This window comes from Arvicola amphibius, chromosome X, assembly GCF_903992535.2.
Source record: "Arvicola amphibius chromosome X, mArvAmp1.2, whole genome shotgun sequence".
NCBI classification, from domain to species: Eukaryota; Metazoa; Chordata; class Mammalia; order Rodentia; family Cricetidae; genus Arvicola; species Arvicola amphibius.
In genome coordinates, this window is record NC_052065.1 from 116,990,021 (window position 1) to 117,134,199 (window position 144,179).

At 38.7% G+C, this 144,179-nt stretch overlaps 1 protein-coding gene and 1 non-coding gene across 2 annotated transcripts; one reads left to right on the forward strand and one right to left on the reverse strand.

Annotated features, from left to right (window-relative positions):
• The first annotated feature begins 41,737 nt into the window (after positions 1-41,737).
• On the forward strand, positions 41,738-41,863 carry LOC119805648. Its single transcript, XR_005283962.1, has one exon. It is a non-coding gene; the product is annotated as a U6atac minor spliceosomal RNA (small nuclear RNA).
• Positions 41,864-61,534: 19,671 nt separating this feature from the next.
• On the reverse strand, positions 61,535-114,993 carry Mbnl3 (muscleblind like splicing regulator 3). The gene is given in 13 exon segments (XM_038316656.1): positions 61,535-62,483; positions 64,286-64,359; positions 65,281-65,375; positions 69,216-69,366; positions 73,257-73,361; positions 73,364-73,495; positions 74,742-74,845; positions 74,848-74,884; positions 74,886-74,926; positions 84,345-84,422; positions 84,425-84,478; positions 84,481-84,514; positions 114,358-114,993. Coding segments are annotated over 12 exon segments (1,065 nt in total). The 5' UTR covers positions 114,535-114,993; the 3' UTR covers positions 61,535-62,483; positions 64,286-64,302.
• Between the last annotated feature and the right edge of the window lie 29,186 nt (positions 114,994-144,179).

The following is a 144,179-nucleotide window of genomic DNA, read 5'->3' on the forward strand; positions in this document are numbered from 1 at the left end:
TGGGTATTTACCTGCTAAGTGACCTAAGAGATTTCATTTTATTTTTTTTTCATTTGCATACCTTGTATTGAGCGGTGGGAAGGAGGTACGGCATCTAGTATCCAAACCGTCATTTTGTTCTCCTTCCGATGGCTAGATTACATTGGACCCATCAAAGCTCCAAGACCAGCAAGAATGAGGACAATCTACTGGTAAACCACCTAGGAAACGTTTGAGTCCTGGACATGTGAACGTATTCCATTTCACAAAAGAAAGAGAGAGTGAGCAGTGGAGCTAGGAGTGGGGATTCCAGGGTGAGGGTCTAGTAAATCTGAGTTTACATCTACGTGGGGTCCAGGGATCTTCCATTTAGTTGCTGAATTTCTCACGAGAGGAAATTATCTGTGAATTACCACTGAATCAATGGGTTTGTGAAGGGCAAGAGAACCCAGCAATCCTCTCCTACCACCTTAGCTTCTGCCCCTCTGCTTCATATCCTCCTCACAGCCTCCCTTTCCCTCGCCTTTATGTTCAAGATTTCCTTTCAGATTTTCCAATACTGTCTACAAGTCATTCTCTGTATCTACCATCCTGGTCATTTCTAAGGCTGTTTATACAGAATTGACCCTGTATTACATTCTCTTGCCATTTTCATATTAAAAATTTTATACTAGGCGCTAGATATTTGGAATATTGTTAGTGCTCTAGAATCTATTATGCTCTGGTTTGGAGTCTTGAATTTGTTCTGACAGAAAATCAGGTTGCCCTGGATTATCTTTATTATTTTAAAAATTAGATTTACTTATTTTACTTTATATGTATGAATATTTTGACTGCATGCATGTATGTACACCATATATGTGCCTGTTAGATCCCCTGGAACTGGTTTTATGGATGGTTATGAGCTGCCATATGGATTCTGGGAATCAAACCCCAGTCCTCTAGAAGAGAAATAAATGCATCATAGCTAGGACAGAGTAGACACACAAAGCAATACATTCTAACTGAATGAGGAAATAAACATGCACTTATACACATATGCATGAATTAATGTGTAATAGGTCACATGTTCAATGGAGTTGTACTCAATAGTATGCAATTTTAAAAAACTTTATAGGAGAGATTATGAGTGTTAGGAAAATCAAGCTTTGAAGATGAAATGATAATGTGTTGGTGTGGTAAGTGATCAATATCTTCCCCCTAAAATGCCCATGTCTTAATATATAGCTAAAGGGACTTTGTACGTGAATTAAATTAAGGACTTAAAATGAAAACCTTGGTCTAGATTATCAGGGTAGGTCCAATGAAATCCTAATAAAACTTTAAAGACTAATAAAAAAGTACTGTGACAAAAAATATCATGTCACAGTAGGGTGAACACGTGATTGCCATTGCTTGCCTTGAAAATAGGGGAATAGAGCCAGTTGTCAAGGAATCTGAGCATCCTGTAGAGCTGAGAAATATACGCAAAGACATTTTCTGATAGAATCTCCATAGAACTGTACTTCTAGCCTCTTGATTTTAAAAGCCTTGTGATATTCACTTTAGAATTCTGACCACTGGAAGTGCAAACTAATGAATTTCAAGTAAGTGACCAGGTTTACCATGATTTGCCATAGCAGTAGCAGTAACAGGAAGCTAACACAGCCAGACATGGGGGGCTGATTTGTCTGGACCAACAATGGATTATGGACTGATGCAAGAGTAGATAGTGTTTAATGAAGTCCCTGTAGTATTTATTGGAATAGAATTGACAACTGAAACTGAGTGTTTCTGAGCAATGGAAAAAAGGACGCATGAGTGGAACTGCTCTTCAGAAGTCCTGTCAGGTGTTGGCATGGGTAGATTCAAAACACAAGTCAAATGACCACCATTTTCAATTCCAGAGTCTTCACTTTTCCCAACTCATCTACTGAGTTCATGCACAAACATGTGTCTCCTTGCAGGAAGACTTCAAAGGAAGTAGGGAAATATTCACTTGTTTGCTTATTTATTCTCTGTCCACACATGTTGAATGCCTAATGTTCTCATTGCAGTACATATAGGCCTTGTCATCTAGGAGACTGCGTACAATGGAAAACAGATAGTTGCAATATAAGTGGTGGGGACAGGTGTCTTAGTCACTATTCTATTCCTGTGAAGAGATGTCATAGCCATGGTAGCCATGGCAACTCTTCTAAAAAGAAAGCATTTAGCTGGGACTTGCTTATAGTTTCAGAGGTTTAGTCCATTACCATCATGGCGGGCATCATGACAGCATGCAGTCAGACATAGTGCTGGAAAAGTAGCTGAGAGTTCTATAGCCACATCCTGAGGTTGAAGAAAGAGAGAGAGACGCAGGCCTTGCTTGGGCCCCTTGAAACCTCCAAAGCCCACCTCCAACAAGGCCATACCCCCTAATGATTCTAAGAGTACTATTCCCCCAATTACTAACCAGTCAAATACATGAGCCAATGGGGGCTTTCTTATTCAAAACCACCACAGGGTTCTTCATCTCTTTATGTCTCTTTATTTCCTCTTCTTACTTTCAGGGGGAGGGAGTTTTTAATCACAACGATGCATAAAACTTCACCATTAAGGATATTCACTATTAGTAAGAGGGAAGATGTTATGACTTCCTATGCCCAAGGTCTGAAACTGCTCCCAAAGGCATTGTGAGTGGCCACTGGATGGAAAGACTTATCAATACCACCCTCTGTCCAAACAGTAATCCCCTTTGCTTGCTACATGTAGGGTTCCAGATAATTTGGGGAAGTGTTCAGGAGGGACCTGGGGCATGATGAGACTAAAGGAGGGAGAATGGGAACCATCCTCAAAAATAGGCTTTGAGGGGACTGAGATCAAAACCAGTGGGTAAACTGACTAGCTCTTTTGTAATATCACTGGCAATATCAATGTGTTTATAGTGTTTTAATTACTGGTTAGAAATGGACCACAGTTGTGATCCATTCCTAGGTGTTTTGCAAAAAAAAATTTATGGTGTTACAGAAGGTAAAATATGCTAAGTATTAAAAGAGAGGGAAAGAAAATAGCAGAGGATCCTATGTTAGTGTTACCAGAGAACACATTCACATTCCCTGCATCTGTCTCTACAAAGAACTCAGAACTTGATAGTCAAACCATCAACACCTAACATACTTGTCTTAAATATTGGTCTTCTTTTTTTTTTTTTTTAAAAAAACTGTATTATGTGTGTCCTTCCTGAAGGTATATCTGTGCACTACCTTCAGGTCTGGTGCTTAAGGAGCAAGAAGAAGTGTCAGGTCCCCTTCGACAGGCGTTACAGACTGTCATGAGTGTGTGCTGGGACTTGAATCTGGATCCTCTGAAAGAATAAACCATAGTCTTAGCCAAACAACCTTTCTAGCCCCATTCACCCTCTGTCTCTGTCTCTGTCTCTGTCTCTGTCTCTGTCTCTGTCTCTCTCTCTCTCTCTCACACACACACACACACACACACACACACAGAGAGAGAGAGAGAGAGAGAGAGAGAGAGAGAGAGAGAGAGCATGTGAGAGGGCACACATGTGGAAGTCAGAGAACACATGCTGGAATCAATTCTTATCTTCTACCATGTGGGTTTCAAGGACCTTTACCCAGCAAGCCATCTCGCCAGCCTAAACATTGTACTATCGGGCATTATTTTGTTGTGTGACCTTGAACAAACCTTTTCTATTCCCGAGTCTCGATTTTCCCTTCTCTAAAATGATGAAATGGTCTTCTAGTTAGCTTCAGACGTCAAGTTGGCACAGCTCTGAGTTATCTGAGAGAGTCTCATTTGGCGAGTTGATCACATTGGCAGTAGGCATGTCTGTGAGTATTTTCCTGACTGTTAATTGGTGTTGGGGGTTCTAGGCCACTATGAACAGTTACCATCTCTAGGCAGGGGATCCTAAACTATATATAAGAAACCTAACTAGGCATGAGGCAGTGATCAAGACAGCATGCATCATTGCTCCATGCCTTGTGCTTTCCGCTTCCTGCATAATTTCCTGTTCTGACTTTCCTTGGTGATAGGTTGAGAGCTGGACATCTAAGCCAAATAAACCCTTTCCTACCCAGGTTGCTTTTGGTCAGTGTTTTTGTCACGGCCACAGGAAGGAAACTAGGATAAATGGATAGGTTTCACTGGGAAGTGTCTTGAAAGATGTTGTCAGGTTTGTTTGTACCAATGTATAGTAAGTATCACCTCCTCCAGTGACAATAATAATCTTTTTTTTTTTTTTTTGGTTTTTCGAGACAGGGTTTCCCTGTAGTTTCTAGAGCCTGTCCTGGAACTAGCTCTTGTAGACCAGGCTGGCCTCGAACTCAGAGATCCGCCTGCCTCTGCCTCCCGAGTGCTGGGATTAAAGGCGTGCGCCACCACCGCCCGGCTGACAATAATAATCTTGTCTCTAAGGACCATTATTTGCCGAATCCAGTTAGAGGCATAAAACTTAAAAACTGCTGCCTTCTGACCGAGCTCCCTTGGGCAGTATAGTCTTACAGGTGCCAAGTATTCTTGTCTTACTTGTTGACTATTAGGACTTCTTTAGGCACGCTCTTGCTATGTAACCCAGGGTGACCTCAAACTCACCATCCTCTCACCCAGCCCCATCTGTCTGGTACCACCCATGCAACACAGAGTGATAATTGACTTATGTCTGGAAGTAGAAATGAGGCCAGCCTATAAATATGTCAGGGCGCACTGAGACTGTAGGGCAAATGGGAATATCAAGGACTTGTCAGGCTCAAGAATTTATTGGACACACCAGACCAAGGAAAAGGTGTAACTCCCTCACCTGGACACTATAAAGAGGTGAATCTCTAATACTATGAGAGCAACAGCTCCCACCAGCCTGTCATCTAACCACCGTGCGTGCGTGCGTGCGTGCGTGCGTGCATGTGTGTGTGTGTTTGTGTTTGTGTGTGTGTGTGTGTGTGTGTAACGACTGGCAGGTAGAGAATGCTGGTGGTCCCCACGGCTTCAATTCAGCTTGGTTGTCAATACGGAGGTAGCTTAATTGACTTTGGCCTACCAGTTCATCCGTTCACCCTTCTGGAGTTGCTGGCCACCCATCTTCCCATTCCTTTGTCCGGATCTGGCCCTGCTCTTTCACCTCGGCAGCTGGACTCTGAAGTTTTGTTACAACACCTGTGACCCAGCTGCTGCTGCTTTCTCAGCTTCTTTCCTGTACCTATCAGAAGAGAGGCTCTTATGTCCCTATCAGGTTCCCTGGCTTTGCCTGATCAGGCCTCTTCGAGGCAACAGACAGGCAGACAGATGGATAGATAGATATATAGATAAAGTTATTGTGTGATGAGCAATGTAGGATCTGAAAGTTAATATTTGTAATTTAATATTGCAATAAAGAATTGTTATCATTGAGACTGACGTATTTTCTAAGCGTATTATTATTCAATAAATGCTGACATTAAGGAAAGCCATTTTTTTCTTTGAAACACACACACACACACACACACACACACACAAACTGGTTAAAGGGGGCACTTGAGGAAATACATTCCTCAAGTAACAAATGTAGAAGTTCTGAGCCAGTGAGACTGCAGGGCTGTGGGCAAAGATGACCAAAGTAGAAAAACTAAGCAGTAACTAGAATAGTGCCACGGAGACCAGAGTAAAAAATATGGATTTAATTCTGTCATGAATATGCTATGTCGTAAACATAGATGAATACATCTGTCTCTCTACATCTAGAATTCACTGAATAACAAGAATTACATTACTTTACAATCCTGATTTCTCTTGGTAGGTAACCATTGACAATCAGATTCCTTCATTCCAAGCTTATCCATCAGACTACTACCCTTCACAAATGTGTGTGTACAGTGTGCATGTACGTATGTGTGTGCATGTGTGTTTGCGTGTGTGTGTGTGTGTGTGTCTACGTGTGCAGAATGCCTAGGAAAAGTGAAAAGTCTACCAACTTCAGAGAAGCTTGGGAGCAGGGATCTGATTGAGGTGTGAGGAAAAGTCTATAGTAGACCGTTAAGAAACCTTGTGACCGCCGGGCGGTGGTGGCGCACGCCTTTAATCCCAGCACTCGGGAGGCAGAGGCAGGCGGATCTCTGAGTTCGAGGCCAGCCTGGTCTACAAGAGCTAGTTCCAGGCCAGGTTCTAGAAACTACAGGGAAACCCTGTCTCGAAACCCCCCCCTCCCCCAAAAAAGAAACCTTGTGACCAATAAGCTTACAGCTGTTCAGACACATAAGCTGTTCAATGTAGTTTGAAAAAAAATGTTATTACTTTCCTTAAGGGCAGGCTATCCTGTATGTCAATTTCAAGTAGACTGTCACAGGCAGAAAAAAAAACTGCACTCAAGCTGAACCTAGGAACAGAGGCAGAAGTCCTTCACTGTGGCAATTTTCCTGGATAAGGCTCATGTCAAGTGACCGGGTCAGTTTGTTCCTTCCTTTATTGTCCCAGATAAGGAAGCTGTATCTAGTGTTATTGGTAAACTCTTGAGTCTTGCGTTTCTGATGGGATTTACTATATTGTCAACAAGTATTGCTATTTGCTGAGTGCTGGCAGGCCGGAGTTGTTTGCTTGTGTACACAAGATGTAGCATCGTTCTTCCTTGTCACTTACACTCAAAATAGCACAGGTTAAGGCTGCTTCTTTACAGAATGGATTATTTCAAGGCCAAGTACAGCCCGAAGGCTGCTATTCCACGCAATGTAGACTAAACTAGAGTGGGTCCTGCTTTTAGTCTTCCCTAAGTGTTTTTCATATAGCCCAAGGTCAGAAACGACCAAAATGTCCAGTACCTTCTGAAGGGACAAAGGAAATGTGGTGTATGCATAGAACTGAGTATTATAAAGCTGGAGGAAGGAATGTGATATTGATGCGCGCTCTAACAAGGATAAACAGTTAAGCACACTAAGCAAAAAATCCAGGCATGTCCCACAAAGCTTATCTTCCAAAATGCACAGCTTAATGGCTCTTAGCTTTCATTTTTGTTTTTTCCAAGACAAGCTACTCGGGGAGTAGCTCAGGCTGGTTTTAAACTTGCTACATAGTTGACGCTGGCCTTGCAACTCCTGATCTTTCTTCCACCTCCTCCCGAGCGCTAGGAAATTTATTTTTAACATACTCCCAGGGTTTTGTTCTCGTCACTACAGTCGAGTTAGAACATCTTATCGCCTTAGAAAGAAACGGTGTATGTCAGTGAAATTGTTACAATATGAAGCCGGGTTTGGTACAGTGTAAGTTTGAAGGTCAAATCAAAATATTGGGGAGGTGAATCAGAAAGTTAAGAGGAGAGAGCCAGTCTGGGAACATAATACTGGGAGTGTTTCTGGTGACAGGGACTGTTGCAAGTTTATTTTTCACTTGACTTCGAATGAAGATTCAGACTCTATATAATGCTGCATTCAAGAGTTGTTATTAGGGATTTAACATTGAGAGGAAAACCGCCTACCTAATTTTCTGTCCTATTAAAGGGCCAAGGCAGTTTCTTTATTAACCAATGAAAGTAACACATAGACAGATGACCCTCCTCCATCACATGTGGACTCTAAAAAGACTTTGGATGAAGAAGTCACTCAATCTCTATAACCCTAATGGCCCCTCATCCTTGAGCTGTAGCTTCTGCTTCCTAGGGATCTGTGCATATGCTCCACTCAGCTTCCAGGGTGCCCATTTCATTTCCACCTTACGCTCACACTATTGTTTACTCGATGCATATTTAGCTTCATTCATTTTCCTTTCACAAAATGCTTTGATTCATATACATTTTGCAGCTATACCCTCTTTCTCTCCTCTCTGGCCTTTTACACTATTATCAGCGCAGGTCTGTATTTTTATAAACCACATGATACATAGTTCCCATTTTAAAGTTGTCTTTTCTTAAAATAAAAAAAAAGAGGAATACTTTAAATTTCTATTCAAATATTTGCCATTCTGGACCACTTTGTTTTCTTGTTCAATTCCAATTTCTAGCTGTTGTAACTTTTGGCAGAAGGGTTCCTTAAATAAATATATTTTTTAAATTGTGAATCATTCCACAAGAAAGAAATCTCTTACTTTTTGTTTGTTAGGAAATAGTCTCTTTTAAAATTTATTTTTTTTTCCATTCAAAAATTTAGACATCCTCCCCTCCTCCCATTCCCCTCCCGCTCCCCACTTACCCCTCCTCCCTCCCCTCCCTCCTTAAGAGAGGGCAGGGAACCCTGCCCTGTGGGAAGTCCAAGGCCCTCCTTCCTACTTCCAGACCAAGGAAGCTTTGCATTCAAATAGACTAGGGTCCCAAAAAGCCAGTACAAGCAGTAGAAACAAATCCCAGTGCCCTTATCAATGGCTTCTCAGTCAGCCCCCACTGTCAGCCACATTCAGAGAGTCCGGTTTGATTGCATGCTCATTGAGTCCCGGTCCAGCTGGATTTGGTGAGCTCCCATTAGAACAGGCACATTGTCTGAGTAGATGAACCAACCCCTCACAGTTTATTTTGCTTTTCTTCTTGAAGCATGTATTATTGAAGAATATTTGGGAATTTAAAATTAGCTCCCTTCTGGCTTGTATTGTTTCTGTTAAGAAACCTGTAATCATTCTTATCTTTTTTCTTTCTTCCTTTTCTTGAATTTTCTCCCAACATAACATCCCAATTGATTATTTGGAAATTTTATGCAGTGTTCCCCAATCACACTTGCTTCCCATTCCTTCCAGGTCCACCCTCCCACTCTGGTCTCCTCCCCTAAAAAAGAAAAAGAAAAAAATACACTGTGGTTTTTTAAAAAATGCTCTAAAGTCCCAGGCGGCAGCTGTAGGCAGGCAGCGGACTCTGGGAGCAGCCAGTCCCAAGGCAGAGACGACTGTGGGTCCCTGCAAGATCCCCGGGGGCCATGTGAGCAGGCAGCATGGAGCTCACAGAGCAGCAAGAGCCTGGCGGGTTGGAGCAGTTAGCAGTGGGAAATGCTAGCAGTCCCCGGTGCCGAACCCATGGAGCAGCTTGCGGCAGGGGCGGGCAGACAGGAGACAGAGACATGGACACAGTAGGCAGACATAAAACTGGACATTTATTACTTAGAGGAGAGAGAGGGGGAGAGAGAGAGAGGGAGAGAGGGAGAGAGACAGACTTGCGCAGCATGTCAAGAAAGGACAGGAAGAGAGAGATCCAATATGGTGATGGGAGGTCAGGGGTCGCAGGGAGTGGGCATGGCTTGCCCCTTAAAGAGCCAAAAGAATAACATGCACTACATCCAATTTTTGTTGTCCACATACTCACTGGAGCATGATCAGAATCCCAGTGTTCAGCCCCTTAAAGATAACTGAATCATTCTTATGTTTGATCATCTATGTTATATGTTTCTCCCAAATCCTCTCCCAAGATAATGTTGAAATTTCCCCTTTTGTAACAGGACCCTAATGACGTGGGATTCCCCTCTGTATGCTGTGAATACTATTGGTTAATAAAGAAACTGGCTTGGCCTGATAGGGTAGAACAGAGCTAGGTGAGGGAAAACTAAACTGAATGCTGGGAGAAAGAAGAGAGGAGTGAGAGAGAAGCCATGTAGCCCCCACCCCTGCCAGAGACAGACGCCAGATGGAATTTTACCTGGTAAACCACAGCCTCATGGTAATACACAGATTACTGGAGGTGGTTTAATTCAAGATATGAGTTAGCCTGAAATAGGTTTAAGCTATTGGCCAAACCGTATTGCAAATGGTATGGTTTCTGTGTGATTATTTTGGGGCTGAGCAGCCTGGAACAAACAAGAGGTCTCTTAAAAGAAATTGGCTTACCAACATGGGAGTGCGTGAAACCTGAGGGGGCTTGGAAAGGAATTCTAGACACAAAAAACCAAAGTTAAGCATTTTCTCAGGTGTGCTCTTTTGCTAGAAGCAAACAGAGGCATGATTTTTTTAAGAGAAGGTTTCCTGACTCAGCGGGAACAGTAAAAACTGCAGGTTTCAAAGTGCGGGCTTCCTGTTTCACCAGCACAAAGGGCTCTAACTCCTTTTTTTTTTTTTTTAGCTTTTTTTGGTTTATTTTTTTATATTTAAAAATTTCCATCTCCTCTCCTCTTCCTCCCCCTTCCCTCCCCTCCCCTCCACCCATACCCCCCCTCCCTCTTCAGGCCAAGGAGCCATCGGGGTTCTCTACTCTATGTTAAGACCAAGGTCCTCCCAACTCCCCCCAGGTCCAGGAAGGTGATCAACCAAGCTGAGAAGGCTCCCACAGAGCCTATCCATGCAGAAGAGTCAAAGCTCAGTGCCTTTGTCCTTGGCTTCTCAGTCAGCCTCCACCGTCGGCTACATTCAGAGAGTCTGGTTTGGTCTCATGTTCCATCAGTCCCAATCCAACTGGAGTTGGTGATCTCCCGTTAGTTCTGTCCCACCATCTCCATGGGTGAACGCACCCCTCACGGTCCTGACTTTCTTTCTCATGTTCTCTCTCCTTTTGCTCCTCATCAGGACCTTGGGAGCTCAGTCCGGTGCTCCAATGTGGGGCTCAGTCATTTTCTTCATCTATCGCCAGGTGGAGGTTCAGTCCAGATGGAACTCCAGGGCACAGGATCAGGGATTCCAGGCAGCCCAGGGATGCCGCCAGGACAAAAGGCAGCTCTAACTCTTTCTCAGGAGGTCTGGCTACAGAACATTTAAATGGGGTCTGTGAGCAGCATATTACAAACTACTTAATGGCTCGACATAGACCTGCTGCATACTTGGAAATGGGGCAGTGTGCGCAACTTTGCAGAGGCATTGAACATGCCTCCACCATGCTGACCTGGGCAGAACAAGCAGGCTGGGCCCTGTTGCCCCTAGCCACACCCACTTAACATTTTTAAAAAAGTATTGCAAATGATATAGTTTCTGTGTGATTATTTTGGGGCTGAGCAGCCGGGAACAAACAAGAGGTCTTTTACTACACCTTAGACCTTAGCACAGTGGTCCTCCACCTTCCTAATGCTGCAACCCTGTAATACAGTTCCTCATGTTGTGGTGATCCCAATGATAAAATTATTTCATTGCTACCTCATAACTGTGATTTTGTTACTGTTTTGAATCATAATGTAAATATCTGATATGCACGATGGTCTTAGCTTACCCCTGTGAAAAGGTTGTTCAAACCCCAAGGGGGTCACAATGGACAGCTTGAGAACCTCTGCCTTAGCACAACTGACATGGTATCAAAAAGAAGCATGTAGGCCCTATCATCTGCCAAATTGGGAACAAAGACCTAATCCTTTAAAATCTAGTCCATAGTTCCAGGAAAGTCCCTTAACTAACTTTGTCTTTTGGATTTTGTAGTTCTGCTTCTTGATAACTGAAGTATGACCACCAGAATGTGGGTTTGTGCATAAAAGACAAAGGGCTGTAAGGCTCAGGGCTGCATGATTTGGGCAAGTTCCCTGTGTGGTAGACAGCCAGCAATAAAGATTTTCTCTGGCGGTCTCTAGTTGGCTTTCCTTAAAACTCAAAATGCTATTTATGGATTTTCAGAGATTTTGATATGGTATGTCTTTGTGCTGTTTACATAATGTTTGCCCCATAATGTTCACTGAGATTCTTGAACATGCAGGCTTTTAATTTTCATCAAATTTATATCTAAAAACTTGGTTATTTCTTTGAATACATTTTCCAACTTCTCTTGCTTCTTTTTCTTGGGACTTTCGATTACATGTGTTTCCATTATGAATTTATATTCTTTGTTTTGTTGGCATTTGTTTTTCTTCTTCTTCTGTATCATCATGGATACCCTTGCTATGTTGCCTAAACACAGAGCCTTTCCTTCTGAAATGCCTGGTTTGCTGTCAGAGTACAAGCCTCTGAACAGTATGTTTCCGTTTTGCATTTGTTTTCATATTAAAGCTTATATTTTTCTGATGTTTTTTTAAACTGCAGGCAAAAGTGTCCCATATGCATTCAGGGCCTTCAGAGGTCAAGAGAGGGTGTCAGATTTCCTGGAACTGGAATCACAGTAGTTACGAGCTGACATGTGAGCTCTGGGAACTGAACCCAGAACCTCTGACAGAGCAGCAAGTGCTAATCCATCTCTCCAGACCCTAGTCTTCATATCTCGAGGTCATGTTTTTGTGTTTGTTGTCCATTTCTCCCTTCATTATGTCCAAATATTTTCTGAGCTTGTTTAAAGTATCAAGTAATTGTGCATTAATGCATCTACCCTGTCATTTCTTGTTCTACTTTCATTGACTGACTTTTCTCCTAGTTGTGAGGCCCCTTTTCCCATTATTTTTCATATTTAATAATTTGAAACTAGCTCATATGTTGTTGAGTGTCTGGACTTCTATTATCTTCCTACCACAATTTTGCGTTTAACAGGTAGGCATTATAAGCTAGTTGTTCATTGTAATGCATTGGCTTGCTTTTTTTTTGGGTTAAAACAGGCTTTTTATAGAATTTAGCTGTGGCTTCTGTTTCCTAAATTCATTATGTCTAGTTTACTTTATTTAAATGAGTTCTTTCTGCCACAATACTATATCCTTCGTCGTAGGTCTCTGCTGATTTCCTGCCACCTTCCACAAATTCTGTCTCCTCTGACTGCATGGAATTCTTTTATCTCTGTGTGACCTGTGTAGAAGTTTCTGCTTACAGCACTCTCGTTGTTTGCTTTATCCGATCACATAGAATTTCCCCATATACATGCATACAGCAAGAGACTCAAGATGCCCCTCGTGGTTGTCAACTTGAGTGTATCTGGAATGAACTACAGTCCAGAAATGGAGGGCGAGCTTGTGGTCCTTTAATCTGGACCACACCTTCTGCTGGAAACGTATGTAAGGACGGTAAGAATGATGAAAAGAGGAAGTGTTTGTTCTTTGTTCTTTGCCTCCCTGCCCTTGCCTTGTCAGCCGTCCATTATTTCAGAGGCATTAGAGCCTACTTCTTCGGGATTCCTGCATCTACTGAAGACCAGCTGAGACATCCAGCCTTGTAGGACTGAGAAGCTACTAGATATTTGGACTTTTCATTCACAACTAGCCATTGTTGAACTACAGCCTGCAAGTCATTCCAATAAACTCTCACATACGTGTGCATGTATATGTATATATGTATGTATACACACATATATATTATACATAAGATAGATTCATTCTTTAAGTTCTGTGACTCTAGAGAACCCTGACTGATACACCCTCTGAGCCATCTTACTTGCCTCAAATAGCTTTCCTTATGCCTTTCCCTCCTTTTCTATGCTATATGCAATAGATTCCATTCAGCTTAGCCTCCCAAGCACTGTTTCCTAAATTCATTATGTCTAGTTTACTTTATTTAAACGAATTCTTTCTCTTTACATATGAGAAAGGGGGCAGAGCTCATTTTTCTTTCTTTCTTTCTTTCTTTCTTTCTTTCTTTCTTTCTTTCTTTCTTTCCTCTCTCTCTCTCTTTCTCTTTCTCTAACACAAAGTTTGACTCTGCAATCCTGGATGGCTTGGAATCTGCTATGTAGACAAATCTGGACTTAGAATCAGAAAGATCTGCTTGCTTCTGCTTCCTAAGTGCTGGGACTAAAGGTGTCCAGTGCCACCCCAACAGGATCCTCTTGCATTGTTCTTGTTTCTCATACATCAAAAACCTATGCTTCGAAAGTATTTTTACAGATGTATTTTGCCCTAGATTCTAAATGTGTATGATGGGGAAACAAGCTTAATACTAATTACTCCATGACAGAAGCAGCAGGTCTTTGAAAGTATATATAGTATGTGTCTTTTGTTTGCAGTACCGGTAAACCCAGGGCCCCATACATGCTAATCAAGTGCTGTACCAGTTAGCCACATCTCCAGTCTCAAAGCATTATTTTGAGAGCACATTCTGACCTAGTTTTTCTGGTCATTATGATTTTTCTGATGTCAACTCGTATCTATTTTTTTTCTTAGTCATCAAGTTATTTTATCAAAAGACAATGCCACAAAGTATACAAGATGCTGTAGCAAAGTACCATATTAGGTAGGTGATAAGCAACAGTTACTCTGTTTTCTGATGGTTTTAATGTTTTTGCTTCAAATTTTTCCTTATTTTGTGTATTCATGTGATACTACGTTGTTTTATACTCTATCCAATTTTATCATGCTGTTTTCTTTTTATCAGAGCTATATAGGCATTTTAGAAGATTTGTTGTCGTTCTGGCAGTAGAAGAAAAATTTAGGAGCTTTCTGACTGACTCTTTTTTTGAGTTTTTTTTTGTTTTTTTTTTTATATTTAAAAATTTCCATCTCCTCCCCTCTTCCTCCCCCTTCTCATATCTATTTTTTAAGACTCAGTATGTGCTTCCAGTACTGTGTTCTTTTAGAGATGATCACCAACCATATAAGCCAGGCTGACCTTACAGTTGTGATCCTCCTACCTCTGCCTTCCAAATGCTGAAAATGTAAGTATGCACTGCCATGCCTAGCTAAGATTCAACATGTGCTATCTCCTCAATGCCAGCTTTCCCAGAGCCCTCAGCTAGAGATCAGCTGCCTTTCCTTGTTCTCCACACTACATGGATTCATTCACTGAAAATCTAAGCAGTCGTACAATGAGCTCTCTGTAGGTTCCAGGCACCACAACGGACTTTGGGGACACGGCAAGACATCTCTCCTCTTTAAAAATAAGTGTTTTCTTGAGATGGAGGCTATCTGCTGTGACCATGCTGTGCCAGGAAGGAGCATGTCACTCAGGTCGTGTGAGCGCAGTGGAGGGACACAGAACGTTTGAGGGAATCTCAGTCAAAGCAGTTCCCAGGAGATGTAATAGCTGGGAGATATGGGAGGGATCAGATGCATTCTTAGCACTTTCTATTCAAACCCCCAGGGGCCCCCACTGACTGTGCAAACTCCTGGAGTCCAGGGATTATGTTTTGTTTATTTCCCCTTTACTCCCAACATAAACCGTTTTGATCACAGGGTCTGGCACATGCTAATAAATGTTTAGCAAATATCTGGAGGCATAAAACTGGAATATCTTATCTTTCTCTATTGGGTCTGTCATCAAAAAAAAAAATAACTTAGAACTGCAAAATAGTCTCACCACTAAAGTTCAAAGAAAGCAGAGCTGCATTTCTAACCCTTGGCGATCCCAGACATGGAGCCATCCCCTTGTTGAGCTTCATGGACAGAAGTCTTGAATACATCAGAAGAAATAGTATAGATACTTGGCTACCATCTGCAAACCATGTTTACAGGAAGTTCTCAAGCAGACCCGCTGTCTGAGCTGGGAATGAATCCATTGGATCATCTCCCTAATCCAGCTCAGATGCTGTTGCTGTCCTTATTACTCAGGTGATTGCCTAGATCCTTTGATTGGGTCCTGACAGGAATTAACGATATGACTAGACTTCATGCCTGTCCACTTGTAACTGACAGGCAAACATGATTTGTATCTATGTGTTGCAACAGAAAGGAGTACATATACCTGCATACTGGTTTCAGCTCTTTAAGTCACATTCACTATTGTATGTCGGGCCTTGGAATGTAGCTCACTTGTAGAGGGTTTGCTTAGTATTCATGGAGCCCAAGGTTCTGTGTTCTTCTCCACCAATACTGGGATCCCGTAACTGAAATGTGTTGCTTCCTGTGGAGTACATACCACTGTTATTACTGCTTTATCGACACATAGCACAATGGGTAATTTATAAGCAAAAATACCTGCCGCCATTCAGAAAGATGGAATTCCAGAAGGAAGATGTATCACTCAAGAGCTTGCTGACCATGCCCAAGGTAGCTCCTTCTCGCTGCATCCTTGCTTGGTAGAATGGAAAGGGAATAGATATCATGTGCTTATGTGGTAGATAGTCTGAAAGAAAAGGATAAAGTCCCACAAACCTTTTGTAAGGACACTAATGATATCAAGAAAGGTGGAGCCAAACCGCCCCTTAAAGGTCCTTGTCTTACAGCGCTGCTACATTGGGGATTATCTTTCAACGGGAATTTTGGAGGAACATGAACTTTCAAATCATAAAAAAGTTAGATTGCCCAAATTGAACTGTGACATTTTTCTATTGATGCATTTTAGCCTTCAGATAATTACAAAGGCAGAGGAGAAATGAGAAATTAAAATATACAGGATTTAGAGCAGGAGACGTGGCTCAGAGGTTCCGAGAACTTGTTGCTCTTGCACATAACGAAGGCTCAGTTCCCAGTACCCACACTGTGCTTCACAACTGTCTGTAATTCCAGTTCCAGGGGATCCTTTTCTGGCCTCTGAGGACACCAGGCATGCAAGGGATACAAAGGCATATATGCAGGGAAAACACCTGTGTAAACACATTAACTAAATTCACAGGTCTAAATCCATTGAACCAGAATCTATTCATTTAACAAAAAATTTCAAGGAAAGACTATGTAGAAAATGTGGCTCCCAGACTGAAGCTGAGTCCCATTTCTCTGGAAAGTAAGGCACTGCTTCTTTGAAGAAGATACTGATACCCAGTTTTACCTCAGGAAAGAACAACTTTTTTTTTCGAGAACAACTTTTACACATATCCCAGAGGGGATAGCTATTTGTAATTTTGATGTGGCAGCAGTTTCTGGAAGAACCAGTGGCAGTTACTTATTAAACGGCCCATGAGAAACAGTGAAAACACACTGTAGATCAGTAAACTGACCCACCAGAGAGGGCGCTCAATGATGGCACTGTGAGAACTTTGCTTCATATTATTCCTTGTTTCAGGGAGCCATCCTGTGCATTGGAGGAGACAGAGTGCCTGCCTGGCTTCTTCACTCCATACCACTCACATTCCTGCACTGGTACCAACCAAAAATGTCTTCAGACATAGCCACATATCTTCTGAGAAGAGGAAATCCCTGACTGCAAAGCGCTGCCCCAGAGAACCGCAGGACAGTGAGCCGGCTTGACTCTCAGGGCATCAGGGTTCCCTATAGGTTTTTTTGTGGACATGGTTTTTGGACCCTTTGTTTGGTTGTGTTAGAAGCAATTGGGCAGACAACTGAGGAAACAGCCAATCAATACTCAGGTGCTGAACAGAGGAGAAAATCTGGAGCCCAATAGCCTGGATTTCCACTTCCCTCTAAGTCAGAAAGAGGAGATATTTCTGTCAAGAGCGAGGCTTTAGATTCAGTGAGACCTGTCCCACAACTCTCACTTCCTCCATGAATCTTAGTTTCCCCGACTGTATACACACGCATTTTATTTTCATTTTGTTTTTGTGGGTTGTTTTGTTTCTTTTCTGAGACATGATCTTGCTATTATAAGCCAGGTTTACCTGTCTTAGCCCCTCAAGAGCTGAGATTATAGCACCATATCTAGCTTAATTTTAATATCTGTCATGGCAACTAATGTTGCCGTGTCTTCTAAGATGGAGCAATGGTTCATCTGCTAGAACACTGAAGGAGCTGCTCCAGCAAGAGAGGAGATCAGAGACAGAGCTGAAATAAAACAGACAAGAATAGTTTGGAGTTCCCAAGGGCTTGCTATACCGAAGGGAAGAGGCTGAAAAAGAAAGGGGTGGGGGAAGGAGCCAGTAAACTGGTATATATGCTATAGACTAATCCCCATGATTAACCAGAACTGCATGAAAGTGTGTGTATGTTGGGGAAGGTGGAGGGGATGGGAGGGAGGGAGGGAGTGGGAACTGGGATTGGTGTGTGAAATGCAAAAAGATAGTTTTTTTCTTTAAAAAAAATAAATAAAATAAGAAAAAAAGAAAAAGAAAAAAGAAAGTGTGAGTGTATGTGTGCACGCGTGTGTGCACACAGTCCTGCTTTAGGTGAACTGAACATGAACTGGTTACACAGGGATATAGAGAACACAGGAAGTAGGGGAATCACGCAGCATCATAAAACATGTGGGTTGCATTTTCAACTTTCATCCCAGTGGGTTTTGAATGTTGGAGTAAACTTGATCTGGAGTCAAATCATTTTGGGAAAGGACAAAGTGACATTGAGAACACAATTTTATTTATTTATTTATTTATTTATTTATTTATTTATTTATTTATACGATTGTAAATATGTTTATTTCTTTTATTATTATTATTATTACAAATTTTCACCTCCTCCCCTCCTCCCATTTGCCTCCCACTCCCCCCATTTCCCCTTCCCCACCCTCTCTAGTCCAAAGAGCAGTCAGGGTTCCCTGCCCTGTGGGAAGTCCAAGGTCCTCCCCCCTCCATCCAGGTCTAGGAAGGTGTGCATTCAAACAGACTAGGTTCCCACAAAGCCAGTACATGCAGTAGAATCAAAACCCAGTGCCATTGTCCTTGGCTTCTCAGTCAGCCCTCCTTGTCAGCCACGTTCAGAGAGTCCAGTTTGATCACATGCTCCATCAGTCCCAGTCCAGTTGGCCTTGGTAAGCTCCCATTAGATCAGCCCCACCGTCACAGTGGGTGGGCACACCCCTCACGGATCTGACTTCCTTGGTCATGTTCTCTCTCCTTCTGCTCCTCATTTGGACCTTGGGAGCTCAGTCCAGTGCTCCAATGTGTGGCTCTGTCTCTATCTCCATCCATCGCCAGATGAAAGTTCTATGGTGATATGCAAGATATTCATCAGTGTGGCTATAGGACAAGGCCAGTTCAGGCACCCTCTCCTCAGGTGCTCAAGGAACAAGCTGGGGACATCTCCTTGGACACCTTGGAACACCTCTAGAGTCAAGTCTTTTGCCAACCCGAGAACACAAGTTTAAATGGGAGTGGAAATGCTTCCTCAGGCTGCGTGAGGATGAGAGACAGTGTACGTAGATAGGAAGTGAACGAGGCTTAGCACATATTGCAGAACGCCATGCGTGACACCTATAGTCTGTACTGGCATTTCACTTGTATTTTAGTAAATAAAGCTCGCCTGGGAATCAGGAAAGTAAAACAGCCACACTGGCCATCCTTACAGACCAGGCAGCAATCACATATACCTTTAATCCCAGTAGCCACACTAGTTGTCATAGAAACCGGGTGGTGCATGCCTTTAATCCCAGTGATGCACACCTTTAATCCCAGCCCTAGAGAGGAATAGAAGATGAGAGGAAACAGCTCTCAGATACAGTCCCATTCTGAGATTCCTGGAGGCAGTATCGAAATTTTGTGCTGAGGTTGAAGTAAGAGCCAGTGGCTGGCTGCTTTGTTTTTATTTGTTTTTTTCTTCAGGTTGAACCCCAATTTCTCTCTCTGAGGTTTTATTGATAATGCTACACTCGTCAAGACAGATAATTCTGAAATTTGGTTAGAATAGATGTAATCAAATAAACTAGTTATGTTGGCTGCAATGGTGCATACCAGTAATCTCAGGCCTCGGAAGGCAGAGGCAGATGGACGTCAATGGGTTCAAGGCCAACCTAGCCTATACAGCAATTCCCAGGCCAGTCAAGGCTATGCAGTGGAATTCTGTCTTTAAAAACCAGCATAAACAAACCATTTGCTAGCCTTTTCTTTGGGTAGTGCTATCTATTTAGGTCACCATATGACATTAAGAACTCAGTGACCATTTTACCCTGACTGCTCCGTGACTGGAGAAATGGTGCAGACTCAGATTTTGCCTCTCTTAATCCTGGTCCTTTGCTCTCCATGACTTTTCTTTGCCATACATTTTTCTGTTTACTGTGACTGTCAAAGATTATCATTGTGTCTTTGTCCCTTTTCCAGGCATTCAGAACTTAGTGTCTGGCCATCAGCTAAAGTCAGAATCCTTTGAACTGCCTTTGATCTGTTCATTAGACCTCGTATCTTTACATACAATACTGCTGATAGCTGCATTTTTATTAACTTTCCCCCAAGTTTTAATCCTGACACTAAAATACCATCCCAATATACCCTGAAAATTGTTTTAAAAATCTATTATCGATGTGTTTTTACAGTTACCGGAGCGGTAAAATTTGCTCTCAACAGCGTTATTACAATTTTCCTGTACTTAGAAAATGTATTTGATTCATGTTTTAAAGCCAAACTAGGGGGAGAAAGTAAATAAAATTACTGCCATCAACACTACTTAAGACTCAACCACCAGCGCCACATATAGCAGCAAATTGCTTGTAAACACATTTAAAGCTCTTCTTGAAAAAAAAGTGGGTCTTTTCTTTCCATCATGGTGAAATCTAGTCCCTTGAGAGGATGGCAGATAGAGAAGCTAGGAAGAAGCAAGACGTCCTTTCCGCATCTAGCCCAGCAACCTGTGGGCGCATAAAAATAAACAGTGGCCCAAGTCATCTTGGCATCCCAAGATCAAATAACCCAGACCGCAGGTTATATCTGATGGATGGAGCAAGAGGGAGTGGGTGATGAATTTGCCTCCTCTGAATCCACTACCATTGCATAAAGCTATCCTTGGGGCTGGAAGGTTAATAAATGTTGGAGAGACTCCACAGTCTTTTCTTTGTTAGCCTTGAATCCTGAAGCTTCTGAGCAAGCAGGTGTCTGAACTGCACCCCATTCTCCTTCCCGTACACTAGACGCTCCAAAGTTGCTGCCTTGTGAATGGGGATCTGGAGATCCTAAGCCTGGAATGGGGAGAATGAAGTTAATGCCAATGGAACGGTCCAGAAGATCACAGACAAGAAGAAAATTTCGATATCTCCGAGACATAAAAGCAGTGACGGATGGGTTGTGGGTGTTGCTCCCTGGTGAAGAATTTGCCTAACGTGCACAGAACCCTGGGTCCAATTCTTGGCACTGCAAAAGGAAAAGGGAAAAATATCCCAGAATCAGACTAACAGCCATTTGAGTGGAAATCAGTAGTTCCTGTTGACTTTTTGCTTGCATTCTCCCAGGTAGGTGAGTGCATTGCAGGGGGTTTTTAAGAATCTAAATGCTACTACCTCAATTGTGTGTACTTAACTGCATAGGAAGTATCTATTCATGGAGCTTAACAGTAAGATTTCCCCAGGAGCTTAAAAAGGGGGACTTGTTACAAATTGAATCGCTCTTACTGTTTTCTTCCAATACAGTGTTTTAAAACGCCCTGTTCCTCCACTGCTCTTCAGGATCCTTTCAGCCTCCGGGTTCAAGGGTAACTTTTGTTTTGGGAGACTCAGTTAGACTTAAGCACATACGGCCTTAAAGTAATTCTTTTCTTATTCTTTTCATCGCAAAAACAGCTCAAAACCCCTAAGCAGTCAGAAAGCCGTCTTTCTTTCTTTCTCAGTGGAGAAATTTCAGTCTCATTGGAGTTTGGAAGGCTTGCCACAAGGCTATCATAAACTTCACTCGCAAACAGCTTTTCATTAAACATGACTCAGAAGTGCTGAAATCCAAAGGAGATGGATTACAATAATAAACAATTTCCAAATGTCACAGACCAAAAAAAAAAAAAAACCCCACCCCATAGATGTATTTGAATGGGTTCTGTGATTTCTCATAACAAGGAAAATAAATAATAAAAGTAAATGGTCTATAAAAATAGACTAAGGAAAATTTGCTTAGAGCTTGAAAGCAAGATGTGTTTCCTCATTCATACCCATTCACGTCCTCATTCTCGCCTACTATCATTAAGTTTCTAAATGGATTTTCAAATTAGCTTCCTATAAAGATTTTGCTATCATTTTCCACTGTTACATTTTCCTATTTCCCATGAAGCTGTGATATTATCTCAGGATCTCTGTTTAGTCTTAAAGAACTTTAAATATTTTTATTTATTCTGTTCTTCCTTCCCTCGCACCCTTCCAACCCCCTTGTGTGTGTGTATGCGTGTGTGTGTGTATGCGCATGCGTATGTACACATGCACACATGTATACTCCTCCAGTAAAATTTCAGCTCTGGTTTTGGGGATGGCCTAATAAAAAAGTCACTCTTTTTGGGGACAAAGCTGGATATCAGTACCCTGTTCCTCAAAGAGCACACACCTGGAGGGCAGAAGACAGCTTAGTAGTCAGGTCTGTCCATCTACCCTTCAAAGGGCTCTAGGAATCAAACTTGCTTCACCAGAAATGGGCCATCTTGATAGCTCAAGATCTGCTTGTGGTGCCAGGGCACCACATTCATGTCGTACCCACGGAGGCCAGAAGAGGGCAATGGATCACCTGGAGATAACCAAAGGTCGTGAGCCAGCCGCCAGGTCAATGCAAGGAAGTCATGTCTTGCAATGTTTTCCTCTGCAAGAGCAGCACGTGCTCTACACTATCTCTCCACTCCCCAAGTTCTCATCTTTTAAATGATAATCCCGGGGACATTCCCCTTACCTAACTCAGTAGATCCCTAGATATAGAGTAGTTACCCACACATTTGCTCAATCAATGGCAAGACGATGAACGGTCTGATTGAGTAGGGTGTCCAAAGTGGACCATCACTAAAGCATTGGGACTTAGCCTGTTTTTCTGCAGCTTTCCCTTCATTGTTGTGTAGCCTCTTCCTATAGGATGACTGTGACTCCCATAGTCTCTTCCCTTCATGAGTCCAACAGCAAAACAGGAGCACTCCTTTTCCAGTAATTCCATCAGAAATCGCAGGTTTGTGATATATTGGTGCAGGTCGTGTAATCTGCTTGCCTCTGAATCTACAGCTCTGCACATTTGTGCTGACCTGGGTCCTGTCTCCGGCCCTAGGACTGAGTAGGGGATGAAGGGCTTGAGCTATGAGCTTTGTTGTGGTTCCATTGATTAGGCTTCGATGAATTGCATTCTAAAATAGTTATTCGGCAATTATAAAGTAGTAGCTGTTGATTTCCAAGCATATATGCTGGGTAAACAACATACGATTCGAGTCATCAGTAATTGGAGAACGTAAGAGTGTTCGAGAGAGGTTTTTTTCTTCTGCATGCCTTCCTTCCAGCTGTGGACTTTTACTCTCTCATAATTATTGGATTGAGCTTTGAGACTTTTTCCTACTTCACACAGGTTTTTAAGTTATTTCCTTATTTGTTATTTTGTATGAATGTTTGCCTGCCTGCATGCATATACGCACCAAGTGAATGTCTGGTACCTTAAGAGGTCTAAAGAGCAGGTCAGACTCCCCAGAAGTTAAGATACAGATGCTTGTGAGCCCCCGTGTTGGTGCTGGTAACTGAACCAGAGTCCTCTGCAAGGGAAGCAAATGCTTCTAACTGCTGAGCCATCTGTCCAGAGCCTCTCGTATTTTTAATTCAGTTTTATAAGATTTATATTATTATAACTATCTTCTCTGCCTGTCTAGCATTTCATAACAATCCCAGGACAATGACAAGAAAAGAAAAATCTATATTTTATATATTTTATGGTCCTTTTCAATTTCTTGCCTAATTATTCCAGTTCTGTCTCTCATGCACTGGAAAGCTGCAGGTGTGTTAATGATGCTTCTTCACATCTGTAGGCAAACTCTGCTCTTCAGACCTAGAAGCTCAACTTCAGCTCCTTCTGTCACAGAATGATAAGAGGATGCTGAGAGTTCGGAGCACACATCTATCCACGCAACCCATCCCATCCTGTATATTTTCTCTAAGGACTTTGGGAGGAACTTTGGAATCATATTGATCCCTCCCACGGGTCATCACAGATTGCATACTTCTCTTCAACCTTGTGGCAGTCTTCAGTCACCTCATATCCTTTTCCCTTCCCTACCTTAGACTGGAGATAGTCTATGTTAGATGAGCCTCCAACGATGGCAGGGATTTTTCCCTTCCCTACCTTAGACTGGAGATAGTCTATATTAGATGAACCTCCAATGATGGCAGGGCTTTTTGTTTGTTTACTCTCGTTGTTGCTTTTTTTCTTTTTTTTTTTTTTTAAAAAAAGCTGAAACAAAAACCAGAGGAAGGACTCACATGCCTTTAAAGGGAGTCAGGTAAGAGCTGCTGCCTGCAGACATACGTGAAGCTGTAGCACGGGCTTCCTGCTTCACTTAGCTTCTTCAGCATGCACTGATGATCAGGTGCCCTGAGAATAGGGAGTATGCAGCATAAGCATGAAGGGTGGATTTTTTGTTTTATTTTTGAGACCATAATTTAATCACAACATCTTTTCCTGTTATCTCTTCAACCCCTCCAATGTATTCATCCCTCTCTCCCTCAAATTGATGGCCTCTTTTTCACTGTTATTGCATGTATATGTATTTCTATATATGCATATATATGCATATATATGTTCCTAAATATAGCTTGTTGGCTCCATATAATGTTACTTGCATCCGTCTTTTAAAGGTAGACTGTGTAGCACTGGGCCACTAATTGGTGTCCTCTTCCCTGGGGAAGAGCACCTCTCCCATTCCCAGCTTTCCTCAGTTGCCTCTTTGTCTAGGGCTGAGGTTTCAAGAGCTTTTCTCAGCCCCGTTTATCATGTTCATTGGTGCCACCCTTGCTCAGCTTACGTTTGGGTGGTCATGGTGGTGAGAGTCTATGGTGTAGCTTCTGATGTTACTAGGAAACAATCTCACAGCAAAATAGTTGATCCTAAGGTTTGATTCTATTCAAAGAAAAAAATATGAAGGGCCTATTGTGATTTGGTGTGATCATGAAAATGGCATGGCATTCAATAGCAGGGGTACCCTGGCTTGTTTAGGGATGCCTGACCCACTTGGAAATAATGAACATTGCACTTTAGAACTGAGTAAGATCAAGCTAAGACTGAGGAGTGGGGTGAGAAAACCATGCCTGGAACACTTTTGTGGGGCTTCCAGAAAGAAGTAGGGCTGTTTTCTAGAAAGTGAAGGAACCCCAGATGGTTCCAATGAATTCTGAATATAGAATAATAACCAGACTTGGAACTCAATTGCAACCGCTTGAACTAGAGGAGCAGTTCTCAACCTGTGGCTCACAACCCCTTTTGTGGGGACAAGCAACCCTTTCACAGGGGTTGCCCCAAACCATCAGAAAACAGATATTTACATTCTGATTTATAACAGTAGCAAAATTACAGGTATGAAGTCGCAATGAAAATAATGTCATAGTTGGGGGTCAGCACAGCATGAGGAACTGCATTAAAGGGTCGCAGCATTGGAGAGGTTGAGAAGCAGTGAGCTAGAATAAGGCTTTACCATAAATTCTAGAGGCAGGACTAGATATGGGGATGAGGAAAAAGAAGGCTCCAGGTGGGACTCCTCGTTTTCCAGTCTTGGTAAGACCATGGCCATCACTTCCTGATAGCAAAGACAGGCACAGAAGCATGGCTGATGTGGTAGATCCAAACTTCTGATAGAGACATGTCTAGTCGGCAATGTTTGAGAGACAGCCAACTGGATCACGAAGTCTGAAGCTCTGATGTGAAATGTCTTTGTTAGAGATACCGGCCACAGGAACGGGTGAAATCACTTTAAATTAGAAGGCCCGGCACGACTAACAACAAGTAGAATAATAATTATAATAATAGGGCCTTAATTGAGCTTTAGAGATCCTCGTTTTCTCTTTGAGTAGGGGAAAAGAAATCATTAGAAATAAGAAAATAAATGCTGTCATGAAAGTCAAAAGAAGGTTTTACTTATTTATTTTATTTGACATCTAATGAATTTAATAGTGGGTAGCCTATGCATTCCCAAGTCACAGAATCACATAAATGCCAGTACCACAATTAATTAGGAAGGAGCACTCCAGCCCCTCCATCTCCAGTTCCACTCTAGTGCTCCTTTGCTTAGCCCCTCATTTCGCCCTGACAACTAATTGGAGTAGGGAGGCCCCTAGTTACTGCCTGGCTGCTCTGACCTGAAATAACCACACACAAACTGTATTAATTAAATCACTACTTGGCCCATTCACTCTAGCTTCTTATTGGCTAACTCTTACATGTTAATTTAACCCATTTCTATTAATCTGTGTATCACCACGAGGCTTTGGTCTACTTGCTAAAGTTCCGGCGTCTGTCTCTGGTAGGGCTCCATGGCTTCTCTCTGACTCTGCCTTTTTTTCTCCCAGCATTCAGCTCAGTTTCCCCCACCTAGTTCTACTCTGCCCTATCAACAGGCCAAGGCAATTTCTTTATTCACCAACAATAGTCACAGCATACAGAGGGGAATCCCACATCAACTAGTGATCTATTTTCCATTGCCATATAGTGTTTTGCCTTTCCAGAATGATGTACCAAGGGACTCATGAATATCCTTTTGAGTCTAGTTTCTTTTAGTTAGAAAAAAGTGCACCTGAGATTCATCCCTGTTCAATAACTTGTTCCCAATTATTGATGGGTGACATCTATTGTATAATTTGTCACACTTCATCTATTCTCCAGTCTAAGGGCTTTTGGGTTGCTTTTGTTTTGTAGAGACTATCAACAAAGGTGCTACATATTCACATACAGAATTTGTTTGAGCATGATGTTCAGTTTCTCTTAGATAAATACCTAGGAATGGCATGACTAGATAGTATATTAGTGTTCTGTAAGGACCAGACAATACCCATTCAAAATGGCTATCTCTTTTACATTCACACAGGAAATGTATAGCATTTCTAATTGCTTTAAGTTTTTATCAGCATTCAGAGTGTTCAACACTATATTTACTATTAACTTTTCTTTTCTCCCTTTCTTCCTTTCTCTCTCTTCCTTCCTTCCTTCCTTCCTTCCTTCCTTCCTTCCTTCCTCCCTCCCTCCCTCCCTCCCTTCCTTCCTTCCTTCCTTCCTTCCTTTCTTTTTTTCTTTCTTTCCTACTCTTCTTCTTTTGAGGCAGGATCTCAGTATGTAGCTCTGGCTGGTCTGGAGCTCACCACATAGACTGGTCTGGCCTTGAACTCACAGAGTTCCACCTGCCTCAGCCTTGTGTTGGGATTACAGGTATGCACCACCATATCCAGGTGTTAGGTTTTCTTTAAGACACTCTAATAAGTAAGTGGAAGTATTCCCACAGCCATTTGGCTTGAAATACTGGTGTATAAGGGTATTCTATACTCAAAGGAACAAAGGACACATGTTCATAGAAAGGACATGAATGGACTATCTGTCCTGTTGCTGTTGTTGAGGCCCTGCTTCTCAAGTTCCCATAGATACAGAATATAGAAAAAAGGGGAGGTGCTTCTGAGACTCTGAACATACCATCCCAAATGATGTTGAGCAATTACTGCCCTTTTCTTTAAAACTTTCACCTAAGTTGAACAATCACTCACTTAGATGCGTACTTGTGTAGAAAAGAGGCCATTCTCCACAGAGAGGCAGTAGAGCACCAAGTTTGAATGCTGACCCTGGGGCCAAATTATATGTTTGAATACCGCCTTTGTCATCTCAGTATCTGTTTTTCCATCTCTGAAGGCGATAATTATACCAGCAGATTCCAGTGTGAGCCCAGAATGAGTTAGTGCAGGTCACTGGTGTCAGAACAGTAGCTGGCACATAGCACCGCCCCGAGACTGAGAAGTTCTTGATACTTTCCTGTCAGTGCAGCAAGGGTCGTTGTTGAGATATTGTGGTCACTCTTCATCTACTCTCATTTCTTTATATTCCAGGACTAGTTCAGATTATTTTCACTGCCGGGATTGAGTGAGTTGTGAGTTGGGTTGCAGGCTATAAAGTCTGTCTTCCCAGACATTGAATTCATGGAATCCCAGAGATGGGAAGGGAAGGGAAGGGAAGGGAAGAAGGGAAGGGAAGGGAAGGGAAGGGAAGGGAAGGGAAGGGAAGGGAAGGGAAGGGAAGGGAAGGGAAGGGAAGGGAAGGGAAGGGAAGGAGCCGTCTTTAGAGCACACAGAGGCAAGAGGTTTTTTAAGCAAGCCTTAAGGTCTTAGCTGCCAGGCTGGGAAGAGAAGAGCACTGGGGTCAGTGCCTTGCTCAACTCCCAGTGGTAATAAATTTGAGGTCAACTTTAGAAGTCTGGCTAGATTCTAGGACCATGTCGTTCACTTAAGCAGAAGTGAAAAGAGTATCCACTTAGTCCACGGTTCTAGTGGTTCAAGAGCACAGCATGAGTATTCTCTTGGCTTCTGGTGGGGGACTTCGTCATTATAGCAGATGCCAGGGAATTGGAAGAGGAAATAGGAACACGAAAATAGACCAGACATGCTACATGCTTTAAGAAAACCAGTCTTAAGATGTATTCATTCCCTGGGAATCCTGGCCAAAATTTATCGGAGCCTTTAAAGACTTACCTTCTATTGTAAATTTTCATGATGACAAACACTACTTGAACATCACCGTAGGTCATGAGACTTTATGGATATGATCAGTCATATCCACAATGTCATGTCCTGCTTTCCTTCTGGCATTAAAAGGCAAACAGCTGTGCCTCACCGTTGGTCCCCAGAAGTGGTAAATTGGAGCTGCTAATGTAATTTGACTCCTTCACAGTCCCATAGAACTCTGGTAACCCACTCTCCATTCACTTTCTGGTTGAGCGCCTGGGAATTTTTTTTTAATTAAAGTATTTAAAGTATTTTTTTCCATAGAAGTTTTATTTTAAAATTTTATTTTAATACTATTTTATTTTTGTATTATGCATGAGCATTTGCCGTCATCTATGTCTGTGAAGCTGTGCTTATCTGGTGCCTAAGGAGGCCCCCCGAAATGGAATTAATGGTGGTTGCGAACCACCAAAGGACCCTAGGTCCTCAGAAGAGCAGTAAGTACTCTTAACCACTCAGTCATATCTCCAGTCCTTTGGTTTTTGATAGAATCTCATTCTGTGTCCCAGACTGACTTCAAACTCACGATCTTTCTGCATCACCTTCCCAAAGTAGGGTACTGGGAAATCTTGCTGGGAAAGTTGTGTTTTTATGGTTTTGTTTCTTTGAATTGTAGTCTCACATAGTTTCGACTAGCCTTAAACTTACTGTATTGCCAAGGATGACTTTGAACTTCTGATCCTCTTGTGTCTGCTCCCCAAGTGTTAGGAGGACAGTACGTGTCACCGCACCTGGCTTCTGTGGTGCTAGGGATGGAACTCAGGGCTTCATATATGGAAGTGTTTTCCCAACTGAGCTTCTTTCCTAGCTTGACTTTTTTTTTCTTAACAATAGGTTTGTTTATTTTATTTTACGTGTGTATGATTGTTTTGCCTGCATGTAGGTATCTGTACCACATTTGTGCATGGTGCCTAAGGAGCTCAGATAGCATAACAGAGCTCCTGCAACACAGGGTGGGGACAATATGTCTACCACGTAGCTCTGGAAACTGAACCCAGATCCTCTGCCGGAACAGCATGTGCTCTTAGCTACGGAGCCGTCCCTTCAGCCCCAAGATATTTTCCTTAAGTGGCCATATGGAGTTGACTTATCTTGGAATCACCTTCTGACTTCATTCCTTCTGCGTAGGACGTGCTCAGAGCACCCAGAGGCACAGCCTGTGGCCCTAACTGACGGATGCAGGTCTGACACGTCAAGACTTAGTAGAGCTTTAGGTGACTTTTAAACACGTAGGCCTGCTGAGGCCCATTCCGTGCAGCCTCTACTAATCACCTACCCCAAAGGAGGGAAACTGTGGCTGAAGTGAGCAGATCTGAGACCCAGGGGTAGGAAGAGATTATACTCTGTTGAGTGGCCCTTTATGCCGCTCTCAGCAACTTCAAATGAGCTGGAAGCATATTATGAAGCTTGTACAGGAAGACAGCCTCCATGGGCTAAACACTTGCCTAGCATGCTTTAGGCCCTGGAGAAAACAAACAAACAAATGAAGAATAAGGTGTCATAGTGATTAGCAGAGGGTGGTGGTAAATGCCTGTAATCTCACCACTCAAAAGGTGGAGATGGGAGAATCCTGGGAGAATACCAGTTTGGGTTATACAAAGCAAAACTTAGCGTTAACAAAGAAAGAAAGAAAGAGAGAGAGAGAGAGAGAGAGAGAGAGAGAGAGAGAGAGAGAGAGAGAAAGAAAGAAAACCTAAAAGCTCCATGATAAAGATAGCATAATCCTGAGAAAGCTTCCTTGTTCACACATGCTTGGAACATCTACCTCTACCAAAGGAGGGCCAACACTTCACACCATCTGTGTTTCCCTGTTGTAGTAGAAGTTTGTAATGACCAATATACAATAGCCATTAGAGTCATATGTGTGGAACCTGGGTATCTGGGAAGAGTTCTCAGGCCTGTTGCCTGTTAGATTGGGTGATAATCTAAGGCTCTGACTTCATGGCACATCTTCCTTCCACTGCCACCTAAGAAAGTGGAACATGAATTAATTGTGTGTGTGCGTGCTTGAAGTCTAATAGTTTTCCTCCATAGCTATTCTCTCTCTCTCTCTCTCTCTCTCTCTCTCTCTCTCTCTCTCTCTCTCTCTCTCTCTCTCTCTCTCTCTCTCTCCCCAGAAACCCAATTAATTGCCACTTGGAAAAAACCAACTATACCACATTCCCTAAACTTGCTTAGTTTGAATCATGCTGATGCCTCCATGTTCCTCTCCATAAAACTAGGCAAGAGTATTTGACCGGCCTTTGTGAGCACCCCAAGAGGAGGAAATAGGCCTTTTTTAATCCTTTCCCCATTCTTTTGCCTGGAATGTAGACGTAATAGTCGTTTTATCAACCATCTCAAGACACGAGGAGAAGGGTTCTACCTTAGGGATACCAGAGCAGAGAGCGAAAAGGAAGCTGTGCATTTCCTAATAGCTCTCTATTTTATAAGTATACATACTTTTATAAAAAGAAACTTTGACGACAGGTAAGCCATTGCTCATTTCTTGTTCTTAGAGCCATAAAGTGAATGCTAAGAAGTTCCCTACAGAATGGAAGTTAGAGAGTTTGCGTTGCCTAAAAAACTTTAAGCATGGTCCCAAAAAACATGTGATTTTCCAACCCTTAGGACAGTCCCGAAGGCACTTATCTCCTATCTACAGGAAGGGAGTTGCTGAAATAATGGTGTCCCCAGAGGGGTAAACTGTAACGTCCCTTTTAGGACCAGCTAAGTAGGGCAAACTGTGGTGGGAGGTGAGCTCAGAGAACAGAATGTGGGACAAAGAGCTAATCTTCCAAGACCTCGCTCCATTGCTAAGTCACGGTTCTAACCCCTCATGCCTAGTATATGGGGGTTGCTCTGATACCCATCGTGAGGTCTTGCATGCTGTCTCTATCTCTCACATGTTCAAATGGTTTTTATTTAATTTATCGAGTTCTTCCCACCGATCTTTGACATGAGACACTAGATGTTTTAAATGGCTACGAGAAAACGTCATTCACCTACAGATGTGGTAGCATGGACAGCTACCTCAAGACCCGGGAGAAACATGAAGACACGGAAGGATTTAGCACTTGAAGTTAGACACACGTGGGGGCCATGAAGTTGGGTAGTTTCTTTTTGCACAGGGCATAGATGAATTTGAACCTCTTTCGGACAAGCTTGTCTATTAGGTGGAAACCTCGTGTAAGTTGTCCAGGCCGTCTTGTAAGGGTATAGTGTTCATTTCAGATAGTGCTGTTGTCTTCCCAAGCTATGTCTGTAGTTGTGGGAACAGTGCTGTGTGTTTTCCTTTGAGGAACACGTTCTGAGATGTCCCTCTCGACCTCCTCTTCCTTTGTCTCTTCCCTGCATTTGTCTCCCCCCGCCCCCCGGTTCTCCATTCACTTACGGAGTTTGAAGGGAGAGGTCTCTGGTTCAAAGTCTCCATATAAACTTGAACCTAGCTAGTCTAAAAGTTCCATCTTAGAGCTTCAGGTATGGGCATGTGGCCCAAACCAGGCTAAAATAAATCAGCCTTAGGAATTACACCGGAGCTCTTGGGAATGAAGTACTGTCCCCTAGATGGGTCATCAGCTAGGCACGAAGATGGGCCTTCTAGAGACTGCAGATGGAGAAAGGAGAGCACCGATTCCTCACCCCACAGCTGGAGCAAGAGTGCACAGCTGGAGCAAGAGCGACAGCTGAGCCAGGAGAAGAAACGCCCGTGGGCATTTCACTCACTCACCTAGCAAATGCACACTTCGTTTTCAGTGCTGGGCGTAGCACCAGGCCATCACATCTGCTAGACAAGTGCCCTACCGTTGAGCTGCACCCTAATCAGTGTCCCCCCCCCCCCTTTTTTTTTTTTTTTTGGTTTTTCGAGACAGGGTTTCCCTGTAGTTTCTAGAGCCTGGCCTGGAACTAGCTCTTGTAGACCAGGCTGGCCTCGAACTCAGAGATCCGCCTGCCTCTGCCTCCCGAGTGCTGGGATTAAAGGCGTGCACCACCACCGCCCGCCCCCCCCCCTTAAATCATCTCCACTTTGAGTTTTACCACTTAGAACCAGAACTCTCGTAAATACTCCCCTATATACTTTCAGCGTACCACATCTCCCCGACCCATTTTGCTTACGCAAAAAAATCATTTCCTGATAGTGTCTGTGTATTGTTCGGTGGTGTAGGTCCTTTCCCCCTTTCAGATTATGCGAATAGGCAAAGGCTTTGTTTTCCCTTGCTTTCCATCTCTTCGGGCCAGGCACAACAGAAGCCAACTACCATCCACTTTGTTGCTCCTCTTGGTGTGTTGTGTGCTTTCTCAAGCATTGCCTTATCTAGGTTATTAATCTGGATAGTCCAAGAGTGGGAGGGAATAGAAGCAAATGTTTGAAAGAAACACAGAAAACAAACAAACAGATACGAGAGAGTTTTGGAAAACCCCTTCAACAACCAAGAAGATAAAATGGAAGAGTGTTCAATTGTTAGGAAAGCCCATTGCTTCTATGTGAAATGCCCTGTGTGTCTTTGAAGTGCTCCGGGAGATATAACTGAATCGCCAAAGGAAATGGAGAGGAATTCCGCCTGCTAGCCTTGAAAGTGGAATTCTAATGCCCAAGCTTACTGTAGAAGAAGCGGAGGTACCTGCTTTTAGTTTTCAGTTGTTGAAAGGAACAGGCAAAGACCTCTAACATTTCAAGTATGCACTGGAGGTATTGAACTCTGTGTTGCGCAGCCATTATCACCACCAACCTCCAGAGCTCTACATATTTTGCAAGGCTGAATCTCTGTCCTGGAGAGGAGGAGCAAGGAAAGAGATATCTTGATAAAGCAAGCCATTATGGGGTTAGCCAGAAACCTGGCACTAGGGAAATTCCCAAGAATCCGCAAGGATGACCCCAGCTAAGACTCCTAGCAATAGTGCAGAGGGTGCCTGAACTGATCTTCCCCAGTAATCAGATTGGTGACTACCTTAATTGTCACCATAGAACCTTCATCCAGCAACTGATGCAAGCAGATGCAGAGATCCACAGTCAAGCACTAGGCTAAACTCCAGGAGTCCAGTGGAAAAGAGGAAGGAGGGGTCATATGAGCAAAGGGGTCAAGACCAAGATGGGGATACCCCTAGAAAACAGCTGACCTGAGCTAGTGGGAGCTCACTGACTCCAGACTGACTGCTGGGGAGCCTGCATAAGACCAAACTAGGTCCTCTGATTGTGACTGACAGTTGTGTGGCTTAGGCAGTCTGTGAGCCACTAGCAGCGGAACCAGTATTTATCCTTAGTGCATGAACTGGCTTATTGGAGCCCATTCCCTATGGAGGGATACTTTGCTCAGCCTTGATACAGGGGGAGGGCCTTGGTCCTGCCTCAAGTGATGTGAAAGATTTGTGGACTCCTCATGGAAGGCCTTACCCTCTCTGAGGAGCAATTCGGGGGGGGGGTAGTGGGAAAGTAGGGGGAGTGGGAGGAGGGGAGGGAAAGGGAACTGGTATTGGTATGTAAAATAAAAAAGATTATTTAAAAAAAAAGAAGAAAGAAACTGTCTCAATCAAACCATAAGCCCTAGTTCCCCTTTCCTAGACCCTGGACACTACCACTCTACTTTCTGTGTCTCTGAATTAGAACATTCCTGGTACCTCCCATACACAGAATCATACAGGAGCCTGTACTAGGAATGAATTAGTCTTAATATGCTCAAGATGTTGTGTTGCAGGATTCCCTTCTCTTTATAGGAAAATAATATTCTAATGCATGTATATAATATTTTAATGTATTCCATCATCCAATCGATAAACAAACACTTGGATCAATGTTACACTTATGCTGTTGTGAATAACACTGGTATGGATGAGGGTGTACGCTTGTATTTTTGAGACTCCGCTTTCCATTGGGTTGGTGATTCTTTATGGCAACTGTTTTTAATTTATCAAAGAACCACAAAATTACTTTCTACGATGGCTGTTGAAAGGAGAGAGGGTCCCTTTGTTCTGGCCGCCCAGCTAACTTACACCCGAAATAATCACACAGAAACTGTATTAATTAAAACACTGCTTGGCCGTTAGCTCTAGCCTCTTATTGGCTAACTCTCACATCTTGATTTAAGCCATTTCTATCAATCTGTGTTCACCACGAGGTTGTGGCTTACTGGGAAAGATTTAGCATGTGTGACCTGGCACCTCCATGGCAGCTCTCTCTCTGACTCTGCTTTCTTCCTCCCAGAATTCAGTTCTGTCTCCCCACCTACTTAAGTTCTGCCCTATCACCAGGCCTAAAGCAGTTTCTTTATTAACCAATGAAAGTAACACAAATACAGAAGGACCTTCTTTTTTTTTTTTTTCTTTTTTTTTCTTTTTTTTTTCTCATGGTTTTTTTTTTTTTTTTTTTTAAAATTTCCATCTCCTTCCCTCCTCCTCCCCCCCCCCCTCCCCCCCTTCTCCCCTTTCTCTCCCCTCCTTCTCCCCCTTCCCTCCCCTCCCCTCCACCCATACCTCCCCTCCCTCCCTCTCAAGGCCAAGGAGCCATCAGGGTTCCCCACTCTATGCTAAGACCAAGGTCCTCCCAACTCCCCCCAGGTCCAGGAAGGTGATCGACCAAGCTGAGAAGGCTCCCACAGAGCCCGTCCATGAAGAACAATCAGAGCCCAGAGCCATTGTCCTTTGCTTCTCAGTCAGCCCCCGCTGTTGGTCACACTCAGAGAGACGGGTTTGGTCGCATGATCCATCAGTCCCATTCCAACTGGAGTTGGTGATCTCCCATTAGTTCTGTCCCACCGTTTCCATGAGTGAACGCACCCCTCTCGTTCCTGACTTTCTCCCTCATGTTCTCGCTCCTTCTGCTCCTCATCGGGACCTTGGGAGCTCAGTCCAGTGCTCCAATGTGGGGCTCAGTCACCTTCCCCATCTGTCGCCAGCTGGAGGTTCCCTCACGGTCCTGACTTTCTTTCTCATGTTCTCTCTCCTTCTGCTCCTCATCAGGACCTTGGGAGCTCAGTCCGGTGCTCCAAGGTGGGGCTCTGTCATTTTCTTCATCTATCGTCAGGTGGAGGTTCTATGGTGATATGCAAGAAATTCATCAGTATGGCTATAGGAACTGGCCTTTATTTGTAATAGCCAGATCCTGGAGACAGCCTAGATGCCCTTCAGTGGAAGAATGGATGAAGAAACTGTGGAATATATACATGCTAGAATACTACTCAGCGGTAAAAAACAATGACATCTTGAATTTTGCAGGCAAATGGATGGAAATAGAAAACACTATTCTGAGTGAGGTAACCCAGACCCATAAAGATGAACATGGGATGTACTCACTCATATTCGGTTTCTAGCCATGATTAAAGGACATCGAGCCTATAAGTTTGGGATCCTTGAGAAGATAATAAGAAGGTGAACTCCCAAAAAAGATATAGTAATCCTCCTGGATATTGGAAGTAGACACGATCGCCAGGCAAAATTGGGAACTTGAGGGTTGGGCAAGACTGGGCCAAGGGAAGATGGGGAGAGAAAAGTGTGAAGGGGAGAGCGGGGGGAGCTCGGAGGAATGGGGTGCTTGGGATATAGGAAGGGTGGATATGAGAGCAGGGAAGCATATATCTGAATTTAAGGAGCTACCTGAGGGTTGTCAAGAGACTTGACCCTAGAGGGGTTCCCAGGTTTCCAGGGAGACGCCCCCAGTTAGTTCCTTGGGCAGCTCAGAAGGACCTTCTATACCACATAGCTATCAATTTAATTCTCACCAGCGAGGCATGGAACATTTTTGTACTTTACCATTCCTAAGTCTCTGCCAACACTTTCCATTTCTTCTGATGAACTCTGGCCATCTTTGTGTCTACGAGTTTTGTTTTCTATTGTCTTTGTTTCCCCACTATCCAATGATGCTGATCTTTATCCCGTGTCTATTGGCAGCTGTTTGTGTATTTAACTCTTTGCCTGTTTTCCACTAGCTTTTGGCTTTGGTTATAGTTGCCCAAACTGTATGATATCACCCTGAAGATTTTATAACAAAAATTTGTCACCCTCAAACTTTTTGTAGCAATTTAAGATTGTTGTCAACTACATTCATTTTGTGGGTGTGTGTATGTGTGTGTGTATACACAAAGAGCCTCGAGGACAACTTGTGAGAGGTGGTCACCTCCTTCTACCATGTAGGTCCCAGGGATCCAGCTTGCCAACAGGCACCCCTACCCTACTATGGCACCAGGTACTACTTTGTGATCAACTACACTATCTGGTAGAAATATAGTCATGGTCAAGACAGAGATCAAGTCTGCAAGAATCTAAGGGGTTAAAGGGGAAAACAAAAACAATTTAATATAGTGTGATCAATCTAGCGATAATTTATGCTTGTAGTATTAAGAATGTCAGAGAAGATTGACTGTGGCAACTTGTGGGAGCAAATGAGGGAGCTATCATGGGATTACAGACTCAAGCTGGGTCTCAAAGGATGCTATCTAGGCAGAAAGGCATCTGAGCAAGAAAAGAAACCATGAGCAATGATTATTGCACGTGAAATAGCAAGGTGAATGCTAGAAAACACGAGCTTTTGCCTGCTGTTGAGGGAAGTCTAAAGCAGGCAGTGGCAAGTCCTAGCAGACATCACAGGCTAGTTTAATAAAAATATTTTAAAAGCTAAGACAGTATCTCATATATCAAACGCTAGCCTTGAATAAAAAAATGATGGCAAATTCTCGATCGTGCTGCCTGCAGTACTTCTAGGCAAATAATATACCAGTAGTACCACATTCCCATCCCATGATAATCTGTGTGTGGCAACACTGCTATAGAAATAGACTTGTATGTGATTCTGCTGAACACAATGAACCCAGATTTCAATTGCCTCAAGCACAGCGTGGCTGACCCAGCAAGCAAAGCCTAGGAAGCTGCTTCAGGTAGAACATTCGGCACTTATGTGAAGAACAGACTGAAGGCTGGTGTTAGGTTAGACTAACCAAGCATAGAAAGAACAACCACCAGGACTTGGTAGGGTGAAGGCAGTGAGGAGAAACCAATGGAGTTTCTAGTTTGGACAGTTTGAGGGGGGAACTTACTAGAAGGGGAAAGGGTATGAATTTAGAGGTAGACATAAAGCTTTGATTCACTTTGAGATTCCTGGCTCTAGGTGTCTAGTCTACAGTGATCATAGTCTCACAGCTTTCATTGGTCATGAAGAACTAATTCAGTTGCGGGGATTTTCAGAGCTTTAAAAGAAACCATGGTGGACATGGTGGTCCATACCTATCATCCCAGCACTTGAGAGGCAGAGGCAGGAAAATCAGGATTTTAAGGCCAGGGTCAGTTACACAGGGAGTCCAATGCTGGTCTGACTTACTTGAGACCCCGTCTCAGCAAAATAAAATAAACAAACAAAAGGTCAGCCATGGCAGTAGCTGTGACAGTGAACCACCTTCTTTAAAATGTCTCTCACACCATAGCCTCAAAGAAGCAATAGGTCCTATAAAACCATAGGACTCCGCTCCCTCGGGTATAACTAAATGCAACAAGCATAAACATCTGCCTCACATAGGGTCAGCTGGATTCTTTCTCACGAGAACCAAGCACTGGAATCCAGGGAACAAGTCAGTGTTTTGGTGGGATATCAAGTTCGAAGGTAATATTGATCAACGGTTCTCAGTATCTGGTCTTCAGAATATGAAAACTAATTCTCTGGGAACATATTAGGAATGCAAAGTCTCATATCCCTTCTCAGGCCTGCTGAATCAGAGTCTTGAGATGTTCCACAGCAATCCGTTTTCCGGGTCTTCCAGATGCCTCGGCTGCAGGCTGTTGTTAGGGAAGCCTGCTCTTACAATGTGGCTTTCAGTCTGCTAGGTGACCTGAAGGCTGGTCATTAAGCAGTCAGTCCGGAGGGCTTGCAGGAAAAGGCACAGGGGCAGAGAGAGGCATAGGCAGGGGCTGGGGACTGGAGAATGGGCAGAAGAAAGAAGCTGCCTGATAGTCAGTCTTCTAGAATTTGAGGCCTGATTGCTCTTGCCAGAAATGGAATTTGTGCAGTTTTTGTCTGTCACGGCACAAGCATCATTTTGTTCACTTGTATATAGCACAGGCTGCCCTCAATCTTGCTGTATAAATGAGGAAGGCTTCCAACTTCTGATCCTCCTGCATCCACCTCCTGAATGCTAAAACTGCTGATGTGTCCACCATGCCTGGCTTATGCATTGTGCTGGGGACTGAACCCAGGGCTTCCTGGATGCTGGGCATGCACTGCACCAACTGAGCTACATCCTCAAACCCCAGATACTGTTCATTTTATTTTATTTAGTTATAGACAGGGTCTCACTATATACCCCAGGCTGCTATCAAATCTGTGATCCTGCTGCCTCAGCTTCCTCCTTGATGGGATTAGAAGCATGATCGTGATCCTGGCCTTAAAAGTATCTTTTATTTGGGTGGCTATTCTCTTTTTTGCTTAGAAGTATCTCAACTTGTCAGTGCTTCTCACCATCGCTTTGCTAGGCATTTATGGTGGGACCATTCCTCCAGATCTCAGAAAGGTCAGCTAGACTTAGTTGGTTCTTTTTTTTTTATTAGAAATTTTTGCCTCCTCCCATCCCCCCATTTTCCTCCCCCTCCCCTCCCCCTCCCTCTCCAGTCCTAAGAGAAGTCAGGGTACCCTGCCCTGTGGGAAGTCCAAGGCCCTCCCCCCTCCATCCAGGTCTAGGAAGGTGTGCATTCAAACAGACTAGGTTCCCACAAAGCCAGTACATGCAGTAGAATCAAAATCCTGTGTCATTATCATTGGCTTCTCAGTCAGCCCCCATTGTTAGCCACATTCAGAGAGTCCGGTTTGATCACATGCTCGTTCAGTCCCAGTCGACCTGGCCTTGGTGAGCTCCCATTACATCAGTCACACTGTCTCCGTGGGTGGATGCACCCCTCGAGGTCCTGACTTCCTTGCTCGTGTTCTCCCTCCTTCTGTTCTTCATCTGGGCCTTGGGAGCTCAGTCCAGTGCTCCAATGTGGGTCTCTGTCTCTGTCTCCATCTACCAGATGAAGGTTCTATGGTGATATGCAAGATTTATTTATTAAGCATACAATGTACTGCTGGCAAGGAGGTTGTGAGCCACCATGTGGTTGCTGGGAATTGAACTCGGGACCTCTGGAAGAGCAGCCAGTGCTCTTACCCTCTGAGCCATCTCTCCAGTCCCTGGTTCTTGTTTGAGAAGCCAACGTTAGACAGCAGAGGAGTTTGGAAAAAGACTCATTGTGCAAGACATGGATACAGAATTTGAGATCGCTTACCAAACAGTAAGGGAATGTTAGCTGCACTTGAATGGGTAAGATTTGTCTTTGTATGGCCTATTTTTTGAAAGCAGGAATCCTGCTAATCGGTTTAGCTAGGGACCCCCTCCCACAATTTCTCCTCAAATGAATCCTCCTCCATCAAGATGGATCCTTTACCATCCCCCAGGTGGTGCTGATCCCTGGCCTGCCTTTAGCAAGAATCCTGTTAGACCAGTTTAGTCAGAAGGCTCCCTGGACACTGACATTTCCCCTCAATAAATTGCAAACCTGTTCTCGAACGTGCTTCTGGGCTAGAAATCCCCACATTTCCTTATACTATCTAGAATTTAGTCCAGTTTAATGTTATGTGCACTTTTTTCTCAGGTCTAAAAGAGAAAAAGAATCTGTTTTGGCTATCCCCAGTGTTGCACAGCTTTGTTTCCTTGTCAAGTGATAGTGGGAGAAGGGCAATAAGGAAGCCAAAAACAAGCCTAAGGCCCAGCGTGAAAGCATATGTCCTTACAGACATTCTTGCTTCTGCAGTTAGCACTGCACTCTTAAAGTGGTATTGTAGCTTGTGTCTGGGTCCTGAGCATGTGGGATTAGATGCGGAAGTACATTCCAGTGGGGGAGAAACTGCACCTCAGCCCTATTATGATCTAGGCTCACTTCAGCATTGCAAATATCGTGATGGGAAGAATGTGAGCGCTAAAAGCCCAACCAATGACCTATTACAGATGCACAAGTCCTAGCACAGACAGGCGAAATGTGGAAAACAAGGTATCGAGACTTCTTCAAAACCACCAATTCCATAGGAGTGATTCCAAAGGCAGCGATGAAATAGATGAACTCCCGCCGGAGGATCAAAACAGATACAAGAATGTCCAAGGATATCAAAAGCGAGGACAGATGAAGGGTATGACTCTAAGGAGAATGCAAATGACCAGCTGAAAGAAGGGAATCAAAGGGTGCTGTGGAAGAGGAACTAAGGAGATGGGATTCTTGAAAAGAGTCATTCTGAAAGCTGGTAAATGAAAACCTCAGTAATCAAAAAAAAAAAAAAATTAGAAATCACCAAAAGAATGGCTCAAGGGAAGGCAGACTATCAGGGTCTGGAGACAAGGTAAACAAATTAAAATATCTAAGACAGCAATGAAAATAGAATGAATCCCATGAGCTGAAAGTGTGAGGTCCGTTGGACACCATTTAAAGAGCAAAGTTAGGAACTGTGAGCATAGAAAGAGGAAAAGTAGAAGGTTAAAAGCACATTCAATAACATAACAGCATGGATTCTCCAAATGTAAGCTTCGGCTACAGGAGCCAGAGGGGTCAAGGATGTCTCAAGAAAAACCACAGAAACAACTAACCTGGGCTCATAGGAGCTCACAGAGTCTGAACTGGCAACCAGGGAGCCTGCATGGGAATGACCTAGACACTCTGCATATATGTGACAGTTGTGTGCCTTGGTCTTCTTGTGAGAGTGGGATCAGGGTCTGTCTCTGACCCTTACTGGCTTTGGGGACCCTATTCCTCATACTGGGTCACCTTGCCCAGTCTTAATACCTGGGGAGGTGCTTAGTCTTACTGCAACTCGATATGCCATGTTTTGTTGATATTCATGAGAGGCATGCCCTTTTCTGAATAGAAATGGAGAAGCAGTGAATGGGGGAGGGATTTCCGCCTCCTCCCCACCTCCCATTTCCCTTCCCCTCCCTCCCCTCCCCTCCCCCTCCCTTTCCAGTCCAAGGAGCAGTCATGGTTCCCAACAATGGCACTGGGTTTTGATCCTACCACATGAACTGGCTTTGAGGGAGCCTAGTCTGTTTAGAAGCAGGCTGTTTTTAAAAATAAAATAAAATGGCAAAAAGATAAGAACATGAAAAGCAAAACAAAACAAAAAATCCTCTGCACCTAGCATTATAGGCATAAACCTAAGCACACAGAACCAAGAATGTTGAAAGCTGCACAGAAAAACAAACCCATGAGGAAAGCAGCTCGAAGTGATATTTTGTTTGTGTCTTAACAAATAAAGCTTACCTCAAGACCAGAGAAGCAGTGCAGCCAGCCACTAGAGAGACCTTTTATCTCTACTGAATCCTCAGAGCAAAAGGGTGATGCTGTCTGTCCTCAGAGAGCATGCTCAGACTCCATCCTCAGACTGCAAAAGTCTCTACCAAACCTCAGACTGCATCTGAGCTCCTGTCTCCTCCCACCTTGGGTTCCTCTCTCTGCCCAGCCATATCACTCCTGTCTCCACCTCCCTAGTGCTGAGATTAAAGGCACGTGATACCAAGGGCTGGGATCACCTTTGTGTGAGCTCTGTTTCTCTTTGAGACAGATTCAGTCTTGTGTAGCCCAGAGTGGCCTTCAACTCACAGAGATCCTTCTGCTTCTGTCTCCCGAGTGCTGGGATTGAAGGTGTGTGCCACCACCGCCTGGCCTCTAGTGGTTTAGCTCTGCCCTCTGATCTTCAGGCAAGCTTTATTTGTTAAAGCACAAATGAAACATCACTCTAACAGATTCCTCAGCAGTAACTGTAAAAGGCAGGAAGGCATGGGCAAAATGCCTTTCAAGCTTGGAAAAGCAATGACAGCCAACCTAGATACTATATCCTACAAAACTTTCCTTCATAGCTGAAACAGGAGGAAGACTTTCCATAAAAAAACCCAAACTAGTGTTGTATGAAAGGAGAGAAGGTTAGCACTCCCCTTGACAAGGATGGAAGAGGCCCTTGGGCCTAACAACACGCATACGGTTAAGGCATTGCCACCTACTTCGTGGCATCTAACCACTGTTTTTACAAGAAGCCTACAGAACACCAAATAGACTGGATCAAAAGAAAGCATCCCCACGCCATATAATAATCAAAACACAAAACATACAGAATAAAGAACAGATATTAAGAGCTGCAAAGGAAAAAGGTCAAGTAACATATAAAGGGAAACCTATCAGAATTACACCTGATTTCTCAATGGAAACCATGAAAGCCAGAAGAGCTTGGATAGATGTGCTACAGACACTTAGGGAACATGGATGCAAGCCTAGACTATTATACCCAGCAAAGCTTGCATTCACCATTGATGGAGAAAACAAGATATTCCAGGACAAAAACAGATTTAAACAATACGCAGCCACAAATCCAGCCTTGCAGAAAGTAATAGAAGGAAAATCACAAACCAAGGAGTCCAACAACGCCGACAATAACTCAAGCATCTAGCGACCCTTCACCAGCACAACTAGAAGAAGGGAAACACACAAACTCTACTACTAAAAATGACTGAAGTTAACAACCACTGGTCATTAATATCACTTAATATCAATGGACTCAATTCACCTATAAAAAGGCACAGGCTAAGAGACTGGATACGAAAACAGAATCCAACATTTTGCTGTTTACAAGAAACACACCTCAACCACAAAGACAGGCACCTACTCAGAGTAAAGGGTTGGGAAAAGGTTTATCAAGCAAATGGCCCTAAGAAACAAGCGGGTGTGGCCATACTAATTTCCAACAAAGTTGACTTCAAACTAAAATCAATCAGAAGAGATGGAAAGGGACACTTTATACTCATAACAGGAAAAATCCTTCAGAATGAAGTCTCAATCCTGAATATCTATGCCCCTAATATAAAAGCTCCCACTTATGTAAAAGAAACACTTCTAGAACTCAAGGCAGCCATCAAACCACACACACTAATAGTTGGAGACTTCAACACTCCTCTCTCACCAATGGACAGGTCAATCAGACAGAAACCTAACAGAGAATTGAAAGACTTAATGGAGGTAATGAACCAAATGGACTTAACAGACATCTATAGAACATTCCACCCAAATAGGAAAGAATATACCTTCTTCTCTGCGGCTCATGGAACCTTTTCGAAAATTGACCATATACTTGGCAACAAAGCAAACTTCCACAGTTACAAAAAAATATTAGTAACCACCTGTGTCTTATCGGATCACCATGGATTAAAATTAGAATTCAACAACAATGCTACCCCCAGAAGGCCCACAAACTCATGGAAACTGAACAGTCAACTACTGACCCACACCTGGGTCAAGGAAGAAATAAAGAAAGAAATTAAAGTCTTTCTTGAATTTAATGAAAACAAAGACACAACATACTCAAACCTATGGGACACAATGAAAGCAGTGCTAAGAGGAAAGTTCATAGCACTAAGTGCCCACTTAAAGAAAACGGAGAAAGCACTCATTGGTGACTTAACAGCACACCTGAAAGCTCTGGAAAAAAAAGAAGCAGACTCACCTAGGAGAAGTAGAAGACTGGAAATAATCAAACTGAGGGCAGAAATCAACAAAATAGAAACACAGAAAACAATCCAAAGAATCAATGAAACAAGAAGCTGGTTCTTGGAGAAAATCAACAAGATTGACAAACCCTTAGCCAAACTAATCAAACGGCAGAGGGAGAACACGCAAATTAACAAGATCAGAAATGAAAAGGGGGACATAACCACAGACACAGAGGAAATTCAGAAAATCATTAGATCTTACTACAAAAGCCTGTATGCCACAAAATTGGAAAATGTAAAAGAAATGGACAGTTTTTTTAGATAAATACCATATACCAAAGTTAAACCAGGACCAGGTAAATGCTCTAAATCGTCCTGTTAGTCGCGAAGAATTAGAAACTGTTATCAGAAACCTCCCTACCAAAAAGAGCCCAGGACCAGATGGTTTCAATGCGGAATTCTACCAGAACTTCCAAGAAGACCTAATACCTATACTCCTTAAGGTATTTCATAATATAGAAACACAAGAGTCACTGCCAAATTCCTTCTATGAAGCTACAGTTACCCTGATACCTAAACCACACAAAGACTCAACCAAGAAAGAGAATTACAGGCCAATCTCACTCATGAACATTGACGCAAAAATTCTCAATAAAATACTGGCAAACCGAATCCAAGAACACATTAGAAAAATTATCCATTACGATCAAGTAGGCTTCATCCCAGAGATGCAGGGCTGGTTCAACATACGAAAATCTATTAATGTAATCCATCATATAAACAAACTGAAGGAAAAAAACCATATGGTCATCTCATTAGATGCTGAAAAAGCATTTGACAAAATTCAGCACCCTTTTATGATAAAGGTCTTGGAGAGATTAGGGATACAAGGGTCATTCCTAAATATAATAAAAGCTATTTACAGCAAGCCGACAGCTAACATCAAATTAAACGGAGAGAAACTCAAGGCTATCCCACTAAATTCAGGAACACGACAAGGCTGTCCACTCTCTCCTTATCTCTTCAATATAGTGCTTGAAGTTCTAGCAATAGCAATAAGACAACATAAGGGAATCAAGGGGATTCAATTTGGAAAGGAAGAAGTTAAACTTTCATTATTTGCAGATGATATGATAGTATACATAAGCGACCCCAAAAACTCCACCAAAGAACTCCTACAGCTGATAAACTCCTTCAGTAACGTGGCAGGATACAAGATCAACTCCAAAAAATCAGTCGCCCTCCTATACACAAAGGATAAGGAAGCAGAGAGGGAAATCAGAGAAGTATCACCTTTCACAATAGCCACAAATAGCATAAGATATCTGGGAGTATCGCTAACCAAGGAAGTGAAGGATTTATTTGACAAGAACTTTAAGTCTTTGAAGAAAGAAATTGAAGAGGATACCAGAAAATGGAAGGATCTCCCCTGCTCGTGGATTGGGAGGATCAACATAGTAAAAATGGCAATTCTACCAAAAGCAATCTATAGATTCAATGCAATCCCAATCAAGGTCCCATTAAAATTCTTCACAGAGATTGAGAGGACAATAATCAACTTTATATGGAAAAACAAGAAACCCAGGATAGCCAAAAAAATCTTATACAATAAAGGTACTTCTGGAGGCATTACCATCCCTGACTTCAAACTCTATTACAAAGCTACAGTATTGAAAACGGCTTGGTATTGGCATAATAACAGAGAAGTTGACCAATGGAATCGTATAGAAGACCCGGATCTTAAACCACAAACCTATGAACACCTGATTTTTGATAAAGGAGCCAAAAGTACACAATGGAAGAAAGAGGGCATCTTCAACAAATGGTGCTGGCATAACTGGATGTCAACCTGTAGAAGAATGAAAGTAGATCCATATCTATCACCATGCACAAAACTCAAGTCCAAATGGATTAAAGACCTCAATATTAATTTGAACACATTGAGCTTGATAGAGGAGAAAGTGGGAAGTACTCTACAACAAATGGGCACAGGGAACCGTTTCCTATGCATAACCCCAGCTGCACAGACTTTAAGGGCAACATTGAATAAATGGGACCTCCTGAAGTTGAGCAGCTTCTGTAAAGCAAAGGACATTGTCACTAAGACACAAAGGCAGCCTACTGACTGGGAAAAGATCTTCACCAACCCTGCAACTGACAAAGGTCTGATCTCTAAAATATATAAGGAACTCAAGAGACTAGACGGTAAAATGCCAATTAACCCAATTAAAAAATGGGGCGCTGAACTGAACAGAGAATTCTCAACAGAAGAAGTTCGAATGGCCAAAAGACACTTAAGGTCATGCTCAACCTCCCTAGCTATCAGGGAAATGCAAATCAAAACAACTCTGAGATATCATCTTACACCTGTCAGATTGGCTAAAATCCAAAACACCAATAATAACCTTTGCTGGAGAGGTTTGTGGGGTAAGGGGCACACTCATCCATTGCTGGTGGGAATGCAAACTTGTGCAACCACTTTGGAAAGCAGTGTGGCGGTTTCTCAGGAAATTCGGGATCAACCTACCCCAGGACCCAGCAATTCCACTATTGGGAATCTACCCAAGAGATGCCCAATCATACAACAAAAGCATATGCTCATCTATGTTCATAGCAGCATTATTTGTAATAGCCAGATCCTGGAGACAGCCTAGATGCCCTTCAGTGGAAGAATGGATGAAGAAACTGTGGAATATATACATGCTAGAATACTACTCAGCGGTAAAAAACAATGACATCTTGAATTTTGCAGGCAAATGGATGGAAATAGAAAACACTATTCTGAGTGAGGTAACCCAGACCCATAAAGATGAACATGGGATGTACTCACTCATATTCGGTTTCTAGCCATGATTAAAGGACATCGAGCCTATAAGTTTGGGATCCTTGAGAAGATAATAAGAAGGGGAACTCCCAAAAAAGATATAGTAATCCTCCTGGATATTGGAAGTAGACACGATCGCCAGGCAAAATTGGGAACTTGAGGGTTGGGCAAGACTGGGCCAAGGGAAGATGGGGAGAGAAAAGTGTGAAGGGGAGAGCGGGGGGAGCTCGGAGGAATGGGGTGCTTGGGATATAGGAAGGGTGGATATGGGAGCAGGGAAGCATATATCTTAATTTAAGGAGCTACCTGAGGGTTGTCAAGAGACTTGACCCTAGAGGGGTTCCCAGGTTTCCAGGGAGACGCCCCCAGTTAGTTCCTTGGGCAGCTGAGGAGAGGGAGCCTGAAAAGGCCAGTTCCTATAGCCATACTGATGAATTTCTTGCATATCACCATAGAATCTCCCCCTGACGATAGATGAAGAAAATGACAGAGCCCCACCTTGGAGCACCGGACTGAGCTCCCAAGGTCCTGATGAGGAGCAGAAGGAGAGAGAACATGAGAAAGAAAGTCAGGACCGTGAGGGAACCTCCAGCTGGCGACAGATGGGGAAGATGACTGAGCCCCACATTGGAGCACTGGACTGAGCTCCCAAGGTCCCGATGAGGAGCAGAAGGAGCGAGGAACATGAGGGAGAAAGTCAGGAACGAGAGGGGTGCGTTCACTCATGGAAACGGTTGGGACAGAACTAATGGGAGATCACCAACTCCAGTTGGAATGGGACTGATGGATCATGCGACCAAACCCGTCTCTCTGAGTGTGGCCAACAGCGGGGGCTGACTGAGAAGCAAAGGACAATGGCTCTGGGCTCTGATTGTTCTTCATGGACGGGCTCTGTGGGAGCCTTCTCAGCTTGGTCGATCACCTTCCTGGACCTGGGGGGAGTTGGGAGGACCTTGGTCTTAGCATAGAGTGGGGAACCCTGATGGCTCCTTGGCCTTGAGAGGGAGGGAGGGGAGGTATGGATGGAGGGGAGGGGAGGGAAGGGGGAGAAGGAGGGGAGAGAAGGGGGAGAAGGAGGGGAGGGAGGGGGGAGGAGGAGGGAAGGAGATGGAAATTTTAAAAAAAAATAAAAAAAAATAAAAAAACCCAAACTAGAAGAATTCACTAAGCTAGAACTACAGAAGGAATCCTATGCATGAAAGAGAAAAATCAATACATCTGTCAAGCCGCAGGAATGAATAAAACCATGGAGCAATAGTTAAGCGGGTGAGGAATTGGGAAGCAGCAAAACATCACAAAAGCAACAAATCGACTGAAATGAACATTTACATAGTGACTGAATATTAGTGCTCTCTATTTTCTAATCAAAAGACACAGACTAGCAATTGTATTAAAAACCACGACAGATTTATTTATTGCTACCAAAGTAAATACCTCCCTGGCAAAGACAAACACAACCTTCCTGTATAAGAATGGAAACAGGCCTTGCACATAAATGGAACCCAAAAGCAGAAAGATGTAGGCACAGGCTATTATCTGACAATGTGGACTTCAAGACAAAACTACTCAGAGGAGCTAAAAGGTCACTTCATATTGATTAAGGGAGCAATCCACTGAGATGTATAAAAGTTCTAAACACATGTGCACCAAACATTGGCACTCCCTATTTCATAAAACAAACACTGCTGGATGTAAGGGTACACAGATTAACCTCAGCACAATAATTATGGGAGACTTAAATACTTTACTATTATTAATAGACAAATCATACAGAGAACTTCAACCAAAAAAATCAGAGTTAAATGAAACTATAGATCAAGTGGATTTAACAAACATCTTCTACCCAAGCAGTGCAGAAGACACATTATTCTCAGCAGCTGTGGTCATCTCTCCAAAGTGGATTATATTTTAGGAAACAAAGCAAGTTATAAAAATACTTCACATTTGGAGGGAGCAAGTAACATTATATGAACTGATCAGGCTATATTTTGGAATAAATATATGCATGTAATAACAATTCATGAAAAAGGGGGCATTAACTTAAAAGAGAATAAGGAGAGGTATATGGGAAGAGATTTGGAAGGAGGAAAGGGAAGGGTAGTTATAATATATAATAAAGGGTATTATAATCTCAAAAATAAAAATAGCAAAAGACTATTTTGCAATAACGTCTTGTATTCTACCTGACCACATAGAATTAAATTAGAAATCTATAGCAAGAGACACTACAACAAATACACACACTTGTGGAGATCGAAGGGTCATTGAATACATCAGAAGGGAAAACTAAAACGTCCTGAAATCAAATGGGAAAAAAGGAGAGAGAAAGAAACTTTAAAACTTCCTGATTCAAATGAGCAAATAAAACATTCCAGAACCTTTGGGATTCGATAGAAGTATTGTTTTTCTCGTTTAATTAAACGTAGAATCTCTTCTCATTCAGTACAATCGGAGTACAGCTTCCCTTCCCTCTACTCCTTCCAGTTCCTCCCCACCTCCCCACCCATCTGGACCTACCCCCTTCTGTCCTTCACTAGAAAAGAACAGGCTTCAAGGAGAGACAAACAAAACATAATATGATAAAGAGAAAACCATCACATTGAAGTTGGACAAGCCAAGCAAGCAGAAAAATAGAAAAGCTCCAAGAGAAGGCACAAGAGTCAGAAATGCACTTGCTCTCATATTAGGGGTCCCATAAAAACACCAAGTTGAAAGTGATAGTATTTACAGAAGACCTGGTGCCGATCAGTGCAGGCCCTGTGCTTGCTGTTTCAGTCTCTGTGAGTTCAAATGGCCCTTGTGCTGTCTGCAAGTGCCTACATTTTTCAAAAGCAGCCACAAATAAATAACTTAATGCTGTACTTCAAGGCCTTAGAAAACTAACAACAGGGCAAGTCCAAAGCAGTAGGTAGACAAATGATCAAGGTTAGTGTGGCAGTTTGAATGTCATTGGCCCCATAAGCTCATAGGAGTGGCACTATTAGGAGCAGTGGCTTTGTTGGAAGAAGTGTGTCACTGTGTGGGTGGACTTGGATGTGTCATATGTGCCCAGGCCACACCCAGAGATGCAGTTCACTTCCTGTTGCCTATGGATCAAGATGTAGGACTCTCAGCTCCTTCTCCAGCACCATAGCTGCCTGCCTGCTGCCATGACCTGCCGTGAAGACAATGGACTAAATCTCCGAACTGTAATCCACCCAACTAAATGTTTTCCTTTAGAAGAGTTGTCAAGAGACATGTCGTCTCTTCATAGCATAGAAAACTGAACTAGGACAGCGAGGGAAAAAATAGTTAATTAAACCACATAGGAGCACCGGACTGAGCTCCCAAGGTCCTGATGAGGAGCAAAAGGAGGGAGATCATGAGCAAGGAAGTCAGGACCGTGAGGGGTGTGTTCACCCATTGAGACGGTGGGACAGATCTAACGGGAGACCACCAAGTCCAGTTGGAATGGGACTGATGGACCAGGGGACCACACCGGACTCTCTGAATGTGGCCGACGGTGGAGGAGGACTGAGAAACCAAGGACAACGGCGATGAGCTTGAACTCTACAGCATGGATGGGCTCACTGTGAGCCTTGTCAGTTTGGTTGCTCACCTTCCTGGACTTAGGGGGAGCTGGGAGGACCTTGGACTTAACATAGTGAAGGGAACCTTGATGGCTCTTTGGCTTGGAGAGGGAGGGAGTGGGGGTATGGGTGGAAGGGAGGGGTGGGAAGGGGGAGGAGGGGGGAGGAAATGGAAATTTTTAATAAAAAAATAAAGAATTTAAAAAAAAACCAAGAGGAACAATACAAATTATCAGTGAAGCAAAGAGCTGGTGCTTTTAAAAGAATAAAGATTGAAAAACTTTTTCAGACTAACCAAAAGGAAGAGAAGACTCAAAGTAATAAAATTAGAGATTTAAAAAAAAAGGAAATTTCACAAAAACACCAATGAGATTCAGTGGATCGTTAGGTCATGCGTTGAAAATCTATATCATGAATAACTTGGACAACCTACAATAATGAATATGGCCAACAAGATGCCTCAGTGGTTAAGGGTGCTTGCAGCCAAGCCTGACAACCTGAGTTCAATCCTGGAAGCCCACCTGGGAGAAAGTGAGAACACACTTCCACCAAGTTATCATCTTCCATACACAATTCGTGGCACACATGAGTGTGTGTGTGTGTGCGTGTGTTTGTGTGTGTATACCGTAAAAATTTAATACATTAAAATAAAAAATAAAATGGATAACTTTCTGGGCACATAAGGACTTACCCAAGTTAAACCTTGAGAATGTAAAAAATGTAAGCACATCTTGAGAGGATGCAGGCGGGGGATGAGCAATTGTACACAGCTGGTAGGATGGGTAGGTTAATTCACTCACTATGGAAATCAACACACAAGTGTCTGAAAACAGTCCAAGTAGAGCTAGCATATGACCCAGCCGTACTACTCCTCGGAATACCCTGAAAATAATCTAAGTCATCAGCCAACAGAGATACTTGCTCACCTGTGGTTATTGTCGCATTGTTTCACCATAGCCATGTTATGAGATCAGCCTACTGTCTCTCCCAGATGAATCGCTACCAAAAATTGCAAAAGAATAAAATCCTGCCTTCTGCAGGAAAATGCAAAAGAAGCTGTACTTAGGAAGACAAATACTTCATTTTTTTTTCTCGTAAGTGAATTTTGCATTTTATAAGGCTACATAAAATCATTTATATACATAGCATATGAACGTAGAGGCATGACGGAGTGAGGGAAGGGAACTCCTGGGGAGATAAGAAAAAGGAGAGAGTATCGGGGCTTACTACTGTCAAAGTAATGGTACACTTGGAAGATATTGTAGTTATAAAATAAATGACTATATATAATACATATATGCCAATTTTAAAACTTAAAACCATTATTTAACAAAAACGTGCAGTGTTAGAATGTATACTTTACTCCATAGGAATTGAGAAACTAGAACATTTTTTTAAAATAATTTTTTCTTTACTTTGATGTGCTATATTATTAGCATCACAATTGTGATTTAATATTTAAAAATATAGTAGTAAATCCATTATGACTATAACCCACAAAATAGACTTACATTATTGTATACCATTATATTTAACATACATTAACACTTGAAAATATAAATATTTTAATGAAAATACAATGTGTTGTATATACATGTATGTGTATGTAGATATATATGTGTGTGTGCTGTGTATCTATATATGTGATTATATATTTGTATTTTGTTTTTTTTTTATTTAAAATGGATTTTCTCATATAATACAGTGAATGAAGTAAATGAAAATTTTTGACTTGGGAAAATGACTCTCACAGTTACATAGATGGGTCAGAAGGAAGAAAAATTGGGAAATGCAAAGTGACACAGCAGTAAACACATACAGTCATAATTTTAATATACTACTTATGGGGTTTTAACCCATTATCACTCAAAATCGTTTTACTGTTTTTTTTTGTTAGTTTTTGTTTTTGTGCACCATTTTTTACAATATCCAGAGTGGTACATTACTTTTTAAAAATTTTATTGGGACGGGGAAGAGGGGAGGGTCAGAAAAGGGGACAGAGATTCGAGATAGAAATGGTAGAATCAAGAAACAGAGAATAGAAAAGGAGGATGAAGAGATGAAGAGATAGGAGAGAGAGAGAGAGACAGAGAGACAGAGAAAGACAGAGAGATAGACAGAGAGAGAGAGCAAATGTGAGCACATGCCACAGATTGCCTGTGGAAGTCAGAGGACAACTTGCAGAAGCCCTGTTGACAGAGGTTTCTATCCTGCCTGATTCCGCAGCCATTCAGCCCCAAAGAAACACACAGAGGTCTACATTAATTATAAACTGGTTGGTCTATTAGCTCAGGCTTCTTATTAACTCTTATAACTTATAGTAGCCCATAATTCTTATCTATGTTAGTCACGTGACTTGACACCTTTTATCACGTGACTTGGTACTTTTTTTCATCTTGCTTCCTCTGTGTCTGAATAACGGCTGCAGACTGAGTCTTTCCTCTTCCCAGAATTCTCCTGTTCTGGTCGCCCTGCCTATACTTCCTGCCTGGCTACTGGCCAATTAGCATTTTATTAAACCAGTACAACTGATAAACCTTTACAGGGTACAAGATCTTTGTCCCCCAGCTGAAGCCATTTCAGTGCTTCCACTATGTGAATCCTGAGGCCCAAACTTAAGTCACCAAGCTTGGTGGCAGGTGCCCTTACCACCTGATTGCCCCAAGAATGGTGCATTTAAAAATCATGACACTTCCTCAGGATCAGAAATATGGAATAATGAATGTCACTCTATGTTGACCATGCTGTTTGTCCATTTTTCCTTAATTATTTTGAAGATTTTCTGGGTCCATACTGTCATCCCAATGGTTCTTAACATGCTATGCATGTTTAAGTTCTAGAATGCTTCTTATGGTGTCCATCAGGAGAAAAGTAGCTGTTAAAGGTCTCTATCCCCGACTGCTGGATCACATCATTTTAGAGACTTGCTTGATATTATCATTAAGGTCTTCTATACAAATTTCAAAAATTGGCATGCTTATTTGCACAAACGTCTCATTTGCTGGCTGTACCTAACTAGAGCTCTAGATTGTAACTGTTAATCACCTGGCCTCGGGTAAGTTCAGGCTGTGCTACTATTACTGACCCCAAATGTATTTTAATGTGAACGTTATTAATAGGAATTTAAAAGAACCACAACATCCTGAATGAACCACACAAATAACGTTTATTAGTGAATAAAAGCGAACCAATAATCTCTTACAATATACTTGTATAATTAACACAATTACAACCTCTTTTAACTGCTGAGTTTTCTAACCCATAATTTTCAATCCTTTAGGTCCTGAAAGGTAAAGGTGATGCTTCCATCCCAAGCTCATTGTTTTTTTTTAAGATTAATCTATTATGTATACAATACTCTGACACCATGTATGCATGCATGCAAGAAAGAGGGCACCAGATCTCATTATAGACGACCATGAGCCACCATGTGGTTGCTGGGAATTGAATTCAGGTCCTCTGGAAGAGCAGCCAGGGCTCTTAATCTTTGAGCCATCTCTCCAACCCCCACAAATAAATTTTAATTTGCCTTTCCCTGATGGCTTAGGATGTTGAATCCTTCATCAAATATCATTGGTTATTTTTTTCTGCCCTATGGCGGCACACCATTTTTTGTTTTTATTGAGCCGTACAATTTTTCCACTCCCCTCTCATTTTCTCCTCTTTCCTGTGACCCCTACACTCCCAATTTACTCAGGAGATCTTTTCTTTTTCACCTATGGATCTACATAGAAAAGTCAATCTCATTTTTTACTACCCTCTGCTTGAGAGCTACGATGATGCTCATTGGGTGGGTCAGCATCTTCTGTGACAAGTCTCTTCAAATGGGTTGCAGACACGCCTCAGCTTCCTTCTGTGCTCCCCAATTCCAGCTGCTCAACAGGCCATCTGCTTTAACAGGTAGTCGTTCTTCTATTTATCTGCTGTTTGTGGTGTCACCAAACTCTCATTGCACATCTATAAGAAGGCTCTGCCTTCTACCACAAACAGAGAAACATGTCCAATCTTACCACAGTTTCATGTGTGTGTGCTGTACCTTGCACTGAACACTCCTCCGTTTCCATACACAACACAAAACCCTGGGCTACTCTGGTCAGAATGTCTTTTTAATCCTGACTTCCGTATCTACGGGACAGTTCTGCATTTGAGACGACAACCTATCTGTGTAGTTCTAACAAATCTTAGCTGATGCCCTGGAGGTTGCCCTTACTAAAGCATTCTTGGCTTTATTCTCCAGATACACACTATCTTCCTGCTCATGGGCAAAGTGTGAGCCAGGTACAAAAAAAAAAGAAACATCTTCAAGGAGTCAAAGGAAGGTTTCAGTACAGAGTCAATTTTTTTAAAAATGAGAGTGTGTGTTCATCTGTTTAATATTAATTAATAAGTATGATAGAATGTAAACGCAGGAGAGGCTGGTCCATAGGGCATACCCTTAAGATGCTGATCATCTGAATACATTCTTTACTCTGGAATCTTCAGGTTTTCACTATCTAGTTAGTCTTTTAGGTTCATCATTATTTGAGAATCTTGTGGGCAATTATAAAACAACAAGCATTTTCATCTTTTGGCCCTCTTGAGATGGCAATTTCTATAGAAATTTGAATTTTTTTAGATGCCTAAACCGGATGCTCAAGGTTTGCTTCAGTAGTACACACCCCTGCTATCTATGCATGAAGGTACCTGATACTGAACGACTGGTTCCCCAGGAGAGACAGTACATTAAATACTTTCCTTCTTTAGATTGTAGTTTTTCTCTTGAATTTCAGCTGTGAACAGGTCTCTGAAGCCTGAGATCCCAACAGTAAGGTTCTGATAGGGGAGACTCCTCATGTGCCTGGAGAGGTGGGTCTGGTAAGTTGCTATCATGAGATGTTTAGAAACCTTGGATGAGTAAGGTGGGGCACACAAGGATGCTGTGGAATAAAGCGAAAAGTTCTCAAGACAAACTGGGTTGATATCCGCCTTTGCCTACAGGTCAACCTCTGAGCAATAGAAACTCTAAGTTTCCATTTTGACAATGGACAGTAGGGAACGTCTGCAATGCAATAGTAAATAAAATAAAACAAAAAATAACATCGTTTCGACTGTCCCTCAAACTCTAAGACACATTTCAAAATACAAGAGAAGTTTGTGTGCATCAATTACCCATTTTCTCCTACACTCTCACTATGACATAGGAAACCAGGGTTGTTCAGTTCATTCTTGTCAAGACGGGCATCAATGGTTTTAGGTTTCTGAGGGACAATAGAAACCAAGATACCTTTTTATTTTACTAAAATGTAACTTTTTGTGTTACTAACTACAATCTTATGGAAAAAATACAAAGGAAACGAATATATATATATATATATATATATATATATATATATCATCTACCTATTTCAAAATACTTAAGGCATTTGGAACTTATGTGTATGGAATATAACACTGAGCCAATTCACATACTTAAACTATATTAGAATTATTAATGTCAAGTTTTATACACTAGAACATGTGTAACTTCTGGCTGAATGTGTGAGTATGGATTTGTAAAAGAAGACATATCAAAGAAATTTGCAAACTTTATTAAAAGAATAAAAAATAAACATAAAAAGTAGCATACTAAAATGAGCTATATAATGCACACTTCTAAACACAGAGAATACAACACTGTAACTTGAAAAAGTCCAAATATTTGCAGTTGAGGGAATGAATTGATGCATTTGGGGACAAAATATTATGTGAACAGTTTTTATTTGTAAAATATTTTGGTCATTACTTAAGCTTTTAATTGTTGCACAAGGGTAAGAATTTTCTTATTATAGCATTTTTTTTTTCCCGAGACAGGGTCTCTCTGTGTAGCCTGGCCGTCCGGAATCTCACTCTATAGACCAGGCTGGCCTCAAACTCACAGAGATCTGCCTGCCTCTGCTTCCAAAATTAAAGCCATGTGTTACCATTGCCCAGCTATTATAACATTCTTAAATTTCCATTGTTTTGCCCAAGACAAATGCTTCCACTATAATTGTTAGATAAAGGTATAAGTTATCCCTTCAAAATCATACAAAGGAGTAACCTAGCTCATCATGTTAAACAAATTAATCTACCTGGAAAGCTGACATGGGAGAATCAAATCATTTAAGGCCATGGAATTTGGACGAGTTTACACAATACAGTGAGTGAGACATCACCTTCTAAAAATGGACTTCATTTCAGTTATTGGATTTGGGAGCAAATGGCTCATTTTATAATTAAAGCAATAGCTATAATAATAAAAAGAAGCTTGTTTTGAGGCTATTCCCAGAATCTCATGAAATGATGGTCATATCATTCACTCAACTGCTAGACACAAAAGACATAGCAACAAAACAATTTGGTTTCTGTCATTAACAGATAGCATCTGTATACAGAAATAAAGCTTTGGAACCATGTAGTTCTGACAGTCTTAAGGTTGTGTATTTGGGATAAAAAGCTCGCTTACTTCTTCTAGGTCTTCCGACAGAGGTATTTTAAAAAGTAACACGATGTAAAAGAATAATAGTGAGGATTCTTGCAGTATCTATAAAGAGTGGCAACTTATTTCCAACAAAAGCACTTTTCCTTTTTAGGTACACTATAATTGAGGAAGGGTTCTATATAAGCATAAAATTCGTCTAGGATAATCCAGATTTTAATGTCAGTGAGAAACTCACTTATAGGCAAGGGCAGATAGAGGGGCTATAAATTGTGAATTAGTCATAACTTAACGCCAATTGATGTCATCTTCTTACGTACAGATTCACAAGGGAATGTCCACGTAAAGACATTGTAAAGTCGTGGAGGCAATAAGGCTGAAGTGAGCATAACTAACTACAAAATAAATGTGTGTTTACATTTTCTATCGGCCAAAATGGCTGCTCAGATTGTTAGGATGTTTGGTGTGGCTGATTCTTAAGTGATGAGGAGCTGAGGGAAAAAGAAGTGTGATTTCTAGTCAACTGGCTCTAAGCTATGGGATTGGTGCAAGCCTTGGTTCGTTTCTTTCTGCCTTTGGTTCGTTTCCCATCTTTCACTTTCTTCCCTTTTTTTTTCCCTTTTGTAGTGCTGGGGAGGGAATCCGGGGCCTCACTCTTCTAGGTAAGTGCTCTACCTCTGAGCTATGGCCGCAGCTCTTTTTCTATCTCTAAGAGTTAGCAGTACGGGTAGCAGCATTTCTTAACAACTCCTCTCAGTTTAGGACCGGGTTCTTCGTCTATATGAATGATAACTGCCTCAAGATGGGAAGGACTCCAAGCGCCAGTGGTGATCCACCCCTTAACCTTTCAAACTCCCCCCTTTGCTAAGCCTCGGTGCCTTGTGGGGGCAACAATCAAGTTCCTTGGCTACGTGTAAGTGTGGCATGAAAACTGACAGTGGGTTAGACTGACATTGTCTCCCAACTTCCGGATTATGTAAGCTTTGGGTTGGTTCTCTTTCGCTTAGTTAAAACAGTAACAATTTATCACTTAAATCCATACTAATTGATGTATGTATTACCTATGAAGGATGAAGTCTGTTTTAATTGGATTTGAGAGTAACTATCTTGTAATGGACAGAGTATTCCTTCCTGCTTTCTAAAATTGAAAAAAGAAAGCCTCTGCTGAGAACCTTACCCACTATGTGGTGCGTGCATGAGTGTGTAGTGTGTGTTTGTGTATTTTTACAGGGGGAATTAATCCACAAAGAGAATAGTCTTTGCTAGTAGCCTTACTAAAAGGAGTGTTTTGTACTTTCGCTCAGCGGTGTTAAGGGGAATCTGGCATATATCAGCAGGCTGCGTTTCCGGTGAAGTGCAGCAAACTAGCAAGCGTCCACAACAACACTCAGCGCTGTGGTTTTGCTAATTCTCAGAGCAAAGAAACCCCACCTTCTCAAAGCCTCAGAAAGCACTCTCACTAACTCTCTGCTATTACCACAGACTTCTTCTATTCTAAAAAGCTCCAAGGATTGCTTTCCTGGACTATGTACAGAAGTGCAAAAAAGGTGTGTCTCACACATTCGCACCCTAACTGAGACAGTCAGGTACCTGCAGCATATGCTTCTTAACACTGTTCGGGGACCGTTCTACAGTATCTTTACCTGTGCTTTCACAAATACTAGTTAATTTCAAAAATGCTGAGTTACGCTTTAATCCTCACATATCCTTGTATATTATTCCAGAAAATAGGATTCTTTTGATAGCTAGAGATACTACATGAATAGGTAATTTTGAACCAAGTTATAAAGAAATGTCAGGTAATATATACGCCATGCCTGTTCTGGTGTCAAAATATTGTATCAACCCTATCAACACAACCAATTCTATAAACTAGAAAGCCTGACTCTAGAATCCGTGTGTCATAAACTTTGCTGTGTCCTGCAAGAGGACACACATCCAGCTTTCACATGGAACTCAGGGCTTCAAAACCATCATCAGTTTTGAGCTGTAACTTCTATATGTTCGCACTGTCATGAACCACATATAGCTTACCAATAAAAGTTTTACATGCACGCATGCCTAAAGGTAGCCATGTTGTAGTTCTGTTGCCAAAGCAACAACTAAATATATTTAACTGACAGCTATTATTTGTGTACCAAGCTAAACTTGTCCTTAAACGGTGAAATTGTGAAGTGTAGTTATGGCCTGTAATCTATACCGTGTTATGGTACAGTATCAGTTTAGAGCCTAATAAATGGTGTAATAGCCTAATACGTGTAGTAAAAACTTAAGCTTTCTCTAACTTTTCTTCAAAATTAAATTCATTAGTTACTTAGATATAGAAATGTAGTACAATAAGAACATTAAAAACTAACAATAAAGAATGAAAACATGGCACCAATCAGTGGCTGGGCACTCAGGAGCCTCTATTTACAGTTTGACTTGACTATCTGCTAAACTTGCAAAACAAATGTTCAACTCTTTTATCTATTTTATTCTACTATCTCTGACAGGCACTGGTAAAATTTAGGCCACTATCTTATTAAATCTGCAAATCAAAATTGGGAATTGGAGCCACCCCCCCCCCCCGTTTTACTTATTTCCATTTCAATGTAAGTGAAATATAGAAGAGCTGTTTTTTTTTTTTTAAGGAGAAAGAGAACCACAGCTACTAATCATTCTGCGTCCCGCAGTCCATCCATCCCACAGATGGACAGAGCCCCACCCAACAGTCTTCAAAGACAAGGAAAAGAAGCAACTGACATTCCAAGTAGGGCATGAGCTGCCCCAGCCACCTCATTTCCTACAATGGAGCGTAGATTCTGTGCCTTCTTCACACATCACTGTCTGACTTGGCCATGCCATCCAAAGCTAATTCAAGTCAAAAAAGCACTAATTTCCTTTGGTTCCTGCTGATGGCTGAGAGCAGGCACTGGTTTCCCCCCCCCCCCCCCCGGAGATGAGCGGAGTTGAGGGCTCCCATCAGTGAACAACACTTATGGCAAGACGAAAGTGCTTTTGCATGCCCAGAAATGGATGTGCAAGATGGAGGGAACAGGAAGAAGAGTGCTTTCATGATCAGATGCAAATTAAAGTTAAATCTAGAAAAGGGACATCAAAAGCAACAGCTGGGTGTGGATTCATGCTCCAATTTCAAAAGTAAACACTGTATTTCAATAGCAATTTCATGAATCTAATTTAATTTCAGTCCCTATTTAAAATATTATGGTCTCACAGTGCTTTTTGTAAAAACTGAAACTACTAAGCCCTTCTTCAGTGACACATTTAGACTGCTTATGTGTATATTTGACATGTTTTATCCAGGTTTCAGCAATCTTGCAAATTTTGGCAAAAGGCTGAGAATATGGGCAAAAATGGTAATTCTGGAGAAATAAAAGTAGAGGCCATTATAAAACACAAAGACTACAAATGCTAAGTAAGAATCACAACTGATTAGAATTTAGTTTATTTACAAACGATTCAGGAAATTTTTGTTTAGAGTCACTGATTTGTTGTGACTTGTCTTGTTAATTCAATTTATAGTCAAATGACTTGTGTTTTCTTCAATAAGATCATTAGTCACTGCACAACTAGAGTGCCAACTTAAAAGTTTCATTTCTCTCAGAACTCGGTTAAATTTGATCAAAATGTTCAAGCTTTGAGCTTGCTTTCTTAAACTTCACATACACAGCAACTTTCAAAATGTCATCAAGATGCGTTGCACCAAAAAGACAACTACCCTGAATGTTCATCACTGAATCTCTCCCTAACACTAAGTCAATGCTAGGGCTTTCCAGTGCTTAGAGCAATATGAGAACCGCTCTCCTCCAAGTCTTCATCTATGTCTATCTTTGTCCAAAGTTTAAGAAGTTCAATGAGATAGTACGTTGCATCAAAATGTCAAACTACAAAAAGTTCATTTTGCACAAAACATTCTCATATCCACTGAGAACTACATCTAGTCTAGCTCAGGTACATTCTTTCTGGAATTATGGTTTTAGAAAACAGAAATTAAGTGGTTCAAAAAGCCCACACAGGTAAAAGGACATAAAACTCTCAGTCTCTAACTTGAGGCAATAATTAGCAAAGGGCAGAGGCCCAAATATACAAACAAGATGATTTAGAAATAACTGGTGAACAGGATTCACCTGGATAATTAAGATCAATAGGATACCAATCACCAGAGGTAATTTTTTTTAATTCTGAGCCAATCTGATCTGCTTTGAGTTGGAGTCACAAATGTTCCAAAGAAAGATGTAAAAAGGAGGAACAATTGGTTCCCACAATGGTTAGGCAGCCTTAGGCAAGTCACACGGCCTCTCTCTCTGTTTTATCAACCATGGAAAAGGCAACAAAGTCTTTGCCAACTCCACTGTTTTTAAAATCAATCCAATTACCTTAAGGTATCCCAAATGTTTTCTCTTTGCTTGTGATTTTCATGAAGAAAAACAACCTTTATCTGTACAAAAATTTGATGATTTTATACTTTCCAATGGGAGAATACATATTGAGTAGAAAATAGTAAATCTACTTAAGCTGTTGGAATATATTTCCTCCCTTTTATAATAATAGTAATATTAATAACAGCTATGTAAAGTAGAAAAGGTACACTATATGTCACAGAAATAGATGGATTACTACTTGATATTTGTGAGATTATTTTGTAAGTATTAGTAAGAAGAATTCATACCACACATCCATGGGATATTGCTATTCTATACTAGATGAATGATAAAACTGACTATAATTTTGAAGTGCACATAAAGGAAATTATGTTCAAATGAGACAAAAATAGGTTTTGTTCTGAGACATAAAACAACAAAAGCCCCCAAACTGATGTTAAAGTTTGGACAGGGAAACCCTTGTCAAAGCTTGCTACTTCACTGCAGCTTGTAGGAAACTGGAAACTCAGTGGAACGGAAGTGAAAGACAATTGGGGAAACCTTCTCTAGTTCTGCATAATCAGTCAGTCATTTTAAATGTCTCCCTGACCCCATCCCTGCCAGTTCTCCAAACCTGTACTCAGCTCTTTCTGTGACCAATAGAGAAGATTGTCTATTTGGGGAGGTAAGGCCTCATTTGGAAACAATTCTCTTTCACCTGGATTGACTTCTGCTAGACTGCATCTTATTATTCAAAGAGTAGTCTAAAGAACATGAGCCATCTGCATTCGGAAAATGGCACTTGTGCAAAAGGCTGCACTGCAAAGGTTTTACACACGTTCTGCCAGTACATAAAAACTGTCTCCACGCCCACATCTCTCTTCTTGACTGACAACCTATGATTATCATACCTTTAAACGAGTAAGTTACCAGTGTCTCAACTGGAGATGACAAATGGCTCAATTTTAAGACACTCAAGCTGAGAGAAAGGGCTCTGACACAATAAATGTAATGGCTACGCTACATAATTTTATACATCCTCAGATATTTATTAGAATGCGAATACTTGATTTTCAAGTTATTTAAGAGGAGGGTTTGAGGTTAACATTTGAACTTTCCTATCATATGTAGGTAATTATTTTTCTCTTTTAAAAATTGAGTATATTATTGACTCTGCGAGGTCATATCTACATGTAAAATTCTATGAACAGGTTTTGTGTATACTCAGAAGTGAGGCCTGTTAAATGTATGCCTCAAGAAACTTATAGAATGTTTTGAAGAGTGTATATTAACATGAACCTGTCATGTTTTTCAATCACACTGTTCCCCACTAATGACATTTAATTGAAATCAAACACCACGTATAAACAAGAAAACACTAGCATGGAAAAGCTAAACAGAACCCAATTTAATACAATATATCAATGGGGAAAATAGTACTGGATATATTAGTTACATTCTACATTAACCAATAGACTATCCTGTAAACAACACAGTAAGGTAACACTTCAGAAACAGAATCTATCCACCAAGAATGTACAGTAAGCTTACTACAGTACTCTGCGCAAGTTCACTTAACATATATCATTTTTGGAAAGAAAAATCAGAAAATTTTCTGGTTAACTTCAATATTCATATCAGATGGGTAATTCACGTAATATGGAGCTGATAATTCAAATAAACGACAAAGCTATATGGTTGTATTCTATATGCTAACCCATATACAATTAATAATCCATACTAGGTAACACACAGTGGTCAATTTTCTATTCACTTTAATATCTCCAAAGACTTTTGAATGCTTTATTTTAAATTTGAAACTTTCAGCTGGTATACGTGCTTAGTATATCGACTGCACCATGCTTATCGTTGTGTTGGTAGAAGAGGACATACGAGAATACATATAGAAAGGCCATATGGAGTTTCTTGTTGAGAGATTCTGATACCCCGTAACTCTGCTGCTCAGAATTTCAACTGAAATAGAAAACAAAACAAGAGAATCAGTAAGAAATAGTGAAGGGTTATTGAACAAGGTGTTAGGAGACTAGATCTTATTCCTTCCATAAGTGAACTAAGCCAAGATAGTCTCCACTCTGAATTTCAGACCCTATGTCTGTGACAGTAGGGCTAAGACAAACAGTCACTAACCAGACATATACCTAGGACAGTCTATGGGAGGTGCCCATGATGGGCCGTATTTAAGGCATTACCTAACAATGCAAAATATTTTGCGCATGAACCAGCTATCAGTTTATCTTATTCATCAGACATGTACCCCTGAGATGTACTTAATACCAAACACTTTGAAAAGGTCCAATAGTAAACAAAGATTTACACTTTTAGCTGAATATCTTACACCCTTGCAGAAATATCTCTAGTAAGTCATATACTATTATACAAAATGACATTTTTGATATTTGGAGAAAATATCGGTTACATGTGAAAATTATTATATTCTGCCAAATATCTTACTTTTTAAAGGAATCAAGTAGAATAACAACAATTCTTCAAACATATTTTATGTAAATCCACTTTGTTTGGATTTTCTTCACCTTGATGGGCAGTGGCCTATGAGAAATGAGCAAGTATTGGCCAAACCTCCACTGTCATGTCTAGAGATTTCTCAGTTTGCTACTATCCCAAATAACACCTGTGAAAACAATTCTAACTTCCAGCTCCTTCAGTTCTCCAATCTCTTTTTAAAACATTCCTTATGACTGAGGGGACCTGCTTATCCAGTGTAGAGTAGCTATGGGCTTTTGTCTGAAACAGTGTTAGGGACTTAATAATGGGAGATGGTGAGATAGGGAAGCAACAGGCATATCAGCTACCTCCTTCAACCATGTGACCGACTGAACGTGAGAGTCCTTCAAGCTCTCTACACCTACAATTGTATTCGGAGCAGATTCATTTGTTAGGTCTCTAGAGTTCAGGTAACTAGGATTTTTAAGTATCTTCAACAGACATGTTCCATGTGAATGAATGCTTGAACTCAGTGTGTGCTGCTAATGGCCCCTGGACCGGGCAAAGGAGAGGTCAAATGTTAAGGGTGGACAAAGAATGAAAATAATTACTGGATTGCTAAATTATTTTGTATGTCATTCAAACTTCCAAACAGCTAATGTAATTCTACTTGTCTTACATGGGAAGCAACATACTGTAACATACAGAAAGAGCACAGCTTTTTATAGTGACTCAGAAAGGAATGTAACACTCACTGTCTTTAACATGACCATATCAGTCAAATTCCAACAAATCTACTTTGTTACTTAAACAAAAAAATGAAGCTTAAAAATCTTAAAATCTTAAAAAATTAAGCCCAGCGTAGTGGTGCATTTCTTTGATCCCAATACTCAGAGACAGAGTCAGGCAGACCTTTGAGTTTGAGGCCAGTCTGGTCTGAAAGGTGAGTTCTGGGACAGCCAGGGCTACAGAGAAATCTGGTCTTGAAAACAAAACAAACAAGTAAAAAAGTTTTAAGAATTAAAATTCAAATGTGATTTGTGCTTTTGGCTTAAAAAATCTTGCCCCTTTGAAACTAGAAAAACATTACTGAGTCTATGAGCTCATTAGAAAAATATAGTAACAGCTGTCATCTCTATATCAAAAAAATCATCTTTCTGGCATTTCAGTTTCGAAAGTTTTGAATTCAGGCAAATTCAAGTTATAAGCAATGTCTTTACATGAAAATGTTTACTCAAAACTTAGCAAATACAACTGTGCAAATATAAGATACAACCTACAAATATCATCTATTAATACTGAGAGAAACTTACTGTTCTACTGGGAACTTCTACATCTGTGAAACAAACATGCTGCTATTCAGTTCATCTATTGATAATTGGGGAATCTATAGTAGTAAAAAAGATTTTAGATTAAAATGATTTCTTAGGAGAATTCTGTTTATTCTGCTCACTGCTTGAGTTTGTTACATCAAAATGATGATCAATTTCACAGAAACCTTTAAGCATGTTTACGGTTTCCACCGAGTCAATTTTGCAGAGCAGAGGTTGGAGTGTAGTTTATCCGTCAAATGAAGGTTGTGTGCTTCTTGACTATCATGCTGGGAATTTAAGTAGCAGCTTTGGGGCAAGTGAGCACTTTGGTAAGGCAGGACGGGTATCACAGTACCCAGTAGCTACTGTACTAATTGCCTCACAACTTCAAGATTTCCTAAAAATTGGCCACCTTCCCGTGACTCTGCCTGAAAAATCTAAACCAAATGAAAGTGGAAACAACACAAGCACATCTAATGTCTACACGAGAAGGGATTTCTGATGTAATCACTGGGTGATAATAAAGATGTGCATTCCTTGGAAAGAACTGTGATAGCATGCTTTCTTTCCAGTGGAACTGCAAGTAGAGGAGATGTGCTTACTAAATCTAAGTTCAAACACAAGAACCAAAACCAACGGGGCTGGAAAATAACCTTTCCTTTTCACCAAGATGAGAAAGCTTTTAAGACATATTCAGCACAGCACATACACTTGAGGATTGGTGTGGAAGCAACAAATTGATATAGAAAATCACGAATAATATCTGCTTATCAATTAACAATGAGTAAAATGCTGCCAAGTAATCCTGAGAAAATTGAAAATAACATACAGTACCCTAATTATACATAAAAAATAAAAGTTCCAAATCTAACAACTGGTTAAGAAACACATAAGCACATGGACTAATAACTTTCACCAATCCAAAAGCTATATACTGTGCCTTTTCAACACATTGTGGTTATCTAGGTCTGAACAGATGAAATAAATGACCAAACCTGATTGCCTGTAGTTGTTGGAACGAAGGGAACGCTGGTGGCAGGTGTTGCTGCTGCAGACACAGTGGAAGGTGTAGCACCGTGCATCATGGGCACTTTCAGTAGGAAATCATGGAAGCAACACATGGAAGGGTGAAGCATTTACACAACCATGACAGATACGATGGAATGGGGTATAGTAGATATCCCAGCAACAAGCCACGTAACATCATCATGATGGATATACACCAGGGTGCAGCATGCAATCAAAGTCAGTGCAAAGCAGCACAGCATGGAATGGAGGAAAATTTAAAGAGAGAAAGGGGAAAGCCAATTATAATTACCATTAAGGATAACAGCCGTTCTTAACATTTTGAGCAACATAACATTGTAGTGTATTCAAAAGGATGAATTTTCAGGACGGGTTGTAATGAATGCATATGAAAAAATTCTGCTGTAACCAGGGCTACCTATTAAAGCTAGCTAAGCAGACAAGTCACTGAGCTGTACAGTCAAAATTAATGAGGGTATTGTCAACTGGTGTTTGGGTTCACTGACAAGTGCTGTTACTAGATTTTTCTGGCACAAATGGCAGTTTTACGTGTACTTACCTGCTCAACATGTAAAAAGAATAGTGGTTCTGTCGAGTATATGATAGACGAGAGGGTATGAAGAATACAGTGGACTATGTATTCAGTTTGGTAAATTCCTTGGAAATTTTCGCTATTGTCAAATACACATGTGGTTCACAGTAAATCTTGTCTTCAAAAGAAATATTAGAGCTACAATGGCTAGCAGCTGCAAAATCCTTTTCAGGATGTTTTCCTTTGCTTTGCTACTTTCTATTTCATTCTCAAAGCTTTTGGACGCTTTTCTAACTTACAGCTTATTTTGGAAATCCAACCAGGGAATTAATGTGTGAATGGGAAGCATACATATATAATAATTTATCAAGTCTACCTCAGTCAAATTCAGATTTTCTGAAAGTCTACTGGCAAAGTGAATGGCCAAGAGGAAAATGCAATCAATGCCAGAGTAAGACTGTCCCCCAAATAGTGATTAACAGAAACTCCATAGCTGTCCCTTTCATCCATCTCTGGCTACTCATTTCCTACAGCCATCCTTCATTGTCTCACCAGCTAATTCTAAAACCACTCATGTTTCTCTCATTGGAAGTACAGCAACTGTGCAGGAAGCAGCAGTGCCAAAGCATGCAATTGCATTCATAAGCAGAGTTCTGAAAGGGAAAGGACAAGGAAGCAGCCCCAAGAAACAGGTCACAAATTGTGAAAGCAGAGACACATTTCTCAAAGTTGCAGGCGTCTGTTCTTCCACTTACATTTACAGAATGTTCCTGTTAGTGTCAACACAATGTTAATGCCTATGGTGACAGCTAATCCTTCCATAACAGGCCTCGTCCTTTTGCCAGGGTTCAGATCTTGCTGTATTTGTGCTGTTTCTATGTGGTCATCTTTTTGACCTTTCCTCTTTATCTCAATAACTCCGTAATCACTTTAACCTAGCATTGGGATGGAGGTCAAGCTGCTGCAAATTCTCTAAGATGAGAGGAACTGGGTTGATAGGAGAAGCTAATATGTGTTCCATTTCCCCTAGTTTAAACAAAAGTAATTTCTCATGATCTGTTTCTGGCTCCCATGAAGACTATAGGAACTGTGACCTCCCAGTGGCTTTCTCATTTTCTTTTCTATTCATGAAATACAACTCGCTTAGGGAAGGCTAACGTATCGTGGTGGTGGCTAACTAAAGAACTGTGTGTAACTGGTTATTCCACTTGATCTTAGCCAAAAGTCTGAGAGGATATGACTGGTAGTTTAAAAATCACATCATCATCACAAGTCACTTTTGAAATAATTCTGTTGTGCCTAATTTTGGCAGATGATGCTCCATCCTTGGATACTAAAGAATCCAAAAATGGTCTGGAGAGATGGTTCACCCATTAAAGAATAAACTCACAACCAAAATATATATATAAGAATCCATCGAAGAACATGGCAGGATGTTCTAGCTTTGCTTAAGTCATCCTTTCTCAAAATCTTTATAATGAATGCATTACACTATAAGAGTAAATTTGGGAGGTGACTGTTTCATTGCAGTTTATAAATTATATATTTTGTAGTGATGAGCTGCGGGCTGCTTCCTGCTGCCCTGCTCCCGGCCACCGGCTAGCTTATGCCCCGAAATAATTACACGGAAACTGTATTCTTTTAAACACTGCCTGGCCTGTTACTCACATCTTGACTAACCCATATCTAATAATCTTTGTAACACCACAAGTGGTGTCTTACCGGGGAAGATTCTAGCATACATCCATCTTGGGCTGGAGCTTCATTGCATCTCTCTCTGAGGAGAGGCACGGCGGTCTGCCTAACTTAGGAGAGGCGTGGCATCTGACTGAGCCCTCTACCTCACTTCCTTTTTCCTGTTCTGTCTACTCCACCCACCTAAGGGCTGGCCAAGGCAGTTTCTTTATTAAAACAGAAGACCTTCCCACATCAATATTTGAAATGTATTTTTAAAATAATAGATACCAGACCAAGAAAATTATCAAGTTTCACTGTGGAAAGAAACATTTTAGTATCTCAATTGCTGTTTTTAGGATAAGAATGGAAAAGGCAGGGTTAAAATTTGGCTACAGTGGCAAGCTACTAGAACTTGAGAAATAAGTCTACTTTGATTCCAAAGAATACCATATTAAACCCTAAATACTCAGAAAATGTCCACTCACATCATTTTGTCACTTATGTGTTTATAGCCACAGTAGAAAAAACGCGTTTAGGTTAGAGAAAGTTGAGAATTTTTGTACAAAACCTACCAAAAGTTGAAGCGGGTGCCATGCACAGTATTGGCCCTGTACACCATGCAGAAAGCGTGGAAAGTAAAGAAGAGAGAGATTTCATTATTCAGGCCTTACAGATAGAAGTGAATTTTAACTAGAGAGGTAATTTTTGCAATATCAATTAATCAGCACATGCAGACTAGTAATCACCCATGCTTATAGTTACAGGTTAGATTTAAGACCACAGACCCAGGGAGTAAAAGTAATTCGTAGGTTAAAAAGAACTTTATGTTTGCTTTAAAGGAATGATCTCACATAAATTGTATGTTTATTTTAGGCAAATATATTGTAAATAATTTATTAATAAAAGGAGATTTTTTGTTTACTACATATATCCTTTTAAAGGTATGCTCAAGGATCTAAGTCTGTATTTAGAGAATTAATATATTAACTAACTGCTCAATATATTATTTCCCTTATGTCTGAGTACACAATACTATGTGTCTGGGCATGTTCATGTAATTTTAAAGTCTTATAAAAATGATCTTTAAAGCAAATGGTACCTTCATTTATTAAAGCCTTTACATTTTTTTAGAAGAAAAATTTCCCCAGCTTTTTGATAAGAACTGGGAATTGAGTCCAGGGTTTTGCACAGGCTAGACAAGTTCTCTATTAGACATACGATCCCAAATATTTACTTTCACTTAAAAATAATTTCCAAGAGTTAGAGGCTAAAGCTAACTGTTTTACATATACTATAAATTTACTATACATTCAAGGATTTTAAAAATTCTTGATCTTGTTATATCATAGTTATATGGACTATAGAATTTTACACATTGAAGCTGGAAAATGCTTTTGACAGATAATTGTATCTATGAAATAATGACTACAAGTCAAGTAATTAGATGAGATAAATTCAAGTATATCAACCAAGTGAATCAACCTTCAGAAGCAAACAAAAACTCTCCTAGTTTAATTTCCATCATTTCCAAAATCATATGTTATTCTACATAATAGAAAATTAAGCGTAATTGTTTTATTTTACTTGTAGTCAAAATGCATGATGACTATCCTCCAACAAAAGCCCTTTAGAAGCTGCTTTGCAGTATACATATTCAAACTGCTAAACTCTAGATTCCCAGAACTGTGCTCTCACCTGTAGGGATAAATGCCGGCTGCGGAATCTGCATGTTAGCCAGAGCCTGTTGGTAGTGGAAAACATTGGGATTAAAGACTGGGGCGGCACCATTGGCCTTATCAAGGGCTGACCTCTTTGGTATCAGTTGAAGTGCACCAGGCGGCAGGGCCTATAGAAAAGGGATGAAACAGTCACTATTACCAGAGAAGTAAAAATGTCCTCAAACCAAGCAAGTACCAATTATCTAAGTTACAACCTGGGGAACAAACACAGGGTATCCACAGAGCAACACTTTACGTAAGTAGTGGGTACTTAGCAGGGAAACAGCTACAAAGATTAGCTGTTTCAGTGCAAATAGTTAGTATGAAACAGAAATATAAAAGGAACGGGCCTTTTCATGTCCCTAATCCATAAAACTTAGGACAGGATGTGATAGAAAACTCGAACAGCAAATTGTCATACACAACTTACTTCTTAGATGTAAGTAACAAGAGTAAACAATAGAAACGAGAAGACCAGAAGTGACAGGTAGAAGAGAACAAAGTTCCTGTCTATTAAAGTTCCAGCATGGATGGAGGGGGATAAATGGCATGCAGACATTGATATTATAATACTGTAGTCCTAAAAAACAAACTCTAATTTAGACAAAGACCTCAGGTTCAAATCTTCTAAGTGTATATCTAAAAACTCACCTGTAAGAAAAGGCAGGTGAGTCATTCCTCCCCACCACCAATCTCACTCTTGTATTATAAATTTAAGTGAAATGTAAAGCATCTGCAGTTCTTTTTTTTTAAAATAGAGGCTCTCTGCACGGTTTAGTATAAAACGTTTGATTCATTAAATATTCATTAAACAGTTTCAATTCTAAAATCTATCAAAACTTTTAAGTCCTTCTCCTATGTCTAAAGTTCTCTTAGGATCTCACTGTTCTTTTACTGTCCAAGGCAGATCCCAGAGCAGAGTCATTGGAAAAGCTTAACATTACTTTGCATTTTCCTTCAGCAAATTCTGTGCTATTTCAATAAGAGCCAGCAACACTGAGGTGTGCGTGCTCCAGATGCCTCAGGAGACAGGAACACTTCTACTGAGGAACTAGCCTTCCAAGTACCAAAAAGTCATGCCATGACCTCCTGATGCCCATGGATCCTCAAAGCCTAAAATGATCTATATTTTTCTTTTGAGAACCCTTCCATTGATGAATACATACATTATTTTGATTGTCAAAATAAGTCAGATGAAAATAAACCAAGTGGCTTTGGAGATGCATAATTTCCAACTTTTTCTGAGAACGGATTGCAAAGTTCATGACAGATACTCATTTGTAAAATGCCAGTTATCATTCCAAATGCCTTTTTTTAAACCATTAAGGTGAAATGCATTCATTGAAGATTTTACCAGAGCAAGACAGGAGATTCCTCATTTGGCAATCTAAAATATTTCCTTTTGGTACAAATTGAGGCTGCCCCTTTCTCTGGAAAATGGGGAACATCAGAACCAAAGCTGTGCTGCCCAGCAAACACAAAGCCGAGGCAAGGTCTAGAAGAAGATTGAGCAGGCAGATCCTGGTAAGATAGTACTGTCTGTTTGCTACTGGGATCTGTCTTCACACACTGGTGCACAATTCTGATTCCATGGTGCTTATACACTTAAAAATGTTTCTCTTATTGATATTGCAGGTCTTCACAGGCACATTAAAATCTTACTAAATTGCCAAAGAGGTGTGAGACTGGGAAAGAAATAAATAAACCCTCTAAATCTTTTTCTTTCATCTTGGGGGAAGGTTTGAATTTTTCACTCCGTAACTCAGGCTGGCCTTAAAATCATGACACTCTTTCTACCTCAGCATCCCAAGTGTTAGTATTACAGGCATGAGCCATCATGCCCAGCTTTCAAAAATTAATACATGTAATTCTTCTTCAGTAAACTCAACCTGAGCTATACACATGAACAAGGTACAGAGCATCCTTTGAGAAAATGTTTCTACTCTACATGCCAATATAAAAACAGCTTAGAAATACAAAATGATTAAACCTCTTCCTTGGAAATCGTCTTTCATTTAGTCTTATATCACACTCGTTTAGGTCAGTCTGACCCATAAGGTCACTGCTACAGTGAGACCCTCCGGTAATCAGTTAGAAAAGGACTTAATGCTGCCATTCACATGTTCCAGTGAGAGCATGCTACATAAGATTTAGCTTTCTAAGTGGAAATAATTTGAGATTAATACATTTATATGCATACTCTACCAAACAAACTTAAATTACTAGTGTACAGATACTTATGAAATTCACCTCTGAGTTTAGGTACAGGTGCATAATTACACGAAAACAAGACATGCTTAGTTATGACATATCCTGTGTGTGTATGTATCCATGTGCATGAGATTTTACAACCAAGCTAAGAACCAAAAAGTTGAAGGCTTAGCTGTGTGTAATATGAAACAGCTGTAGGACTAGCTGCTTGGTAGGCGAAGGCAGGAAGATAGCTTGAGATCAGGAGTTAGAGGCCAACACTGGTCCAAATCTCTTAAAAATAAAATCAACGCTTAGCTTCAGCACCGAATATCCTAGGTACCTTGCTATTTTAATAACTTTAAAGCATTTAGAAGCATTTAAAACAAAAATATTTGAGAATGTAATTAATGTCCATTAACAGACTTGTTGCCCAGATCAAAGGAGAAAGTAAGTTTGTTCTTCTTTGGTACCCAGGACCTTCATGAGTCAAAGGAGTTTTGGAAGAAAATAAAAGGTGTAGTAAGAAAGTAGAGCCAGTTCAATAATGGCGCTAGAGCCTTGAAATCACAAACCAGGAGAAAAACCTACAGAAATATGGGACATTTGGTCTTAGGGAGGGAACATGAGATATAATCCTCTTAGGACAGTGGCTGACTTTATAACATGAAATTCCAATTACAGAGAAAATAAATTTTATCAAAGTATTAGGAAAACCTTCTAAAGAGGGATGACTGAATAGGAATCTATTACCCCTGGAAAGTTGAAACAGAAAGATGATGAATTCCAGGCAACGGAACTATATAGACTCTGAAGTCAGTCTGGATTACAAAGTGCAACTCCATCACAGGAAACAAAAGAAAGAAAGAGAAAGGAGAGAGGAAAGGAAGAACAAAGAAAAACAGAGACCGATAGAGAAGATGGGAAATGGGGATGCGAGAGAACAAAAGGCGAGCGGAGGGGATGATGTCTCTTATGAAAACACACGGTCTCTATCATGCCAATCTGAATAACGCATGCACATATAATTTGGTTCGTACCGATTACAGACTTAGGGGTTGCACAGGTAAAATGAAGCTTATTCAGTTTTGTCCCCCACTGGAAATATGGGTGGAGATCTTGGTAGCAAAAATCAAACAAGCAAAAAAATGTGGCAAGCAACATATCAAAATAATTCATAGTTGTGACTTTAACACTACAGGGTTACAATGATTTTTTCTACTTACTTCATTAAGTGTTATCAATCAGAACTAACTCTTCCCCATAACTGCCTGCTACAGCAACTCAAAGGAGAGGTCTTTTCCCTCACTCATGTCCAAATCTCCCTGAAGATATGGCTGGCTTCTGCCTTGATTTTCCCTTCTGTCTGCATCACACAGCCAGAACAGAATGTAATTTTGACCTTTGGGAAATTAGAGCTGCTTAATACCCCATCTTTGTAGCACTGTGTTTTCAACGGGCATTAAGGATATGAGTAGTAAAGCGTCCATGAAAGTGGCTCATAGAAAACAGAGGCAACTCTGCCATCTTTGAATATTCAGGCTAGTCAGACTATAAGAGGCACTCAATATGATTTACTGTCTAAATCATATAATTTACCTTTCTCTAAAATTAAAAAAAAAAGATGGGGGTTAAAAATCATGAATAAAGCTTTTAAATAATTATCTTTAGAAAGTCTTAGCAAATAAAGTAGAATATATAGGTTCTTATTTCTAGCATATACCTTTGGTTTTTATATTAAGATACACTTGAGTAGTCAGTTTTTACGTATGCAAAATAATAGACAAAGTGGGCCTACAAAAAGCCCACAGTCCTAACTTGCTCTTACCATTGCAGCAGCCGCTGAATGGTTCATCTGGTGATGAGCTGCCTTGAGTTTGGCTTGCAGGTGGGGAGGAGGATGAAAGTACTTGCACTTCTCCCGGGAGCATCGGCTCCTTTAATGTAATCCATGCAGATTGTCACAGTATTATCAGACACTTCAATCATAGAAACATCAGTAGGGTGAGCATAGCGACAATCACTCTCCCCACGGGTACAGTTTCCACGCTGAAATTCACGGCAAACCTTAAACAGGAAAACAAAAACACACATACATTCCCAATGATGACTGGAAGGTGACTGGCTTTATTTACTTTCCATGAAGATATGAAGGTCACATATACATTTTGTCATTTATGTAGGAAATAACTACAAAAGATGAAAGGTAATATAAAGCAATATCCACCTTAAGACAAAAAACATAATTTTTTTTTTATTCCAAGGGGGGGTGTCGAAATCACATTTTCCACAAAGTGTCTATTTGCCTTACACTGACATAGTAGGACCTAAAGTATTACTGAAAATGTGTTTGCGCCTTTAATCCCAGCACTCGGGAGGCAGAGACACGTGGATCTCTGAGTTCAAGGCCAGCCTGGTCTACAAGAGCTAGTTCCAGGACAGGTTCCAAAGCTACAGAGAAACCCTGCCTCAGAAAACAAAACAAAAAAAAAAACACCAAAAAACAAACAAACAAACAAACAAACAAAAAAAAGATAAAAGAAAATGTGTTTGAATCCTGAAGTAAACATATGCATTCAAATGTAATTATTTCTTTAAGGCCTAGGGTGATTCTTTAGTATACAGCAATGTTACACAGCCAATTTGTAAACCACACTGAGTCACACGTATATTTAGATTCCATTCTAATACATGATTAGGGATTCAGTTGGTTGCCAATGGAGCTGACTTTTCTAAGAAATAAACCAGTTATTTTTCCTAGCGAACAAAGAATAGCAATTAAAGGAAATTAAAGGGTGCCAATAAATCAAAGGATGTTTGAGATTTCTTTTAAATTCTTTAGGTTTCATATTTACTATGAAATACATAATTCTTAACAGGAGAAAGTGTTTAGATGCTATTTATAACCCACATTCATACAGCTTTACACTCTATAATTGTAAAATGTTAGGTCCATTTTTTTTTCAGTTTATCATTCTAGAAAGTAGAGACTCATGAGAAAATCCAGTTAATCCATTCTATAAAGCTCCAGCATGGATATAAAGAAAATTCTCATTCAGACTTCCTATAGAGTGGTTCATGTTTGGGTATACTTGAAACAGTGTTTGACCTACTGCACAACAAAATACATTCACTTCAGAACAAGGTCTAACTGAAGTTAAAAAAGGTTAAAATTCTTTCTCAGACTCTTATATGCTAAAACGTACTTGGATATACTTATTTAAAACATTCAACAAGTTAGGCTCTGAAAATGTACATTATGCATAATGTTAATATCCATTCTACAATCATTTATATATGTATCCACAAATACCTCCAGTCTATCTGTACGAGCTGGTTTTGGGGCAGGAACTCCTGGCAATGCAAGAGGTGGATTTCCAGAATACAGAACTGGAGTATTGGTAAAAAGTTCAGCAGAACCAGGCCCATCCCAGGATGATGCATGTAAGGATTGAAAAGCCATGGCAGGATTAGCTCCAAGTGATGGATTCATAGGAAGATGCCTGTGTTCAAAAGAGGAGAAAAAAAGGTAAACATATCCTTCTTACTATTATTACACCAGGCATTCTCGAAGAATTACAGCATTTACTAAGATACTATTAGCTTTTTCTTTTATATATTTATATTATTATATCACTCCTATCTTCCTCTCTTTCTCCTTCCAAATCCTCCCAATAACCTTTTCCTTGCTCTCTTTAACATTTATGGCCTTTTTTCATTAATACTAGGGTCTGTTTATTTCTTTAACAATATTAATCTGTCAACTAATAAGTCTATATTGAAAAGGTAAAACGATTCCAGGACATGTTTAGTTATTTTTAAAGATTTAACCACAACACTATTATCTAGGCTGTCATTAGATTTTAAAAATTAGTGTTGTAGCTTTTTATGACCAATTTCCTCATTGAGTATAAATTTCATTCTATAAACACTTTATTGAGAAAGGAAGATCTCCCGATTGCAGCCCTGGAGCAGAAGGCAGGAACTTCTGAGCTGCGTATTTCAAATAAGCATTTCTATTTTCTCACTACTACCTTTGCCCCAGGCTAACTACTCCATTTTATGAACCTGAACATTCAATGGCTTACTTTTGACTAACAGCCACCGATTAAGTCAAGCAGCCTATAACTTGAATGCAACATCTTGTGCATTCAGTTTGCAATAAGCTTAAGCAACTTAATCCTGCTTCTATTGTATAATCATAGCCCCTCATGGCAATGTAAACTAACATGAACCCATCTGTGAGTTATTGTTTATTTTTAAAGGAAAAGGATAGGGGTAGTTTGTGAGTATGTATGCTGGGGCTAGAACCCATGGCCTTATACATGCTAAGCACACATTACCACTCAACCACATCCCCCAGCACTAAGAAAAAGGTTCTTATTAAATGGAATCTGATTTCTCTGTATAGCCTGTAGTAATCTACACATTTCAATTGCTTCTGATATTTAAATTTGAACTAAAATCATTTACTAAATATTTGAAAATATGAGATGTTTTCTCACAGCCAGAGATGTAAATTTTCTTTTCTTTTCTTTTTTTATTGATTTTTATTGAGCTCTACATTTTTCTCTGCTCCCTTCCCTGCCTCTCCCCTCCCCTTCAACCCTCTCCTCAGGTCCCCACGCTCCCAATTTACTCAGGAGATCTTGTCTTTTTCTACTTTTCATACGTCTGACTTAGGCAAAGTGTTGAGAATGATGCAGGTAGCAGACTTTAAGAGACAAGATCATTGGTTTGTCTCAGGACTGATTTGTCCTCAGAGTCTAGCAGTTTTTCTCCCTATCATACAATTTTCTAAGACTTCTTGGGCACTAGCAACGAAGCTACCATGAACTCAAGAAATGCCTCCTAACATTTAGGGAAATGACTTATGACAAATGGCTCCTAAGCTTTTTCTTCTGGGACTTTCTGAGAGTCAGCTAAGAGCTGCGGAAGTGTATACAGAAAAAACCTCATATATATTCACAAAATTTGTTGACTGGATCTTAAGAAGTTCAAGAGCCCAGGGACATCCACCACTGTTGCAGATTTCTGGCTCCTCATAGGCTTGTCCATCTCATGGCCCACAGACCACATGAAGTTGGAGAGAGCCCCAACACAAAATCAAAAAGTTACATTAGACATTATGAGATTGTTTTGTGATTTTGAACTTGTATTGCAACAGTTCTCAAACATGAACTTTGTAGAGGACAAAAGGTTGGACAAGCCCAGGTGAATAAGGATTCACAAATCAAGATCCCTCAGGCAAATCTGACCTGCCCCTATTTTTGTATAAACAGCAACCTGCATTTTATATATTCTAATGTTTAAAAATATTAAAAAATTAAAAGGGAAATTACTATATGTTTATTTTGATGTCTATCATTGATTTCAACGTGCTGCTTTATAGATCTGTATTACAAAAATTATGGAAATTTAATTCATCTCAAACACAAGAATTTCTTACACACACACACAACACCACACACACACACACACACTTTTATACATATTACTCAGTGATTAACTATGGTGGAGACAATAGTTTGGAACCCTACCAAGGTAAAATTTGATATTACCCAGCAAATATTCTTCTTAAAGTACTCTCTGAAGCCCCTTTGAATAGTAAAGCAATTTAATAAAAAATTCTCTCCTTAACCAGTTACCTGTGTGATGGTCTTGGTGAATTTTATATCTTAGCTATTGTGAACAATGCAGCAATAAACCTGGAAGCACACAGGTGTCTATCTCATATAACGATCTGAGTAACTGAAGTCTAACACAAATTTATGATAGTCCTAAGGCTCCCCGCACATGGAACAGATAAGTGAGGAGATGAAAATGATTAGCATTTCACATTCTATGCATATATAAAATTATTATAGTGTACCTCATAAATATGTGGGTAAGTTATGCTTCCATTTAGAAATTACGAAAATAGCAAAAATTCCTCAAGCACATGTGTCTAGTTTGTAAATATTTTTGGTACACTACCTTTTAATTAAAATGAATTATTCATCAAGTTAGTATAAAGCAATGAAAATTAAATGTTACACCAAATCCATTGCTTTATCTAACAAAAGAGACCTACTTGTTCTCAGTAATATCCAACATCAGTTACAATTATTGATGAATACAAAAGATTTTAAGTGATTAAAATATCACAGCCTGAACCCCACAGAATAGCTGTGGCCTTCTTTCTCTGAACTTCTATTTAGAGGTAAAAGACTAAGCATTTTCTTTTACTTAAGGGTAAACATTTGTTAGCAATTTGTTGACTCAATTTTAATACCAGAAAAATAGGGCCCTTAAATTTACTAGCACTCATAATACCTCCCCTTTACAGTTCATTTGAAGACATTTATGTTGTATAAAAGAAGTAAACCCTTTTATTCATCATCAGGCTTATTTCTGTCAGAAAATTCTGAAGAACAATGAGCATATGGTTGTAGTTTCTATCAGATTCTAACTGTTCACAAAGGGAACAGCTGAGTAAACTGTGTTTCATAATTTTTACTTCGTCACCTACTGAGTGATGTTCTCTGGGGACAGAAGCAGTCAAAAGGAAGGCTGCAGAAGGCCAATATAATTTCCAGACTAGTTAAACTGTACCTTAATAATTATGAGTTAACTTTATAAACAAATGAAAGCTGATAGTAGTGTTTATATACGAATCATAATTGCTAATACTAAGCCATTCTAGCCCTTGAGAGAGCTAAGGGAAAAAGTTCAAGGGTCAGAAGTAAAAAATTGTCCTTAACTCCACATGGCACTTCTGATCTTAATAATTATAGATGTCTTTGGGTAAAAAGGAACATTAAAGTAGTCAGGTAGGCAAATGATTGGTAGACTATTTTGAGTATAAGGAATAAAGAGGTGCCCAAAGGAGGGCATACGCCACAGTTCAGATCTACCATTATCTGGTGGAATGAGAAGCTACAATAGAGGGTTAGGAATTTAAAAGAGAGTATCCAAACTCGGATCAGCATAGCAAATGATTATTTCTGTAGGCAGACAGCCTAAGACCTTATAAGCAAGGCAATTTTGACTATTCTGATGAATGAGCAAGAATGGATCAAAAAATCACTTGTTGGTTACTGCCATATGGTAATGACATTCAATTAAATTTAGTATTCCAGTAGGAAAGTGAAAACTATTTCAAAGACACAGTTTGTGGTATGAACTGTGGTGATTTCATGGGTATATGCTCACACCCAAGGACACCAAACTGTGTACTTAACTGAAAGTATACAGTTTTTTGTATGTAAATGATACCAGAAAGAAATATTTTTAAAAATAAAATTATTACTTGGTTTTAACAGAGTATGAAACAAGACACAAAGTTTTTCTCCCCTGAGAATGGGAAGAGCTAAGATGAGCAAAGAACCCACAGTATTTATAAAAATTTCAATGCGAGACCAATATATGAAAGAGTACTAAGAGTTCCTATTACTAAGTTTTGGACAAAGGCAATCCATCAATAAAACAATAGAAGCACAGACATACTTTTGCATGGTTATTAGAAAGATAATGCCATAGTAGAAAAAGAAGAGCCCAACGGGACAAACATGGAGCACTTGGGAAAAACCAGAAATACTCATTCAATACCTCACTTAAAAGATAAAGATAAACATTCAGCTTTTGATCCACTCATTATCTGTCTAATGCCTGGTACAGAGTATATGGACCAATAAATATTTACTAAGGTGAATGAGAAAAGATTCCTAAGCCACTGGTTGATTTTGATTTACCAAATTCAAAAATCCCAATTCAAAAATCAGAGAGCAAAAGAAACAAAAGTAGTTTAAAAAGTAGTGATACAGTGAATGACTCTACCAGTTTTTCAATTAAGGAAGATTTTAGGCAAACAGATACTCCCATTTTTGAGAAATATGTGACATGTTAGATCAATCAGTTTGAAAAGCACAAGGTATCTTTTACCCATGTGCATACATGTATGTTTTACATGTATGTGCATATTTTATTGGTTACTAGTTAGTAGTACCAATTCTAATTAGCTAGATAGTACCAGAGGTTAAGAAATGAAAAGTTTCATAAAATGGTTTTGTGATGTAACAGATCAAGCTATGTAACTGTCTGTTTTTAAATTACACATAATCATACATATTTATTGGATACAATGCGCTAAATGAACACACACATATATACACTCTCCCCCTTTATATGTGCATCTATACTAAATTTAGAATTTCAGTAGAATGAAAACCATTTTAAAGATATACTTTGTGTCAGGAATTATTTAACTGTGTCATATTGTGCACTGCATATATATAAAACATACAAACATACTTTCCATCTAATTGTAAAAGTCTAACCGCTGACTCACCTCTCTTTTCCTTCATCTGTTCTCTCCACTACCTTTCCTAGAAACAACTCTAATTCTACGAGAACAGCTTTAGATGACTCCATATATGAATGAGGTCATATGGTAAAATATATGACTTACTACAAACTGTGTTTCTAGGAGGCTTAGTGTATTGCTACTGTAAATAATATCCATTGGATATTTACAAGAGTACACGAATAACTTAAATCAATATTGAGCATTCCTTAAAAGCAAGCTAGGAACTTAGTTGTTCACAGATGGTCTCCTGGCATCCATCCTGGCGATAAATATATAATTTATTCTATTTTATTTTAAAAAGAAAACAAACTATCTTTTTTCATTTTGCACACCAATCCCAGTTCCCAGTCCCTCCCCTTCTTCCATTCCCTCCACCTACCCCCACCCCCATCTATGCATGGTCTTACAGTATCATATTTACTTTATAGATATACATGCATCATCATCTTTAGTAGTAAAAATCTTTTCTTATCACTAAAATTCTTCAGATCTTTAAAATTTTTCCTTTATTTGAGAGTTTTCTAGTGTGTCTACCTTACTATTCTTCTACCGTGTTCTTTTGTCTCCTAATAATGCAACTGGAGTATGAGAATAAAAAATAATGGCTTTTTAAATGCACTGGAAAATGCTAGGGAGCCACATTGTTTGCTCTACCTGGTAAACCTAAAAAAGTGAAGAAAACACTTTCAAAGATAGATCTTTACAGTAGCAAATGTCAGTGCAGACAAACTTGCCTGCTATATCAATCATTCCACTTAAATTGATAAAGTGTGGTTTTTATTCATTGTGCAGTTACACTGAACAGAATCTCTTCTCTTGCTCTCATTCTTTGTAGGGTGACATTCCCTTTATCTAGGAGCTTATAATAAGCAAGCTATATTCAATTTTCAAAAGGCAGATGCGCTCTCCTGGTATCCTAGAAACAAATCAAAGTATGCTTTGTGGAAAGACCTGCAGTTCAAGCCAGTGATGCAAATGGCTATTAATTTGCTATCACACAAACAGAGGTCTGGAAAATTTTAAGTAAAATTTATTCTGAGGACAAGTATCAAATTATTAGGAAGGGGGCGATTAAAAAAGATAACAGAGCAGTTCATAGGAAAAGTAGGTACTATAGAAATTAAACAAAATTATATATTATCTCTGTATTATTGAGATCAGGATTCATTTTAAAGACTTTTTTTTTCCAAATTAGAGTGGTAAATTTCACTTAAATTTACACAGATTAGCTCAATTACAAGAGATCTACAAAAGCAACTTCCTAGATCATGAGGAGCATATCAACCGTCTCAGTATTAGATTTTTATGCACATAATAGTTACAGAAATTAATCTATATTAACTTATTATATCACAACAGCTACCATTAAATATTATGAGGTAGGAAAATTCTATTTGTTCCCTGGGGGTCTTCTATGTAATACTTATATAATGTAACATTCCATAAAAGAAATTGTACTCTGGTGAGTTATATCAGTTATCTTCTCAGGTCTCAGATCTGAAATTACCCCCACTAAAGAAAAAGGGAAATATTGCCTATTAACACACTCATGGAGAATCAGATTAGAAAGCAAAACAGAAGAACTTTCAAAATTCAGTGATTGTCCTCCTTATTGCCTTTAAAAGGCCACTCCTTATTTGCCCAGAAGTTACCTTAAACATTATTATTACACAAGTGTTGGAACAGAGAGGGTCTCACAAGCTGAATAGAAAGAATATAGTTGTCTTTCTTTTCTTTTTTTCCCTTTTGGTTTTTGGAGACAGGGTTTTTCTGTGCAACAGCCATGGCTGTCTTGGAACTCAATCTGGAGACTAGGTTGGCCGGGAACTCACAGAGATCTGCCTGCCTCTGTTTTCTGAGTACTGGAATTAAAGGTATGTGCCACGGCTGCCTTTCTTTCTTGCCCCTACTTTATTTTACCCTATGTCTGGCTCTCTGATCCCATGGAACAGGGCATTTGACTGGGGCTCTATGGTGGGAGGTCCTTCTGTCTATGTGTTGTCTTTATTGGTTAATGAATAAAGAACTGGCTTGGCCTATAGCATGGGAGAAAGGAGGCAGGGTCAGAGAGATACCATGGAGCTGCTGCCAGAGTCAAACATGCTGAAACTTTGCCGGTAAGCCACTGTCACGTGGCGATAAACAGATTAATGAAGATGGGTTAAATTAGTATGTAAGAATTAGCTAATAAGAAGCTAGAGCTAACGGGCCAAGCAGTGATTTAATTAATACAGTTTCTGTGTGATTATTTCGGGTCTAAGCTAGCTAGCGGCTGGGAACCGACAAGTTGCCTCCTCCAACAGCTCTAAAGCCCTTGACGTTTGAACAATATCTGCTATGGCACTGTAGAATATATTGGGCTAGTGTTAGAAAAATCTTGCTACGTTCCTTGCTCATTCCCATAAGAGTCTGAGACTACTAATAGTTAATTAAATATTTCTTTGTCATAGTCAAATTTTGACCAATATTCCCACCCCCATCCAAAGCCTCTATCAATAATCTATTCTCTGTTCTTATGAGTTCAACAGTTTTAAGAGTCTACATATAAGTGAAACTATGCATAATTTGTCATTCTCAATCTGATCTGTCCTACATGGCATATTACACTTTAGGTTAATCCATGTTGTCTCATTTTATAAAAAGGCATATATGTATTATATGTGTAAGTCATCACATTTATACCTTTACTATACACACTTTGTGAATTGTACCATGATAAAGTGGAAAAATAGTAGAAAATATTTCTTTTGTTTATTCCCATGTACTCACATTTTCGAGGTTCACAAACATGTCTACTTTTCTGTGGTTCCCAGTATCTTCCCACATGTTCAGTATGGAGGAATTGTGACCCTTCAGTTCATAAAAGCCCAGAAGAGTTCCACAAGTACTTTGACCATGTAAAGTATGACTGAAGGTTAAGTGCTCTCCAAGGAGCTCATTGGTTACATGAGGATTAATTGATCAACGTAATTATCCACATTGAGTTAAAAGGCAAACATATCTGGCAAACTGATGGTGATTAAGATTACCTTAATCTGTCCAGATATCCTCGAAACAAGAGTATCATAAGGAAAAGCATCAAGTACTCAACAGGCTCCTGTGGTTGGACTCATGTAAACAGATATGCTAGCTGGAAGACCACATCAACATTCTGCTCCTTGACGTCTCAATCTGTTTTGTACTGAGATAAGCTTTCCTGAGACCAGGTTATCCCACTCCCGTATTTTCACTGCATCTAAATACTACAGACAACTTTTAACTTTCAGGGACAGTCACTGATGGATGGGTAACAAGGGAAGCACAGTCCTTTCAAATTGGTCTTGTTAATGGTTAAAAGGAAGCAAGATAGGTAGAATTTGAATGAGGAAACACTGAGTTAATCTGGAGACATGAAGAACTATAACAGAGAGGGGACAGTTTTCAATTTCCACGGAGAGGTGCCAGACTAAAACACAAATTTATATTTTAAGGTGTCAGGGCAAGATTAATTCTCAAAAGCATAATATGAATAGATGGAGTTTAATTACATTTTTGAATGTCAAGCTCATAGAAAATAGGAAACAATGGAGAAATAGTAACAGACCACAGGACAGAAGGGCAACAATTCAAATAAATGCACCATGTTACCTACTAGATTGGACACTGAAATAGAAAGAGTACATGAATGGAAAACCTAGTGAAATCTGAATAAAATTTTGAGTTTATATAATACTATTTGGATACCAGCTTCTTGGTTCTGATACATCTATAATGGCAATAATAAGATATTAACCATATATGAGGAGAATACAGTCCAGTAGCATTGTGCTTGTATAGCATGCACAAGGCCTTAGATTTCATGACATTCACTGTTGAAAATCAAAGTGTAAGGTTCGATGTACAGCTCAGTAGTAGAGCTGCTGCCTACCATGTTCAAATCACTGACTTCAATCTCTAGCACATCCACAAAAACTAAGAAGAAATAAGTCTGGGTAAGAAATAAAATGGGGAGTTCCCTGTTATGATTTTGAAATTTTTCTAATCTAAAATTATTTTAAAAGAGAATTTATTTAAAAGTAATCACAAAACTAGGCATTGTGGCACATTTTTATCAATCCCAGTGTTTGAGAGACTGAGGGCAGGAGGATGCTGTGTTTGAACCACAGTGAACTTCACCTTACAATTAAAACAAAGCCACAAATAACGAAATTACCAAACAAGAGAATTTGTTTATTAATGTCCTACAAGTCAAAGGTTTTCAGTGTAATATATTCCTCATTTTACAATCCCCCCTTTATTTAAATCTACGTTTAGAAACTCTAACCCTCTAAAATGCAACAAGTTTTTAATCCAACACACCCTATTGCTTCCTTCATAGGAACAGCCTCTGAACTGGCAATTAGCACACAAACACTGCCATAATCTTGTAGTACTTAACTTTCCAAAGGCCCTGCAGAGGTATTCCAATGTAAGCATACGTGTTTTGCCAATAGACATGGAGCTGGAGCAGCAGCACCCAGCGTTATGAAAACAGTCATACAGCAACCAGAAACCCCCACATACACTGGCAGTTTGCAAAGACTCTGCCGCAACTTACAAGAGATGACATCTGAGCGTTCTGGAGCATAAGCTGCATCTGCTGGGCGAACATGGCTGCGGCGGGTTTCGTTGAATCAGACTGTTCCTACCATTAATTTCCAGCTGCGACTTTAAATGGGGTGGGGGTGTAGGTACTTGCAGTTCTCTCGAGTGCACCGACCCTTATAGCAAAAATTTAGACAAATTTGGATTTAGTATTTCTAAATTCTGATATGACTAAAGAAAATACTAGACGCTTTTTGAACTCTTAGAAGCCACAGTCACAAGCACTATCCATGAAGTCACTCGTTTACTTTCCTTCCTGTCCTGTAAAACTGATACTCTGAAATTTTTCATCCCCCAGCAGGAGAAACCGAGACTAGGAGAAATGAAGTGACTGGCCTATGGACACATACTAGCTGCTAAAAAGTGAACTGGAATGAAAATTTAGTTGGTCTGATTCCGTAACTCTCTTAGTTGCTCTGTTTTGCTTTACTTTGATATGCATCATTATCATATTTAGAACAGAAAGTATTAGGAAAGGTATTCCATAAAATGTAAGTAGAAATTAAAAAGTTAAATAAAAATCTTTCAGTAAGAGATGTAAAATCATTTGTTTAAGACTTGGGATCTGGATCCATATGTAAAACTAATTAAGAAAATTCAGGGAGGATATTTAAGTATTATGCACAAGTATATAAATTCTGGAGTTTATTACCTTGGACATTCTAGGCTCCAAAGCTCTTTATTCCTCAAAGCCTCATGATATAAAAATATCCTTGAATCCAATGAAGTTTTGACAATCTGAGAATAAATCTGTATGTCTGGCAGGCACATTGCTCTTCAGGTTCTAGTAGCAATGTCCTTAGGTCATTTAGATACTTGAAACTAAAGCATATCTTGGATTCAATTTTTTATTCCTAGATTAAGTACTTTCAAGAGAGGCTAGTATTTGAAGTCCATTGAACCATTCATAGTGGTTTATGTCTGCAATCCCAGCATTGTGAAGACAGGGGCAGCAAGACTGACATAAATGTGAGGCTAACTTAGGCTACCGAGTGGGGCCCATTTCAAAAAAAGCAAATGCAAAATTTCCACATGCCTTTGATGTCACTTAAATGCTGACTCAGCTGCCGATTCTGTGGTAGCAAAGTGTCACTGGACAAGCTGTTTATTACGATGTCTTAATGTGACCTAGCACTGTATTCAACACATGACCTTTACATGAAGCAACCCAACAGCTCTCCTGTTGGGATTACTAAATCCGCCATATGTCTTTTAAGATAAGCACAACTGCAAGTAAAACATTTTTCCCACAGATGTTGATTCTTTACAGTGCATGAAGTTATCTGAGGAGGAAGATGAAGGAGAAAAAAAAGCAACCTTTTCATTTTGGACTGAAGAATGCAACTGAATTCCCAGGAGAAAAATGAATTAGTTCACCAAGAGTTTTTGTTCAATACATCCTATGCATTTTCCTTATTTGGGATACCTAAATACTTACTCATATTTCAGTATCTTTCTATGAAGACATTTCTACAATTTCACTGAGAAACATGGTGTATTTCAAAATGTTTACCGAGCTACATATAATACAAACTTGAATGCACTGTAGCTGCTCTTTTCTTGAAAAGTCCTCATTAATTCATATAAATATATATATATATTTAAATGGTAATTGAACATATTTATGAGAGAGTATAACCTGAAACCTAATGTGAAAAATTGGAAGTAAACTTATTGCTTTCTGTCATTTGTCCTTTTGTTTCTTTCACTGGTAAACTTGTTTTTAACCAAATTAAATTAACTTATAAAATCTAATATCCTGACTTCAAATATATCTTTACATTTTATTGTTAAATATTGGAAAATGAAGCACTTATACATACTAAGAGTTAGAAATGTGATTAAGATGATTTGCCTAAGTTCATACAAGTAACTTAGGAAAAGCTCTACAACTTCAACACATATACGGACTGTAAGGAAATTTTCACCTACACTAAAAATCACAATCTCAGGGGTCTTTCCCCCCAAAAAACCATGAACATCGTTTCACATCTATTTTACCTCTCTTAAAGGCTATGACAGTCACAGGGATTATAGTACCTAGACCCGTCACCCTCCAGCAACACACACTAAGGCTATCTGGCTCAAAAATCCAAACCTAGAAGATGCATAGCACATGGTGACTTCCTTCATGGCATGGCACTTTATACTTCTACTTCAGCCTTCCTGCTACTCCTTCCAGACCCCAACTTCAAAGATTTCCCCAAGGCTCAGGCTAAATCCCGATCTCTTCTCCCATCTCATTTTCCAAAGAAATGTTTTCAAGTTGCAGGCAACCCTGTAATTGCCCAGATCTTAAATCTCAATTTACTCTGACCTTTCTTCTCAATTTCAGTCCTTTTCATTCAGCAGCTGCAGCTGCAGCTGCATTTGGGGCTCTTGTCCTCGAACCAGGTGGAAATACCTTACTCCCGACCTGTGCCTATCTCTCATCTTGCGGCATTACTCCTGTTCGGGACATTGCGTCATTCTTATGGTTTGGGGCAGGTATGTAGCCGCAGTGAGGAAAAGAAAATCAGGCAGCTGCTGAGCAGGATTGTCTTGGGTTGCAAAGCCTAGATAGCTTAAGACAATTAGTATTATGTAACTATGGAATATGATTTGTAACCCCTCTGCAAAAGAGAAACAAAAAACAAATACATCTTTTATATTCAGAATTTCAAACAATAGAATGCCTTTTAAAGGGAAAGAAAGGGGACTAGTTGGGATTTTAGCATTGCTAAAGTTACAGGAATTTTTAACATCGTTTACATTTACTGTAATAAAAGAAAGAAAGAACAAAGGAAGGAAGAAAGTGTATCTGGCACACTTTCTGCCAACCCAGAAAGAAAAAAATTGAACATGCCTTTATGATTTTATATTAATGTCCATTACAAATAGTAACTTTCCTTAAGCTTTTCCCCCAGAAACTAATGAGATTTATACAAAGCAAAAAACCAGTACACAGAAATAGAAAAAGAAAAAAGAAAAATATGGTGTAAAAATTACATTAAGTTGGGCTATAAAACCAAAGCATGGGATATGACGTAGCATGAAATTAAAAAAAAACAAAAACAAAAACTTATTCGTCTTAGTTATGAGATTTTACTTGATTTATAAAGCATTCTTTTTTGAATGACGGAATCCATAATTTAATTCTGTAACAATGCAAATGCACAGCAATACTACCTTACCGGAGACTGCTACTTATGTTTAAAAAAAATCTTATAAAATATAAAAGCTACATTTTTCTAACAAAACAATAGATGAGGAGACCATGTAATTTAATATCTATCTTATCTTTAATATCTATCTTATCTGTGGAATACACTGGTAGAAAAGAAAGCCAAGCCCCTCATATAGTTTTTAAAACCGACTTCAGGACTCAGGGTAATATATTCATATGCAGATCATTTGGTGATAATAAACCTCTAGATAAGGTTCATTGTTTCTTCAAGAATCCCAAATTAAGTTGCAGATTTAGATATTGTAATTGACATGACGGGAAATATAAATGTAGATTATGACATTTGGTAACTCTTGGTTTTCATTCTTAGCAATGCAATGGCTTTGGTAAATCATGTATCTACAGGATAGGATGCGGATGGGGACTAGCTCAAAAGACTGTTGCAGTCCTCTGGAAAACGATGACTACAGATTACAAAGGTTCCCATGATGTTCCTGGGACTAGTAAGTAAGAGTGGGCCACGCGACAAGCTTTCACAATGGATCCATAATAAGCCAGTACCAATGGTGACTTTTAAAAATAACCCTCAAATTCCACAGCCAAGTCAATGGTGTCCCAAGCCCTCTGTATTCTTATCTAGACCCAGAGGGTCAGAGTTGCCATGTATTTGGTAAGTATTAGACCATGTCCTGAAGTCATAAACATTAGGAGAAAACATTCTTTGGCCTAAGAGATTTTATCCTAAATACAGCAGCTAAGGGTGGTCGACATTTAAGTCGATCTTCCTCACCCCTTAGCCATACACAGTGACTTATTTTAAATAAAGGAGTTAGAGAGTGAGCTCATTTATGCTTGCCTCAATTTCCCTCTTTTCCCACTTTCTTTTGACCTTAAAACATGTTATTCTCCCCTGGTTGTCATTATGTTATTAAGTTAAGCAACTAGCACAATGATTCAAGAAGTAGTTCTCTGCTGAAAGAAGTGCTCCCACACTGATGAATCTTCCAGCTACCTCTTCCCCCACCTACTGCCTTAGAAAATGCAACCAAAAGCAGCAGGGAGAGGGAATGGCTGATGACATCTGTGAACCACATCCACATCAAGAAGTTGATAGCAGACAAAGGAGGAACTTGGAGAGCATTATAAAACCTCCCAAATTCAATCTATTGCCTTTTCCGTACCTTCAGGCTTTTCACGAGTGAATAGAAAGCCTTTAACTGAGAATGGAAAGTAGCATTGTAATGATTCAAATCCTACCTAAGTCTGGGAGTTATGAGAGAGTCTGTCAGCTGAAAGAATACTATGTAGTTGGTAGGAAAAAAACCTATGAAAAGTACTTTTTATGTTCATGAGAATGTCCTGCCTTCTATCAAAATAAGAAAAGGACCCTAGGAAGCTGAAAACTACCCTCTGTCAGTTACTGCATCTTTAACAAGAAAGCTGTTTACAGAATAACTTCCTTCTTCATATACATTTGGATTTGTGGGGGTGGGGATGAAAATAACCTCTCAAATATGATTATACCTGAATTACCTTTTCAAAGACATAATCTTATTGGTCTGCCAAACACAGCAGCTAAAAACTAAATGTTAAATACATCACATATATGATTTGTTCAAGAAGAAAAATAAGTTGTTCTGTTTTAACAATCATGTAGTAAAAGAAGGAAAAAGTCCTGATCTATGATGTCTCACTATAACATCTATGTGCTCACAGATATGGCTTCTCAGAAGATGTAGGAGTGAATAAAGAATTTGCACTTCCAGGCACTAGGATGTCGTCTTTCTGCAACCATCACAGACCTATTGAAATCTAGGAAATATCTGAAAGGACAAAAAGATGAGTCAACATCAACCCAAGCTGAGTGTTAGCCAACTATCAGCAATTAACAAATCCCCACTTTCTTTCTCTCGGAGTTCTGGTTTTCAGATAATAGGGACAATGTGCGCAATTTTCCCTTCCCAATAGTTTATCACCAGTCAGTATTGATGCATCGTACTAAGAGTATCCTTGGCGTGCTGCATACCACCTTTATTATACAATTGATGTGCTGGTAAGAAAGTGGGAAAGAAGTTTTAACAAACCATTTAAAAAATATGTTGAAGGCAAAAAGAATGAGGCTGAACACAAACCATCAAGGAATGGGCCAGCTAAGTGCTTCTCTGAATTACAGTCACCATCCCCTTCTTCATACAATTGGAATCCTCTTTCTTGAAACACTCAAGGTACATTTCTCAGGGCAATCATGGCTTCCATGCAGCCAGCTATCAAATCTGAATAGACAAGACTTTGGGAAGAGAGTGGAATTTTCTTGTTTTGTAGCTGTGACCTCCAAAGAACGAGGGGAGGATTAAGCTCAACAATTGTCTGTTGTTCTAGGAGAGCTCACTAAGATAATTTGATTCTGAGAATTGAAACATTTTAGGGTTGAACCAGACTTGAAGGAACATCTTGTGTACCCCTATCTGGCAGAGAAAGAAAATGAAGGCCGAATGGGTGAAGGGATTTGTCCTAATTCACAAGCAGCTTAGTAAGCACAAAAGTCAAACTTCCACATTCTCACTACCCAATATGGAGTCTGTTCGAATGGCTCTGTGTCTGGAGGATTGTCCCTGAAGCCTTCTCCCCACCCCCAAGGCTCCCTCATCTCTCCCGCTTTTGTGCTTCCAACTGTATACTCAGCATTGCCCAAGCACTTATCACTAAATACATCAATAAATTGTTTGCATGCCTATCTCCTTGACTAGACTTTTAGTCTGTCTCTGGGAAGAACTCTATCTTCCTTTGAATTTCCCCAGGGATGTATCTGTGCCTGGTGAATAGTGGCCACACAAGTTTGCTAAACTTTGGCCTAACCACACCACACTTAAAACTTATCCTTGCTCTCTTTTCTATTGCCTTTTATGAGATCCTTCTTTCTCCGAGAAAGAGAATCAGCACATGAGACTCCTAGTTGAATTTTCTGAATAAACTAATATTTCATTTAGGTTTAGAAAATAGCTAGTCTATAAGTTTTCTGCCATGATTATGAACCCTGAGGAATATATGATCATCATGGTTGAAACACCCTAGTAATTTGGTATAACTGAACCAGAAGTGACATGAATCTGTGAGGCACACAGACATGACCCCTAATTTTAATACCAGGTGTCTCAAGATCCCCCAGAATATAGCCCCACCACATTGGATAAACAAAAGCAAAAACAAAAATCCAGCCATTGATCTGTATCTAATCAGCACCTGGTCCTGTCCAAGGGGAGCTCTGTAGAAATTTCTAGGGTCAGTTTACAGCCCAGTGCTTCTCTGCCTGCCCCACCCCTACCCAGAATGTCTCAGAACATGCTGCAGGCCAAATTCCCCTAAGCTACTTAGACAAAGGTGGAATACGGGCTGTAGGAGAATCACAGCTGTAGGAGAATCACAGCACGTAGAACCTTCTTGTTGCTTTCTACTGTAAATACGAACTTTAAAGAAATACATTTCGCTCAAGTTCACCTTATTTCACATTAAATATTTACTTTTGAATAATCACGGGCTTGAATTTTTTCTTTGAAAAAATTTCAAAGAGTAAATAACAGTAAAAAAAAAAAAAACCCTACTTGTCGTCCACAGGCAAAGAGCAAGCTTACCTCACCAATATCCCAAATCTACTTTTGCGCTACCTCCTCCCATGCCACATATAGATTTTACCCCTGCTTTAACCAAATACCTTCAATCATTTTAATAAAATTTTTAACTGGATTAACAAACTCCTTGTGAATGAATCATTTCCATTTAAAAAATAGCCAGAATCAAACTAAACTCTTAAGATAAACACATTGGTGCCAAGTTATTATCAGCTTCAGAAGGCACTTCTGGTGATAAGCATTCAAAGAAGCTGGCTTTCAGCATCTGGTTACAGCTAACATAAAATGCCATTAAATAAAGAAAACTTAGTGTATTATCCGCAAAAAACAAATCCATGCACTCAAACAGCTACTTACCACATAGACTTTGTTATGAAACAATATAAAGGGTGTCTGTCTCTGCCCAGCAGCCGAGTCTACTGCACTCCAGCTCCTTTATTTCTTTGTCCAGACACCCCGTTCAGCATCTACCCAGTACAGCAATTAGGAAGCCAGGACAAAAAGAACACCAGCTGCTTGTACCCCTTCTATCCCGCTAAGGCTTTTGCTTGGAATCCTACCTAGAGATGTTAAATTTATCAAATAAAAATACAAGACTCCTAATTTAGTTTGACTTTTAGATAAGCGATCTAAGTTTAAGTATGCTCCATTCAATATTTTTCTGGTAACTTTCTCCACTTTTCTCTCTATGCTGTGAACGAATTAAATAAAGTCAAACCCTCCCAAATCCCTTTTACTCACTTTACCAAAAGGCCTGGAGTAGCCGCCTCTTATGGGACCCATCGGCCCAGGATCGTACACCAGTCACCCAGAAGGAATGCTAAGCTCCAGCTTACCTGTCCAGCTGCAAGGAACTGAAGGAAGTTGCCTGTGGGAGCAGGCAATTTGTTCACTACATAGCTCCTCCCTCACACGCTTCACACCAATCACTTACTCTGGCAGCAACTCCACCTTCCAAGCCACGGAGGCAAAACTGTTCACTTACTTATTTGTATAGAAGTGACTGTAATGCCTACTGGAGCTCCCTCTTCAGGTTAAGATGAGAAGGCACATGGTAAGTGACAGACTTTATTTTACAGAGCTGGGGATGGAATCTGGGCCTCCAGCAGAGTGCGCTACTTTTGAGTTATACTCCCAACCTGACTTCAAATTTATACAACAGATTTTTCGAGCACACACAATACTGCATGAAAACGAGGCTTTTATATTTTTAAGGCTTTCTTTTTTATTTGTGGGCTCGGAAGAAGTTAAACAGAGAGGCTGGCTTTTTTCTTTCTTTTGTCTGTTGAATACTCAAATTCAAGCAGAAGTCATCTACTAATGTCCAGGAAAATGAGTGATTAGTGTCACATAAAATTTATGCAATTACATACTTAAAACACAAAATTGAAGTAGCTTTTTCAGTCAATGCTTGATTACTCCTATTAAAACAAAGGAAGAGTCAAGGCCATGGCTAATTCTAATGAACAAAATAATATGTTCCAGAAAATGGCTGTAAGAGGTTCACATTAGTTCACATTACTGAATATAAATATATATCACAGAAGTGGCAATCAATTTAGTAGTCAATTGACAGTCACAGTCCTGAATTTATTTTTATTCATTAGTAATATAGACTCTTAGAGTGGAATTATAAAAAATCAGAATTAGTAAATTCTAAATGAATGAAATTATACGATGCTGGGGAACTTTACACATTAATGGACATATAACAGAAATATTAACTGACAAAACTGGAAAGACCCCTGGAAATCTTTTAGTCCAGCATTTGCCAGAATGTTTACTACAGACTAGGCACGAGGTGCAATGAGTCCTGATGAAATAGTTGGAGGAAATGGCATCATGTACTCCTCTCTAAGAGAGTAAAAATATACAAGGGTCCCATATGGCCTACAGTAAAGAAATCTGCTCACTCTTGTTCACTCAGTATTTTAGAACATTTTTAATTATTAAAATCTACCACATTACATCAAATGCCCAATGCCATCTCTCTGTAGAGAGTGCCTCCTGAAAATCCCATCAAATTCATCTTTCTAATGCTACAGATAAAGAAACTGAAGCTCAAACTAGAACTCATGGCACTGCATAGGGCAAGGAAGGTTGTTTCTGGTTGCTGTTTCTGGTTTTGTTTTCATTTCTCTCCTAAATTGAAAAAGTGCTTCTCCATTGCAATGTTTTTTTTTCTTTTCTTTCTTTCTTTTTTTGTTGTTGTTGATGTTTGTTCTTTTGCCTAGACTCATCTCCTCAAAGCTAACAACATGGACAAGTTTTACTATAATTGATACAAAATAACATCCCACTATCATCTTCCCAAGGCCTCTCAGAAGCTGTTAGCTTCATCAGGAATTCTGCCATGCTAGCTGTGTCTTTCTTTTGTTTTAAGGCTTCCTCAGGCAACTTTTCAAATAAGAACTCAAGTCACCCCGGTCCAACTGGCTTTCCTATGTTGGGACTTCTCTCCCCTGGAACCAAGCCAGTTACTCCAGGTTTTCCATGACTTAAGGGTCTCAAGTGAGTTTTAACTGTACTAAAACTCAGGAAGTAGGAAGGTATTTGGCAATTCTCTCCATTCCTATGGGGCTTAGTTATATGCTATGCTTAAACTTTGGGGTTTCCATTTAGTAAAATTAAATTTCTTACCTCTATGTAAAATAGATTTCATACAAGGATTTAATTTAGATAAATATCTTCCAAATACGGAAATAGAACATAAGATGAGAAAAATGCTGATTATTGTTCAGATTTAAATGGGTTTGTTTTGCAAGACTTGGTGTATTGCTAATAAATTTCTAATTATGTCTCAAAATACAGCTACCTATCAATCCACACAAATGTTGTATAACGGGTACATACAATTACAGACTTAATATTACATTTTAAAATTAGGGGCATAAAGATAAAAATCAGTTGTTATTGTGCTAAAAATGAATATTCCTTTAGATAATGAATTTTAAGAGCATAGTATCAAAACGTTTACAGATTGTTGCTAAGTTTGTAAGTGTGAGATCATGTTATAAAACTCAAAAGGAGAGAAATACATTCACATTAAAATTGTTATTCTCTACACACTCCTATAATACTCCCAACTAATAAAAAATGCAATTTCTAAGCAGGAAATTTTATCTGGTGACACAGACCACCTCTAAAATGCTTGGCAGCATGTACCAAGGCACATTTTGTTAGTCATTCCATATATATTCATGCATATCTATTCTAAGTTCATTATTTAATATTTATTAAAACTGTAAGATCTAGAGTCAAGGCAGTTGAGGGTATCATACAATTCCAAAATAAAACTCCAAATCCCAACTGTGGTATATTTAAATAAAGTGGTATTTTCAGCAAAATGTATCTGAAATTCATCTAAAAGTTAGGTCAATTCCCTCTTTTGTTCTGTAGACATGAAAACAAGAAAATGATTTTGTTGCCTTAACACCAACCAACTTTCCTCAATTTCAACCGAATTCAGAGATCTGTGTCTCAGAGATATAAACTGAATTGACAAAAAGTTCTAAATGGTGCTGCTGCCATAACTTTTATAGTGTGTTCTAAAAGGATCTTCTCCAGCTCTGGTTCAGTAAGCACAGCGCTCTCATTGAACTCACCCGCTGTTTTGGGTGAGCTGTTAATATTTGACAATGATGAAACTGTTCCTACTAGTCAAAGACCTAAACAAGGCTATCGAGAAACAATGTAACTACAATATGGGTTAGTTTATGTAAAATAAAGAGCTTAAGGGAGGTTTTCTATTTTAAAATAAATCAGTCCTTCAATCATAAATGTCTCATGCCTTTACAGAGAAAAAGTTGAAATTGATGGTTGCCAAAAGATGCCTATATCCAAATCCCAAACAAGGAGAAAAAGTAAGCAAAGCAAAGAACAGAGAGAATTAATTAGCTATGTTTAAAATCTATCAACTTTACTCTTGAAGTCAATTTAAAGGTTTGGAAGAAGACTTACACCAAGACTGGTGCCCTTGTAATGGGGTGGCACCTTTTACAATGTGAAAACTTTATATTCAGCACAGAAAAGTATAACCATGCATACTTTATTCAATGGAGTCCTCCATTTGATAAGGGAAAATAAAAAACTAAATCTACCCCAGCTACGCTGTGTCTTCCTTGTCAATCAAGAAAAATTAGAAAATGAGTCTTCGAAAAAATTGAATGAGTTTGTTTATGCTTTCTATATAAGACAAATCAAATTCCATTCTACAAAGTATTTCATAAAGTCAATAACATAAAATAAGCTAGGAAGTGTAAAACATCAACATGCAGGTTTTTCGCATGGATTTTTCTACTAAAGGTAATTGGAGCATGTTTTTTAATCTTATACCATTTCATGTTTTGCAGTGAGTTTATTACACACTACATTCTATACAGAGAAATGAGCACTGATGTATTAAGCAATTAACACTATAAGTATGCTGGAGGAAAGTTGTACATACAGTTTTATGTTAGGTTACTTGCCACGAGACTATTGTTAATACACATTTATATTTTCCACTAATCCCATCCAGCAAAAAGTCATTTTAAGGATTTATAGCATGATGTGAACTGGTTTAATATTGGGAAGTTGAGTCAGTGTCTTACCATGTAGCCCAGTATGGCTTCAAACTACATATATGTATATACATATATGTGTGTCTGTCTGTATATGAGTATGTATGTATATGTTCATGTATAAATGTGTGCATGTATATATGCACACATGCACAAACTCTCAACCATCCTGCATCACCTTGGGGTATTTGGATTACAGATGTGTGCACCCCACCTAGCTGGTTTGAATTTTTCCACAGTGTGTCCATCTGAATATAGGTGGCTGCCTTCGTTGTGTATATACTATATATATACTGGTCAAAGTGTTCTAAAGGCATTACCTCATTGACTGTTTATAATGGAGAAAAGTGAAACACAAAATGAAAACAGCTGACAGAGATAAAAAAGGAACAGAGTTTGGACTTTAACCTAGGTGCTTTATCCTAGCCACAGATTACATTCTGAAGACCAAGATATCTTACTGCCTTGTAATGCTTTGGGAGAGCTAAACTGAGGCTAGTTTAATAGATGATTTCTAATAGTTCTGCTAGCTGAATCTCTACCTTCCCTCTAGCAAGGACTTAACATGAACCAATATTACATATAGCCAGAAACTATTTAATACACAAATATATGTATCATAAGATACTTTTTAAAGTACATAAGTATTTTGAGTGAACAGAAAATATATAGAGAAGATAACCGAATGCTAAATATAGTCTTCCTCAGGTGGTTCAATGAACAAAAGGTGCTTGTTGCCAAGTCTGATGATCTTAGTTTGATCTCTGGGACCCACAATGTAGACGAGAACTGACTCATACAAATTGTCTTATGACCCTCACATGCACACAATAGCACATACGTACATAAGGACATACACACAAATAAGTGTAATTAAAAACTAGTTTTCATATAGAATACTAAATATGGATATGCAAGTATTCCTGTACTTAGCTGACTTAGGAGTCTTTCTGTATATGCCCATAAGTGGAATTTTTTTTTTTTTTACTGAATTCAATAATGCCTGCCTAGTTCACATCTCCACCAGTAGTGTATGTAGTTTCTTGGTTTTTGTCGTTATCACCAGAACTTGTTTTCTAGACAAAAACCATTGTGACTGAGATGAAATGCAATCTCAAAGAAATTTTAATTTGAGTATCAGATGGCAAAGGTTACTGAACAATTTTTGAAATAATTATTATAGTTACATTTATTTCTTTGAGAAGTGGATCGTGGTGGTGTGGGAAGTCTTTCTGTATATGTGTTGCTTTTATTGGTTAATGAATAAATTTGTCTTTGGCCTATGGCAGGGCAGAATACAATAAGGCGGGAATTCCAAGCAAATAGAGGAGGAAAGAAGGTGGAGTCAGGGAGATGCCTTGTAGCCATCAAAGGAGAAAGATACCCAGGAACCTTACCAGTAAACCACGATCCCCATGATAAAATATAAAATAATAGAAATTGGTTAATTTAAGATGTAAGAGCTAGCTAAAAATATGCTTAAGCTTAAGTTAAACAATATTACAATATATATAGTTTCTGTGAGATTATTTTTTGGCCTGGGTGGCTGGGAAACGAACAAGCAGCCTCTGCCAACACCATGACAGGACAGGAAGAGATCTAAAAGGAGAGGGTAGGGGAAACCAGGAGTGTAAAGGAGTAAGAGTGGCAGGAAAGCAGATGGCAACAAAGGGACCAGCCATGACATGGAGAATAGGAGACGACAGAGGGAGGAAGCAAACAAGAAAAAGTATAATGATGCATATTTATGAAAATAGCACAAGGAAACCCATTTTTTCTATAACTTCAGTGCCAGGGAAGTGGATCAGGTGGATCTCCAGTTTGCTGACCAGCCAGTCTTTCAAAGCATGTACCCCATGTTCATAAAAATAAAGATTCTGTCTCAAAATTAAGGGAGAGAATGGTAGAGAAAGACACAGGACATCAACTTCTAGCCTCCACATGTACATGCACGTCCAACACACACACAGACAGACAGACACACACACACACACACACACACACACACACGTTTAAAAGGGAGGGGACACAAAAATATGCAGCAACTAGTCAGTCACTGAAACAAAAAAGGAAGTCTTCTATCTGTCCCAAAGTGGATTAGTCCTCTTTCAATACCGTTCAGCTCTATGTCAGTTTCTAAGGGAGAAACAATGTTCAATTTTCAGGAGCTGGGTCATGGGAGCTTAAGCACAAGCCACAAGGCCCAGCAAAAGGAACAGCCCAGCAAAACTCTGCTGAGAGAGAGAATCAGTCGGGAAAGAGTGGCACTTTGTGACCATTCTTACCACCCTAAGGGAAGAACTTTAAAAACACATTGTTTTCATTCTGTGTAGGCTTACTCTGATCACAAGTGTTTGAGTGCTGAAGGTTCAACATTTTCACAAAGTGGAGAAAAACTCCAAAGGGGACAAAAGTTCAACCTCATTTTGAAAAGAACAGTACAGATTGTTCTTCTGAAGTATTCCATTCCTGTAAGAGCAGAGGCAAATGGCAACTCAAATAAAACACTCATAGTATCTCACAAAAGCCTTCCCCCACCAAAAGCATAGTGCCGTGAACTTTGTGATTTTCAGATATAAATGAGGAGGTGGTTACATCATGTAAATACATCAGTAATGTACACATATCTACTCTTCAATTTATCATTTAGTTCTTTTCCACAACTTCTAAAACATATGGTGCTATAGTCATTTGGTGATGTCAAGAATCTGGCTCGTATAAGTGATTGAGCAACTGAACACACTGAAATGCATACTTTTAGAGATAGCATAACAACAAAAACCCAAGTACAATGACATAGCCATTGTTATGATAATCAACCATTTATAACTGATTATTTTGGTTTGAATCTGCAATATTCATGAAAGGGTCATGTGAATAATCTTACCACCAAGATGGTAACTTTTGTTACCATCTTGTGACAAACTTTAGGATATTAGATCCAATTGTAATCACTTGGAATGTTTACTAGAAGTCAATTTTGAGACCTCAATCAATCAGTCAATCTCCCTTTCTCCTTCAAGCTTTCTGTCTCTTCCCATGTCTGTCTGTCTGTCTGCCTGCCTGCCTGCCTGCCTGCCTATCTATCTATCTATCTATCTATCTATCTATCTATCTATCTATCTATCTATCTATCTATCTATCTATCTATCTATCTATCTATCTTTTCTTTTTGACTTCCATAAGGTGGGCAGGATTCCTTTGCCACAAGTTTCCTATCACAGGACTTAAAAGATCCAAGAACAGAGAGCAGACAAAAACCTCTCAAAGTCTCTGAAAGTGTGAGACAAAATACATCTTTTCTTCTTTTAAGGTGTTTTTGTAGTAGCAACAGAAAACTAATGGACTATTCATACTGTCAATGTATTTTTCCTAAACTAAGAAGGAATAAATTTCAACATGAATGCAGATTCTACTGGAAAGAACGCTAAACTGGAATCCAAGTGCACTAGATTGTAATTATTTCAAATCATATTAGTTTGCAAATAATTCCTAATTCCATATACTTTGTAGGTTTTTGAAAAACCATAGGAACTAGGAAAAATTTAATATGTTTTGGAAATAATATCATATGAAAAATGTATCTTATTACTTTTTTTCAATAAAACTAAAATCCTTGCTTATAATTAGCTATAAACAGCCTGATAATTTACAGGTACTTGTATCACTTTAGCTCTCTATTGTAAGTAATGTTTTATATTCTATATAGCTCTTGATTATATAAATAATATAAATTATCAAAAGCCTAAACCAATTATTTATACATAATGTTAAAAATGAGATCTTTTTTATGAGAACTGGATATTACTGTTAAGCAATTGCTGCTACCACACCTTAGCTTTATTTATAGTAGGTGGAGGAGAAGAACATAAAAAGCAGAGACACATATTACTCTCATTTTTCTAATTCACTTCATATAACCTTTGCTCTCTCCTCTTCAACTGTCAAGAAACTAGCACTCAAGAGACTAATTCTCCTTTTATTATTACAAAGGCCTACATTATGATTTAGGAGTAACAAAGGCTAGAGCAATCCTCAGTGGTAGAGCACTTGCCAGCATGCCAAAAGCCCCAGGATCTAGTCCCAGCATTCAGAACATATAAAAAACAAAACTTCTGAAAATTAACACAACAAAAATTATGTTTGAATACTAATGCAATCTATAAATTATTTTTATTATACACAAAAGCATAGAACATTACAATCTTTGATTGATACAGCTTTTCTAACATTATTGTGGCCAGTATTGTATTTTATTTGTAACATTTATTAAAAAGATACAAAATATGAAAAGCCATTAGTAGTTTCCGATTAGTGAGAAGGATAAAGCAATAAACAGATTGTGTAATAATAGTAATAATAATAATAATAATACATAAAAAGAACAGATGAAATTGGGAGGGAATAGCTGTAGTGGTGGGGCATGGAAAGAATTGGAGGGGAGGGAATGGGACAGATTGATCAAAATATGTTATATATGTGTGTGCGTGAAATTCTCAAGTAAAAACCCTTAATCCTCCTTGCAAAAGAATATATTATAAAAGAAGACACTAAGTGTGGCTAAAATACTAATGATTATATACAGCAAATGGTTAAATAAAAGTTGAATCTCATTTTAAATCTGGTTATGAAAGAGTCAGCTCATTTTCCATTTTTCCTATCAACAGGCCAACCTTTTGGGAGCTAAGATTGATTCATATTGTAAAGAAGGCAAAAATTCTTAATTATTACATATCTATAGACATAAATGATATGTACATACATATCATATGAAAATACACACATACAAATGCACACCAATTTTGTCTTCCCACCTGCTGCTTATAAAAGTTTGTAGGTCCATAATATTGAAAACAGAGACTCAGAGATACAGAAATTCACTAACCTTTCTAATGCATTATAACAGATACATGGCTACGACAATTTTCTTTTCAGTTTCACACATTTATCAACAATATGATTCTTGGCTAGTCACCTACACAAAACTCCATGAGAAGTTTCTATATGGCCCACCAAAATAAAGTTCTATGATCAAAGAATTTTAAGGAATGTTAGGATGTGAAGCAGCAAACTACTGTCTTAATTGAAGAACTTCTCAAAAACTTCCCTCACATGATAAGCACTGTGGTGCTTTGTTTAGAAAAATGGAGCAGACATTCCAAGGGTATGAGTCCTGTGAATCAGACACCATGTTCTCCCACGTTTGAACAAGAGGGGAGGAACAGAGGATCTGCAGCATTGAAGTATCATCTTGAGTTGTTACAGTTTATAGTTATAGTTTTCTCTAAAGTTTTTCAAATATTTGTCATCATCGGAACCACCAGGAGGGTTTCTTGAAAAAACACTAGGCCACAAATACCTCTTGATTGTCTTTTCCGGCAGGTATTGGATGAGGCAAGAGAACATACATTTACGGCAAGTGCCCAGATGAAGCTAGTCTGCTACCATACTTCTGTGACCCTGTACTCTCAGGGCACACTGTTCTATTCATCAAACAATAGACTTAGCTATTTATCAAGAATTTTCTTGTTACTGATAATTCTATTCATAAAAAGCCACAATGTAGAGTTTCCTATTTTTATTCCACGAATCTGACATGATGCTAGCAGTGACGCACAAGTAGCCAATGTAGATCACTAAATGAAAGATTGGGCTTCTCAAAGTTCCTAGAAAATAAATTCAGTTTCTGATTACAAAAATAGGCCTATTAATTATAATGGAAAGTAAGTACATGAGAGCTCTGATTCCATGGTGAACGTATTTGCTCTACATCATTGCCAGAGTGCTTTTCTGAATGTTTGTTGAGGACACAAATGGAAGAGAAAAAACTCCCCAGCTCTCCTTAAATTCATACCTTCACTGGCTTCAGAATGTCCCAGTCATTTGAAAACATTAGCCCTTCTCTTCATTCCTTAGAAACATATCTGGAAAATGTGAGGTAAAGGCAAGAAAATGCTTTTACCTTAAGAGTAACAGCCCAATGCTGACTACAGTGTCTCAATACGGATAATCTAAACCTGAGGATCAGCAGATTCCTAACCCTTAAAGCAAGCACAGGATACAAAGTTCATCTGTAGCCCTGGAGACAGCAGGATCCTGAGAGCTCCCTTGCTGGTGTCTCCAGGCATTATGGCAGAGAGCAAGAGGAAGACACCCAAAGTCCTGTTCCGGCCTCTGCATGTACATACATGGACATGTACGTGGACACACACACACACATCATCATCCTCTTTCCTGCAGAGTACTAGGTAAAGAGTCAAGAGCCTTAAACATGCGACCGATGAGCTAATACTCTCATCCTCTTAAAAATAGTGAAGACAGTATCAACGATTTTCACTTCTTTCTTTTTCCATTTTGTATTAAGATTAGTTGTAGCTGCACTTAGTTCATTTGTTCTTTACTTTTACTTTAGACTGAAAAGTAATTGTACTGAATGCACAATATGATATGATTACCACTGGAAACCGATTTTAAATGGAGACCTCCAGTTCCCAATATGGGAGTGCTCAGAGTACAATAACATATCTAAATAAAAACTACCTAGGGGTTTAATGAACTGCAAAAAAAAGCAACTATTCCCATGTTGACCAACTCTATTTCTATATATACAAGTACATTCTTCTTGGAAATAACTTACAAGGAAGGTATTTTTTTCCAATAAGGTCATTACATCAGGTCCAAAGAGTAAGTCATTGACAGTAGGAATGACAGGATTTTCATTTAAAATTTGATAATTATATCAAAGTATTCCAAATTTAAAGTAAAGTTCATCACTGGGCCCCAAATGTAGTGCAGAACATGTGAGCAACCAAAAGAAAATACAAACATGCATCGAACTGCATTGCTTTCTCCCTGATCAAAGAACAAATATGACACTAAGCACCTCTCATGTTAAAAAAGACTGTGCCAAGAGATGGATGAAGAAACAAAGAGGACCTAGTTTAGCTCCAAAGACCTCATGGAACTTACCCACGAAGGTCAGTCTCATCTATCCTGAAGTTGCAGAGACTAAGGAAAGACTGAAGGAATTCTGGGACATGAAGCCTGTTGAGGGTGTGGGAAACCAGGAGAGGAAACCACGGTGACCAGGATGTCCATGGTACTGAGAAGAAGGAAGAGCAAGTTTGATGGGGAGACTTAGGGTTTCTCGAAGGCATCACTCATCACGGTTTTGCCTTTGCTTTTTTGTGGAAAGCACAGCAGTTTCAAATGGCAAAATGATATAAGGAATTCTCTCTCTGGGAGAAGGGTCTTTCTTTGTTCCCCTCCCCAAACACATTGTAGTATGTGATTTCCTCATTACATTTTCATTATAGTTTGGTTTCAAACATGGTAATAGTGAAGCTAAATTATTTCAAAATGAAAGGATTGCCTAAATAGATGTTTTCTACTATCCTTTTGTGGCCCCTCCTTGTTTCTTCCTTCCTTCCTTCCCTTCTTACCTTTTATAATCTGTGACTTATAGCAACTTCATTTTTTCCTTACCTGTTTCTCTAGTGGGAGAATAGAAAAATTTGGGGGAAAAGAAGGAAAGTGGGCAGGAACTCATTATATAGCTTAAAATGTCCCTGAGTTTTTGATGCTTCAGTCTCCAACTCCCAAATTCAGGAATTACAGGCACTGGCCAAAATGTTCCTCTTATCTTTCCTGTTTTTGAAAGAAAGTAGAGTCAGCTGCTTAAACTGGCTCATATCTTGGTTACAGAGTATTTCACATGGCCTCAGAATATTTTATTTTGAATACCAGACATTGCTATCTAGGAATGGCCATAAAGATGGAAAAAGTAAAAAGAGATTTACTCACTTAAAAAACTCAGTATAAACCGGGCAGTGGTGGCGCACGCCTTTAATCCCAGCACTTGGGAGGCAGAGGCAGGCGGATCTCTGTGAGTTCGAGGCCAGCCTGGTCTACAAGAGCTAGTTCCAGGACAAGCTTTAAAAAAGCTAAGAGAAACCCTGTCTCGAAAAACCAAAAAAAGAAAAAAGAAAAAAAAAACTCAGTATAACTCATAAGCCTACCTAGATATTCTTCCTTAAACTTATATCTTCAGGCTACTCTCTTACTATCTTCCTAATTCATTTCAAAGGAGGTTCTTGTTACTAAATTGCAATTATTGAACACTTTTTGAAGTGTCCATGTATGGACCTCTTTGTTGGAAATTTTCTTTGCCTTCCTATGCTCAGACTCCAAGAATTACAAACATCGCAGATTATTTAGAGTAAGTTATCAATTTAACTATATGTATGTGTTTATCAAAGTAGGCAATCATGTTTGTCAAAAAATCCTTTGAAGAATGACCTCATTATCATTAATAATGATTTCAATAGTACTTTGATTGGTAAGCTACCTGTGTGTGATCAAATGCAATTCCAAACATTTCATACAAATTTATGCTTAAAGTTTACTGGATTATCACACCAATCATACATACATATACACATAGCACATATATACATACATATATATATTCATTTATAAAAATATTCTAGACTTCTCAGAGCTATAAAATAAAGCCTAGAGTCCTAGCGCTGTACTGTTTCTGTGTGTGCTGAAGACAAAACTCAGATTCTTGTACATGCTAAGCAAGTACTCTACCATAGAGTCACATCCTTCACCATATTCACTGAATTTTAAGCCCACTCCTCTCCAGTTCAAGCTCTATGCTCAGGCCTGTCTAAACTTAACACCGAACTCCCCAGACACTCCAGTTTTCCCCTTCTGACTTTGCTTAGCTTATCGTTTCTGACTTGAATGTCTGCCTATACCTTCTTCAAAGAATACTTCAAACATACTTCTTCCATGACTGTGTCTTTAATCTCTACAGCTAGACATAATCCCAGTCCTGTCCTTCCTTGGGCTCTTTTAACTATGAGATAATACATGGCTTACGGCACATGCTAGAGCAGCCTTATACTAAGAGCTCCATAAGAGTCACGCCTTCCATAATGTTGTGCTCTGTACAGTACTGAGCCCAACTACTGTCTAGTAAGTAAGACGTTTCAGTAAATGCTTGTTAAAAAAATCATGTCTTTGAGAACTGAATCCATACAGAATTTCCAAAGGATACAACAGAACTTTCAGCATTAAATAACTCCTGACATTTATAAAAATTTTGGTAACGAACCACAAATAGCCCTCCAAAGTATATGCCACCAGAGGCTGTTGTTTGAAGAGAAACACGGGTTGCAGGATTCTCATGATTTACTCAAGGCCACACAATGAGCCCTTCTCAGAGCTGTTAGTCTAAGGTAACACTTTCTCTATGTATTGCCACTTGCTGATATCATGTCACATTCCAAATATTCTAATGGTTACATTTGTAATTCACCAAAGAAAGAAGCAGTTAGCAAGACGATTCTCAGGCATTCTTGAAAAACAAGACAGTATCTTTTCTTAAATGCTATGTACTGGTAGAATGAAAATGTCCATAATTTTAATGTTTGTCAGTTATGTTTAAGACCAAATTTGTTTCTAGAACCTATTTTTTCTGTGCTTGGGATGAAAATTATGAAACATATTCCTAATCACTGAGCTGCAGACCCTGCCCTTTGCATTCATTTCCATATAACTAACTTGCTTGACTACTAAAAATAAAGGAACCAAACTATGCTATTAGAGAGGCTAGAAAAAAATTTAAGTTCATGTAACTGATAAGCATAAACATTAACAAAAGAAAAACAATCTTGGGGGATTAGGTTATTTGTGAAATCTTTAAAACAAAAATACAGTGCTCTTGAAGATGTCAAAAATCCTCAAATTGTTGTGTTACTATTACTATCTTTCACAAATAGGCCCATGAACAAATATTTGTAGACAATGTGACAATGTAGTCTTAAAACAATCTTATCTCTGGGTTAAAGATTACTGGTAGTACAATGCTATCCACACAATGTATTTCAGGGTATAAAACAATCTAGATAAAGAATATGAAGTCACAGAGGGAGAAAGTTTTCTGAAGCTCCCCAAAAAGAGAATAAATCTGTATCACTAGCACTTGAAATCATTAAAGAAGGAGGTCTAGAAGCTGGAGGCCAGTCTGGGCTACACAGTCAAACTCCATCACAAAACAAAACAACAGAAAGCAAGGCCTGTGAAAACAGCTCACTGGCAGAACTGGTGGCTAGCAGGCCAGAGGCCTTGGATTCCATTCCCAGCAATGCAAAAAGGCAACTGCACAATCTGTTCATTTTGATGCAGAAAATATAGAATATTGCTACTATGTAGGTTGTCAGTGAATTGTGTCCAACATTCACGATATGGCTTGGTTTAGGGAATTTGTTGTATTTACCGTGGGCTCTATACTTTCAAATTTAGGGACCATTTTAACAGTTTGGAAACTATTCTCACTGTCCATTCTTCACCCAGAAGAAAATGGATAGGACTAAAAGCTATTTTTTATACCAACTTCTAGTGTGTCAAAAATTAATTTCAACAAAAAATGTCCATTTATGATAGAAAACATTCAGCTGGAAGCATACATTTAATAAATGCCTCTGAAAAAGTCATAGCTGAAAAACTATTTCTAATGAATGATACTATATCCATATGTTCTTTAACTAAATAACAGATTAGGCATGACAGTACCCAATATTGCACAAATGTATCATAAACAAGATACAACCAAGTGGAGGTGGCCCACGCCTTTAATCCCAGTACTTGGGAAGCAGAGGCAGATGGATCTCCATGAGTTTGAGGCCACCCTTGTCTACAAGAGCTAGTTCCAGGACAGTTGGGACTGTTACACAGTGAAACCCTGTCTTGAAAAAAAAACAAAAAATTAAAAAGATATAAAAATGATTTAGTCTATCTCCAGTGACTATGTGGTTAAGTCCAGATACAGGAGAACCATTTAAAAAATAAAGCATGAACAAAATGGAATCAATTATTGACTTAAAAAATAACATCAAGACAAAAAGTATAAAAGCATGAAAGTATAACTTAAAATGTGTAATTACATCTGACAATAAACTTGACCTTGGCTAAGGTAACTGACAGTAGAGGAATAAATACACTGAAACATGCTGGGCATGATGTGCTACTCATTTACTCAAGCACTCAGGAGGTAGAGGTAGTGGTTTTCTGTGTGTTTCAGCCAGCCTAGTGTACACTGTGAGTTCCAGGACAGCTGGAGATACATAGAACCTCTCTAAAAAATTTTTAAAATTATAAAAAATGGAAAACTAAAAAATGCTAAAACTTTAAACAAGATTACATATCCAGGTTATAGAATAATAATCAAAAATAGATTTCAAAAACCCAAACACCAATTACGTAGTTAAATACACACAGGAAAATGAAAAGCTAATGATAGCAGATGGCTATAATTTCTCTCAATCACATAAGCCTGATGTGGGACGCCCTTCTGTGTGCTGTGAATATGTCTTATACCATTAGTTAATAAAGAAGCTGATTTGGCCAATAACCAGGCAGAATAGAGCCAGGCTGGAAATAAAGCATCTATAAAAGGGACAAAGAAAGGAGAGTCTGGGAGACACAGAGGCCAGAGAAGCAAGATGTGAGGTAACAACCCACGAGCCTCTTGAGAAAATATAGACTATTAGAAATGGGTTTAGTTGTAAGAGCTAGTTAATAATAAGCCTGAGCTAATAGGCCAAACAGTTGTAATTAATATTAAGCCTCAGAGTGGTTATTCGGGATCTGACAGGCAGGAGAGAAATGTCCATTACATAAGCCTGTAAGTTGAAGATCAAATGACACAAAATTTAGAGAAAAAAAAGTCACTTTAAAGATGGTACAGGCAGATAGTTTATCACTTGGGGAGGGAATGAGCAGTAAAAAAAAATGATTCTCTGGATACAAAATCATGTTCCTAAAAAAATCATGTTCCTAAAAAACTATCCCCAAGTTTCAAATGTACTTAAGTACTTGCTAGACACAGTTCACAAAAAATGATTTGGAAAATGACAGTATTTGCAATGAATCATTTGGACTTGAGTTTTGTGCATGATGATAGATATGGGTCTATTTTCATTCAACATGTTGATATCCAGTTATGCCAGCACCATTTGTTAAATATGCTTTATTTTTTCCATTTGATATTTTTGCAATGAGTTTATAGAGCTGTGTTAACAGAAACAAAATTATTTATTTATTTATTTATTTATTTATTTATTTATTTATTTATTTATTTGGTTTTTGAGACAAGGTTTCTCTGTGTAACAGTCCTAGCTGTCCTGGAACTAGCTCTAGAAGACCAGGCTGGCCTCAAACTCCCTAGTGCTGGGACTGAAGGCATGTGCAACTACCACTCCGCAACAAAATTATTTTTATATTGCCCTAACACGGAAGAGTTTCTTCATAACCAAGGGGCTGACGTATAATACAGTTTTTTTTTAATTTCAGATTTTCAAGTTTCTCCTATCACATGGGAATGATATAATCAAACTGCATTTGACAAATACTTTCCTGTTCGAATCCTGAGTTACATATCACCAAATGCCAACTGCAACTTTGCTGCATGGAAGGACAGAAATGACCTTGAGCTATGGTCCTATAAAACTGCACTTCAAGTAAAGTCAATTAGAGTTGAAGTTATTTTTTTAAACTAATCCATTTTGAGGTTGAACAGCTATTACAATATCCAGGTGATTGGTAACAGCTATCACCAGCTAACCAGAGCACTTTACTAGTAAGTACATAACAACAGCAGACATCAGGGAGCATTATGAAAAATCAACCATCAGTCTGGTTAGCTAACCCAACAATGCAGTGTTTGGGAAAAAGAAAGGTAAAGGGAACAGAGACAGCCCAGTTGTTCTGTTGTTTGGGAACTGAACAAAGCTATCATCATAATGTTAAATAACTTTGTAAGCCAACAGTATCTCCTTTCTGTTCTACATTTTGGAACACACAGTCTAAATGATTATAATAAACTAATAAGAGTATGAGTCAGGCATTAAGGCTCATATCAGTAATCTCAGCACTTTGGAGGCTGAGTCAGAAGAATTGTTTAGAATTAGAGAATAGTGTGTGCTACTTCTAAGACTCCATCTCAACAATAACCCCAGAATGAGAACTAAAAATGAACCATAAACCTTAATTAAAATGCCTTTTGACATTTTCTCCATTTTTTTCTTCTCATGTGATAATGATTCAAATGATTGGAATCATCAGGTTCTTCTGATAATTTTGCAGTGATCTTGAGAAATTAACTAACTCTCTTTTTCATTAACTCCAGTTTCCTCATGTATAAAAGGTAAAAAGATTTTAATTGAATAGTCTTTCAGCAGCCAAAATTCTCAATTTCCTAGTTTTCTTTGAAATACTATGGACATGAGAACTTCTTCACTTATCTGAACCACTGAGCCTTTGGGAGCCATTGGGGAAATTTAAATAAAGTCTCTACTTTAGGTGCTTTGCTTAGTGCTAATTTTCTGGTTTTGATAATTTTATTATGAATAAGTTGTTGACAGTAGAGGATTCTGGGAGGAGTGTGCAGGGAGTGCTTCGATTATTTTTCTGATTTTTCTGTAAGTCTAAATTTATTTTAAAAACATTGAAATAAGCCGGGTGGTGGTGGCGCATGCCTTTAATCCCAGCACTCGGGAGGCAGAGGCAGGCGGATCTCTGAGTTCGAGGCCAGCCTGGTCTACAAGAGCTAGTTTCAGGACAGGCTCTAGAAACTACAGGGAAACCCTGTCTCGAAAAAAAAAAAAACATTGAAATAAACTGAGACTGTTTGGGTACTAATCATGAATCTATTTTTCATTCAAGAGATTTTTAAAAATTTTTTTCCCAAAAGACTATTATAAATTAAGGATTATTCCTTTCTAAGGACAATATTAAAGAAGATATTTTAAACTAAGGCATTATTTTCCATGACTCTCTTTATAGTAGAGGCAAACCTCACAGCCAGAGTTCATAAGTGGTTCTGTGTCTTGTGTAACACTTGAGCTTATGTCGCAAAGAGTCTGACTTCTGGCCGTTGTGCCTAAGCAAACATGGATGAGCAAATATTCAGTCAAAATAGTCTTTTTGTGTGAGGTGCTGGAGATTGAAGCCAGGGCCTTCACTGTGCTGGGTAAACAACCGCTGTGCTAAGCCTTAACTCCCAAATACTTAAGTTTTAAACTAGTAAAAGCTGCTGTGATTGGTGGCTCTAAATATAGAATATATGGATCACAGGGTCAATTATTACCTACAAGGATAGAGATATATCTTAATGACAAGTGTCACTTGTTATATTATCACTGTGCTTGTAATCATACATGAAGTGTGAAGACATACTTTAGATGTCTTTTGTGTGAATTACTCTCCCGGTTCCCATCATCTACAAATGCATATGGATTGACATAATTCTACTCTGAGTATGACTGCTCTTATGGCTTAACTAGTAAGTCGTTTTTACAAAACTACCAAAGTACCGACTATGACAGGTAGATATGGTTCCTGTTAATCTGCTATAATGAAATACTAAAAGTACTTATGTATTTCCTGCATAGCAGGTAGATGGTATCATACACTGCTTCAAGAATAGAGTGGAAGATTCAAGATATGCCTGATAATTTTGATGCAGAGTAAACTGGTTATGAAAATAACCACAGATGATCTTTTGTTAAATCTAAGAGGAATTCATTTAAAATATCAATCTAAATCAATGACAGCATGTAATGCCAGGGAATCAGCATAAAATGGGTTAAACAATACCAAAGGGAAGTTTTGAAATGAATGTACCAAGAAGACAGGGCAACTGAGTAAAAAACAGTGGCATAGCAACATGACGGAGACTCTTCTATGTAGCTGAGAATTAGTCTACAGGCTTCACAAGCTAGACTCCTATCTGAAAATGGCACAACCTTCATCATTAAACATGCAGCATTCATGCAGTTATGAGCACAGCTCTTGAAGCACAATGCACGATCATCCATTCAGCTCACCCTCCTATTTTCAGGACCTCTGCTCATTATGAGGTGAAAATAGGACACAGTATCTATTGTACCTATTATGTAGGCAAAGAATCATCATCTGGTTGAGTAGCTAGTGCTAATGGAATGGACACACATGCACAAACGCACACACACACATACAGACACACATGCCCACGCTCATGCACACATGCATGACCTCAAAAAACAAAACCCATAGCCCACAAATTATCAAATGATTGCTTCATTTCTTTAACCACTGATGAAAAAATAAATAAATTTTAATGGTGCTTCAATTATACAAATTCAAGAGGAGCAGCGAATGTGTCAGCAATCATTAAGGTATGTTCTTTGTGTGTTGTGCATATGATAGGAGTACAATCAGCAGAGGTCAATTACCCTCGTCTTAGTATAACTTTCATGCATATCTTGGGTAAGTAGCAACATAAAAAAAACTACAAAGCTTTTGTACAACCATGGAACTCTGATGAATGTGCTATCTAAATGGCCAATTAAATATATAAAGCCTTTTAAACTAATTAAAAGGCTTTATATATTGAGGTTTTCATGAAAAGAAATTAAAACTGTAAGAATTATGTAAATCATCTTTATCTTGTGTGACTGATCATCAAGATAGTAACACAATGCCTGAATTATTTTAAGAGAAAAGGATCCAGGAGAGTATACAGCATATGAAAATAATTAAGTGATGTATTTATAGTCATTAGTCATTATTTAGTACTTGAATTAATCATTTTCCAAGCTTTAATGTCCAGTATGTGTTTTGCAAGCAACCACCTTTTATATTATTTTTCTCAATGTATTTACTTTATAGCAAGAATTCTTTTGCCCTTAATAGGAACACTGACATAAAGTATATCAAAGATTAGGGAGATCACACATATCCCTCGTTCCCTGATGCCTAGAAAGAATCTATAGTCTGTAATGAATTCCCTATCACAGAGTGAAGAAGAACAGAACAGTGATGTCTAAATTCTAGAAATAAATAAATATAAATAAATAAAAATAAAATCAGCCTCATAGCAATGGATTTGGGCCCACAAGTTTGCATCATTCAATAATGAAGTCGACCTAAATGGAACCCTTTTTAATAGCCCCTAAAACAAATGATTCACTAATTGCAAGAAAATAACCATACACTTGATTCCCTTTGTAGTTGTACTTGTTTTTCGTTTGTGCTGTCTCTTTGGAATCTCCAGAGACATTGTGAAAGTTAGGTAGTGAAGGCATTTTGTATTTATTAAAGAAAAAGTTACCCAAGGTTTGAGGGGGAAAAGGAGCTCAAGGATGAGATTAGTGAAGCTCTGGCTCTATTCTAGATCTCCAGAAACAAGCTGACAAGAAGCCTACTGCCATGCCTGGACTTGCATGTGCTCTGCTGAATGAAAGACGTCACTACTTAGCTCAGTGCTCTTTTTGGCCTCAAGGAACAAAGCTGTACTGCAGCAATAGACTGAAAGAAAGAGACTGTAGGTAGAGCATGACTGAGGAAAGAAGGAAGAAACAAACCCTTCTTTTGAGACAGTGTCTCACTATGTTGTCCTAGCTGTCCTGGAACTTGAAATGGAGACCAGGCTAGCCTTGACCTCAACAAAAATCTACCTGCCACTACCTAGTGAGTTCTGGAATAAAAGCTGTGTGTCACTACGCTTAGCCAAACAAACAAACAAACAAACAAACACCCAAAACGATCTGGAATGGTTCACAATAAAAACTATCAACCTAGAAATAAGTAAAACTACATAGGTTTGTTGAGCATCCCTAATCTGAAAAACCAAAAAGCTTTAAAATCCAATAGTTCTGAGCACCAATGTGATACCATAATTGGAAAATTCCATACATGGCTGAGTATTGCATACAAACAACAGATGAACTAAAATACTGTATTAAATGACATAAGGCATATATATATATGTAATATATATACACAATATAAATAAATTTCATGTTTAAAGTTGGATCATATCCTAAGGATTTATCATTATGTACATGAAAATATTGCCAACTCTGAAAAACTCTGAAGTCCGAAGCACTTCTGGCTCTAATGATAAGAGTATATAGTAAAGCATTTGAAGATGTGTTCTGAGTAAACTAGTAAAATGCACCTCTAATAGCCAATGCAGTCAGCAATAAAAATGTTAGCGAGGTGAATTTGATCATGATGATGGTCACATAATATCAAGAAATTAAAAAAAAATCCTTGTTAAGCCTATTTCATCTAGCTGTAATTTTAAAAAATCATTTCAAATACATGATGGTAAATCTATTAATTAAACCAATAATCTATCCATACATTTTGCATCTCTGCTTTAATTTGGATATGCTTATCCTTACTTTTTGATGAAAATTAAATTTATTTGTAAAACTCTATGTGGAAGGAGCTTAAAAACCCTAATGCCAAAAGGTACTTCCATTTTATTCTTAGTGTTTTTTATTGAATTTATTTTTTAAAATCATCTTTTCTTATTTTACATACCTATCCCAGGTCCCACTCCCTTCCCTCCTCCTGATCCTCCCACCATCTCCCCAAACCAGCCCCTAATCCGCTCCTCAGAGGGGGGTAAAGACTTTCCAAGGGGAGTTAACAAAATCTGACACATCACTTTGAGGCAGGATCTTATCCTTATTTTAAGGTAACTATGAAAACATGAAAATGAATACATTCCCATGTTACACAATCATTTATGTCCTTCTGTTTAAAACACCTCACCTGCCCTCATAATTTTGCTTTACTCAAGCTTTACAACTTTGGCAGCTAAGACTGCCCTGATTCTTACAGACCAGAAGCTGTTCAATCGTGTGTTCAAGAAGAAAATTTAGTGAAGTTAGTTTTATAACAATATGCCGAAAATTCCTGAACAATGAGGTTTTAAGTTGTATGCTTAGTCTGACTTTATTTGTCCTCTGCGAGCTGACTGATCTCAAGCATTTATAACTTACTAATATGCATAATAAGCTATATGTATACTAAAATTCATCAAAGAGTTTCTTTGTTGCATGAGAATTTTGATCACTGTATTAAAAATCCTAATTTCATGAGCTGGAGAGATGGCTCAGTGATTAAAAGCATTTGTTGCTCTTGCAGAGGACCCAAGTTTGATTCTAAGAACCTACATGGTGGTTCACAACTATTAGTAACTCCGGTTCTTGGGGATCTGATGCCCTCTTGTGGACGCCATAAGTACCAATTACACACGTGCAGGCAAAATATTCACAGATAAAATAAAATGAATAATTCTAATAAAAATTTTAAAGTCTAAATTCTATGTAGAAATTAAAATCTCATGAGATAGTATATTAGTCAGGTGTGGTGGTGCATGCCTGCAATCCCAGGACTCAGGAGGCAGAGGCAGGAGGGTTGCTACAAATTCAAGGCTAGCCTGATGTACATGGTAATTCACAGACCAGACAGAGACATATATGGAGAATCAGCCTAAACTTCAGCAAGGATATAATACTTCAGTCCTACAAAAATTCATGATTTTTTGTTTTATGAGTGTATCTATCTTGATAAGTAAACTACGGCAGAATGAGCCTCCAACTGGCTTAGTTCAACATATAGAAAGGCTACATCTTGTCTTAAATCAAGTAATACGTAATTTTATCCTCTTATTCATCTTACTTTTCTAGCACATCTTCCTTCTAAATGTCTAGAAATGGACACATTGAAGTACTTATGTGCATACACATGGCACTCACCTTCAGAGAATCAAAACAGGCCACCACACGGCCATTTTCCACATGGCAAACTCTTGGCGGATGGGCAAACCTGCACTCTGTATCAGCTCGAGAGCAAGTTCCTCTCTGAAATTCTCTACAAACTTCTAAAGTCAGCCACTTGGTATCTCGAATGAGAGCTACATTAACAGCTGTCATACTGAAAGCAAAATGGCAATCAAGTGCACCCTCTTTCGGACAATAACCTGTCAGTGAATGGTTAGAGGTGTCTAAGTGATCTGAACCGAATGCGGAGTGAGAGCAGGTTGCTTTGATGGAATGTCTTTGTTTAGCACTTAAGTTCTCAGTGAAGGCAAACCTAATCTGGTCAAACACAAAAAGCTACTTAAGTCAACTTTGCATCAGAATAACCAAAAATCAAATTAGAGACCAAGTCCTAAGAAGGCAACTATTAAGGTTAAGATATTGAGCACTGTATTTTGTTCCTTTACTGAATTTGCTTCAAATAACTGGCAGACTTTCAAAAGAATTCTATGCTGTCTAGTTGATGTTTTCAATTATTCTTACAAAAAGCATATGTTGCTGGCTGCCCTTCAATGTGTGGAATGGTCTCAGATCAAGGGAGAAAAGTCTGTCTCCCCAATTCTTTGCTCTAAAGAATAAGGTTGGGAAGATGTTACAACCTAAAAAATAGTTTTGCAAAATCAAGGGGAGGGAAAATGACTAAGAAAACTGAGAATGAGAGAAAAAAATAAACGGGCGAGTTGCTGACAGTGAACTACAAGCACAGCAAGTTTTGTAGGGGCAGGAGTGGGGGAGGGCATATGGGAGAGGGCTTGGAAAGAGAGCTCTAGAGTAGAATCCAAGCAGCAGAATTTTCAGAAAAGGCACTTTTCAGAACCTGCAAGAAAAAAATAAATGAAATTAGCTAGAACACTCTAATGCTTCCTTTCAAACTCTAGACTTGGAAAGAAAAAATAGCTGCATCCTCTGTAGGACAGGAAGCATCGACACACTGACACTGCAACCGGGTACAATCAGTACCCAGTTTACTTATATCAGTAAGGGCACTTCCCAGTGTAAACTTTTTAGAGTAAAAGCAAGCAACTGCTTAGATACTGTTGCAGTGCAAAACTGGGCAACATTCCAATCTCTTAAAAATGATAGCTTACTTTTTGATATGTTCAGGGTAGAAATTCATTGTGGAGTCCACTATGCAGAAAATGCCATGACAGTCCCTTACATATTCAATTTACTTGTATGTGTGTCTGGTTTCTAGAGGCTCTAGGAATCTGTCTTTAAACTAAACTTATCACCGACCAATAGCGGCCTGTATAATTTGCTCTCAAAATTCAGAGGACAGGGATTGCTGAGGAAATGTGAATTTCTCTGAAAGGTGACACATATGCATGGGAAACACATATAAAACAATGACGACACAACTAGCTGGAGACTCGCTTCATCAGAAGCGAAGGGAGGGGTGGAAGCAGAAAGTGTGCTTTCAATTTTAGAAAATTCCCTGGGGAATATAGGACTGTTTTTCCTGGGTATATTTTACGGGTTATTTCTTAGTCTTCAAGAAAGATTTCAACATCCACAAGAAGATGAGACAGAGAGCACTGCTGAGCAACATGCTAGGTATTATGCAGCTTGAAGATCTGCAGTTATCCCAGTGTCAACCAGCAACAGTGGCAAGCAACTCAACTGGCAAGAGGCAAGAAACATGCAAGGTTAATTTGCTGGCAAGAAGGAAGAGTAAAGCAAAAGTCAGCTCTAAACAGCCAATAAAGGAACTATTTGTTAATGTCATCCAAAGTAGATTTAAAGCTCTTGAAAATACTTCACTTAATTTTTAAACATGTTCAACCACTGTCTTTTCCGTAGTTCAGAAGAAATGCGATGTTATTTGACTTGTCAGTTATCGTTGAGAAATTAACTGCCCAGGAAATGCAAGTAAGCCTATCCAGTCAATGGCAAAACATGGTTTTTCCCCTCTGACTAATCCTTCAGAGAAAGTTTGCTAAAATGCATTGTATGTGACTTATTCACTTTCTTTTTCAGCTTACTGAACTCGTTGGTATGTGATTAAAGACTTGGGGTCATTGGGAAGTATTACAGTTCTCCTTCAGAAGCAAACTGTTCTTAATTTCACCACTTTCCACAGTGGATTTTCTAGGCCCCTTCTGAAAAACTTAATGGCTACTTGTGAATATGGAATTACAGTTATTTACTCCACATTTGGGCTTAGGGACACAGTGTGGGCTTTCAACAAAAGCTCCAGGGTTACTCTAACTGTGCTGAAGGCCCCTTCACATTGCATTGCACATAACCATGTACTAAATGGTTAAAGTTGTCGGGCAAATGAAAAAAATGCTGCAGTGGTTATGACAAATTTCTGATAGTTTCTTAGTATGTTAGACAATGCTATACAATCTAGCACTTCAATGCCTCAGTATACATCCGAAATAATTGAAAAAGGCCTCAGATTCCAGCAGTGTTTACAGAAACATTATTCACAAATCCAAACTGTAGAATCAACCTATGAAGAGATGAAAGGATGAACAAGATGTAGCATATCTACACAATGAAATATATTGATTGCCTTTAAAGGAATGGAATGGTGAGACATGCTGTAACATGGATGAATCGTCAAAATATTTTAGTAAGAAAATAAGCCAGTTATCATGGATTCATTATGTGAATTATTTATAGTAAAATCCACAGAAATAGCAAACAAATTACTGAGTAATGAGCACAGGGACCTCCGTTTGGAGTGACGAAATGTTGTGAATTAGATAGTGGTTATGTTTACACAATTTTAAACATAATATAACCTATTTATTTTATTATTACTACTTTTTGAGACAGGGTTTTTCTATGTATCTCTGGTTGTCCTGGAACTCACTATAATACTAGGCTGCTCTTGAAATCACAGATCCGCTGCCACTGCCTCCAAAATGCTGGGATCAGAGTGTGCTACCAACCCTGAAAAAATTGTCCCCTTTAAGTGAATAAAGTGGACAGTATATGAATTATGGCCTGATAAAGCTGTAACTTTTTTTTAAGTCTAAAGAGACACGAAAGCAACACCAGTAAATATATAAAGAAAAAAAGCAACTCTGTTGACTAATGAGATTGAGTAATGGGAAGTAATTCCAATCTTTCTTGTATTCAACTTAGACATTAAATCTCAGCACTGTTAGCTAACCAAGTTGATTTCCATGAGTAAAGCCAGTTCACGTATTTGAAGTGGCTTAGTATATTGTGGAAAGTAAATGAAAGAGCGTGGTCCGGAGTGTGTAAGTTTACATTCACACTTAATCCTACAACTAACTTACATAGGCTGCCTGAACATATATGAAAGGAAACAACCACAAAAAGAATATTTATAAGGGTTGAGGATTTTCTCTGAATATAAACAATGAAGATCTGGAGAAAGACTTTTCTACAGAGGCCCATCATGTAGAGACACAGATATTTTAATTTTGAACTTATACAAATGAAAAATGCAAAAAGGAACTGGCCTCTGGCCATGCATTCTATGTAACATGATGAGTGGGAGTGGGAGAAAAGGGAATTTTTTATTTTGCCTATGACCTTGAATGGGACCCTGGCCAATTCCTCGATATGTTTCTAGCCAGCACATGTCTTCCTTCAGGGTGAAAATATTTGGGGAGCTGGCTCAGAAGAAATGATGTATAACAACAAAGCTGGCTCAGAAGAAATGATGTACAACAACAAAAGGAGCTGGTGAGAATGTGGAGTTCTCTCATGCAACTGTACTTGAAAGACTATGCATAAAAACTTATATTCTTAAGATCACCTTGAGACAAAATGACAACCTACAGAATGGGAAAAGATCTTCACCAACCCCACATCAGACAGGTCTGATCTCCAAAATAAACAAAGAACTCAAGAAATTGGTCATCAAAAGAACAAATAATACAATAAAAAATGGAGTACAGACCTAAACAGAACTCTCAACAGAGGAATCTAAAATGGCTGAAAGACACTTAAGGAAATGTTCGACATCCATAGTCATCAGAGAAATGCAAATCAAAACTATCCGAGATTCCACCTTACACCTTAAGAATGGTAATGTGGGAGAGTCTTCTGTTTGTGTTGATTTCATTCATTAATAAAGAAACTGCCTTGGCCCATTTAATAGGCCAGCCCTTTAGGTGGGTGGAGTAGACAGAACAGGAAGAAGGAAGTGAGGTAGATGCCTTGGGCAATTGCTATGCCTCTGATCAGTGGGACAGTCACCATGAAGCCAGCCACCAGGTCAGACATGCTGAATCTTTCCCAGTAAAACACCACTTCGTGGTGCTATACAGATTATTAGAAATGGGTTAATCTAGATGTGAGAATTAGATAATAAGAGGCTGGAACTAATGGGCCAGGCAGTGTTTAAATGAATACAGTTTGTGTGCTGTTATTTCAGGTGTAAAGCTAGCCGGTGGCAGGGAGCCGGGTGGGACAAAAAGCAGGCCTGCCCGCAGCTCCTTGCTACAGAATGGCCAAGACCAAAAACACTGATGGCAACTTATGCTGGAGAGGCTGTGGGGAAAAGGGAACACTTCTAGATTGCTGGTGGGAATGCAAGCTGGTACAGCTCCTTTGGATGTGAGTATGGCGATTTCTCAGAAAATTAGAAAACAGCCTTCCTCAAGACCCAGCAATACCACTTTGGGGTATATATCTAAAGGATGCTCAACCATGCCAAAAGGACATGTGCTCAACTATGTTCATAGCAGCATTGTTTGTCATAGCCAGGACCTGGAAACAACCTAAATGCCCCTTGATGGAAGGAAAATGTGGTACATTTACACAATGGAGTACTACACAGCAGAAAAAATAACAACTTGAAATTTGCAATCAAATGGGTGGAGCTAGAAAACATCATCTTGAGTAAGGTAACCCAGACCCAGAAAGACAATTATCACAAGTACTCACTCATAAGTGGTTTTAAAACTTAAAACAAAGAAAACCAGCCTACAAATCACAATCCCAGAGAACCTAGACAATAATGAGGACCCTAAGAGAGACATGCATGGATCTAATCTAAATGGGAAGTAGAAAAAGACAAGATATCCTGAGCAAATTAAGAACATGGGGACCTTGGGAGAGAGTTGAAGGGGAAGGAAGAGTCAGGGACGGGAACAGAGAAAAATGTAGAGCTCAATAAAAATCAATAAAAAATATATAATTGTGACAAAACATTCTAGGATCACATTTTAAATACTGATAATGTTCACTGTCCATCTTTTAACATTGCTTTGTTTTACACTGTTTATAGTTAAAATGCTAAGATGTAAGTAACTACCTAAATAAAACGGACTGTATGTTTTAAAGACAAAAAAAGATTACCTTGTTTGGAAGACAGTAAAACTTTAGCCTCATTGCTTTATATTTGAATAACAGGAATAAAATTTGGACTTTTTATTTATAGTTCTCTAATGCAGAGCATGAAATTAGTACATTTGTTTTTTTCTGTATTGCAGTTTCTACATGCTCAGATTGCATTGATCTTTGGATTGCTCCAAAAGACTGCAGTTTTTGGTTGTTGCTGGTTTTTTTTGAAGTGCTGAGAGTGGAACCCTAAGACTTTCTCATGCTATCTCAAAATACACTAAAGCCATGAGTGATAAGTGAAATATTCTGATGAAAGAAATGAAACTCATAAAGTTAAACCACTTGTTTAACATTACTAAGCTATGAGGGGTTGAGCCATGACCCCAGGCAATATCTTCTGACTCCAAGTCTTGTGCACATATCTCGACAGAGAGCATTTATCTCCCTCGGGAATCTGAAAAGAGGCAAGCTAGTCGTTTTGTGGTATACTTACGATTCGTTCACAACATTCCATTCTTGCCTGGTAAGCATCATCACTTTCATAATATCCCCAAGTTGTGCTGAACCAACATATATTCAGTATCTGCTATGTGCCAGGCACTATTGAGGATACTGATAAGATCTCTGTTTTGTGGAATTTCCTATGTTCATTTACATAAAGAACTAATCTAAGATGCAGAGGTCTGGAAAGATTATATATTAGAGTTGGTGAAGGGTTGGAAGTGGACACTGGGCATTGTGAATTCAACACAAACTTCTTTCGAACTCACCATGAATGGTATACCCATAAACCCACACTCAAACACTTGCACAGAAGGGAGTCATGAAGAGAAATACTGAAGAATTATTCACACTAAGATTTATTGCTGCCTAGATTCTTCCTGCAAAGTATTCTAGTGCTTATTTTACAGATGGAGAAATTGAGATGGGATAGGTTAAGTAATTAACTTGCCTAACTTCTTCTAGCTAAGTAGGTGATAGAGCGGTGCAGGCAGTTGGACTCCATAACCAACCTTTTAAAACATATCAACATACTGCGTCTTTCTAATGGCACTGATCACTTTTTTTGTTATTCTAGCTCATCTCACGACTTATCTTTGCTCTGTTATTAGAGTACAAACCCCTGATAGAACAGACTTTCTTAGTTTCATTGCCTTTTATCTTGTCATCAGAATTTCAAATACTGTTGTGCTTCTAGGGGTTCCTAGTTGGAAGGATATTACTGTCGCATGGTAATCTAATATTACTAGCATTTCAGCTGGACCTTGCCAGAAAGGAGTTACATTACTGAGCACCTTTTAAAGTGTCAGAGCTCTGTAAACCTCTCTAGGTTTTGAATTCACTAGGAACAGTAAAGTTCAGTATTTTCTCACAATTCTAAATTTCAAAATAATGCTCATCTATAAGACCACTAGGTAAAATACAAGGAAAGTATAAGCACTTAAAATTGCATACACAATAAACTCACCAATAACTGCATCTTTCGAAAAAGTGAACTACGTTTTTTAAGGATTCCTTTTATTTTTCATAAAAATTATCACACACACACACACACACACACACACACACACACACACACACACACACCAACCAACCAACCAAACAAACAAAAAGTAGGAAGAACAACTTTCTCTTAATCTGACAGAAATAGGAACTTATTCCAGGAGTGCAAGCTCACTACCATCAGCTCCCTTTGTCCCATTTCCCTACATTCCACATGCCTATGCCTTTTCTCCACTGTCTCTATAAGCCAGTATACAACATAGACAATACCCAGTTAGTTCTGAAGATCACAACGCTACAGTGGCTGAGGAGGCACTCCTTAAATTATTTTTATAGGACTCCAGCATGAACAGTGAATACAATGTTTTATTTCTTTCCATTTTAAGCTTTCCTTAATATCTGCATTACCTCTGAATTTCTTGTGGACATTTATTTTGGCTTTACAAATATCCAACACACCTGCCATATACTGCTTTAATTGGCAGGCTGACAAGATTTAAAAGTCTTCAAGAATTCAAATTTGCTTCAGGTCCTGGTTCCCTCCTTTGTTTGGGTTAGTGGCCCAATACTGCACCCTTTAGGGCATATGGGAAGTACACAGCACTGCAGATGGAGACCACAATTCAACAAGAATCATACAGAACACTCAAGTCTTCAGTCCAGAGAAAGGAGGAAGACTATAATAGAACATTCCACCCATATGCAGAGCATTTTCAAAGATTTATTTCAACCTTGTTGCATTTTCCCACAATAGCCCCAGGCTAACAAAAATCACATACCTTTTTAAAAACAGCAGTTAAATCAAGTTATTCTGTTTCACAAACCCATGAAATGACCTACTTCAGTTTTTATCTGTGCTCATAAAAGAAAAAAGAGATGCAATGATTTCTTCTGATCATTACTGGACAATCGATGATCCTCATTGTGTCAAATGGGCTCATCTTTTTGTGAAGTTGTGTCTATTTTATTTATTAGTGTATGTACACATGCCTGTAACTATGCCATGGTCCACATGTGGAGGTCAGAGAACAAGTTTTGGTAGCCGATCAGTATCAGAGCATAAGGCTTGCATGGCTAGTGGTTTCTCTCACTGAGGTATCTCACCAGTACCCAATTTTTAAAAATCTCATTGTCTATAATGAGAAACATTTTAAAATTTAGTCAAAATTTCCACTGGAATTTTCTCTCAGCATCCCCATTCAAAATAATAATAAAAAGCTATCAAATAATGTTTATTTATCTTTAATTATTTGTAAACATCCCAAGTACTTTACTAAGTCTTGTTTTGTAGTACTGAGGATTTAAGTCAGGTCCTCAAACATGTTGTTAGGTATACTCTATGAACCATATCCTCTCTGGTCAAAAATGTGAGTCCTGTAAGAATGATTATGTGTCAACTAGATAAACTGCGGTAGCATATAGTGATTTTGCAGCATAAAGAAAACCATTGGTATACTTAGGAAGCATCCAGTGAGGGCTTTCTTACCTGAATTTATCATAGTATTAGAGCAAATAAATGTAGACTCTCGGTCTTAACAGTTAGCATTCATTCATTATTAGGAGCAGTTTTTTTTTTAAATGTCAAACAACAACGACAACAACAACAACAAAATAGTGTGGTTGAAAATATTGGGAGAGTTCCAAATGTACCCTCATTTCCAAGACCAATGCTGAAGTTTGTAATAGGCATAAAGGGAAATTGTTATGAAAATGAATTCTGTGGAAGTGTACATATTAGAGCACTGACCCTTGGTGTCTGAAATTACTATTTCTAGAGGTTTTAATCACACATATGATGAAAAGATGTGCCTATAAATCAGTTTTTTTAGAATTCATGGCGATGGGGACAATGGCTGTTTTAGGAAAAAAACGAAGCGTAAAATACTGGGAGCACAAATAGTGCAGAATATTAAACTCTCTATTTTTCTGTCTTCAAACAGGCTAAAGGGTGTCCTCCTTTCAAGGTTCCAAAACTAGAAATTTGATATTCTCTTCATATTCCAGAATGATTTATACTAGATTGTCAAAAGCAATCTTTATAGAAAAATTCTTTATGCAAAAATTTAGAACTTTAAGTATTCTTTAAACACTAATTAAATGTCAGAGAAGTAGTCGATGTATTTGCAAATGCTAAAGAAAGCTGTGTGACTACAATGCAGTCATAATAAAATCACTTAGCCTAGACCACAAGCTGTCTTCTATCTCCTAAGGTCAATCTCAACAAGTTTCAAAGGAAAGATTGAAAGACCCCCACAGCAGAGGAAAGCTATAAATAAAACAGGATTCAAAGTTTTATTTTCATTATGGGGGTGGGGTGTACATGTGATTGCAGTGCCCTGAGAAACCAGATGAGGGAGTCAGAGGCCAGAAGAGGGAGATGGATCCCTCTGGCTAGAGCTTACTGGCTGAATGTAGGAACTAAACTCACCACCCTCTACAGGTAAGTGCTCTAAACTGTTGAACCACCTCCCCTGTTCCCCAAATACGTTTAACACTGAGGTTGGAAAGCAATATCTGAACTCTGTAATGTAAGTCATCTTTCAACAAAAAGCAGTCTTCTAAGTCTGGAAATGTGGCCTAGTGATAGAGTACCTTGCCGGGCATGTCTGAGGACCTGAGCTCATCTCTAGCACTGGAAGGAAATGAGGAAGGAGAAAAAGTTTTAAGAAAAGGTAAACAAGAAAAAAATTCTATGAACTTCAATGGTTTCAGCTCCCATTTGCCTCAATAAGTTGGGAAATCATTTTTGTGCCTATATTTTAAGGCATGTTAATTAAATTCAGGCTTCTGCGTAAACAAGGGATGTGGTAAATTAAGTACATGTCAAACATTTAAAACACTCCAAAGAACTTTAAATGGGTGCCCAGTAGTTATCAAAGCTATTGAGGGATAAAACAACCTATTGATTACTTCAGTTGTGAACAGAGACTCAGGAAGGTTCATCTCCTGGGCTAAGATAACTGAAGCTTTTAATGTACAAATGAAGGGCTGACGATCTGATTTCATTACATCTGCTACATTGGCAGTCTGTGTTCTGAATGGGTGGTGGAACCCAGTTGTCCTGGTTTCTATGCTTTCTTTGAGTAACAAGTCAGATCTGTCTTGTAGCTTAATTCCTGGCCATGGAGGAATGTTCATATGATGCTATTCACCAAAGCATACCCTCAGCAGCTCTGAATCCACACAGGAAAGGCAACCCCTTCCTTTTAGAGTTACAAGTACTTACAGAAGCTATAGGTCTGTGTCTCCTCCACTAGTGACAATGCAGCTTCACTGACACCCTTCTTCCAGCTCATATAATACCAGCCTAAAATCTGAAGATCCAGCATGTTTCTACTGTACTCTTAACTTACAAAAGTTCACTTTTTTTCTGCTACATTCTGGCCAAGGTAAATGGGTTCCATATAAAACGTTCTCTGAATTAATTTCTAATCAACATGGATACTGGGAATTGTATTGATTTAAAACTCCAAGAGTGATTTCAGGGTTCACAAAAGAGTCAATCAAACATGAGGGTATTTTGTCTAGCAGAATACACCCTACCATGCCATACAAAACTGGTGTCTTAGTTAAACAGTCTTCACTTGTAGTTGCTAATGATAGTTAACATTGAGGTTCAGAAGATGTCTCAATGGGTAAAGTCCTTTCCTTGACACATTAGAACCATAATTCTGATTCCTAACCACATAAAACTGAAGAGGCAACACAGTACTGAGTACTGAGGGGAAAGGTCAGAAATGGGCATCTCTAGAGCTATTTGACTAGCCAGCATAGCCAACCAGTGAATTCCAGATTCAGTGAGAGGCCTTGTCACAAAAATATGGTAGGGAGTGATTAAAAAGATTGGTATCTCAACCACTACCCCCTACATGCATGTATATGCATGTATGTACATATGCACACACCCACACAAACACATACATCATATATACACACACACAACAAAATCAAAATAGTTCACATTTATGGAACTCTTATCTTATGCCAGACAAGATGCTATTAATTTATAGCCACTATCTCGATCGATTATCTCTAATACTTTCTAAAGTGTGTACTGCTGAGAAACAATGTTAAAGTTTAATTTCAAAGCAGTCTCTCAGAAACTTAAAATTCTAGATCTGACACTAAACAGTTGCATTGAATTTTCCAACTTTTCAATTTCTCAGAAATCATGAGAGTTGTGAATACCAAAAATGTCCTCCAAGTTTTCAGTTTTCTTCCCAGCTCATGCAGTCACAATCTGAAAGCAGATTATTCAATGAAACCCAGAGGAGTCTAAATTGCTTCTAGTTTAGAAGGGCCTATCTTCTCATGCATATCTAGCAAATATGTTTGAAAACGTGTCACACACTGGGCTCAAAAATCACAATCAAGAGAACATGTGGTCTAGAAATCTGGCATCCAGCTGGAGAGAGGAAGTATAATAGCCTTTGGGCCTAGTAAATCTCTTTCTCAGTAACAAAATTTATTGACCCCAAAATAGCTATCCAAACCAAAATTAACACTTTGAACCAAGCTTTAGGAATTACGAAAAAAAACCTATAAAGTTATAATATTACAACAAGGTTGCCAGTATCTTCAAAAACTCAACTCTTTCAGTTGCTAACCCCTGAGCTTTCTATATTCAAACTGGACATCACTCAGAGAGGGAAGAATAAAAGAAAGATTCTGACACTTGAGGAAAAAATATAAGTAAGAACCTTCAAAGAAAGTAGGGATTTGAAAATAAAACTCAGGGTACTGGAAAGATGGATGAGGGTTTAAAGCACTGGCTGATTTCCAGAGGACCCAGCACCCTCAGGGTAGCTCACAATCATCTAAAGTCCATTCCCAGGGAATTCAGTGCCCTCTCTGGACTCCACAGGCACTGCATACACGTGGTGCGTAGACATGCATGTAGACAAAACACCCACACACAATAAATAAATAAAAAATTTAAATACATACAGAGAAAATAAAGCCGAAAGGAAATGTTGAAATTGAGCCAGTTAGAGTCTGCACACCAAGTGTCAACAAGTAAAAACAGGCATATATTTATATATATGGAAATGTGGGAAAACACATTTATATGGAGATGCTAGTTTGACAGGGATGAAAAAAGAGTAATTAGAAAGTATTTTATACATGTATGAAAATGTCAAAATAGAAATTAATTCAAAGGAAATCACAAAAACCCTTCCATAAAATCACCAAGTGGCCAGAACAAAAGGAGGAGGGGCTTAAATACTAAATTAAAGAAGAGTATTTACACTGATGTGGAGGTGAGGAAAATGTCTAGAAAAGCATATAAAACTCCATACTAAAGGTACCATGTTGAATTTATGATTTTATAAGCGTGTATACAGCATTCTAGGGGAGATGAGGAAATGAAGGTCAGCACTACATAGCATTTATGTCGTAAGTACTGAATGAGCTAAGTGATTAAATTTGACAGCCATACAGCTGAATATATACATGAAAGGAACAAAAAGGCCTATATTCTGTTTGATATAACAGTATAATCTTACAAAGGATCATAAAGGGCTGGACATGATAGCATGCGGTTTTAGTCTAGCACTTGAGAGTCAAAGGCAGGTAGATTCCGTGAGTTAGGGGCAATCCTGATCTACATAAGAGACTTCTAAGACAGCTAAGTCTAAATAGCAAGTCCTTGTCTGAATTATTATTATTTTTTCCAGAAAATCACAAAGGTTCTTGCCAAATACAAACTTCAATTTATGCTGGCAAAACCTGAGATTAACCCCCTAAAGTCCTATCAAATGTTCGTACCACTAAAAATACTCAAACCGGAAGGAACAAAGCAATTTTCACATCAGCAATGCCTGCAACGTGACTTTCCATTATCAGTGATTTTGCTTTAAAACAACAGCAAGACATTTATTTGAGTAAATCCAAAGATCTGTAGTGTTAGATGGCCTAGTTAAAAAAAAAATCAACTTATATTCAAGTGCACAATCTCCTCTTTAATATACTTACATTTGATCTTATGCAATCTAACATGAAGAGTTTTAATAATTACATAACTATTATTTAAAAATCTTTCTCAATAAAACACAAATTTGATATGAAAATCATTCATCTTTAGTTGATATTCTTGTATGTATGTGAGTGTGTGCTGTTATCATGTTTGTTAAAAATCAAATAAGACTCGTTTGTTAAGGGAGGAGGATTTGAATAATTGTAGTTTTGAATCAATACTCGAATACCAGTTCTAGGTTGTAGGCTGCAAATAGGCAAGTCAAAGTCATTAAGTCACTAGGACTAGATGGCTAGAATCCAATCACTGAATTCACCTTAAGAGTAATTATCCATAATTAATTTTCATAATTTTATTCTCTAAGCATTTGGTCAGATGCTGAGTGTTCAAACATGAAAAAGCCACAGCCCCTCATTTATTTCATTTTTCAACATTTCAAACACATTTTAAACAAAAACCTCTTAGTGAGTAAAAGCAATAATTTTAAGAACTCAGATGCTATAAACTTCCCTTTTTACAAAAGAACATGTTTAAATCTAAAAACTTACTGATGATTAGGCCCAACCATACTATTATTAAGAACTACCCTATTCTTTGACATGTCCCATTATCTCTTAAACTGCAATTCTGTCTCTGCAATAAACATCCATGGGAATTCCTTGGACATCAACATTGCCTCTCTGAAGGAATGTTTTCAAAGCCTTCATTGCTGGAACGCTTCCCAACTGCTACACCTCCTTCCTCAAATACTCCTGCATATATTAGGGTGTGGCTTCCGGTGCCACCATTTCATTCAAGCTGCCCAGATTCAGTAACTGAAGCCAAGAATAACACTAATTCAATTCTAATTTTGCTAAGATTAGAAATGTATCTAGAATTTACAATTACTATAACACCATAATATCTGGCACAATTAGATTCTTAAGTAATACTATGTCAAATGTTTCCTAAATAATAAAATGCAATATGTATCACCTGGTGATTATATATTACAATAAGAATTCAAAATGCTAATTGTGTTTAGTAAGAGACTACTTATAAAAACTGAAGTTTCCTGTATTCATTTTACAAATTCTAAGTTCTATATACAAATTTATATTTTAAGGCCAGGTAGAATTATAAAATATACTTCCTAAGAAAGAGAGAAAATGTGCTCATTCCTCTAGAGTCAAGTTCCGCAAACCTATCAAACAAAGAAATCAAAAGATGTTCAAAACACTGCAAATAGACCTCTCCACCAAGTACACACATCGCAATTGTAGCTCTATTTCAGTCAGCTTTTTCAGAGCAGGACCTAGTCTCTTGACAGAAACCTAGCAGATTTTTCAATCCACCTTCTAGCTCTTTTCTAAGAGAAGAAACAAAGTTTCGAAAAGAGAAGAAAATCCACTATTGTGTATGACACACAATAAGCTTTAGAATAATATGGCCACGTTTGATAAGAATCTGAGCAGAAAGAAAACGTAAGATAGATTTGTAAATCTCTGGTATAAGGTAGGTGCTGAATAAACCCAACATTCAAACTGGCATAGAGGTGGATTGTTAGAAAGTTAGAGGAAATGAAAACATGATCAAATCATAATATTTTTTGGTGTTTTTAGATTTGACTTTTGCCAAACTGAACATCAGAATTAAATCCTCAGGCTGAGAATGCAAAGGACTTAGATGGAAAAAAAAAAGTAAATCGCTACACTGGGGACATAGCACAGAGCTGATGTAACAGCATCCTTTGAGACACAAAAAAACTTACCCAGATATTAGCAATGTCAGTTAAAACAATCGGCAGGAGTTTTATATATTCAAAATAAAGGGGCATAAAGTGAATTTTAAAAAGCAGAACCTTCCCCAGTTTTTTAGAGTATCTTTTATGGATCCTCAAAAGGAAAGATTAATTTTAAAAGGGTAAAGTCTAAAACTGAAAACTTTAGGTAGCTGGGTACTTGTTAATGAGAACAAAAGAGAAAATTTAAATGGACCTGAGTTTTTGAAACACATAAAAGAGCTCTCAGCATAGCATAATAGTTATAAATAAGCTTTAGGAAACAGAAAGCTTTGTTCACAATACCAACTCTTTCTTACTAATTCAAAGACCTTAACCAAGTTACAAAACAATCCATGCTTCAGTTTCCTCATCCATAATGTAGCACCCATAGCAGTACCCAGCTCACAAGTTGTTTCATAGCTTGATGCGTGCTAACATTAGAATGCATTTACATCAGTGTCTCATGAAACATAAAAATGAAGCACTCTTTAAAAGGCTTATAAATTTTATCATAAAACACTTACAAATAAAAACTATCACAGACTAAAAGGAACCACCCACAGCCTGCACATCTCAGTGAATTACTTGCATACAGTTAGAGTCATTCTGGAGTTGTGGAGCTGCACACTGTATTTTACACTTTCACTCGTTACTGGATGTATTTTTTGCATTTATTCATTACCACAACTGAAAAATGAATGACTGCCTCAGAACTAAAGAAACAATAAAATAGGCTTTATATCCTATTTTATAACTGGTGTGTATTGCCTACTGTCAGTCCTTCCTCACCCCCTTAATATTTAGCCTTTCTTGTTCTCTTTTCTCTGTGTTATACGTACCCACATTTACTGCTGTTTACATATATACATACATATATTTTTGACTATGTTCTACATATAAGGGAGAAAATGAAGATTTTCTTCTGTGGTTGTGCAACCTCATTTAATATTATACATTCTAAGCATATCCATTTCTCTGAAAATTTTCTGATTACATTTTTCTTTAAAGCTGAATGCCATTCATTCATTTACATATTCCAGTTTCATTATCCCTTCATCTGTTGATGGACAAATAGGTTGATTCTAATGCTTTGCTATCATGAATAAAGCAGAAATAAACAGAGTGCAAATATCTTTATGGTAGGGTATGGAGTTTTCTGGGTATATGCCCAGGAAGGAAGTAACTGGGTCTTACGGTAGTTTTATTTTTTGAGAACTCTCTAAACTGTCTTACATAATGGCTATATTAATTTCCACCCCTATCAACAGTGAAATAAAGTTCCCTTTTCTACACATCCTCCCCAGTATTTATCGTCATATGTTAGTGATATCCATTCTGACTGTAGTGAAGTGGTAACGCAAAGTAGTTTTAATTTGCATTTCCCTGATGGTTACAGATACTGCTCACCTTTTAAAATAGTTTTTTTTGTCATTTTTGTTTCTTTTTTAATGAAACCTTTATATTTCATTTGCCTGTTTATATACTGGCAGCTTTATTTCCTTGGTATTTAGTTTCTGTAGATATCTGTAAAGTCTGGGTGTTAACCTCCTTCTTTGAAGTGCAGCTGGTAAACATTTTCTCCCATTCTGTAGACTGTTGAACTATTTTGCTAGGTTGTGCACCCCCAAACCCCTACAGTGGGATTCTGCCACTCTACATGGGAAGCTGGACCAGACACATCAAAATCATCACACAAAAGCAAGATGCCAGGGGCCAATGCTATTTATTTTGTTCACTTATTTGGACAATGCTTGGGGATGGAAGACGAGGCTTTAAACATGCTACCCAAGTCCTCTCCTGCTAAGCCACATCTCCAGACCCATAATTCTTATTAGAGTATCAGAAAGGAAACACATTGTTAACTATGTCCATAGTATTGTTTTTTTGTTTCTGTTTGTGTGTTTGCTTGATTCATGCTTTAGAGTAACAAAAAGGGCCAAACAACCATATAAAACATCCTTCTTCCTTAATGAATCTACTCAGGCGATTATAAACACTTAGAAAATTGTAGAGATGGCAGATAATTAAGCTCTGGATTTCACTTGCTTTATAAACTACAAACTTCTAGAAATATAAAATGAAAAGCTTCATCCTATTTGAATACTCTTTTCTCCAAAGGTAATATTTCTTGTAAATCGCAATGACGTTATCTGTGCTAACAAAAGAAAGAATCCCTGCAGGGTTCTGGTTTACTTTAACATGAATGGGAAAGTAGTATCTATGAAGATTTCCCAAATGCAAAACACTGCATTCAGAACAGCCAAATCCAAAAGGTACACGAATGAAAAATAGAAAGAACAGACCTACATATCTCCACTGTATCTAAGAATTGGTGCCTTTTCTTTGAAGGTGACTCGTGAACTTGTACAAGACTTCAAGTGAAGACGCATTTCCCCACATATTTTGCTTTAAAATGAAAGCCCGAGTCACTGACTCACAGAGACAACAGGACTACAGACGATGCATGATTATGACAGTAAAAAAAATGAATAAGTGCCAAAGAGCTCCACTCAGACAATCAAAGTCTTATACTATTTTGTAACCTTGGAGAAAAGTTTAAAACCCAACCTCCCCTCCTTTCCTAGTATGTTTCCCCTACTCATATTCTATCTTCTCACAAACTCATTTTTTATGGCGTGACAATACATATTGTCAAAGAACTAAAGCCATTTTACCTAAAAATAATTTCATTTATTTGAACAGGATGTCAATACAAATACTTTCAATTTTTTTTTGTCAGATTTTGAATAACAGCTTCCTTTTCCAAAGCAAAATACAACTACATGAGGGAACCTGCTAGGGAAGTTCACAAATGAGATTCATTACTTAATGTAAATTAGTTTTGATGCTAACCCCAGCATCCAAGTCTAAAAGAAAGCCAGAGATAGAACAGGTGATGGAAGTTAGCAGCTAGTTAGAAAAGAAACCACAGCCACAGAGGGATTTCCAAAGAACAAGGGAATACATAACAGACACCTGTGTGAATACGCGACTAAAACCTAGCACAAGTGAGCATACTTAAGGCTTGAGTGCATGAGTATGTGTTACTCCGTTTGTATGCGGGAGAGAACATGTGCATGTATGTAGAGAGTTGGTGGTGGTAGAGGAGAAGGAATGGCTAAAATCTTAATATTTGTTACCAGAAAGGGAAGCGAGCCTACTATATACACATCTCAGTTATTTCCTATGTAAAATGTGCCATAGACTAACACTTCGTCTAAAATGGGTGTCAATCATTTTGAGCAATTAGAAGCTGTAGGAAAATAATTATCTAGGGCAGGGGAAGTGAGAACTATAGGCATAAAATGTACAGGAAGTTGTACATAGGCATATTGTTCAGAAATTTTGTTTTGTTTTGGTCTGGCTTTGTTAGCCTGGACCCTGAGTATGGAAGGTAGTGCTATACCATTGATCCCCACCTCAAGCTCCAGGGCTTCTTAATACACAAAACATTTTAGGTAAAAGGAAAAGTTCTATCTAAAGAAAAAAAAGAAAGGGAATAAGGTAGAAAAATTTACTTACATTATCCACCTCATTCATTCAAGTGATTATATACAAATGTTATTATAAAACAATACACTATTTTTCACAATACATTCGATCTATTTCTTACCTGGTTGAGTGTGTATACTGGCCACTTTAAAAGACACTTAATGTTCATAGAAAGAATAAATTTGAATCACTTGTATACTTTAAAACTAGTCTATTTTCAGCACGGAGACAGGGCAAGTGTTTACAATTGACAACTGGCACTGCCTAATGGCAGAGAATAGAATTGTAAGCATAGTAGCTAGTCAAAATAAGCAGCCAACTTAAGGACCTTTGCAAACACAATGTAACAATAAGTGTGTGAGCAAGGGATGTACAGTAGTTCAGAGCTTACGTAGCAGATATAGAGTTTTTTCAAAAAACAAACTTAAAGTAAACCTAACATATCACCCAGCCATGTAACTCCTGGATTATTTACTCAAATGACTCCAAGTCACTTGAGACCCTTGCATAGCAGTGTCTATTGCAGCTCTATTCACAATAGCTATATTATGGACCCCGTCTAAGTGTCCTCAACAAAAGAATGTTAAAGAAGATAGGGTTTATATACACAATAAAATTCCTTCAACAATAAAGAATGAAGTTATGCCATTTTCAGAAACATGGATACAAACTAGACACAATATTAAGTGACCCAAGTTGATCCTCGGAAGGTAATGTTGCATGTTTTCTCTCATTTGTGGGTCCTATACTTTATAGATTAATAAAATCATATATTTGTACAGACATGGAAATAGAAGCAAAATCATCTAGAGAAACCAAAGGAACCAATGAGAGGGGAAGGGGCTAGAAAGTTAAGACTTGCCGGGTGTGGGCAGAGTATGCTCCAAGTACAATATATGCCTGCATGTATGCAGCTTTATAAAACCTATGTATAATAAAAATTTAAAATCTAAAATAAAAAGCAAAGCAACTAAAATAATTCCTTTAAATTACTTCTCTTTCTCATTTTGTGGTACTTCAAATATATACAGATCACTACAACTTGCATCATTTGCATAGTAATTTCTACCACTATCTCCTCATAATCAAGCATGTTCTGCATGATTGTCAGAACTAACATAGGCTAAGCTATCCCTTTGCATTTAAAATACTGGCTGAAAAATATTAAAGTGTAAGAGGATAATGTGACATTGGAAATGTGAACTCACAAAATAGCCAGGAATGGTGGTATGAACCTGTAATCCCAGCACTGGAAGCCAGATGCAGGAGAGGCATGAATGTGAGGTCAGTCCGGGCTTCATAGCAAATTTGGTATCACCATTGGCTCTATAATAAGTGTGATCCTACCTATAAAAATGGGAACTGGGAAAGAGCTGAGTGATGGAGCCCATGTCTAGTAAATCTAAAGTCCTGGGTTCCATTTTCAACACCAGAGAAGAACTGGATACTTATGAGAAAAGCATATCATGATTTTGTATGTGTGTGTGTGTGTGTGTGTGTGTGTGTAAAAGGCAACATAATAATAATAAATAATGATTATGATAATAATGCTAGAAATCAGGAGATATGTGAAATTGATTCAATTAACAAAACTCCTGGATGGATTTTTAAATTATGGTTACTAGAAACCACTTTTGACAGAAATCTTTTCAAAATATCAACTGTCCTTTTTTTGTCTTGGTAAGCATCATACATAAAATCGAATTAAATTTTTGTTGATCTCTACACAATAAGACTAATATTTTGTATTCTTTCAACCCCACAAACTCTTCAAGTTGCTGAGTATTTTCACAGAAAGCCAGGATGGGCTGAGCATCTAAAAACTCAAAATCTGATGCCACAAGTGGAAAATTCCATGTCGTGAAACTTTGTTTCACATACATATTTATTTAAAATCATGTTTAAAATTTACCTTCAGTTTATACATATAAGTTATAAATGAAACATAAATGAATCACATATTTATACTTTGGTTCTACCCCTCAAGATATTTCATTGTCTGTAAATAATCTCAAATACAAACTATTTCTTGCCCTCCAAACATTTTAATGAAGGCACCTTCAATCAGTACCACTCTTGGTTGCAAAATAATTTTCTCAACACCCAAATATCTATGACAAAAGTCTTATTATTTCCATTCCTTCAGAAAAAACAAAACTGCTTAAATTCATAAAATGCCTCATTACAGTTACTTCTGACTTACTGAAAAACTATCAGACAACATGGGGATGAGTAAACTTTTAAAAAGTTAACCCCTCCTACATTAATATTTGCCCCTTCATCAGTGTGGAGACAAATCTTTATTAAACTCATTATAAAACTTTCATTGTGCTATCGATCACAAGATAGTGAGAGCAAGTTAAGTTTTTCCCGGTAATCTAAGTCATTGCTAGGAAGAAACAGTTTACGTTGAAGGATATATTGAACATGAGGTGAGATCACCCCCAAAAGCTCATTTTACATAGCAGTCCCCCTTCTCACTCCCTCACCTCCTCTCGCTTCTTCCACCTTGCCCCCATTCCATGTCACCATCCACTCCTCAGAAAGGGTAAGGCTCCCCATGGGGAGTCAGCAAAGTCTGACACATCACTTCGAAGCAAGCAAGAGCAAGGCCCTCCCCCCATATCTATTTTTGTTATTCAAATTTTTTTATTCAGACAAGTTGCGTGAAGGTTGTATTCATGTACCTGGAATTATATAAACATATACATATGTGCATATGGCAACAAACAATAAGTAAAAATAGGCCAAGGATTTGAAAGGGAGCAAGGTCGAGTATATGAGACGATTTGAAGGAATGAACTGGAAGGGAAAAAATGATGTAGCTATATTGTAATATCAAAAAAGAAAAGAAAAATGTACTTATTTGAATATCAAAAACAGTGGATATAGTCCAAATGTCAATCAACTGATAAGTATGTACACAAAATATAATATGCTCACACATAATTCAAGAATAAAAACAAACAGCAGGGGTTGGAGAGATGGTTCAGTGATTAAAAGCACTTGCTGCTTTTGCAGAGAACTGGGATTCAGTTCTCAGCATCCAAATGGCAGCTCACAGTCATCTGGAACTCCATTTCCAGGGAATTTAATGCTCTCCTTGGCTTCTGTAGGGATTACAGAAAAATATACACAAAATAAAATAATCAAAACGAATAACTGTAAAAAAAAACATAAATAGCATACTGATATATACTGTAACATAAGTAAGCCATAAAACATTACCAAGTCTCAAAAAGCCAAATAATATATAATTTTATTTATATGCAATGTTCAGAATAGGCAAATTCATAGACTGAGAATGTCCACTAGTAATTATGTATAGATGAAGGAGTTGGCTCATAGCTAAGTTGTAGGAGGAAGGAGAATAAAAACTGTAAAGCTAGCAGCATTGAGAATTGAAAGTATCTGTAAATATAGTATAAGCTTTGAATTGTAATTTTGCACAGGGCATACTATGTGCTACATGTATTATAGCTCAATAAAACCACTATTCCATGCTTTACTACAATCTATCTTGAACATTATCGTATTTTCATTTTGAGATTACAGAGGTTAGACCAGTAGAGAAGAAAAGCAATCAGTTGGGATAGCTTTGGAATCCTGTTTATTCTTTGACCTTTTAAGAAATTTGAATCTTAACTGAAGTCCTCATTTAATCACCTTCATTTTTAAGAGTACTTTCACGTACTGGGCATTTTGTCATATATCCTTATACATGTATCATACCTCAACTTTCCCACCATGGAGCATAGTGCTTTCCACTTTGCATGTGTTCACTGCTTTGATTGTTTTACCAAAGTTTCTTGAGAACTGACTAATACTAATTATTGAGATACATGCATCATACCTCAACTTGTCCATCATGGATCACAGTGCACTGATCCTTTGGCAGAGGACAATATATATGAGTTACTTTAAAAATCTCACCAAAAAAGAGATAGCACTCAGGTTCTAATGCTCCGTGGCCATGGAAAAGGACTAAATAGGAAGGAGTATCAAAGCTTCCCTCCCATTTCCAAGTATAGATACTTAAGGACCTACGTGGTTTGGTTAGAGATAACTACTCTCATCATTTGTATGTCATTTAAAGGGGAGTATGTCATCATTTGGAAGAACAGACTAATAAAGCATGAAGTTTCAATTAAACAACATAAATGGCAGCAATTATGCACAGTATTTGTATTTTGCACTGGGCACTGTTTTAAGCACATTCACATATACCACCATTTCATTCATTGCTCAAAACAATCCTGTCAGACAGGTTCTTTTACTATCATCACTTTACAAATGAGAAAACACACTCACACACACACAGAGATCAAGTACATTGGCTCAAGGTTCTACAGAAGAAAAGTTGCAATCAAATTCAGACATGTTCTAGAATGTTTAACACCAGTGACTAATCTGTACAGCCTCTCCTGGGTACAAAATGCACAGCATCAGGGGCTAAGACACATAAAGAACAAATACTTCCTACAAAAACATGGAGGTTATTTAAAGTTCCATCAAGATATACAATGTTTAGAGGTGGCAAGCCATGTTAAAAATAGCTCTGCTTAATATTTGTTTACTAATAAAACATGTAACTGCATTGTATCTTAGATTGATGCTGAAATGAATGGGTATTTGATATACTGGAAAATTCACTTTAACTTCACTATCTTAATAAGATGTGAGTGTCTTTTTATTGCATGCATATACGATGTGCACACCAGCCACTTGAAGAGACCACAAGGTTTCAGCTTCTCCAGCAAACATGTCAATCCATGCCATCTTAGCACTTGGCACCCTGGTAGAAATGATGATGAACTGTATGCCTGACCATGAAATCCTTAAGGGTCTTATTCATCTCAGTGTCTATCTCAAAAATCCGTATTAGTAAGTTCTCAAGAAATCTGGTAAAGCAATCAAAGCAACATTCACGTAACTTGTCTGAATAAAAAGATTTTAAATAACGAAAATAGATATGGGGGGAGGGCCTTGCTCTTGCTTGCCTCAAAGTGACGTGTGAGACTTTGCTGACTCCCCATGGGGAGCCTTACCCTTTCTGAGGAGTGGATGGTGACATGGAATGGGGGCAAGGTGGAAGAAGCGGGAGGAGGTGAGGGAGTGAGAAGGGGGACTGCTATGTAAAATGAGAAAAGATTGTACAATTCTATTATGCCTCCTGGAGCACCAAGCACACATGTGATACACATACATACATGTAAGAAAAACACCAATACACATAAAATAAAATTTTAAGAATCTAAAATAACAGGTACTACCATAGTAAACCTCACATTGTACAAGTCTGGAACATTTAGGAATGCTGTTACTGACAATATTGTGTGCCAAGCAGACTTATGCTTCATAATTGCATAGTTATTTCATGATGCTTCTCTTCCCATCCTTTTCTAACCTTATAATTCCATAACTTGGAAGCAAATTGTAAATCTGCATGTGCTATTCCAGATGTTTCCTATTTTTTATCCAGTTCTCAGCCCCAGACGGCTAACATGTGAAAACATGGGTAGCATACTCAAGTTCCCAAACCAGTTCTATACAAAGTTCTATAATGCAAATATGAGAGCTATAAACATAGATAACTGTTGGCAGTTAAATCATTATGTTTAGGTAGCAATGCTTCTATTCATTAGCAAAAAGTCTCCAGGAATGATACTTAATCTCTTAGAGATCAGGATCTCCCATCTGTAATAAGATTGCAAAGAACACCAAGCTCACAGAGTTATGCTGAATATTAAAGAACATAGCATCTGTAAATTGTTGATCTAGGAGTCTCGCATAGAATGAGTGGCTGCTATTACAGGTTCAACATCCCTAATCTTAATATGTGAAATCCTACAAGTTTAGAGCATAATACTGGAAAACAAGATTTTTTGGACAATGACATGGTACCTTAGGTACAAAATCCTGTATCATAAGACTGCAGGCTGGGCATTAATGGCACACACCTTTAATTCCAGCACTTGGGAGGCAGAGGCAGGCAGATCTCTGTGAGTTCAAGGTCAGTGTGGTCTACAAAGCCAGTTCCAGGACAGCTAAGACTGTTACACAGAAAAGCCTTGTCTGGAAAAATCAAAGGGAGGGGGATGAAATAAAAAAGAAAAAATTTGCTTCATGCAAAAGTTTATTTTTTAATATATAAAATTACTTACAAAGTATAAATAAAACAAAAATGAAGTTAAGATATAGGCTTCGGTCTAATCCTAATGATATCTCACTGTACATAGTCAAATAATCCGGATTTTTTTTTAAAAAAAAATCTTAAATTAGAAACACTTCTAACGTCAAACATCTCATATACAGGATATTCAACTTGTAACATTATATCATTTTTCCTGCCACTTCCTAACATGACCTCAATATTCCTTTTACTTTATTCTACTTACTATTGGATGGTTCTGGATTTAGACCTACTCTGAAACTAAATCTGGTTATCATCTAACATTATACTTAAGAAAACTTATATGATAAAGTGTTTTATTTGAGGCCAGTTATTACACAGGGAGAAAGAATTCAGATTCACACCTACTATGCACATACACGAACACAAATATACATAATAGAGTAAGATAGTCTAGAACACTTGGTGACGTTTAGGTTAAGAATTTTCCAGTATTTGCATCTATTCCTATTGCAGGAGAGGGGAAAGTATTTTACACTTAGGATGTCCTATTACAAACTTGTAATAGGTCATCTATGTTGCTGGAGATCCTTCCGCTCCTTCAGCCAATACCTGCTGAGATACCAGCCCATTGGGGTGTGGTCTCTCTCTCTCTCTTTAAAAAAGCAGCAACTGCCCTCCACTCTCTTTCTGGCTTCTGGCTCCGCTTCTGGCAACTAGGCTCCATTCCTGATTGCACAGAGGGCTGTTGTCTGGGACGGTGATCGGTAAGTTTTTACCCTTTAAATAAATAACCATTCTATTAATCATAATTCCAAACTGGTGTGGGATTGTTTGTAATTTACGCCTTCATCTGGCGCCCATCGTGGGACCCCACAGCCGGCCCCTCATGTTACACATCTCTAAGTGTTTTTAAACAAGACATCACAGTGACTAATACAATGATTGCTGAGGCAATTTCCAAAGGTTATATGTAGTGAGTTAAAGATTGTTTCTGTCACAGACACGGAGGAAATACAGAGAATCATCAGGTCATATTTTGAAAACTTGTACTACACAAATTGGAAAACTTAAAGGAAATAGACAACTTTCTGGATAAATAACACTTACCAAAATTAAATCAAGAACAGATACGCAAATTAAGCAGACCTATAACTGCTGAAGAAATAGAAACAGTCATCAAAAGTCTCCCAACCAAAAAAAGCCCAGGACCAGATGGTTTTAGCTCAGAAATCTACAAGATTTTCAAAAAACTAATACCAATACTCCTCAAATTGTTCCACACAATAGAAACAGAAGGAACATTGCCAAACTCGTTTAATGAGGCTACAATTACCCGGCTACCCAAACCACAGAAAGACATTACTAAGAAAGAAAATTACAGACCAATTTCACTCATGAACATTGATGCAAAAATACTAAATAAAATATTGGTAAATCAAATCCAAGAACACATTAGAACCATAATCCATCATGATCAAGTCGGCTTCATCCCAGAAATGCAGGGATGGTTCAACATATGAAAATTTGTTAACGTAATCCACCATATAATCAAACTGAAAAATAAAAACCACATGATCATCTCATTGGATGCTGAAAAAGCTTTCGACAAAATACAACATGATAAAGGTCTTGGAGAGAGCAGGGACAGAAAGAACATACCTAAACATAATAAAGGCATAAAAGCAGACAGGAGGACCAATGGAACCAAATCAAAGACCCAGATATTAACCCACACATCTTTGAACACCTGATTTTTGACAAAGAAGAAAAAAATATAAAATGGAAAAAAGAAAGCATATTTAACAAACAGAGCTGACATAACTGGATATCAACATGTAGAAGAATGAAAATAGATCCATATCTATCACCATGCACAAAACTCAAGTCCAAATGGATCAAAGACCTCAACATAAAGCCAGTCACATTGAACCTCATAGAAAAGAAAGTGGGAAGTACGCTTGAACACATTGGCACAAGAGATCACTTTCTAAATATAACCCCAGTAGCACAGACGATTAGAGAAATAATTAATAAATCAGACCTCCTGAAACTGAAAAGCTTCTATAAAGCAAAGGACATGGTCAACAAGACAAAACTACAGCCTACAGAATGGTAAAAGATGTTCACCAACCCCACATCTGACAGAGGACTGATCTCCAAAATATACAAAGAACTCAAGAAATTGGTCATCAAAAGAACAATTAATTCAATAAAAAAATGGAGTACAGACCTAAACAGAGAACTCTCAACAGAGAAATCTAGAAATGGCTGGAAGATACTTAAGGAAATGCTCAACATCCTTAGTCATCAGAGAAATGCAATTCAAAACAACTCTGATATTCCATCTTAAACCTTTAAGAATGGCCAAGATCAAAAACACTGATGACAACTTATGCTGGAGGGGTTGTGGAGTAAAGGGAACACTCCTGAATAGCTGGTGGGGAGAGCAAGCTGGTACAGCTCCTTCAGATATCAGTCAGAAAATTAGGAAACAACCATCATCAAGACCCAGCAATACCATCGGGTATATACCCAGAGGGTTCTCAATAATACCACAAGGACATGTGCTCAACTAGGTTCATAGCAGCATTGTTTGTCATAGCCAGAAGCAGGGAAAACAACCTAAATGCCCTTCGACCGAAGAATGGATAAGGAAAAACTAGTACATTTAGACAATGGAGTACTACACAGCAGAAAAAAATAACATCTTGAATTTTGCAGGCAAATGGGTGGAGCTAGAAAACATCATTTTGAGAGAGGTAACCCAGACCCAGAAAGATAATCATCATATGTACTCACTCATAAGTGGTTTTTAAACATAAACAAAAACCAGCCTACAAATCACAATCCCCAGAGAACTTAGACAATAACGAGGATCCTAAGAGAGACTTACATAGATCTAATCTACATGGGAATTAGAAAAAGGAAAGATCTCCTGAGTAAATTCAGAGCATGGTGACTATGGGAGAGGGAGGAAAGGGAGCAGAGAAAAATTCAGAGCTCAATAAAATCAATAAAAAAAGATTTTTTTTTTTGTCAAAAGAATCCCCAAGAATAAACAGCCACCAAAAGAGCTTAAAGTGCCAGCACTGAGATTCTTGATCACACATCTCAGCTGCTTATGACCCTGGGTAATTAATGATCTTTTGTGTATCTTAACTTTGGGAGGTGTAAAATGGGACTACTAAGAGCACCTACATTAAGAAGGGTGTGGGGGAAAAAGATTGATTGTGTAGGATTCCAGGGCTGCAAAAGTGAATGGTTTGCTTATCGCTTCTCCCTGGATTCTAGAGACTGCTCTCTCTCTCTCTCTCTCTCTCTCTCTCTCTCTATATATATATATATATATATATATATATATATATATATATCCTATCTATCTATCTATCTATCTATCTATCTATCTATCTATCTATCTATATCTCTCTCTCTTACACATGAAGTTGTGTTGCTTCTTGACTGAAGGCAAATAAATTACAACCTCTGTTGTGTGAACTACACATATTACACATATGAAGAGTAGAATTTTCAGTTTAAATGTTGCAAGAATAGAATCCTTGATTAGTTAAAGAGGTTATGCAGGATTATTGTCAACATAGATACTTAGGAACACCAGTGTACTCAGAGTAAACGTGAAGAAAACAAACATGAGGTGAAGTTTGCATTTGGAGGCAAGATGGAGTTCTGATGGTGAACTAGCACAACAAAAATTGAACACAATTTGCTTGGAAGTGAATACTCCACAAAGCTCCACAAAGCCAGACTTCCTGCCTTTTGAAAAAGACAAGGCACTTGGCATCCTAAAGGAAATGCTCCTCTGCATGCAGCACAGATGGCCAGAGGTGGAGCAAAGGCTTCACTGAAAGGCCATTTAAAGAAGAGTGTGTTTGGAAATGCTCTCTCATCACTCACTTTTGTCCTCCTTGCTGGAATTGTTCCATCTTAAGCTTAATAAGCACATCGTCATTTCTTTGGTATTTATTACAAGATTAACCACTCATACACATGCATGCACATACATGACCTTTAAAAGAAAACTCAAGGAGAATTACGGATAATTCCATTTTTCTGAAGGTTTTTACTTCTAATTCTCTTAATTTCAATGTATAAATCATTATAAATATAAGATTTTCCTGCAATAGTATTCTGAGAATACATGTTATGAATATTTCTCAAAACTCAGAAGCATCTAACTATCAATTCAATTTCTTTGAGGAATCTAGTAAGCAATCATAATAAGAAACCAGAGCACAAACCCTAGCAAGAGGGCAGATAGTCCTATGAGAGGAGTTCTTTGGTAATATAGAAGAAAGCTTTTGAAGAGATATCAGAAAAAATAATTAAAGATGTCTAGAGTCATCAAGCAATCAACAAGCAATGTTTGCATAATAGACTGAGAAAAGGCATAGAAAGTCATATGCTTAAAATTAAAAGACACACACACATATGAAATTAACTTGGCTACCAAACTGATTTTTCAAAAATAATTATCTTAATTTAAACAAGTGGTATGAACTTGTTTTCCTTTGCAACCATACCCATTAACAAGCAAACAGTTGCAAATATTTGATCACAGCCTTAATATGCTCATCCACAATTTATGTAATAGCTAATATTTAATTCATGTTTTCACCTGAACAAAGAAAAAGAACATCCATAGAATCTAATTGTGAAACCATTTAGGTTTTTTCTCTATTTGGGATTGCATAAAAATACATTTTCTCCAGTGTAAAATGGTAAAGAAATGTGAACCAGACGGAGTAGTTGCCAACTAGAGTAAGGTGCTAAGTTTGATCTTCAGTAGAGAAAAGGAAAATGGAAGAAGAAAGGAGGGGTAAAGAGAATGAATGAGGGAAGGATGAAGAGAAAAATTTAAACTGGAAAATATAAACAAGAAATTATAAAGTAAAACTTTTTTAATATATTTATTTATTTATTTATTTATTTATTTATTTATTTATTTATTATGTATACAATATTCTGTCTGTGTGTATGACTGCAGGCCAGAAGAGGGCACCAGACCTCATTACAGTTGGTTGTGAGCCACCATGTGGTTGCTGGGAATTGAACTCAGGACCTTTGGAAGAGCAGGCAATGCTCTTAACCTCTGAGCCATCTCTCCAGCCCAAAGTAAAACTTTTATAGCCACTTCAGAAAGACATTTTTCACACATTTCCCGTGTTGAGGGGAATTGTCTACGATGTGCACTCTGAAAATGTCATTAAACTATTTTGATAAAGTATTCTTAAATTCTTATCAACAAGCAATGTTTGCATAGTAGACTGAGATAAAGCATAGAAAGCCATATGCTTCAAATTAGAAAGATACACACATATGAAATATAACTTTAATGCAATTTAATCCTTAGAATGTGGTATTTATTTCACCCATAAATTCTCAGGCATTCCATCTAGGAAAGCTTCTTTCAAATTAAAGTCATGAAATTTGCAGGTAAATGAATGGAAGTATAAAAGATTATATTAAGTAAGGTAACCCATGCCCAGAAAGACAACCATTGAATGTTCTCTCTCATCTGCGGCTCCTAACTCTAAATATTAAGATGTGACTTTATAACCTGGAGTAACCACACAAACCAGGAAAGTAAAAAAGGACCGTGG